This window comes from Apodemus sylvaticus, chromosome 10 (genome assembly GCF_947179515.1).
Source record: "Apodemus sylvaticus chromosome 10, mApoSyl1.1, whole genome shotgun sequence".
Lineage (NCBI taxonomy): Eukaryota > Metazoa > Chordata > Mammalia > Rodentia > Muridae > Apodemus > Apodemus sylvaticus.
Window position 1 is genome coordinate 95,218,732 of NC_067481.1, and position 128,683 is coordinate 95,347,414.

General features: G+C 52.9%; 10 protein-coding genes across 20 annotated transcripts; 5 read left to right on the forward strand and 5 right to left on the reverse strand.

Moving 5' to 3' along the window:
• Nucleotides 1-1,802: 1,802 nt before the first annotated feature.
• On the forward strand, nucleotides 1,803-3,970 carry Metrn (meteorin, glial cell differentiation regulator). The gene is made up of 4 exons (XM_052197041.1): nucleotides 1,803-2,042; nucleotides 2,252-2,652; nucleotides 3,462-3,521; nucleotides 3,604-3,970. The coding sequence occupies exons 1-4, from the start codon at nucleotides 1,945-1,947 to the stop codon at nucleotides 3,918-3,920; spliced, it is 876 nt and encodes a 291-aa protein (XP_052053001.1). The 5' UTR covers nucleotides 1,803-1,944; the 3' UTR covers nucleotides 3,921-3,970.
• A 2,082-nt stretch (nucleotides 3,971-6,052) lies between these two features.
• On the forward strand, nucleotides 6,053-8,305 carry Antkmt (adenine nucleotide translocase lysine methyltransferase). Of its 2 annotated transcripts, none has more exons than XM_052194801.1 (5): nucleotides 6,053-6,788; nucleotides 7,158-7,262; nucleotides 7,348-7,488; nucleotides 7,867-7,917; nucleotides 8,033-8,305. In XM_052194801.1, exons 1-5 carry the CDS (start codon nucleotides 6,627-6,629, stop codon nucleotides 8,261-8,263), a joined length of 690 nt encoding a protein of 229 aa, XP_052050761.1. In that variant the 5' UTR covers nucleotides 6,053-6,626; the 3' UTR covers nucleotides 8,264-8,305. The 2 variants fall into 2 exon arrangements, with proteins under 2 accessions (XP_052050761.1, XP_052050762.1); XM_052194802.1 differs by having other exon boundaries at nucleotides 6,756-6,848.
• Nucleotides 8,306-8,318: 13 nt separating this feature from the next.
• On the reverse strand, nucleotides 8,319-12,420 carry Ccdc78 (coiled-coil domain containing 78). Its single transcript, XM_052194792.1, has 13 exons — nucleotides 11,939-12,420; nucleotides 11,606-11,722; nucleotides 11,437-11,523; nucleotides 11,105-11,221; nucleotides 10,749-10,837; nucleotides 10,559-10,637; nucleotides 10,349-10,474; nucleotides 9,917-10,095; nucleotides 9,710-9,791; nucleotides 9,471-9,550; nucleotides 8,953-9,019; nucleotides 8,780-8,880; nucleotides 8,319-8,694 (listed from the first exon to the last, which is right to left on the reverse strand). The coding sequence occupies exons 1-13, from the start codon at nucleotides 11,996-11,998 to the stop codon at nucleotides 8,586-8,588; spliced, it is 1,293 nt and encodes a 430-aa protein (XP_052050752.1). The 5' UTR covers nucleotides 11,999-12,420; the 3' UTR covers nucleotides 8,319-8,585.
• A 374-nt stretch (nucleotides 12,421-12,794) lies between these two features.
• On the forward strand, nucleotides 12,795-15,468 carry Haghl (hydroxyacylglutathione hydrolase like). 7 transcript variants are annotated; one of them, XM_052194796.1, is made up of 8 exons: nucleotides 12,795-12,866; nucleotides 13,177-13,334; nucleotides 13,603-13,667; nucleotides 13,751-13,868; nucleotides 13,955-14,248; nucleotides 14,402-14,503; nucleotides 14,703-14,782; nucleotides 15,079-15,468. In XM_052194796.1, the coding sequence occupies exons 2-8, from the start codon at nucleotides 13,230-13,232 to the stop codon at nucleotides 15,245-15,247; spliced, it is 933 nt and encodes a 310-aa protein (XP_052050756.1). In that variant the 5' UTR covers nucleotides 12,795-12,866; nucleotides 13,177-13,229; the 3' UTR covers nucleotides 15,248-15,468. The 7 variants fall into 7 exon arrangements, with proteins under 7 accessions (XP_052050756.1, XP_052050753.1, XP_052050757.1 ...); XM_052194793.1 differs by having other exon boundaries at nucleotides 12,819-12,906; XM_052194797.1 differs by having other exon boundaries at nucleotides 12,819-12,866; nucleotides 13,191-13,334.
• Nucleotides 15,469-15,482: 14 nt separating this feature from the next.
• On the reverse strand, nucleotides 15,483-25,526 carry Ciao3 (cytosolic iron-sulfur assembly component 3). The gene is made up of 11 exons (XM_052194791.1): nucleotides 25,436-25,526; nucleotides 23,582-23,677; nucleotides 21,842-21,985; nucleotides 21,449-21,581; nucleotides 19,675-19,809; nucleotides 19,198-19,316; nucleotides 18,220-18,349; nucleotides 17,510-17,582; nucleotides 17,084-17,221; nucleotides 16,486-16,643; nucleotides 15,483-16,316 (listed from the first exon to the last, which is right to left on the reverse strand). The coding sequence occupies exons 1-11, from the start codon at nucleotides 25,499-25,501 to the stop codon at nucleotides 16,078-16,080; spliced, it is 1,431 nt and encodes a 476-aa protein (XP_052050751.1). The 5' UTR covers nucleotides 25,502-25,526; the 3' UTR covers nucleotides 15,483-16,077.
• A 17,310-nt stretch (nucleotides 25,527-42,836) lies between these two features.
• Msln (mesothelin) lies at nucleotides 42,837-48,286 on the forward strand. The gene is made up of 16 exons (XM_052196712.1): nucleotides 42,837-43,049; nucleotides 43,387-43,424; nucleotides 43,664-43,713; nucleotides 44,022-44,142; nucleotides 44,705-44,790; nucleotides 45,086-45,215; nucleotides 45,308-45,501; nucleotides 45,733-45,823; nucleotides 45,897-45,996; nucleotides 46,248-46,426; nucleotides 46,516-46,671; nucleotides 46,757-46,899; nucleotides 46,978-47,105; nucleotides 47,386-47,480; nucleotides 47,807-47,993; nucleotides 48,064-48,286. Exons 1-16 carry the CDS (start codon nucleotides 42,962-42,964, stop codon nucleotides 48,150-48,152), a joined length of 1,875 nt encoding a protein of 624 aa, XP_052052672.1. The 5' UTR covers nucleotides 42,837-42,961; the 3' UTR covers nucleotides 48,153-48,286.
• Nucleotides 48,287-48,785: 499 nt separating this feature from the next.
• Nucleotides 48,786-60,022, reverse strand: LOC127694932 (mesothelin-like protein). The gene is made up of 15 exons (XM_052196714.1): nucleotides 59,980-60,022; nucleotides 59,050-59,173; nucleotides 57,728-57,848; nucleotides 54,270-54,355; nucleotides 53,963-54,089; nucleotides 53,695-53,885; nucleotides 53,256-53,346; nucleotides 52,924-53,065; nucleotides 52,216-52,403; nucleotides 51,989-52,144; nucleotides 51,762-51,889; nucleotides 50,668-50,798; nucleotides 50,459-50,553; nucleotides 49,845-50,094; nucleotides 48,786-48,996 (listed from the first exon to the last, which is right to left on the reverse strand). Exons 1-15 carry the CDS (start codon nucleotides 60,020-60,022, stop codon nucleotides 48,809-48,811), a joined length of 2,061 nt encoding a protein of 686 aa, XP_052052674.1. The 3' UTR covers nucleotides 48,786-48,808.
• A 5,443-nt stretch (nucleotides 60,023-65,465) lies between these two features.
• On the reverse strand, nucleotides 65,466-69,744 carry Rpusd1 (RNA pseudouridine synthase domain containing 1). 3 transcript variants are annotated; one of them, XM_052196853.1, is made up of 6 exons: nucleotides 69,613-69,744; nucleotides 69,019-69,207; nucleotides 68,765-68,888; nucleotides 68,483-68,585; nucleotides 68,259-68,360; nucleotides 65,466-66,552 (listed from the first exon to the last, which is right to left on the reverse strand). In XM_052196853.1, the coding sequence occupies exons 2-6, from the start codon at nucleotides 69,198-69,200 to the stop codon at nucleotides 66,143-66,145; spliced, it is 921 nt and encodes a 306-aa protein (XP_052052813.1). In that variant the 5' UTR covers nucleotides 69,201-69,207; nucleotides 69,613-69,744; the 3' UTR covers nucleotides 65,466-66,142. The 3 variants fall into 3 exon arrangements, with proteins under 3 accessions (XP_052052813.1, XP_052052814.1, XP_052052815.1); XM_052196854.1 differs by having other exon boundaries at nucleotides 69,019-69,229; XM_052196855.1 differs by lacking the exon at nucleotides 69,019-69,207 and having other exon boundaries at nucleotides 69,613-69,743.
• A 227-nt stretch (nucleotides 69,745-69,971) lies between these two features.
• On the forward strand, nucleotides 69,972-78,340 carry Chtf18 (chromosome transmission fidelity factor 18). Of its 2 annotated transcripts, none has more exons than XM_052195894.1 (22): nucleotides 69,972-70,151; nucleotides 70,294-70,473; nucleotides 70,569-70,716; nucleotides 70,874-71,042; nucleotides 71,621-71,713; nucleotides 71,799-71,851; nucleotides 71,959-72,097; nucleotides 72,731-72,940; nucleotides 73,413-73,510; nucleotides 73,729-73,852; nucleotides 73,944-74,092; nucleotides 74,194-74,287; nucleotides 74,579-74,677; nucleotides 74,746-74,876; nucleotides 75,271-75,418; nucleotides 76,169-76,393; nucleotides 76,484-76,633; nucleotides 76,726-76,856; nucleotides 77,362-77,506; nucleotides 77,590-77,721; nucleotides 78,001-78,058; nucleotides 78,143-78,340. In XM_052195894.1, the coding sequence occupies exons 1-22, from the start codon at nucleotides 70,061-70,063 to the stop codon at nucleotides 78,277-78,279; spliced, it is 2,904 nt and encodes a 967-aa protein (XP_052051854.1). In that variant the 5' UTR covers nucleotides 69,972-70,060; the 3' UTR covers nucleotides 78,280-78,340. The 2 variants fall into 2 exon arrangements, with proteins under 2 accessions (XP_052051854.1, XP_052051853.1); XM_052195893.1 differs by having other exon boundaries at nucleotides 69,973-70,151; nucleotides 70,291-70,473.
• A 50-nt stretch (nucleotides 78,341-78,390) lies between these two features.
• Gng13 (G protein subunit gamma 13) lies at nucleotides 78,391-80,290 on the reverse strand. The gene is made up of 3 exons (XM_052195895.1): nucleotides 80,201-80,290; nucleotides 78,631-78,762; nucleotides 78,391-78,500 (listed from the first exon to the last, which is right to left on the reverse strand). Exons 2-3 carry the CDS (start codon nucleotides 78,726-78,728, stop codon nucleotides 78,395-78,397), a joined length of 204 nt encoding a protein of 67 aa, XP_052051855.1. The 5' UTR covers nucleotides 78,729-78,762; nucleotides 80,201-80,290; the 3' UTR covers nucleotides 78,391-78,394.
• Nucleotides 80,291-128,683: the final 48,393 nt, after the last annotated feature.

Here is a 128,683-nt window from a genome sequence, read left to right on the forward strand (position 1 = left end):
ACAACCACAGCCATTCCCCCACCCCCGACCCCACATTGATAACACTTATTTAAAGGGGGTTGGAGCATTAAAAATGCTCGAGGCCAGCCGGGCGTGGTGGCGCACGCCTGTAATCCCAGCACTCTGGGAGGCAGAGGCAGGCAGATTTCTGAGTTCGAGGCCAGCCTGGTCTACAGAGTGGGTTCCAGGACAGCCAGGGCTATACAGAGAAACCCTGTCTCGGAAAAAAAACAAAAAACAAAATAAAAAAAAAATGCTTGAGGTTACCATTTTTATTTTTGTCATGCCTTTTCTTTTCGTTTTTAAAGATTTATTTATTTATTATATGTAAGTACACTGTAGCTGTCTTCATACACTTCAGAAAAGGGCATCAGATCCCATTACAGATGGTTGTGAGCCACCATGTGGTTGCTGGGAATTGAACTCAGGATCTCTGGAAGAGCAGTCAGTGCTCTTAACCGCTGAGCCATCTCTCCAGCCCATATTTAATGTTTCTTATAAGTACAATCATACTACACTGTGTTTACCGACCCATGGAGAAAGCTCTGGTCACTTTCACCTTTTGACTATTATACCTCATTTTGACTCTCTGGTCTGGGGCAAGGAACCAGTCGATCCTTCTCACTGGTCAGAGAGGGTCTGGAGTCAAGGAGAAGGCTGCCAGCAGGACCAACTGTTCCCTCCCACTGAGACCACTGGGTCTCACCCGCCCCTGAGTCCAGGTCCAGGCCAACCGGAAGGGCTTCACCGGAACCCGGAGGATCCAGACAGAGCCCTGGGGCTGGAAGAGAGATCCTCGGGAGATTGCCAAAGCTCTTCTTCTATTTTCGGTCTCCTCCACCCTCCCCTTGGTCAGATCGGAAGGACAAGCTGCTCCAATCTTTGGGGGGCCTCCATAGTGACTCTAGTGCGTTATTTTAAGAGATTCTCATGTAGCCCACAGCGACTCACTATGGAGCCAAGGGTGACCTTGGACATCTGGGCTTCTTCCTCTACTTCCTGCCTGCTGGGATTACAGGCAAGACCCACTACACTCTCAGTTTAACATTCTTTTGAAGATCAAAGCCAGGGATGTATGCCTATGTGGTCGGTGCTCTATAACCTACCCACATCCTCAGGCTGCCTGGGATATCTTTCGGATTCCCTTTCAGTTCATCTAGACTGTAGGGACGGCCTGCACTATGGCACTGGCGAAGACTTCCAGGCTTTATTTCCGGTCAGGTGGGTCCCGGCAGGTCCTCCAGAACGCCTCAAGTTTTCATAGTATTCATTGAACATTGAAAGAGTGTGAAGGTAGGTGAGAAAGTATGGTGGCAGGAGGCCTGCACTGCCCACGCTGCTTCTTCCAGACCTAGCCAGTATTCTTTTCCCCAAACCCAAGGTTTGGCTTAGCTCCATACCCAAGCCCTCTGTACCCTCTCTTATGAGATGCAGGAACACAAGGATTTTAATCTCTTTCCCCCAGAGTACTAGTAGCAGGGTACCAGTGTTCAGATGTTGGCTGCAGACTCCACTCCCTCTCTTAGAAAGGGACAGTCCCACTGCCCACTGAGGTCCACGCAAGATCAAGAGAGGTGGACAGCCCTCCAGATTCCAGTCGACAGCGAACCCCACCAGTCCACCAAAAGTTCCAGGGTACTGGGGAATCTCCAAATGGGGAAAGAGGAGTTCTTTCTACAACAACCCGGCCTTGGACCTAGCTCCCGCCTTGAGCCCGCCCCACCCACATGAGGGTGCTGCGATTGGAGGAAAGTTCTGCAGCTTGTGGCGATTGGTCCGAGAGCAAAGGCCCCGCCCCCTAGCCCGCTCTCAGAAGTGGGCAGCGCCTAGGGGTCGCCGGTTGTGGGGACGCGCCGGGCCGGGCAGCCGCGCCGCGGGGCTGCTCGTGCTGCGGCCCCGACCCTCCCGGGGCAGCAGCCCGAGGCCCCGGCGCGTCCCCTAACCATGCTGGTAGCCACGCTTCTCTGCGCGCTGTGCTGCGGCCTCCTGGCCGCGTCCGTTCGTGCTGGCTACTCCGAGGACCGCTGCAGCTGGAGGGGCAGGTACCCAGGAGGGACTGCGGGGAGGCTTGTTTTCTCTTTTAATTTAAATCTTGGGTTTGGAGGGCTCCCTCCCACTTGGAACTGAGGAAGCGCAGACCTCAATGTCGTGTTCCACAGAGTGGACGCAGATGTTGGTGGCCGCGGGAAAGGGGATGAGTGGGCTAGGGACACGCGGGCCACCCACCTGATAACCACTGTCCTGTCCCCAGCGGTTTGACCCAGGAGCCTGGCAGTGTGGGGCAGCTGACCCTGGACTGTACTGCGGGCGCTATCGAGTGGCTGTACCCAGCCGGGGCGCTGCGCCTGACCCTGGGCGGTCCCGATCCCGGCACGCGGCCTAGCATCGTCTGTCTGCGCCCAGGGCGGCCCTTCGCTGGTGCCCAGGTCTTCGCTGAACGGATGGCCGGCAACCTAGAGTTGCTACTGGCGGAGGGCCCGGACCTGGCTGGGGTCCGCTGCGTGCGCTGGGGTCCCCGCGAGCGCCGAGCCCTTTTCCTGCAGGCCACACCACACCGCGACATCAGTCGCAGAGTTGCTGCCTTCCGTTTTGAACTGCACGAGGACCAACGTGCAGAAATGTCTCTCCAGGCCGGAGGTCTTGGTGTGGATGGTGAGTGACTAGATTAGCTGTGGAGGAGCTGGGTGTCCGAAATTGGCCTACAACTGGCCTTGCCACCCCACTGCACGGAGAGTCCTTAGCTTAATGGAGGCCAGTCTGGTGGAGAGCATAGTGGCTTCCAGGTCATGGAGAGGTGCTCCCTCCTTTTTCTCTTCCTCCTCCCCCTCCTCCTCCTCCTCCTCTTAAAGGTTCAGTTTTGGAAAAGAGCAGGAGGGGGCGAATGCCCGAGAGGCCAGCCTTGAGTCTCTGGTTTCTGAAGGGTTGGGGGAAGGGTTAGGCTGGGGCAGAATCAAAGCCTATGGCCAAGGCTGTCCAGGGCTCCCTGGCCTGGTGGTGACCTCCTTCCCCTCCCCCCAGCCCAGCCAACAAAAGTCCAGTGTGCCTCTTCGTTACCATGGAGACTGCCTGCCCTGCCTCCCTGCAGGGCACCAGGCCCAGTGCTTTGCTCTTCTGGGACGAGTAGCCTGACCCTGCAAGGAATGGCTCTCTTGACTGTTCCGCCCTAGCTGGAGACCCCAGAGCCGGAGTCCACTAGAATAGTCCTAGCTGGGCCTGGGAGGCAGCTCTGGGAGGCCACGTTTCTCAGGGTCGGTCAAGAGTTTGTGAGATGGCTGTCAGCAAGAATGTGTACGAGGCACCGAGGCGCCCATCAGTAGGCATGCACCTGCAGGGTGTCTTCAGGCTGGTGACGCTGGAAGAAGGGTTTAGTCGCTAGCTCCTGGACCTTTTCCTCCTGGGAGGAGCTGTGGGCTCGCGCTGAGAGATCACAGGCCTGGCTGATGACCTGCCTTGCATGCTAGGTGCCTGCAGGCCCTGCAGTGAGGCTGAGCTCCTTCTGGCTGCGTGCACCAGTGACTTCGGTGAGTGTTCCCGCTGTGGGAGAGCTTAGGGTCTGCCCCGCATGCCCACATGCGCACCACTGGCCACCACGTCTCTTCCTAGTGATCCAGGGGACCATCCGTGGGGTCGCCCATGACACGGAGCTGCAAGAATCCATCATCGCTGTGGCGGACGCCCGCGTCATTCGCCAGACGCTGCCGCTGTTCCAGGAACGGAGCTCGGAGGACCAGGGCCAGGCCTCCATTCGTACCTTGTTGCGCTGTGGTGTGCGTCCTGGCCCGGGCTCCTTCCTCTTCATGGGCTGGAGCCGATTTGGTGAAGCTTGGCTGGGCTGCGCTCCCCGCTTCCAAGAATTCAGCCGTGTCTATTCAGCTGCTCTCTCGGCCCACCTCAACCCGTGTGAGGTGGCACTGGACTGAGAGACCTGGGAGCAAGCCCTGGATGGACCTTCTTCTGGGAGTGGGGTGTTGGGGGAGGGGTGACAGGAGGGTGGGTGGGAAGGGTGTGGCACAGATAGCATCCTGGTACCCACAGTGAGGTGGTAGAATACTAAATAACCTGGATCATACCAGCCACTGTAGACGTGATCTTCTGTGGCAGACAGGCACACCCAGCTCTGCTCCTGCCTCACCTTACCTACTCTCTGGTCTGCTGCCCTTCTAAGCTTGCTGACCGGTTGAGCTCCTGTTCTCCTCCAACTCCAGGGTGCTGCTGGGGTTCAGACCAACTGTGCCGCAGTTTGGAAGACTTGGCCCAATTGGCTCTTTTTTTAAGGTGGCCTGGTGGGGGGGGGGGGCAAGCAGACAGACATCACTTCCAGCTCTGAACGAGGCCTTTTAGGGAGGGGTGCTGCAGCCTGGCGCTGTGCCAGTCCCTTCCGTGGTCGTTGTGAGCCCACAGCCATCCTTGGCCCGGTCCCGCCCTCGGGGAAGAATGGGTCCCTCTGTCCAGAGGCCCCTGAGACGTGCTGAGCATCCGGACGCGGCAAACCGCCTGCAGGGTGTGGGGTCTCCCCTGCAGGATCCTGCTTGTTCGTTTCCGGCGGGAGAAATGGACAATGGGGTCTCTAAGGACTGTTTCCCGCCACTGGCCCCATTGTTGCCATCCCTGCCTTCCTCCTGGGCCTCTCTCTATTGCGCAAACGGCTAGTGAGACCCTGTGCAGACAAAGCCTGTGGCTTGAAAGCCCTCCAGTGAGGTGTTCACTGGGTGTCTTAGGACATCAGTCAGATTCCTGCTGCTGCTACCTCGTGGCTCCTGGGAAACAGCTTCAGCACCCGTGCTGAGCAGAGTGCGAGTGGAGCTCTTGAAATGCCTGACCTCCCTCCCTGTAAGGTTTTCCATCTGTCATCAGTCCCAACAGACTATTCATTCAGACTTGGAGAGCGATCAGGAATGCAGAGACCAGACATACAGTTCCCAGCCTCAGACTATGCCAATGACGGTACCTGGTGGTGCTGCGCCCTACACAGGCCCTGGAATGGCTGCTTTGGAATGTTTATAGTCAGATAACTCAGATCACACCTGTGTAATCTAACAGTGGGCAGAGAGCTTGCTCCTTTTACATAGACTGCTTCTGGAGAGGGAGGGGTAATGAGGGAAGAGGTCACTCCTGCAGGGTCGGCAATGACATTTTCTCCCTCCATATCTGTCTCTGAACTGGCCCCTTGCTACTTCCTCTTTTCTCCCCAAGCTCCATGGAGTGTGAAGGGTTAGACCCTCACCTTTCCATCTGGTAGGGGAAGTTGGTCCAGCAGCCTCAAGTCTGCTCTAGGGAAGAGGTGATGAAGGTCCCACACAGTAGAGGCAGAGACAGCAAGGGGAATGGTGTGTGAACAGGTGGACCCAAATCACAGGAGCTAGCCTGGGAAGCTTTGTGGGGGGACCAGAGACACCCCCAAGCAGAGCCCTGGCAGCTGAGGAGCACAGGGTGGGTGCCAATGTCAGGTAAGGTTGCTGGGGCTTTTTGGGTGCTCTAGGTCTGAGAATACTGCCAGGAGCAGCAGACAAGAATAGTTGTGTCCAAGCCACTGTGTCTAGAATTCAGTGTGTGGGAGGGCTCTGGCATAATTCTCCCAGGGGCCAGATTCTGAGCTGGTTGGAGCAGAGCCTCTCTCTGCAGAGTACACGTACACCTGCTGCCTTGAACAGCAGTCCTGCAGATGTTATCGAGGGTAAAACTCTGCACCTGGGTGATAGGGTCTTGGGCATGTTCAATTTGGAAGCCATCACTGTCTAGGCTAGGGCTAGCCCAGGAGGATCAGGCCATCAGTGAGCATAGGCAAGGAAGATCTGCCATTCCTACACATTTAGCTTGACTCAAGGCTCTATCTGTTTCCATGCAGGGCCTTACTAGGAGTCACGCAACCCTTTATTTTTGAAGGAAGGAGATCTTCCGGGCTCCTGGGCTGTCTTCCACCCTAGGTTAGGCCTGCTGCCAGCACCCGGCCGCTCACATCCTGCCCCCTCCCTCCATACTCACTAGAGAGCCAACATCTGTCTCTATCTGCCCGCCCCTCTTCTTCAACCCCAGAATACTCTATGTTTCTCCCCTAATTATTGTCGCTGTAGGGTGGGGGGCCTGGAAGGACGCCCTCTGTGGTTTGCTTCTGGGTTTTTTTGGTAGGCTTTTAGGAAAGGAAGTCTTGGTCAACAGAATTTGCATGAGTTGACTTTCAGTTAAAGGCCCTGGCTATAACCCGAGGCTGCGGGCCAGAAGCAGTGCAGCCTCAGGAGGATCTAGAACTGAGATTCCGTGTGGTTGTCTGTAGAGTCCGCTGTATGTCTCGGACCGTAGACCCACTGGAGGCAAACCCTGTCATTTTCACCCACCGCCTGGGTCATCGCGACCCCAAACCATCACCCGGAACCCAAGGAGCCCCCCCCACTCCCGCCCAGGATGGCCGGGCGGAGAAGAATTAGTGTAGGACTGGCCGCGGAGGCCTCTTCCACTTCCGGCGTCTGATCGCTGCGGATATCTAGACGTCTGCAGTCCCGGCTGCGGCCGGTGTAGGCTCTGAGCGGACCGCTCACGGCTCAGGCAGGGGGCAGCGGGGAGAGCAACCGCTTCTAGCTACCGACCGGGAGCCTTGGGAAGTACGACCTTGAACTGAATGTCTCTCAACCATGGATCACGACGACCCAGCCGAAGCGTTGACTGAGCTGCGCGAGAAGCGGCTGGGCTTGCTGGAGATACTGCAAGCGGCGGCAGGCTCGGGATTGGCCGTCTATACGGTGTGGGCGCTGCTGCTGCAGCCGGGCTTCCGCCGGGTGCCTCTAAGGCTGCAGGTGCGGCTTTGAGCCTTGGAAGGAGAGGGACCAATACTGGTGCAAGACAAGGACCAATGGGTGGGTTCAAGGCTTCTGTAGGTAGCGTAAAGATGGGCGGGATCAATTATGGCGCGGGACCTTTACCCGGGTGAGTTGGGACCAATAAGTTGTAGAGCCTGGGTCTATCGTCGCGACTAAGGTTAAATGAATGAAGCTGGGATTGAATTACTGAGGAGGTATCGGCCAACGACTGGAGAGTGGGCGGGGCTGCACTGGATGTGACAGGTATCAAGTTAAAGATGGAAATCTAGTAGGCACGCATCGGCCCCCAACCTGGTACTTCTGCCTGTGCGATTCTAGCCTCAGCCCACCAAATTCCTTTTTCAGGTGCCCTATGTTGGCGCGAGTGCCCGGCAGGTTGAGAACGTGCTTTCACTGTTGCGAGGCCGCCCTGGAAAAATGGTGGATCTAGGCTCTGGTGATGGCAGGATCGTAAGGCCTGTGTCTGTATATTCGTTGTCCCTCCCATGGTGGCCCCATTCCCTTCATCCAGATCCCACACTCTTGGCTTCCATAGGTGCTGGCGGCCCACCAATGTGGTCTCCGTCCAGCTGTGGGGTATGAGCTGAACCCGTGGCTTGTGGGACTTGCACGGCTGCATGCCTGGAGGGCCGGTTGTTCCGGGAGTGTCTGCTACCATAGAAAAGATCTCTGGAAGGTACCCTACCAAACTTGATCCCCCCCCTCCTCACTTCCTTCTCTTTCTCTGTCTCTCTCTCTCTCTCCAAACTTGATTTTCTTTTCCCTCCCTTTTATTCTTTTCTTTGAGATGTGGTCTCTAGTCCAGACTTATCTCAGACTAGCCTAGGATGACAGGCATGCACCATCAGACCTGGTTTATGCAGAACTGGAGATCAAACCCAGGGATTTGTGTATGCCAGGCTAGCACTCTGTCGACTGAGTCACACCTCCAGCTCCTGATATCTTTATCTCCCAAGTTTCATGCTCTGAGAGGCTATCCTGCAGATATCTGGGTGGGCTGGAGGCCCTACCTTAGGGACCGAATGCCCTCCAGCTTTCATCTTGTTTCCTACAGGTGAGCCTCAGGGACTGTCACAACGTGTCTGTGTTCCTGGCTCCCAGTGTGGTAGGTCTTGGCCTTTGGATGTCCTCGGGCCTGGGGTGTGTTCTGGGCCCAGCTGGATGGGGCAGCTCCTTCTTACCTGCTCCTGTGCCCTCCTCCCTCCTGTTCCCACCCACAGCTCCCACTTCTGGAGGACAAGCTGCAAGAGGAGCTTCCTGCCGGGGCCCGGGTGGTGTCTGGACGATTCCCCCTCCCCACCTGGCAGCCTGTAGCTGTTGTGGGCGAGGGCATCGACAGAGTTTGGGCCTATGATGTCCATGGTACTGGACCAGTTGTGTCTTCCTGTGGGGCGCCCATCAAGGCTATCCCAGAGTCCAGTTCTACCTTGGTCCCTAGGGCCCCTGTTTGACAAGCTGGCTGACTAGATAAAATAAAGACTCTGTGGGTTCAATCCAGACTTTTTTTGTTTTGTTCTGTTTTGGTTTTTTTGAGCCAGGGTTTTTCTGTGTAGCCCTGGCTGTCCTGAAACTCACTCTGTAGACCAGGCTGGCCTCGAACTCAGAAATCCACCTGCCTCTGCCTCCCAAGTGCTGGGATTAAAGGTGTGCACCACCATTGCCCGGCCAATCCTGACTTTTATTTGTTCCGGGAATCACTTCCTGGGATGGGCTTCCAGGGGCTTCCATGCTGGCTGTGAAGAGATTTGATTTGAGCTTTTTCTGGCAGACTAGCTAGTGACTCCGAGTCCTTGGGCGCCGAGGCCTAGTGGAAGGGACAGCTTCTCCTTGGGGATCTCCTGTATTCACCAACTTCCTCAGTTTCAGGATTTCCTGCTTGTACCTGATTGGGATGATCAGACAAATCACTTTTCTAGCCACAGATTCTTTCCACGTAGATTAGGACCCTGAGGTCACATCCAGCCTACCTGCCCAAGTGCTGGTCCACATAGTCCTGTAGCTCAGAGAGCTGCTGCTCGGCCATGGTGGCCCGGACCATCAGCCGCGCCCGTTCCTGTTCTAGCCCTGCCTGGTGGAGGCATGAGGCATGAGCCACGGCAGGACATTGGCAAGGGGATGCCCACCGTCCCCTCCCTACTACCTGAGTATCCCGAGAGAAGTCCTGCAGCTTCTGCTGGATTTGGGCCCAGGATGCAGTGTCCAGAGCCCTGGGAGGAGAGGGGAGGAGGGGCAGTCTCCAGGCCAGGAGTAATACCCGCTGTGTGGTTTTAGGACAGCATAGCACTGCCTGGAGCCCCGAAGCATCTGTACATGGACAATCCTCTGACTAGCTCAGTGATCCCTGGTCTATACAGTGTTTTCTTCCCCAATCCTTGGGAGGTGCTACCTCAAGAACCTGCCTGGTACACAGCAGGTATAGAGGCCACCAGGCTGCCAGCTGCCACCAAACCCAAGTTTCACCTGTCAGATACTTAACAAAACAGCCATCCGTTTTTCAACGATTACCAGTGTTCACCATACAAACTTGAGATAACCCAGAGTAGGGATAAGAGAACACTACCCAGGAGCAAGGGTTGCTAGAGGGAACAGAGGCTGTGCAGCTTCTGGTTCTTCTCGCCTGACTGGCAGACCTCCCCTACACCAACAGAAAGCACTCACAGTGGCTGTGACTTGTCCTCCTTGGAAGTGTCACCAGATCCCTTCTCTGGGTACAGCAGCAGTGTCCTATGTCGGCCATACTGTAAAAGAACATGGTAGGTTCCCTTGGTTGGCTGAAGAAGGCCGACTGCTCAAAGGCTCCGAGCTTGGGTTGAGGCCAGGAGTCAGTCCTTCCTGGAACTCTGGGCTTCAAGATAGTTTGGGGCAGCGGGGAGGGGGCACCTGGGCCCCAGTATTACCTCGGTCTCCCTTGGGTGGCTGAGTTCAGTGGCCCAGTGCATGGGTAATGGCTCCAGGTTGATGGATGTTGCAAAAGTAGCCCTGGGGATACCATGTGAGCGGTTGGGATCTGTTTGGGCCCAGCGCTGTCCTGCAGCATACGAAAGCACAGCACAGGTCGCGTGTTGCTATCCCTCCCTGCGTGCCTGGGCCAGGGTGGAGCCCACCTGCAGGAGGTTAGCAGCAACTCCTGCCTCTGGTTCACATCTGCCAGGCGCTTGCGGTAGGCCCGGGCAGCTTGGGCCAGCTGTTGCTCTCGGCTGCGGTGTGCGGCCCGAATGTCCTGCAGAGTGGCCTCCAGGAAAGCTTGAAGGGCTGCCTGACTTGTGCCACTACCGGCATTCTCCTGGAGGGGGGTGCGTAGGACAGAGCTAGGGCTGGGGCTGGGTTGGAACCAGGTTAGGCAGCTAAGCTGGCGGAGCTGGGCTTGAGCTGGGTAACATGGTCTGGCTTAACCTTACCTCCTATCCCAGCTGGCTGGGCCGGGACCCGGGAGCACAGATTCCTTGTAACTGCCTGCCCAGCACAGCCAGGCCAGACTCATGCTCCTCGGGTCTCAGAGTGTACTTCCGACCACTAACCATGACTAGAGTGCTCACCACCGTCTCTCTGGCATAGCGCTGCAGCCGGACAGCGTACTCCTCGTTCAGCTTCTTCAGCTGGAGCTGCAGCTGAGCATTTTCAGCTTCAGCCTGCCGGAGCTGACCCTTCCAGGAGGACAGCACCTGGGAGCACCGAGAGGGACTGCTCTGTTTGTAGGACTCCCTCCTGCCAGGGTCTCGAGGCCCGTGGGGTGGGTAAAGCCTCACCATGGCCTGGGCAGCCAGTTGCTGGCCAGCTGTCCTGGCTTCCTCTCGGGCTCCCTGCAACTGCTGGCTTAGGGCCGCCCTGTGAACACAGCCCAGGCTCAGCTAGGCCAGGGCAGGTTCTCCCTCATCCCCTAAAGAGGGATCTCTCTGACCGCTGGGCCCTGCTTGTTCTACGTGAGATGAAGCTCACACTTGTGTCTCCAGTGCCTGCTGCCTGGCTCTGTGGTGTTCCAGAACCCATTTCAGTTCCTCCTGCAGCTTCTGCTGGCCTCCCGGTGGCTGCAGGGTGAAAAAGACAAACCCCAAACTCGTGGGCAGATCCCTGTGCTAGGTGGTTGTGCACTCACGTGGTCCGTGCTGATCAGGCTTAGAGAGCCTGCCTTTCGTGGGCTGCGCCTTCGTGGACAGAAGGGAAGTGAGGGGAGGGGAAGGAGCAGCAGACACCCATTTCACTGTCCCCCGTGCAAGGCGCTCAGTCCAATCCATGCTCATGGTAACCGAGAGTCTGTGGTAGGTTAACATTCAGGCCTGGGTTTCTCTACTGACCTCTAGTGGTGTCCTCTGGTATTGCCCCAGATTGGCCGCTGGTTGGACTCTATGTCCCTGGCAGGCACCACTTCCCTGCAGTTCTAGCTCCAGCACCCGACTTTCCAGTCGAAGAACCTGTGGAGATCGAGGGTGACCCAGGGTCCCGCTAGCTGCCGGACCACCTGGAGCAAGTAGATATTCACCTGGGTGCATGCAGGAGAACATAGACAGGAGCCAGGTAGAGGTCCACGGACATGAAGTATATGTTCATTCCCCGCACCTGAACCCGGCTGTGTCCCCTGTTCCTGAATGAGCTCAGGCTGACACACACAGCTCGCTTGGCTACTCACTTCCTTCCGCAGCTCAAAGACTTCGGCCTCATGCTGTTCCCGCAGGTGATGGGTGGCGAGCTGCAGATCCACGAGCTCCTTCGAAATCTGTGGGTAGCCAGGGTGAGAGATGCTGCCAGTGGCGTCTCAGGCTCCCTGCTCTCACCACACCCTGCAGCCCTATATCCACCTGCAGCCGCTGCTCCTCACTCAGCTCCAGATGCGTCTGATGCTCCGTCTCCAGGCAGGTGGCCCAGGCTGGGCGCCCAGAAACTCTTGGCAGCCAGTCCTCAGCTCCTGGAACAGCCTGAGGAGGCGGCACCACCCCCCCACCCCCCACATGTAGGTGGCTCTCAGGCCTGGGCTGTGGGTCCTATTCTCACGGAAGCATTTCGGCCCTGCTGAACTAGATCAGCCCCTCCCCGGGGCAGGAACAGACACGGGAGCCCGGGACTTCATCCCTTCTGGACACTTAAGAAAAGGGAGGACTCCAAGAAAATACCAGTGTCTTGGGAGGACTCACGTTCACTGCAACTTGAAGTGGGGCCCATGGCCTGGGATCTGGGGCTGCCGCATACTCCATCGAGGAGAGAAGTTCTGGCCCCTGACCCGTCTGACGGGTGGCCTACTTCCTGGCTGGTGCTGGAAGTATGTTGTCAGTGTTGCCAAGGCCTCTGTTGATCTTAGAGACTACCTATCCTGCTTACAAGGTTAGGAAGAATGGTATCCACAAATGACACCCTTTCCTTCCTGGGCCTCAATCCCTCAGGGCAAAAGCAGGCTCTTGCCGGCCAGCTGGGTCAGGGAGTGCAGTGCAGGACAACGCCAAACCTGTACCTGCAGTTGCAGACACTATTTGTCTTTATATGGAATGCCGAGTCGTCCCTTAGGGATTTGTAACTATTTCCAGTGGTTCCCAACCTTCTAATGCTGAGACCCTCAGGCGGTGACTCCCAGCCATAAGATTGCTACTTCGAATTGCAATTTTGATATTGTTATGAATCGCACTGTAAGTGTCTGTGTTTTCCAACGGTCTTAGGCAACCCCCTCCTTTTTTTTTTTTTTGAAGTGTCGAGACCCACAGGTTGAGAAGCACTGTATTAGACTCTTGTCTACCTTCCTGTGTTAGTCGAACTAACACTAGCGGGTGAACGAGCTGGCCACACACCATCACCCTCTGTCTGAGAGAAATGGGCATAATCTGGGGGAGTAGACCTTGGGAGCTAGCTCAGCCTGAGCACCAGAAAGGTTGACTTTAGGAGGCGCCCTTGCGAAGCATGCGCACTGCAGCACTGTGTTCAACCGGTGCGTGTGGTCCCTTCTTGCGCATGCGCAGTTCCTGCCCTCGTCCATCGGGTCTCCGCCGCACTCCCTCAGGATTGCGACCCAGGAGTGGTGATGTCGTGGTGGGCAGCGGCCACACTCTCTCCAGGACTAGATCGGCGGCTCAAGTGCGAGTGAGGGAAACACCAGGGAACGAGATCCACCCAGGTCTGGGATCCTAGTGCAGTTGAGGGAGGCGGGGTCTGCGGAGGAAGGCGGAGCTAGAGAGAAGCCGCATTGCTGTGTAGCTTTTCTGGGAAGTTGAAGCTGGGACAATGGGCGGGGTCTGAGGAGAGCAGGACCAGCAGCCCCTGAGTCTTGGAGCTTGGAACTGAAGCAGTTCCTCTGGGAAGCTCCCGGGTAGCAGAGCAACTCTTCCTTTGTGACCCCTGTGTGTGTGTGTGTGTGTGTGTGGCTGACCCGCCTCGTGCAACTCAGAAGGGATTCACTAGGTTGAGAAAGTACGAACTGGCTGAGGTCTGCGACCGACCATGAAGGTCAAAGTCATCCCAGTACTTGAAGACAACTACATGTACCTGATCATTGAGGAGCACACGCGGGAGGGCGTAGCTGTAGATGTGGCTGTGGCCAAGAGGGTGAGGACAAAGGATGCCTTCGGGGGACTCCCGGAGCACACTCGGCTCCCTAATTTTTTAAGTCATTTGATGTATTATCTTTGGGTCCTCTTAAGTATGGCTACCTTTGATGTTCGTAGTTCCCCAGTCATTGTAATTATCTGCCCGACATCTCCCTTAACCTTTGCTGCCCTGGGTCCTGGGCCTGCCTATGGAATTAGGCATCTACACCTAGTGCGCCAGTATGGGGCGGGTGGCCCACCTGGTACTCTAACCTCATCCTTTCCAGCTGCTGGAGATTGCAGGCCGCGAGGGAGTGTCTCTGACCACCGTGCTGTGCACCCATCATCACTGGTAAGTAAAGAGGGTGTGTGTGGCGGCCTAGGCAGACTCTTCCACCAGCACGCCGACTTGACCAGTCTCCCACACCTCCACAGGGACCACACACGTGGAAATGCAGAGCTGGCACACCTGCGGCCAGGACTGGCTGTCATGGGAGCAGATGAGCGCATTTGCGCACTAACCCGAAGGCTGGAACACGGAGAAGAGCTTCAGGTGAGCATGTACCCAGAAGGGGTGGGGAGGGTCCTGGCCCGGGCCCGCCCACTGGCCCTCACAGGTCCAATGCCTCATCATCGCAGTTTGGGGCCATCCACGTGCGTTGCCTCTTGACGCCGGGCCACACCTCTGGCCACATGAGCTACTTCCTGTGGGAGGATGAATGCCCGGACCCTCCAGCCCTCTTCTCTGGTACCTTGCAGCCTGGACTCATCCACCCACCCGGTTCCTCTGTGCCCTCCCCACCCCCTTCTGACCCTCTTTGCTCCCTAGGGGATGCTCTGTCCGTGGCAGGCTGTGGCTGGCACCTGGAGGACTCTGCCCAGCAGATGTACCAGAGCTTGGCCAAGACCCTGGGTACCCTCCCACCGCAGACGGTGAGCCTCGGCTTCCTGCGGGCTCCTCATGCTTGGCACTGGACTTCCTGGGATTTAGCCTGTGCCTTTGTACCTGTCCTGCTTTAGTGAGGGTGGCGTGGACCTGGGCGGGCCCAGGACAGTGCGTGCTCACGGAGCCCCCTCCTCTTGCAGAAGGTGTTCTGTGGTCACGAGCATACGCTGAGCAACCTTGAGTTTGCACAGAAAGTGGAGCCCGGCAACAGCCACGTGCAAGCTAAGCTGGCCTGGGCCCAGGTGCGCCCATTTCCGGATTCATAGAAGGGGGTGGGGCGGGGGCGGGAGTAGCCTTCCTGAAGTTTGGGGTCAGTTAGGAAGGGAATCCCCGAGGAGTTAGGAGGAGGCTTCTGCTGGGTTTTGCCCTGCTGTGCCTTACCGTCCCTGTGGCTGTTGTCGGCTGTCGGAGGCCCAGCTGTAACCGGGCCGTTCTTTTCAGAAGAGGGATGATGATGATGTGCCTACTGTGCCCTCGACGCTGGGCGAGGAGCTCCTGTACAACCCTTTCCTAAGGGTGACGTGAGTATGGCTGTGTCCTAGGCTTCCTGATAGGCCTGAGCCGCATCAGTGGGTGGGGCAACCTCGAGGCTGTGTGCACTGTTGGTTAAGAGTTTCCCCAGGGAGCAGTCTCAGGGCTAGCCTGGCATCCTTAGGGGCTCTTTGGCACTCATTTGAGTAGTTAGGAGGGTATCTAGGGACTATTTATTGAGCTGAATGTCCCTGGCACCAGAGAAGGGCATTTGTTACGGGCCCTCCTCCTACCCCCATGGGCAGCTGGCCAGCCCCACAATTCCCCAGCATACTCTTCCTTGCAGAGAGGATCCAGTTCGTGCGTTCACAGGCCAGGTGGCGCCAGCCCAGGTCCTGGGGGTACTCTGTAGGGAGCGGGCGCGCTTCCAGCTTACTTCGGAGCCACCACAGCCCCAGGTTCGGGCACTCCTGGCCTTACAGTGGGGGCTTCTGAGCACGCGCCAGGAAAAGTGAACTGTGTGGGGAGCCTGCTTGTCCCCACACTCCCCTGGACCTCAGGCTGACTGGAGCCCCTGCCACCCTGCTCCGAAGAACCAGCAAGCGGAGCCTCCCTTGTCTCTCCTGCTCATGGAGCCGGACAAGTGGGATCTGTAGGCTCTGGTGGGTCCAAAGACATATCCTGGGGGCTGAGGAGTGTGAATAAAACTTTGAAAGGCCCAGTGCGGTAGCACAGACACACATCATATCCTCCAGAGGAGCAGACCTGTTTATTAGTGGTGAGACCTAGCTATGGAATTCTCACAGGCACACAGGCTTGGTGCCGACAGACTGCCCAGAGCCCAAGGCCCCAGCAAACAGCCAGGTTTTACAAGACTGGGTGCCCCACTAGGTTCAGGCGTGATACCTGCCCTATGTGTTATAGCTTTGGAAGTTAGTCACAGAAATGAAACCCTTCATAAACGACTGCATCCAGAGGGCAGGGCAGAGAAGCTGTTCATGCCCTGGGCCAGTGGGAGAGAGGCTGGAACCTCCTTGAACCTCCCTGGCTCCTCCTGATCCTGCCTGCACTTCACCCTGAATATCTCAGTGTGGACCCCTAGGCAACAGACCCCTAGGTTTGCAGGCTGTAGGCAACACAGCCAGCCAGAGACATGGGTTATACATCTCCAAGGACCCACATACAGCTAGTGCCCCACCGCAGCACACAATCCAACCCATCCTTGGAGCTCTCCCTAAATTGAGGCTCTCTGGTGTGTCCTGTGTGGCCTTTGTTGTGGATACCCACACAGTCTTCCTGGGAGTCTTGGTGCTGGCCCCCAGGGCTCTCACAGACTCAAGGCCACCTACCACCTGATGCTGAGGCCTGAGTTGGTCTTCTCCACGGCATGGTACTGCGTGTGCAGCAGGCGGCTGGCCCGCTCTGAGTCCTCGCCTTGCAGCCAATGCTGGTACAGCTCCTGGACCCCAGGTACATCTTCGGGTGCCTCACTCCTCACCATGCCATACAGTCTTTCCACTTGCTGGAGGAGCTCCCTGCTGTCCGTATCCGGAGCCTTGAGCTGGCCCCCTCCGTTCAAGCAGCCTGTGGTCGGGCATGGGCAAGGGCATGGTGGCAGGAAGTCAGGGTTAACCCTCTGACTCCCTGGGAGTGGAGACAAGGACATGCCCGCTTCCTGTCCAGCCCCTTCCACCTTCCACTGGGGGACTATCCCAGCAAGCAGAGCCTGCTGTACTGTGCTAGGAGGAACTACCTGAAGGGCAGGCCATTACTTCCACGTAGTGGTAGGGACAGCGGCCTCGTTTCAGCTTCTGCACGAGGTTCTGGATGTTGCGGAAGCCATAGGCCACAGCAAAGCGCAACACCACCTGGCCTTCCCTCTCCAGTGTCACTTCCTGGAAGTCCTTGTTCCTAAAAGTGCAGGGGTGGGCTTGTGAACATACACTGTCATGAGAGCCTGTCCCTGCCCAGGGGCAGAAGCCTTCTGGGGTTCAGTACGGTGTCACCTGGCTCTGTCTTTTCCTGCTTGCACCAAGGGGTGAAAGGGGTGATGGGGAAGGGGGTACAGCTTGCATCCACGGCCCCGCCAGATCCTCCCTTGATCTTAACGTAGGGTTATTTTCCCAAAGGGCAACCATGAAGCCCAGCATGGTGGGAACCGCAGGCTCAGGTGCTGTACCAGTGCCAGGCACCCTCCCGTCCCTGCATGTGCCAGCCTGGCTCAGGGTCTCCACTGAGACTGAGGCGGGTGCTGTGGCCTGTTTGTCCTCACTGCATGGTCATCAGAGGAGACACACCTGTGCCAAGCACCCCAGGGGTCCCCCATTCCTTGCAGTGCCTGCCCTGCTGACCTCAAGGGTTGGTAGGTGACTTCAGCCACGTGGATTCCAAAGAGTTCTTTGGCTGCGTGCCGGAACACGTGCTCCAGGTAGCCTCCTGAGCCTCCGCCCCGATGGCTGGTGGGCTCCTCAGCAGACATGCTACTGGTTCTGGGAGAGGGGCGGGTCAGTGCAGGAGGCTCAATACAGCTGAGGCCTTTTGCAGTCAGACATTAAGAACTGTTCTTATGGTGGCCCTGAGAAGCTCCGATGGCTTCCAGAGCAGGCTCTGCTTTGGCACTGTAAACTCAGCCACTCTCGGGCCCCAGCCAGGCTCTGGAGAGGTCTGGAGTCGGCCAGAAGGCACCCTGGGTAGAAAGGAGGGCACAAGACACTGCCCCACCTCACAGGCAGCGTCTGATCCCAGATAAAGTTTGTCAGTCCCCAGCACCAACTCACAGGCAATCCAGGGGCGCAGGCTCCAGCTCCGGGAGGGAGACTCCTTCTTCCTCCAGCAGCCTAGAGACTTCTCCTGCAGAGGAACCACAGCGCATGCTCTCACTGATCTGAAGAGGCTGAGTTGTCTGTGTCCCCAGAGGGACCCTTACTCCAGCCTGTGGTGGGATGGCAAGTCCAGCCAGCCCCTGGAGACCCATGGGAAGGGATTCCTGCCTGGAGCACTGTGAAAGGAGTCAGGGCCACTCTGACAGACCAGGGGTAGACTGTAAGTGGGAGGCAGGCTACTCCACTTAGGGTGACAGTATGACCCATAGGGACTAGGTGCCATCTTGCCTGCCCTCAGGACTCATTTTTGGGGCTGAAGAGATGGCACAGTGGTTAAGAGCACTGACTACCCTTCCAAAGGTCCTGAGTTCAAATCCCAGTACCCACTTGGTGGCTCATAACCATCTATAATGAAGTCTGACACCCTCTTCTGGTGTGTCTGAGGACAGCTACAATGTAATTAGCTATAATAATAAATAAATCTTTAAAAAAAATCACCAAAAAAAAAAATCATTTTTGAACCAGCAAGGATAGAGTAATGGGGCTCCATCGGCCACAGGGTCCAGGAGGCACTCACAGAAGGCCCTGCTGTCTCCCTGCCTCCAGTGCTTGGCTCCAAGGGAGCCTCGTAGATTAGAGTAGAGACTTATGCCTGGTAACTGCACCTGTTGTAAGGACACAGTCCACGTCCCGGGTCTGGTACTCCTGGTTGAAGAAGTCGGGTCTGGATGCTTCTAGCTTTTTGTCATAGCAGGGCATCACTGTTACATGGTAGATCTTGTCAGGAGTCAGAAGCTACAGATAGAGTATAGAAAGCCTCAGTGTCAGCCGGGCGGTAGTGGCGCACGCTTTTAATCCCAGCACTCTGGGAGGCAGAGGCAAGCGGATTTCTAAGTTTTGAGGCCAGCCTGGTCTACAGAGTGAGTTCCAGGACAGCCAGGGCTACACAGAGAAAAAAACAAAACAAAAAGAAAAAAGCCTCAGTCTCATCTAAGCTAAGCTCAGAAGTGTGAGATGTGAGGTGGGGGTGACTTGAGCAGTCACTCATGCCCCCTGGCCACCACAGAACCAGGGCCACATGTCGTCTCTCCCACCTCTGCCGCTGACAGGCAGCTGCAGCACAGGTTTTGAAAGAAGGTCAGGAGACAGCACACACTTGAGGGAAGCGTGGCTGTGCACACGCAGAGGGAACGCACGGGTTGATGCCAGTGCTTGCGGCGCAGTACTATGGAAGCCAGCTCCCTTCCTCACCCTGTCAGTGTAGGCTAGGACCAGTGATCACTGGAAGTGACCTCAAGTGAGGCCTGATTTGTTCACCCAACAGCCGTGGGGTGTGCTTCATGCGCTTGGTCTCCTGCTCCTTAAACAGCGCCCTCTGAGTGTGAGAAGTGCTTTTCTATAAGACCTGGGCCCCTGGTGCTCCACAAGACAGCCCAGGTAGTCACCGGCTAGCTGAACACGACTGAGATTAAGGCTGATGTCATTGCACCAGCAGCTACCATTAGGTTTCAGTCACCCAGATACCTCCAGAAGGTACCATGGTCACAGGCAGGGGATCAGTGGCCAGCCAGCAGGCCACCTCTCACTCCTGTGTCACAGCTGGCCACTCCTCATAGGTTGCCTGGGGATGCCCATCCTGTTACCTGTTGCTGTGCGAAGAAGTCTTTGACCAGGGAGCCCATGACCTGCTGTGGGGACCGGGCTGTACTGATGTAGGGGAGGATGACGCTGCCGTGTGTCTTCTCGGCATAGCAGATCCAGCCTGAGCCAAAAGGAACAAACAGGTTTGAGGTGTGCAGAGGGCAGGCCTGGGGGTGGTTCGCAAACAGCTGTTCTCCCCTTGGCAGTGACATGACATTCTGGGGGTGGAGCGACTCATACAAAAAAATGACTGTGGCATTAAAACACCCATCCTGTCATCACTGTCATGGCAAGGCTGGTATCCAGACGCTACCAACGGGACCCAGCGGTTCCAGGCGATGTCCCGGCACCTCCTGGGTGCCGCTATTCCTCCCTTCTCTGACGACAACCCCTCCCGGTCATTCCCACTTTCCTTTCCAGCTGTCAGTATAACATGGCATCCTAACTTCAGTTAAACAACCACGCAGCCATGGACACACCCGGGCAGGCGGAAGCCAACACCGGCAAGGCCTCTCTGGAGCTGGCTTGTTCTCGGAATCGCTGCACAAACTCTTTTTGGCTCTCCAAAAGGCTGAAGTTCCTCGCGAAGGCAGTGTCGAAGACAAAGTGGACCCCTGGAGAGCGACGGAAGGCAAGCAGGTGCTTTAGCACCCAAGGCAGCAGAAACTAGCACCTGGACTCCTCTGTCCTGAGTGGGGCAGCACTGCAGGCCACAGGCCAAGAGCAGGGCTCTGCTCCAGGGCACCATAGCACACGGGGTCTTAGGAAGCACTGTTTTACCAGGCTCAGCACCTGCTGTGCAGATGACCGGAGAGCTGTCCAGTGGCCCCAGCATCACCCCAGAGAATTCCCAAAACCATGCTTTTCTTAGTACCTCTCTGAATGTGTTCAAGCCTTATGTACCATAGGGCTTAGCCCTGGATGTTTTGGCCTCCTCCAGATCGACCTGTGGTAGAGAGAGACCTCTGCCTCCCCGACTGACTCCTGATGATGACATCCCCAAGGGCTAGGGCCACCTGTATGGCCACACTGCTATAACCCTGCATGGACTGTGTAGACATGACTCGGTGGGCTTTCCAACCACAGTGAGATGTTGGAGACTATGTCAGCCTGGCATAGGCCATGAGCTAAAGCTCCCACAGGACCCCAGTGGAAGACTGCTCCTGGGTCCTCAGCTCTCTAGGGCTGGGAACTGTCCTGGGGTGACGCAGGACTGAACGCTCACCAGGACCACTACCCTCATGCTGGTTCTCCTTGGACTCTGAGGACCAACAATGACTCCTTGTGCCATGGCAAGGGTCACACAATGGGGTGCCTGCCTTTCAACTCATATCCCCTGCAAGACACTATTTCCATGGTAGACAATAAGGTGGCAGGTCATCTAACAGGCAGGAGTGTTCTGTGGAGGTGGCACCATGAAGCCCAGTCCCTCCACTTCCCCAGGAGAGGCTGCTGGTTACTCTGGTTTAGCAGGGAGCTTTCGAAACACCCATGTCTTCCTCCACCCCAACTCCTGGCACAGAGGTCAGGCAAAGGTCACCCAAGCCAGGACCCAACAGACGTGAAAGCAGTTACCAGAGCTAGTAAGATGGCACAGCAGGGAAAGGGCCTTGCTGTCAAACTGGTTAACCTGCATTGATGCCTGAACCCCACGTGGTGGAAGGAGAGAACTAAGTCCTGAGAATGGTCCCATGATCTACGCGCGCGCGCGCGCACACACACACACACACACACTCAAAATAATTACATGTAAAAATAAATACATGATAAAAAAGTTAAAATACAAATAGTAACCTGAGCTGGGCACAGTATCACACTGTCTGTAATCCAAGTTCTAGGGAGGCTGAAGCAGGAGGCTTGTGTGTTTGTGGCCAGCCCTGACTACAAAGTGAACTCAACACAAGCCAGGGTTACAAAGTGAGGCCCTGACTTAAACAAACCAACCTGCAAAGGTGGCGTCTGCAAACAATTCCAGCACTTGCTCCATGAGGCAGTTCTAAACCAATCTGATCTAGACCTAGTTTCTACAAACCAAATCACTAACACCACCCAGGGGACAGGTGACTCGTCAACTACAGTGCGAAGTCGGAGCTCAGCCGGCTTCTCTCCTCACCATCCCAGTGAACTTCGAGCTGAAGTCACTCTAGGGAGGGTGCCCCACTGTTCAGCTCAGGGTGAGTGACACGTGCCTGGGGGCGGGAGGAGTCCCTGAACCCGCCGCCCACCCTCGTTCACTCAAGGTTCTGCGCCTACCTATTTTTTTGAAGAATGAAGTTAATTTCCTGGCAGTGTCTGTGCAGTCTAGCTGAAACCTGGCAGCCAGTGAGGCTCTGGACTGCGGTGATACGGAAACGACCACCAGCCGCTGCTGACCGGGGGCCGCCACCTGTAAAGCAAGAGAGAGGAGCCCCTGGCTCTGCGGGCTTTGTACAGATTCACAGAGGCCATCGGCGCCACCACAGTCGGCTACGGTGACATTCAGAACCCAACCCAGAGCTCCAGGCCCAATACTCAGCGTCAGAGACCACCAGCGGGAGAGCTGTGAAACCTAAACACGAAGAGTCGCTGGAAGCCAGACGGGTGGCCAGCCGAGCTTCCCTGACGAAATAAGCTGGAAGGCAGCTGGGGCTGATCCCCACTGCTTACCTTATTAGCATCTAGAACCTTCCGCAGCTCCTCGTGACTCTGCTGGGTGATGAGTACCGTCTCTGCTGAGGTGACACAGCCGCTACACGCCAGGCAGTCATTCAGGGACACCTTGGCCTTCTCCAGCTTCTGTGCTCTTCCATCCTGTGGGTGAGCGAAATCTGGAGCGGAGTCTTGTGGAGGATGGGCAGGGCATTCGGTCCAGGCAGCCCTTCGACTTTCTCTCGCACCACTCAGAACCAGCCTGGGAGCAGCCCGGGGTCCTAGGACACCCTCTGTCTTTTTCATGACAGTAGGTGGGATTCAGGGCTCTGCAAATGCCAAGCAAAGACTCCACCACAGAGTTCTCTCTTCAGCCCCGACACCCAGTTTTTAAACACGAATACACTGACGCTTTAGATACCCTAGGTGTTCAGACTGGCATCAAGTTCTAGCTTTTGGGACTGGAGTGATGGCTCAGCAGGTAAGAACACCAACTGCTCTTCCAAAGGTCCTGAGTTCAAATCCCAGCAACCACATGGTAGCTCATAGTCATCTGTAATGAGATCTGAGTCCCTCTTCTGGTGCATCTGAAGACAACTACAGTGTACTCACATATAATAAAAATTAATTTTTTTTTTTAAGTTCTAGCTTTTGACCCTGGAGTGCAGGACCCATGAGCAAGGCTGGCTTCCCCAGGTCAGTGCAGAAGCAGCAGACCTGCTGGGGACAGACTGGGATTCAAAGAGGGATAACCAAGAATGGATGAAGGAAGAGAGGGTGGGGGATGGGAGAGAAGGCTGCACAGGCAGTAACAACTATCAGAATTGGTAGAACAGACCCGGGACCCCAGTGTCCAAATCAGGGCCTCCAGGACACCCCCAGTGCTTCTTGTCATGCAAGTGTGGTGCCAGCCTGAGCCATCAACACTGCTACAGATGCAGAAATGGCCTGAGCCAGGGCCAGGTGAGCTGCAGGGCTGCACACTGACCAGAGAAGTGAGGCTAGAAGCTTGGAAGTCCCTTCAGCTATCCTGAGCCTGTGCTTAGCACCAATGCCCCACCCAGAGGTTAACCACGCCGAGAAACCAAAGGCCCACAGACCCAGCTGCCCCGGCACCATGTGGACAAGGGGACTTGTCTTTAAAGCACAGCTTGGTGGTGATGGGCACCTTCCTCTGTACCTCCTGGTACACTGAGGTCTGGTAGATGCCACACAGAGTGTCATGAGGTCACTGTAGTAGACAAACAGCTGGGTGCGCTGTCACAGCTTGATCCTGCTCATGGGGATCTGCACACCCATTCCCTGAACCTCCCCAAGGTCCCTCTCCTCCTCAGAGTCCTGTGGCTGGGTGTGGCTGCTCAGGGCAGTGGTGCATGGGACTTTGAAGGGATTCCTTGGAGTGCAAAGGTTGACAGACATCAGGATCTAACCTTCAGATTAGAGGAAGGAGGGGCTTGAGGGGACCAACCCCCAAAATCTTATGCTACTAAATGTAGGGGGCAGGGAGTGGGGGAGAATCCACCATCTCTGCAAAAGGCGCAGAACAGGACAGATTGGCTCCCTGCTCACCACCTCAGCTCCCCGTGGTCAGTGAATGTGAGCAGTGAGAGAGAGAGCCGGTGTGATGCAGGGAGTTTCAGGGTGGCCACATCTATGGCTGGGAGAGGCAGGGGATGTGTGTTTCATATCCGCACCCCAGCCTCCCTCCTCCCGCCGCCAGCCCCCAGCAGGGATGTGGTGAAACCTCTGTGTCCTTACTGGATTCACTTGGAAGTAACTGCCATCGTCTTCAATGTGGATCTTGGCTATGCCGCTTCCAGACTTCTTGTCCACCTTCACAGGCTTGATGCAATTCTGCCAGGAAAAGACCCCAAACCAGGCTCTAGTAGGAGAAAGCAACTTGGATGGAGGATGGAGGACAGAGGATGGAGGACGGTGGATGGAAGATGGAGGACGGAGGGGGGAGGACGGAGAATGGAGGATGGAGGACATCGGATGGTGGGTGGAAGATGGAGGACAGAGGACAGTGGTCGAAGGATGGTGGACGGAGGAAGGAGGATGGAGGAGGGTGGATGGAGGACGGAGGGAGGGCATTGGATAGAGGATGGTGGATGGAAGATGGAGGATGGAGGACGTCGAATGGAGGACAGAGTAAGGAGGATGGAGGACACTGGACATCAGATGGTGGAAGATGGAGGACACAGGATGGAGGACAGAGAACAGTGGATGGAGGAGGGAGGATGGAGGAGGGAGGAGGGAGAACAGTGGTCAGGGGATGGTGGACAGAGGAAGGAGGATGGAGAATGGAGGACAGAGGGAGGACAGAGGAGGGAGGACGTTGGATGGAGGACGGTGGATGGAAGCTGGAGGATGTCGAATGGAGGACAGAGGAAGGAGGATGGAGGACATTGGACATCAGATGGTGGGTGGAAGATGTAGGATGGAAGGTGGAGGACACAGGACGGAGGACGAAGAACAGAGGATGGTGGACGGAGGAGGGAAGATGGAGGACGGAGGGAGGACAGAGGAGGGAGGATGGAAGGCCTCAGGGACGGCTGGCTACTGGCCACAGAGTGAGGCTCACCACTGAGGCCAGTTCTGCCACCTTCCTGCCACTGAAGCCATGCTGAGCTCTGGTTGCCACCTTCCCTGTACAAGGTGGAGTATGTCATCGAGGTCACTCTCTCTCCAGGGCCAACTCACCATCAAGACTGTGAGAACTCTATATGCAAGCTAATGCAGACGCCCTGACCAGCCTGCCCTTCCGGAGTGCAGATGGCAGCACACCACCAGAGGCCAGCGTGTCAAGAGGCCTGGCCAGCCAGGAAGGCTTTCCTTGGAAGCATCTAGAGGTCACCTCCAACCCACTACCACAGATGAGACTTCATGTCGCTCCCCTTCTCCTGGGCATCTCCTGTCAGTGCTTCCAGAACCTGGGTGGCTTTCCAGAAAATGGCCAGTCTTGGGTAAGATGCCTCGGTTCATCCTGCCTGTGTGGCAGCTCAGTCCCTTTTTTATGGGTCATGGGACTTGGCTACAGGACCGCTAGCTCTGGAGACAAAGGAATACCCAGCAAAGGCAGCGGCTCCCGTTTTCAGGGGTGGCTGCCTGGCATCCCTCTATCTTCCTCAAGGCAAGGTCAGGAACATTAGCTATGAGTGTGGCTCAAGTGGACATCTCGCCTGTCCCTTCAACATGGCCCCGTCCACAGAGATGAACAAACTGGCTCTGAGAGGGAAGGGATGTCTCACAGGTGTGTGGAGGCTGTCCAGCCCAACCATGTCTCTGCATTACCAGCTGGGTGACACTACTAGGAACTGTAGTTGAAGATCACATAACAAGTCCCCTCCTTTTAAAACACCAAGCCTGCCTGTCACCCCTAAACACTCCCATGATCCCGGAGATCCTCCGGTCCCAGTAACCGGGTTGTCCGGCCCTCCCTGGCCTCAGTTGTCTGTGTTAGTAAAAAGGGAACTAGACTGACAGAGGCCCTGGTCCCGGGCCCTGGGTCGGGTCTCTTGCTCAGGAAAAGACGCAGGTGAGAGAGGTCTCCCGAGGCGCAGGCCAGGCCCGGACCCTTCTCCTGCGCGACATCGCCCTTGGCCGGCCCACCTGAGACGGCCCGATGAAGTCATCCAAGTCGGTCAGCTGTAATGCCCCACTGAAGGGCGACGCCATGACAGCCTCACTGCCGCCGAGCGTCGCACGGGAGTGTCGCAAAATGAGGCCAAAATGACGTGCAGTTCCGCCACTCTGCCGGAAAACGCAAACCCCAGCGCATGCTCATTTCTCTCTGTCAGCAGAAAGAGTGAGCGCCCTCTGCTGGCGGCCTTGAGCGCTCGGACCAGGGCACTCAAAGGAGCAAGTTCCTCAGCGTTCAGTTTCCCGTGCGTCCCTTGGATGGAACTCGAGAGTCAGATTCTGCCGCTTCACGTAGGGGTGGGAATCTGGGTTTCACCTTGACCTGGCAGTACTCAAGGAAGGTTCCAGATACAGTGGGCAGCAGAACACAAAATTAACTTTGATTCACTGGAATGCCTTGGAATGGGCTTACCAAAAATAAGATGGACAAGTGCTGTTGATATATTAAGACAGGAGTGTGGGAGAACACTTACAGCAGTAGGTTCTTGGACTGGACCAGGGCCAAAGGACAGTTTGTGTTTGCCGGGAGGATGCTGATGCAGGAAGGAGGGTCATACATAGATCCGGGGATATTCAGCCTCCCCTCCCCCAAACCCTCTATTAGAACAAACACAGTGGAGGGCTGGCAGAATGCGAGGTGTATCCAAGGCCCACTAGAGATACAGAGCAGAACGGCCTGGAACAGTAGAAGGGACGAAGTTCTGGCGTTCACAGTAATGTAGGTGATCCCTGAAGACTTACAGTCAGTGGATAGGCATGTAATAGATGGTGCATTTTTCTTTTAAACGGAACTGGGTTTCTCTGTGTAGCCCTGACTGTCCTGGAACTCGCTTGGTGGACTAGGATAGCTTCAAACTCACAGAGATTCACTTGCCTCTGCCTCTGGAATGCTGGGATTAAAGGTGTGCCTGGAAATGGTTACAATCAGGCTGGGATGAGAGTTGATTTAGTGCTTGCTGTGCAGACGTGAGGAATGAATTGAGTTTGACTTGTAGCATTAATGTAAAAGCTAGACACAGCGGCATGTGCTGCCCATAATCCCACTGAGAAGTTAGAGACAGGGAGAGCCCGGGGGCCTATGGTCAACCACTAACCAGCAGAGACTGCTAACCTGAGCTCACTCCAAGACCCTGGATAATGGAAATAGAAAACTGACTCCTGCAAATTACTCTCTGGCCTCCACAGGTACAACATGGCACAAACAACACGCATATACATGTATGTGCACACACAAATGCATGTAATCTTACAAAAGAAAAAACCTGATGTGCAAAAATCCCACACTTGGTTTTTGTTGTTGTAGCTGTAGTTTCGTTTGTTTCGTTTTCCTTCCCTAAACAAAGACTGTCACTGAATAGCCCAACCTGGATGCAAATCCTTTTGTTTGTTTGTTTGTTTGTTTAAGATTTATGTATTTATTTTATGTATATGAGTACACTGTAGCTGTCTTCAGACACACCAGAAGAGGGCATAAGTTCCCATAACAGATGGTTGTGAGCCACCATGTAGTTGCTGGGAATTGAACTCAGGACCTTTGGAAGAGCAGTCGGTGCTCTTAACCACTGAGCCATCTCTTTGGCTGGGTTTCTTTCATTTTCAAGACAGGGTCTTTGTGTATAGCCTTGGCTATCTTAAAATTCATTCTGTAGACCAGGCTAGCCTCAAACTCATAGAGAACAGCCCTTCTCTGCTTCCTGCATGCTGAGATTAAAGGCGTGCACCACCACCACCACTACCACAATTCAGTCTTGACTTCAAATTCTTCATTTGAACACTGGGATTACAGGAGAATGCCATCACACACAGTGGGCTGTACATTTTAAACAGAGCAATTGTATAGTATGTGAGTTTGTATCTTGATAAAGCTGTTAAAGACAGGGTAGAGCTATAGCCAGGTATAGCAATTTGTGCCTATAATCCTGCCACAGGAGATTGAGACAGGAGCATTGCTTCAACTTTAAAAAAATGGCTTACAGGACAGGAGAAATGGCTTAGCTGTTAGGAAGTAAATGCTACTTTTGCAGCGGACCTGGGTTGGGTTCCCATCATCCACACAGCAGCTCACAACTGTCTGTAATTCCAGTTCTTGGGGAGCCAATGGCCTTTCTGACCTCTGTGGACACTAGGTATGCACATACACATATCTACATAAAAGCATAGTACTCATATACATGAAATAACAATAAATGAATCTTAGAAAATGTATTGTTGCTGTGTGTGTGTGTGTGTGTGTGTGTGTGTAGACAGGTGTGCACCACTGTGAGGAGTGTGAGCACATGGAGGTCTGGAACATTGGTTTTCTTCACCCTGCTTTATGGAGATGCCAGGAATTGAACTGTTTTTTTGTTTGTTTGTTTGTTTGTTTTTGTTTTTATTCCAAGATAGGGTTTCTCTGTGCATCCCTGGCTGTCCTGGAACTCACTCTGTAGACCAGGCTGGCCTCAAACTCAGAAATCCACCTGCCTCTGCCTCTGCCTCCCAAGTGCTGGGATTAAAGGCATGTGCCACCACTGCCCGGCAGGAATTGAACTCTGGTTGTCAAGGTGGCAACCCGCTGAGCCATTTTGCCAGCCCATTTGCTTCAAGTTTGGTGCTAGCTTATGCTATGTAGTGAGCCCAGGCTAGCTAGGACTACACTGCAAGACTATGTAGTGAGCCAAGGCTAGCTAGGACTACACTGTAAGACTATGTAGTGAGCCCAGGCTAGTTAGGGCTACACTGTAAGACTATGTAGTAAACCCAGGCTAGCTAGGACTATACTGCAAGACTATGTAGTGAGCCCAGGCTAGCTAGGACTACACTGCAAGACTATGTAGTGAGCCCAGGCTAGCTAGGGCTACACTGTAAGACTATGTAGTGAGCCCAGGCTAGCTAGGACTACACTGTAAGACTATGTAGTGAGCCCAGGCTAGCTAGGGCTACACTGTAAGACTCTTTCAATCAATGAAAAGGGTGGGAGCTGAAGGCTCTATGGCCCCAGCTTCTGGAATGGCCTTGGATCTAGGTCATCCAGTCTCAAGTCACGTCTGTCACCTAAAGAGACCAACAGAAAGTTAGAAAGAGATCTCACCAGTATGATTCATAAAATAGGACCTCAGTTTCTGTCAGTTTCTGATTCTCTCTCTCTCTCTCTCTCTCTCTCTCTCTCTCTCACACACACACACACACAGGTGGCTGGGCACCCCTCAGACATCTTTCATTAACTCATTTCCCTGGGGGCTCTGGCTCGGTGCAGATGTCACTGCCTCTGGGTCCCCAAGCTCCTATTTTGCAAATTGTTTCATCATCATCATTAGCTTAGTATTTACTGTGTGCTTCCCCTGTGCATGGCTCTAAGCTAGACTCTGGGAACTGTAGGGTTTACAGACGTCAGGGAGGGGAAGGGAGGACACAGGGGCCAGCCAGGGACATTGGGAGAAACTAGCAGGGCCTCAGCTACTGTGACACTGTGCCCCCAAGTGCCATTCCTTTTCCTGGGCTTCTCTGGCTGTCTTGGATACTCATAGGCCTTTGCCCACAGGTACCAACATGCCACCCACGTGGGGGAAGCAGCTACTACTTTCTTTTTGTTTTTCTTTTCTTTCTTTCTTTCTTTCTTTCTTTCTTTCTTTCTTTCTTTCTTTCTTTCTTTCTTTCTTTCTTTCTTTCTTTCTTTCTTTCTTTCTTTTTTTTTTTTTTTTGGTTTTTCCAGACAGGGTTTCTTTGTAGACCAGGCTGGCCTCGAACTCAGAAATCCACCTGCCTCTGCCTCCCAAGTGCTGGGATTACAGGTGTGCGCCACCACGCCCAGCTAAGCAGCTACTTTCTACTGACCATGTGGTTCATTGAGGCTTGCCCATAGCCCTGCCTCCTCCCTCGACGAATGCCACTTTCACCCAATAAGGACATGCCATGTACTAAGACCCCGAGGCTGCTGTGACAGACGCCACAACCGAGGGTTCAGAACAATGGAAATTTATCTTCACAGCTTTGGAGATGAAAGGCCTGGCACCCATGGTGGTGTGGTGCCTTGCACCCTCCTCGGACTGCAGGGGAGAGGCTTCCTGCCTCTTCTCACTTCTTAGGGTTCCGGGTGGTCTGGGCCTATGAACATCTATTTCCAGCCTTTGCCTTTTCACATGACCCACCTTACCTCTATGTGTCTCTGAACCTCTCTTGACAAACTCCTGTCACTAGACTTAGTCAAGGATCACCTTGAGGCCTCTGAAGTCATTATACCTTGTGGGAACAGATGCTGGGCTGATTAGTTTTCTTCAACTTGGCACAAACCAGTCACCTGGGAAGTGGAATTCTTGGTTGAAGAATTGCCTTCATCAGAATGACCCGTGGGCATATATGTGGAGTATTTCTTTATTTCATTATTAATTAATTTATTTATTTTTGTTTTTTCAAGACAGGGTTTCTCTGTGTAACTGAGCCTTGGTTGTCGTAGAACTTGCTCTGTAAACCAGATTGGCCTTGAACTCACTGAGATCCGCCTGCCTCTGCCTCCTAAGTGTTGGGATTAAAGGCGTGCACCACCACTTCCTGCCAGTATTTCTTTATTGATGACTGATGTAGAAGGGCCCAACCTACATGAGCAGTTCCACTCTGGGGTCGCGTAAGAAAGCAGGCTGAACTAACCTTGGAGAGAGCCAGAACTTTCTTCCATGATGACTGCTTCTGCTTCTGCTTCTGCCTCTAGGCTTCTGCCTTGGGTGATGGGTTCTAACCTGCAACAAACTCTTTGCTTCTGATCATGATGTTTTATTACAGCTACAGAAAAGCAACCTAGAACCAATGGAAAGCAGAAGGAAGCCTGTTAGAGCTGAGAGCTGGCCAGCGCCCGGCCAGTGTGATTGGCTCCTAGTAGGGGTATAAAAGGCCACTGGAGTGGGGGCAGGGCAGGGCAGGAGACTCACAGATAATCTCAGCACTCGGGTGGCTGAGGAAGGAGGCCATTAGGGCAGCTCGAGCTGCTTAGAAAGACTTGGTCTCCCAAAAAACCCACTTTTTTGGTTAGATATTAGCTCAGTTGACAGTGTTTGCCTACCAGGTTGGGTTCTGTGCCTGGTACTGCATAAACCAGACATGTCATCCTAGCACTTGGGAGGTGGAGGCAGGAGGATCAGAATTTCAAGGTCATGCTCAGCTGTGTAGCAAGATTGGGGCCAAACTGGGCTGCAATATGGGAGACCCTGCCTCAAGATAGATAGATAGATAGATAGATAGATAGATAGATAGATAGATCAATTGATGGATAGGTAGATAGATAGATGGATAGATAGATCAATTGATGAATAGGTAGATAGATCAATTGATGGATAGGTAGATAGATAGATAGATAGATAGATAGATAGATAGATAGATTATTGTCGGGTGAGGGTTTCCAGGAGGGGAGAAACAGTGGGTGGAGGAAAGTGTGTCTGATTTCAACCCTGTGTTCTCCAAAGTTGCCTCCTATGCTATGTCTGAAGATGTTATGCTACAAAATTCAGAAAGGAGAAGTGGGGTTCATCCCTTCAACCTGTACTAGCCTACGGTCTTCAGGCCCCAAGGATACATGACTGACAGTTGTGAGGCCCCATACAAAGGTGGAGGGAGCCTGTGTCCAAGGAGGCTCCTCAACCAGTCTCGCTCTCACCTGTTGTCAGGAGCTGCCAGGCAAATTGGTGGGTGGGGCTGAGGACAAGCATCTCACCAGTATCAAATGCAGGACTGGGGGTTTCCTGTGCCTGGGTCAGTACAGTTGATGTGGCCCAAGTCAGCCTCATGCCCTCCCTCCAGGAGGTGAAACTACTCTCACCCGATCTCCCTCCATAGTCTCTGTGAGGTGGCACTATTTTGATTTATTTGTGTATGTGTGTGGCTGATGTGGTTTGGGTCTTGAATGTTCCTTTCAAGTCCATGTGTTACAGATTGGCTTCGTGAAGCCTTCAGAGGTGCCTTCAGGGCCTGCTGTCTGGTCAGCTGGGGTAGGGTATGTGGGGAGTCGGTTGCTAGGCACGCTCTGGCGCAGGTACCTCTTTCTGCTTCCCAGGTACCATGAAGGGCCCAGCCACCATGTGATCACACACACGGTAGGCATGAAGGTCACAGGGCCAAGGGATGGTGGACTGAATCTCCAGGACTTACTGCCTGCCTGTCTGCCATCCTTCCTTCCTTTTTCTTGGAAACAAGGTTTTGTGCAGCTCAGGCTAGCCTCAAACTCAGTGTAGCTAAGGCTAGCCTTGAACTTGTGCCTTTACCGAAGCTGAGTGCAGAGTACAGACACATAGCGTCACACCCATATACACAGTTCTAGGGCTTGAGCACAGGCAGGTTCCATGCATCTAACAGCTAAGCCACATTCCAAGCCCCTTTATTTTTCTCTATATCTTTGTGTGTGTGTGTGTGTGTGTGTGTGTGCATGTGCATCATAATGATTACTTGAGGATTTTGTTACAGTGGCCAACAGAGATCTCTTTGTCACTCAGTAAGTTGTGGGTGACTCAGCCTAGGTCCTTGACAGTAATGGGGTCACCACTCTTGTTTGGGTGGTTGTAAGGCCAATGTGCTTCATTGTGTTCCTTCTTTATGACTTGAAGTGTGGGTGCTTCCCCATGGGAAAGGCCCCACTGGGGTGCTGGGCTCATTGCAAGGGGTGGGCCCCACCATTACAAATGTGTCCTACATTGCGGGCTCGGGTGGCATCAATATCAATATAGAGATATCACTATAGAGTTAAAGTGGCCTTTTGTAGGAAGATTTTTGCAGTGGTATTGGTGACACTGAAGCTGGACCCCCCATTGCCTGGTTTTAGCTTGCTGAAACCCTACCTACACCATTAAAGCCCGTGTCAAGCCGGATTAGGTGATGGAGGCCGGACAGATGGGCTTTATTTGTTGAAAGGAACTACTGTTGTGCAGTGAGCACATCATTAGTGGCATAATCAACAGATGGCTGTGTCCTTCTGGGACCACTACATCTTGTCAACAGGTGGGATCCCAGCAACAGCCCCAGGGGAGCCTGCACGAGCTGCAATTAGGAGCTAATGAGAGGCCTGAGTGGCTGCTCGGGCTGAGGAGTGGTCTGAATGGGACTCAGCTGGGATGCTGTGGTTTGTGTGCTCTGACCTCCAGCCTCCTGCCAGCTGAGGTGTCTGCTTAGGGACAGTGGTGACTGGGGCAGTGTATTATTCATGCTCCAAGTTTTTTGTTGTTGTTATTTTTACTATTTCACAAATTATCTCTACCTCTATCTATCTATCTATCTATCTATCTATCTATCTATCTATCTATCTATCTTTTGGGGTTTGTTTTTGTTTTTGTTTGTTTTTTGGATTTGGTTTTTTCGAGACAGGGTTTCTCTGTGTAGCCCTGGCTGTCCTGGAACTCACTCTGCAGACCAGGCTGGCCTCAAACTCAGAAATCCACCTGCCTCTGCCTCCCAAGTGCTGGGATTACAGGCGTGCGCCACCACGCCCGGTATATCATTTAATTTTAAAAATTACTTATATTCAATTGTAGTGACTCAGGGTGCTAGGGACCCTTCCAGGACATTCCTCAGGCACCCTTCCCTCCCCTTCTCCCCAAACACTTCCTGCTTCTTCCCAAACACAAACTGCTTTCCTTACAGCACACAACTTGTGTTTCTTGAAATGAAATCTAATCCCCCTCTCTGCCTTCCTCCTTCCGGGCCCCCAGGACCCAGGTTCATCTTAAACTCCACGGCTCAAGTACTCTGCCTGTCTGGGCCTCCCAAGTAGCTGGCATCTCAAGAAGGATACGGCATCAACTTACATCTAACAACTTAAAATTTCTCAGGCTGTTATTTTTGGTTATGTGTCTGTGTGGGGTTATGTGCACACGACTTGCGTGCAGGTGCTTGCTGAGGGCAGAGACACTGGATCTTCTGTAGCAGTTAGAGCTGCAGGTGGTTACTGAGGCCTCTGAAGCTGGGACTAAGAGGCAAACTCTGGGGCTCTAGAATTTTCTCTTTTTTTTTGAGACAGGGGGTCTCTGTGTAGCCCTGGCTGTCTTGAACTCTCTCTGTAGACCAGGCTGGTATGAAACTCAGAGATCCACCTCCCTCTGCCTTCCTAGTGCTGGGATTAAAGGTGTGCTCTGCCACTACCGCCTGTCTTTGTTGAGTTTGTGTGTAGTGCGCTCAGAGTACACACTCACTCTGCCTCAATCAGCCACACCCCTGCCCCGCGCCCTTCTGTACTTGCTGGTAAAGGTCAGTCATGTCTTTGAGACAAGGTCTCCTTTTGTAGCTCAGACTGGCCTCAGTTTCCCAGTCCTGCCTCTGCTTCCTGAGCCCAGAGATTACAGAGATGGACTACAGCATGCTGCCGGCTTGTACCTTTAAGCCCTGTCTTTATATTTAAACTTGGTTTCTTATTGACAGTCATAGTTTATTTCTCTGCTATCAGTGAAATGAGCTAATTCAAACCAGATTAGATTATATAAAGGCAGGTTTATTGGGAAACTGCTCTTGGGTGGACAAGTTCATTGGCTGCAAGGATTGAGACCAGGGGAGTCACCATAGGGAAGGGGAGTGGGGAGGGGAGGGAGAGAGGGAGGGGGGGGAGAAGGGGGAGAGAGAGAGGAGAGGGAGGGAAGGAGACAGAGAGAGGGGAGAGAGAGGGAGGGAGGGAGAGGGGAGAGAGAGAGGAGGGAGGGAGAGAGGGAAGAGAGAGGGGAGGGAGGGAGAGAGGGAAGGAGAGAGAGAGGGGAGTGGGGAGGGGAGGGAGATGGGGAGAGAGGGGGGAGAAGGGGGAGAGAGGAGAGAGAGGGAAGGAGACAGAGAGTGGGGAGGGAGAGGGAGGGAGAGAGAGGGGAGAGAGAGAGGAGGGAGGGAGAGAGGGAAGAGAGAGGGGAGGGAGGGAGAGAGGGAAGGAGAGAGAGGGGAGAGGGAGAGAGGGAGGGAGGGAGAGAAAGAGGGAAAGGGAGAGGGGAGAGAGAGGGAGGAGGGAGGGGGAGGGAGGGAGAGAGATCTGGATTATAGGGAAGAAGAGCCTCTGGGGGAAGGGCAGGCAGGGCAGCGCTGGAAAGCTCAGGGTTGGGAGGAGCAGGGCCAGGTAGGGACTGAGGGAGGGATGGGGGATGCTGGGAGAACCTGGAGGCCAGGTCTGCTTTGATATGTAAAATATGCACCTCAGTCCCTTGACCCCGGGTCCACATCAAACCGACAGTGCTTAGTGCTTAGTTAAGCCTCACCACTCCCACCCCTGGTATTCCTGCCAGAAAATGTGTGGGTTTAAAAAAAAAATCCCCCCCCCCCCCGACATTATCCTGTAGCCCAGGCTGGCCTCCAGCTTGTGATGCTTCTCCTGCTTCTCCTTCAGCTTGCAGATTGGTGTGTAGGTTTTGGCTTTTAGGTTTTCGTGATGAGGACCCAACCCAGGTGCTCAAAGGTGCTAAACTCACCCTTTACCACCGAACAGCATCCTAAGCTCCGATGTGCACGATGTGCACGAGCATTTGCTCGGAGCTGTGGTTCCCCCCACACACACACACACTGTGTTCGCCTGGTGTAAGCAGGGTACAGAAAAGGGGGTTTGAGTCCCTACAATTGGGGATCTGAACAGTTGTAAACTGCCACGTGGATGCTGAACTCTGAGCCCAGGTCTTCTGCAAGAGTGGCAAGTGCTTCTCACTACCCGGCCATCTTCAGTTCCCCCACCCTGTCCCCTGCTTCTACATTTTTAAAAAGTTTTAAAAAAAAAGTCAAAGAAAATTTGAGGACAGCCTGGTCTACAAAGCAAACCAAGGACAGCCAGGACTATTGAAACCCTATTTCAAACAACAACAAAAACCCAAAGATGATACCTTTGGTGATGCATGAAAACTGTCCCTGAATGTTACATTTGTGTCACTGAAGTTTCCTGACTCTGCTCCTACAACCACAGGATGGAGCTGAAGGAACTGGGTTCCTGACACCTGCTGCAGATCACAGCAGCATGCGGAGGTCACAGATTCCCGCTGTGGCATCTATGCCATCCTATTACCGGGGCTCATCATGTGTGGAGGGGAAGCTGGCTTTTTGGTGGATTGGAGCTGGTGGTGTCGGTCAGAAGTGAATGCTTGTCCAATGTTCAGCAGGCTTCAGGGTCTGTGCACAGTGACACAAAACAAACAAAAATCAGATGGTGAAGCTCTGCGTTTAGGGTGTAATGCCAAGACAGCTGCTGTCATCATAGGAAATGTTCCCACTCCGCCAGAAGCTAGTCAGAAAAATTAGAAAGTTTAAAAATAGAACATATTATCATAGCAGAATATCTTCAGAAAAAGATTTCTTAAAAAAAGGAGAAAATGAGTCTACAACCCGATGACATTTGTTTCTAAATCAAGCGAGAAAAGTTAGGCTGCAACCCTGAGGAAGCAAAGTTGGAAGTGGTTTTGTTTACGAATATTTATGTAAGAACAGCTGTTCTGAGAGAGAAGGATGTTGGGACCAATTTCAATAGTTGCAGGGAGCTGGCAAGCTGACTTGGAGAAGAAGGTTCTTGAAAGCATGAGCACCTGAGTCTGATCCCCAGAATCCATGTAACCCCAGCACTGGGCAGACAGAGACAACAGGCAGCTGAACCACTGAGCACCAGGTCAGTGGGCAAACCTGTCTCAAGGTGGGGGAGGGGCCGCAAGCCGGAGGGAGCCCGGAAGGAGTGTGGCATCAAGTCTGATGACCTGAATTCAGTCCCTGGGATCTCACAAGTTCTCCTCCTATATGTGTGCTGCAAAAATGCGTACCAGGTAGCCTGATTTCCACAGCAAGTTCCAGACTAACCAGAGCTTCTAAGTGATATCTTGTCTCAAAACAAGACAAAACCAAAACCAAAGACAGGCATGGTAGTGAAAGACTTTAAGCTCAGGCAGAGGCAGGTGACACACACACACAACTCCAGAGGCTTAAGTATGAGGGTCACAAGTTCAAGGCTAGTTTGGGTTACAATTAGACACTGTTTCCAGAAACAAAAAAAGAAACAAAGACAAAGTAAGAGATTTCTAGTGATTTTTCTTGGCTCATAGGAATCCACAGAAGTCGTGAGACTGTGCAGCCTGTTTACTGGAGACATCATCGCCTGTCTGCTGAGTTGGGAGGTGACCCGAAGTCTGAAGAGTGACACCTCAGGCAAGAGCATTCTCAGGGTTGTGAGAACCGATTCAGTGGAACCTGAGGGGGTCTGGGCGGCTGTGTTTCAGGCAATGTTGGGGGAAAAACGTGTGGGGAGAAAAAAGGCCAGTCTGGGAACTAGGAAGTGCTTGCCCGGTGCTCTTTAGTTTCTTCCTGTGATATTTTGCAACACGTTCCCTCTGAGGGGTGTTCCAGTGCCTCTAAATTGTTGAAGTCAACTGTGCATTGCTGTGCCTTCACCAGTTCTGAGACCTTTAGTCAGAAGTAGATACTCAAGGATAGCCTGACTTGCCCTCCCAGGGAGTCGGTCATGCTTCACAAAGGGCCAGGTGTGCCAGGCGTGCCAGGTGTGCCAGGCGTGCCAGGTGTGCCTTGGTTCTGCCACCAGGAGCAGGGGACTCTCCAAACGGGAAGGAGCTGTGTTATCCAACACTGAATGGCCTTGGGTATCAACGACTTCAACAACAATGTTTCTTTTCCTTCTTAACTTACTATGTCATTTAGGCTGGTGTTAAACTCAAGGCCATTCTCCTGCCTCCTGCTTCCTGGTGCTAGGATTATAAGTGTGAGCCACCACATTCAGCTCACAATGTCCCTTAATGAGTTTAACATAAAATTACAAGGGAAAGCTATACTTCCATGACAAGTAGGTACTGTGTTGTGAGAATTCCTTCTCTAGGGTGATGCAAAGAATTTTCATTCCTTCCTGAGAAGCTCTCTCTCTCTCTCTCTCTCTCTCTCTCTCTCTCTCTCTCTCTCTCTCTCCCTTTCTTCCTCCCTCCTCTCTCTTTTTCTCTTTCACCTCCACCCCCAGACAGAGTTTCTCTGTGTAGCTTTGCCTGTCCTGGAGTTCACTCTATTGACCAGGCTGGTCTCGAACTCCTACCTCTGCCTCCCGGGTGCTGGGACAGCTTTATTCAGCTTTCTTGAAGGATATACAGATGATAGGTTAGGGCAGGAGTGTAGGTGGCCCTGGAGCAGCAGCGTTGGAGGGGCTACACCCAGCATAGTTGGCAGCTCCTCATGGCCGCAGAGATGTTACCCCCACCTCCTCGTTAACCGTCCACAGCCTGTATTAACCCCGAGGCTACATGCAGTTAGGGTAGAATTGCATGTGAAGTGGAGGAGCAGCTGCATACGCAGGTGAGAGTCCAATGACACTTCTCACACTCTTCTTCTACGAGGGAATGTCATAAGCCTGATCATGATAGCTGTTTGCAAGCAGGCACAGCTAATCTGATGAAGAGGGCAGATATTTTACTATATAGAGGGGTTCTACAACGTCACGGAAGTATGTACCATGGAAGTCTGTACCATGGGAGTGTGAGCCTTGTCAACAGGGACTGCGGAAGCAGACACCGCAGATGCTGTCATTTTTTCAGCAGCTAACATTGTTGGGATTATAGCAAGCTTTATGTCCATCCTGTGTGGTCACGGTCACTAGTGTTGACTCCCATCCCCACGCACGCACGCACGCTTGTGGCCAGCATTTCATTTAGGCTCAAACCCGTTCCTTAAAGCAAAAGGGCATGTCACATTTCAAAGCCTGCTCACCAACAGGAATGGCTGTTCTCACCGGAAGAGATGCAGCCAAGTGATGACGTCTGTAGCCCTATCGCAGATCGGCAAGAACCATGGGACATGTGGAATACATTTCTATGAAAAGAAGCAAAACTTCTTTATTTTTTATTATTATTACATTCATGTATTTACTGTGCATATGTGTGTCAGTGTGTGTGTAACCTTCTGGAATCAGGTCTTTTTCTCCATCATGTGATCTTGAGGATTGAACTCTGGTTACCAGGTTTGGTGACAAATGCCCTTATCTGAGAAGTCCTCTCTTTTTCTAGGCAACAATAATTTTGACATCAAGAAACATTTGTAATCCCAGCACTTAAGAGGTGGAGGTAGAGCAGGGCAGGTAGGTGCACGCCTTTAATCCCAGCACTTGGGAGGCAGAGGAAGATGGATTTCTAAGTTCAAGGTCTACAGAGTGAGTTCTAGGACAGCCAAGGCTACATAGAGAAACCTTGTCTCAAAAAACCAAGAGAGAGAGAGAGAGAGAGAGAGAGAGAGAGAGAGAGAGAGAATATCAGAAGTTCAAGGTCATCTCTGGCATCCATCAAACTTGAGACCAGTATGGAGTCTGGGTTACATGAGGTCCTGTCTCAAAAAATAAAAACACCCAAGCCAGGTGTGATTAAGTCCACTTTTACTCCTTGCACCTGGGAGGCAGAGGTAGGCAGATCTCTGTGAGTTTGAGGCCAGCCTGGTGTACAGAGTGAGTTTCAGGCCCGTCAGAGCCATGTCAGACTGTTTTTAGCAAGGTGGCTCAGCAGGTAAAGGTTTGATGCCTGGCAGCCTGCGTTTGATCCTCAGGCCCTGCGTGGTTGAAGGAGAGCACTGACTGCTAAATGTGGCTGCAATTTTAGAAAATCAAAATGAAATAAAACAACCAATAGTTATCATATTGTGAAGTTTATCAATAAAACATGTGGACATTATTTCCCACCTTATTATACATGTTTGTCCTGTCTGGCAGTTTTTTAGTTGTTATATCTCTGTTGATTTTGTAAACTGATCCTTCTACCTGGCAGCCTGGTTGAATTCTGGGAAGATTAGGGTTGGGTCCAACTGCATAGAATAAAAACCCACTCATGGGAAAAGGTCAGAGAGGGGAGCTGTGTAAACTCAGTTCTGCAAACAGAAGGTTTTTGTAGGTAGGGGTGTGTGTGTGTGTGTGTGCATGCCTCCTCTTGAGAGCACATTGTACCACCGGGCCATAGTCTAGTCCTTCATGTAGATACTAAAAGCAGGGACAGACTCTACACTGGGAATTGGCAATTACTAATTATTGGAAGGGTCGGAGGTCTCTTAGTTTTTTTTTTTTAAATAAAGATTTATTTATTTATTTATTATATGTAAGTACACTGTAGCTGTCTATGTTCATAAACTCCAGAAGAGGTTGTTAGATCTCATTTGGTATGGTTGTTAGCCACCATGTGGTTGCTGGGAATTGAACTCAGGACCTTTGGAAGAGCGGTCAGTGCTCTTAACCTCTGAGCCACCTCTCCAGCCCGGTCTTTTAGTTTTAAGGTCACTCTGCTAAGTGGGGACTGAAGGCTGAGAAGGACACTGTGGCATTTGTGGTGACTTTGCCTCTGGATGCCCACCAGGCTTAGGTGGCTTGAGTCATCTCAGCATCGTGATCCGGTGGCTCTGACCCAGCCTTGGGCCTGTGTTTTGAAGCCCTCTCACCTGCCCAGTACTTGCCCACTATGGTATCTACAGCACAGCTTGAGTCTGGAAGCGTCTAAAAGAAGCTGTGGCCTGGCTGTGTCCAGCATCCTGCTCCCAGAGCTGAGTGGGATGCCTTGCTGGGAGGCCATACTCTGTCTTGTCCTGTGGTGCTGGCCTGTGCTTTCTCAGTGTTGTCCCCCTGGAAAATAGGACAGTAAAGAAGGAAGGCCACCAGGGTGAAGGCTGAGAGCAGTCCTCTCCCCGTGTGGTTCAGGCCTGGTGTAAGGTTGGTCTAGAGCTCCCTGTACAGGGTCCCCGCCCACACATTCCCAGGGCATGAAAAGCTTCACTCCCAGATGCCTGGGCCAGGACTCATTTGTTCTTGGGACATCCAGAGAGGTTGAACCATCTGTCCACACCTACTTCCTAGATGAGGAAACCGAGTCAGAGAAGACCAGCTTATTAGTGTTTCCATGGAAACAGCCAAACCCTGGAGATGGGGGGGGTGTGCTGTGGTGGGTGTTAGGACTCCGCACTCCGGTAAACAGACAAAAGTCAGCCATCTCCCACCTGGTTGGCTGCTTTCCCCTCTCCACGTACACAGACCGTCAGTATTTGCCAGGAATGTGGGCTGCTCCACACCCTGCTGCCCCAGCATACCTCACCGTGCTCCGCCTGGCTCCACTACAGCCCTAGGAGACCTGCACCAGGGGCCTTTCTCCATACTTTCTCTTCCTCCAGGACCTGAGTCTTGAGCCCACAGTGGTGCTGAACGGACTGCACATTTGTGGCAACAGCCAAAGCTGTCCCCATCCAGGTTTTTCCCTAGGGTGCCAGGGGTGAGGCATGCAAGGAGCTTCAGAGTGAGGGTCAGATGGCTCATAGGTCACATGGGGGTCGTGGGGATGACAGCCAGTGTGAACAGGTCTCCTGTGAGTGACTCCTGGTCCACTTCCCATTCGGACAGCCTGGTGCTGGTTCCCTGGGATTGGAAACTCCAGTTCAGCTGGGGCTTCTCATAACAGGGTGCCAAGGGACTTTCCTGGAAACCTTATTTCCTAGAAACACCCCCAATGTCCAGATTGTTAAGGGGCCCACAATGGTCTTATGGGGGTCAGAGTGACAGGAGAGCCTATGCTAACTTAGAGGTCAGTAGTTACTCATATCCAAAGTGCATTGTGGGTAGGGTGGATATTCATCTCCAGCAGTGCCTCTTGGCATCTCTGGCCCAGCTGGCCAAGGGTCAGGACAAGCAGCCCAGGTTCTGAGAACTGTCGGAAGAAAAGCCAGACACCCTCTGCCCACCAAGGGCGTTCCTCCCTGCTGCACCAAGGGGAGTGGCAAGGACTCCCCTCCCCTCTGCCCCTCACTTCCTGTGCAACCCTAGCTGGCCTCAAGATATCTCTGTGCTTAAGGCAGAACCAGGTGGCCCCTGTGTTGATGGCCCATCCCTGGCTTTTGATCCCACTCACCCTTACCCACCCAAGCCTGACCTTTGCAAGGAATGTGGTCTGACTTCATTTCCTATCACTCAGGGCTAGCCCTAGACAGCTGGGGGAGGCTGTGCATGCGGCTGTACATGCAGCTGTACAGACAGCACCAGGCAAAGAAGCAGAGAGAGGCTGTAATTTTTTTTTTAAACTGTGACCCCCTCACCTGCCAAGATGGAGGGAGAATGCCCACTTCACCTCACACTCCACGCTGAGGAGCTTGTGGTCTGCTCAGAGCCTCCTGGGGAAAAAGGGACAATGTCACCTGGCCATAAGGGGAAGCCAGAGCCAGCTCTCTCCATGGCTTGGTCCCATCTTAGAGTCCTAGACAGGACCAGCAAGGCCTGGCATACAGGTGGTGCTCGGCAGGTGTGCGGGCGATACGTGAGCGGTGGATGCTGAGGCTGATCATAGCCGATAAGGGGTGGGCACTGAATGCTGATTGATGCCGATCATAGCCAATAAGGGGTGGGGTGCGTCTAAACGACTCTCCTGTGTTCCTCCAGCCCTGGGACCCTGCACCACAATGCTGATGGAACCATTGTGGGTTTTTCTGTTTCACACTGAGAGGAGTGGGCACCAGAATCTTGAATTGTATGTAACTGTAGGACAGTGGTTCCCATCTGCGTCTCTTAGGATGTGGGTGTGAAAGATGCAGATTCCAGGGCCTGCAGCTGCCTGTAGAGGCTAGGCTCTTAAGGAGCTCCCACTAGGGATGAGAGGCAGGTCTTGATGCACATAAGGCTGGCTGCAGGCTGCAGGCTGCATCGTCTCCTGGGCTGAGAGGAGACACGGAGACACAGTTCTTGTCTGGGGGTCACCTACCCTACACATCATCTTCTGGTCCAGCTTGATTTACCTGCTCTGGGGTTTTTTGGTGCGGGAGCCTCCTAGCCTGTGAGGTCTGGGGCTGCCCAGACAAACCCTACTGCTGAGCTGTCCAGGTAACTCCTACTTCGGGGTGTGAGGAGCCCATATTCTGAGCAATGGGGGGGCCAAGAGAGGCCCGAGGCAAAGCCAGCTAGAACACTGTCCCACACATGCTCAGGAGGACAATTCTCAAAAGAACAGCTCCCCACCCCCGCTGTCCATAGAGCCCCTGAAGCCCACCCCAGAGGGGACACTGGATTGTCTGGTATCCATTTTATTTCGCTGCTATCCTGATCATATCAGAACTTGAAAAGCTCTCATAGAAGTCATGTCACCCAAAGGAACTGACATGGAAGGGACATCTCCTCCCTCTACAGCGTGGTTAGCCTGATGGGGCCACGCGTTTGTGCAAGTCACAGAGATCTTCAGCCCCATGCCTCAGGGCCAAGGGCGCCCCAGCCTGAACCACTCAGTGCCCCTGGTACAAATGGGGAACCAGTGACAACCTGAGCAGGAGACAGCCCTGCCTCTTTGTCCCGTGCTTTCAATTCTGCCCTGCCTTGTGGGGATGGAGGGTGAGTTCAGTTGTCCACTGGGCCTCATAGCAGAGGTGCCTGGCTGACTCAGACCCAGTGCCCCTCCCTACCGGAGGGCTGGTTCTCCTAGGGGCGGGCCTGGCAAACGGTCTGTGTGGAGAGTCTGCCTGGTAGGCACCCACAGAAGTTGGACAGGGGCATTCCAGGGCCCCAAAGCTCCCTCGTTGTCTCCAAACAGAGGCCATTGTTATCCACAGACCATGGCCTTGCCAACAGCCCAACCCCTGCTGGGGTCCTGTGGAAGTCCCATCTGCAGCCGAGGCTTCCTACTCCTTCTCCTTGGTCTTGGTGAGTATGGGGCGGGCTGATCTCCAGGGAGAGGCAAGGGAACCCAGGGCCTTCATGAGCTGGGACCTTGGATGAGGCTCTGCCTGTCCTTTGCTGTCTCCTTGGGTCATTGCTGGGTGGCCTGCATTCCAGGAGGGTTATGGGCTGAGAACACTGGAAAGTGGGGACACTCCTAGTTAGTGAGGACGATCCCTGGGCTACGGGAGTGTAAGCTAGAAGACACAATGGGGCGAGAGCCTCAGCTCTCTCTCCACCCAGTGGGATTTGCAGAGGGCTGGGGCCAGAGAGCAGCCAGTTTTGCCCTGGCCTTTCTTAGCTTTGTATCCTCTGGCTCTAGGGTGGATGCCACTTCTGCAGACCCAGACTACAAGTCAGGTGAGGTCCTCTAGGGGGAAACAGAGGATTTTCTATTCTAGTCTTGGGGCTGCGGGGCGGGGCGCTGTTTTCTGTAATTTACACATGAATACAATACTGTCCCTTAGTGTCAGTTTTCAAAAAGGGCTGTGGGCAAAGTGTGGCTGAGCCCAGGGAGTCGCAGAACCCTGAGGCCAAGCTCTTAGGTAAAGAAGCACCTATCTGCTTGGGAAATGTCAGTCAGGCCTTGTCCCCCGTAGGAGGCCACCCTCCTCCATGCTGTGAATGCTGGCACTGCTGACTTTGCCAGGTGGGTTCAGCAGCTCTGGGGCATTCAGGAGCCCTGGTGAGCTAAGTGAACAGGGGCCAGGCACCCAGGCTCCCAAAATCTCTATGTCTTGTCTGATCTCTTTACCCACTCCCTCCCGACCTCACTGGCTCAGGGTTAGAGGAAGGACTGGGTCCCAGGGCACAAGTACCTTGTCCTCCAGGTTGTCACTTGTCCCAAAGAGAGCCATGAGAGCCCCCACCCCCAGGGTTCTCAAGGGAGGGTGCTCTGGGCAGGGAAGCACTTCCAGAGGGACAGTGTTGGGTTCAGACACCCAGCCCTGTCCCCAGTCTCCCCACAGGCCTCTTTCTTGGCCTCACGTGTGATGAGGCGTCTGGCCTGAGCATGGAACACGCCAAGGGGCTGGCTATGGCTGTGAGGCAGAAGAACCTCACGCTCCGGACACATCAGGTCAGTCCCCACTGTGGTCCCCACCTACGGTATGATAGGGATACACTGTGGCTAGGAGGTTGGTGACTTGTTTCTAGAATACCACCGCTTATCTTCATGCTAACTCGGGTCTGGTCCTGGCTGGTGGCTCCCCTCAGAGCTCCTCTTGCTGCCTAAGCTGACCACTGGGTGTGTGTATCTACTGCGGGCTCAGCTCTCTGGGGAACTGACAGCCTCTCTTCTGGGCCTGCTATCCCTTCTTAAGTCTGAGCTGATCTTGCTGTCCCTCTCCTGGAGACCTTGCATTGTCTTTCAAGGTTCGGTCCTCAAAATATGGTCAAAATATGGTGGCATGACTCAGGAGGGGGAGAGGGAGGCCAGTGTGACTAACTTGTATGGATTCAAGATCAAGACAGACCTGTCCCTGGCTCCTGAGGCAGTGGGATATTCATGTCACAGTCTGTGAACAGAGCCAGGGTCTGGCCTATGGCATGTAGGGTGGAATGGAACTGGGGTGCCCCAGGCCATTCTCAAGAGTTATGGCCCAGAACGTTCTGAGCTGTATGTCCTGGTCTCCCCGCAGCTGCGCTGTCTGGCCCGTCGCCTTCCTAGGCACCTCACCAAGGATGAACTGGATGCTCTCCCACTGGACCTGCTGCTCTTCCTCAAGTAGGCCCCAAGCTGGGGACTTGGTGTCATCTTCCCTTTGTCTAGCCCTGGATGACAATGTACAGTGACTGTGTGACACTTAGTGGAATGGAGTGTGTGTGTGTGTACACGCGCGCGTGCACACGTCTGCTGTATATTTGTCTATGTGTGTGTGTGTCTGTGTCTCTGTGTGAGTTTGTGAGTTTGTCTATGTGTGTGTCTGTATGTGTTTGTGTCTATGTCTGTGTGTCTGTGTGTGTGTTTGTGTCTGTATCTGTATACTTACACAGTAACCAGCATGCCCTCCTCTCCATAGCCCAGCCATGTTTCCAGGGCAACAGGCTTGTGCCCACTTCTTCTCCCTCATCTCTAAAGCCAATGTAGATGTCCTCCCACGGAGATCTCTGGAGCGCCAGAGGCTGCTGGTGGAGGCTCTGAAATGCCAGGTCTGGAATGGTACCATCTACTAGAGGTAGAGACAAAGCACAGAGGGGACCTGGTGGTTCTCCTGGGGTGCTAACGCTGGCTGTGTGTGCAGGGCGTGTATGGATTTCACGTGAGCGAGGCGGATACACAGGCTCTTGGAGGCCTGGCCTGTGACCTGCCTGGGGAATTTGTGGCCAAATCTTCGGAAGTCCTCCTCCCCTGGCTGGCCAGATGCCGAGGACCCCTGGACCAGGGCCAGGAAAAGGCAGTCAGGGAGGTTCTAAGGAGTGGAAGATCCCCCTATGGGTGAGTAGGAATTGCTTAGCCTATAGGCAGCTAGCTACATGTGCAGCTATCCATAGCCAGACTGGGTTTCCTAGGCCGGGTCTCTCCTGCTGTATTCTGTCAGGTTTTGTTCCCTGGGGGTTTGCACTCCTGACCTCTCAGCAGAGGCATGATCTGTCCCAGTTCCTGTCTCCTGATGTCTACCTGGGGCCACGTTCTTGATCTCTGAGCTGTGTCCTTGTTTCTGGACAGCCCCCCGTCAAAGTGGTCAGTCTCCACCCTGGATGCTCTGCAGGGCTTGCGGGCAGTGTTGGATGAGTCCATCGTCCACAGCATCCCCAAGGTAAGGTCCTGCTACCCAGCCTGGCCTTGTGGCTGCTGGACCTGAGACTCAACCTACCATGCTCCACCCTTAGGATGTCATAGCTGAGTGGCTGCAACGCATCTCCAGAGACCCCTCCTGGCTGGGGTCTAAGCTGACTGTCATACACCCAAGGTTCCGGCGGGACACAGAACGTGAGCCCAGGGCCATGTCTATTGGGTAGCAGACCGAGATAGGACAGTAGGGACAAGGGTTCTAGCACTGTAGAGTTTCATTTGTTCCTACCAGTGGTCCTTCCTGCCTCCTCAGCTTGGTCAGTCATAACTTCACAGGGTGACTAGGATTGCCCCATTTTTTCAATGGGTAAACTGAGGCCATTGTGTCGTGGCAGGTGTGGGAGGAGAGAGAGTTGAGAGGAACCTCTGACTCTTGCCTACCCTTGCAGAGAAAGCCTGCCCTCCAGGGAAGGAGCCCTCCAAGATAGATGAAAACCTCATCTTCTACCAGAATTGGGAGCTGGAGGCTTGTGTGAATGGTACCATGCTGGCCGGCCAGATGGACCTTGTGAATGAGATTCCCTTCACCTACGAGCAACTCAGTATCTTCAAGCACAAACTGGACAAGGTAATTCTTAATGGCCTCCCATGTGCCTGCTGTATCCAGGACCACGGCTCCAGGAGTTACTCTGGCCCTCACAGTTCCCTCTTCCATAGACCTACCCACAAGGCTATCCGGAGACCCTGATCCAGCGGCTGGGTCACTTCTTCAGATATATTAGTGCCGACAACATCCACCAGTGGAATGTGACCTCACCAGACACGGTGAAAACTCTGCTCAAAGTCAGCAAAGGACAAAAGATGAATGCCCAGGTAGCATCTACCCCATGGGGCATGCGCCCTGATGGGGGACGCAGTTTTCCTTGCCCCAAGGTGCCTTAGTGGCTTCTTCCCACAGGTGGTTGCCTTGGTCACCCGCTATCTTCGGGGAGGAGGCCATCTGGACAGGGACATAGTGAAAGCCCTGAGTGACATCCCATTAAGTTACTTATGTGACTTCAGCCACCGGGATCTGCACTCTGTTCCCTCCAGTGTTATGTGGTGAGTTCGGGTGTCTGCAGGGCTGAGTGGATAGTCAGAGCTTCCTAATCCCCGCCATGTCCTGCAATGTCCCCCCAGGCTGGTTGGGCCCCAAGACCTGGACAAGTGCAGCCAGAGACATCTGGGTATTCTCTATCAGAAGGCCTGCTCCGCCTTCCAGAATATGAGCGGGCTGGAATACTTTGAGAAAATCAGGACATTCCTGGGTGAGTCAAGGCATACACAAGGGGTGGCCACCACAGGAACACTGCAGACCCCACAGTCATGTGCCAAGTCCTAGCCTCTCCCTGCCTCCCATCCCCGGACGGCTGTGAGGTCTGACGCTGATACCTGGCTCTCCGACCCCTTCTGAACCCCGTGGTCCAGATGGTTGCTGAGCATAGATGGGCTGGGAAGAAGACAATCTCTCAGAAACACGAGTGTGCTAGTCAAGAGTGGGACTGTGTTGTGCTGTGAGTTTTCAGACTGAGGCTTCAACACCTGCAGGTGGGGCCTCTGAGGAGGACCTGCGGGCCCTCAGCCAGCACAATGTGAGCATGGACATGGCTACTTTCAAGAGACTGCAGGTGGATTCCCTGGTGGTGAGCAGAGGTGGGAGCTCATTAGGGAGGGGCTCGAGACAGGCACTGTAGAGTTGCCTATAGAGGCCTGAGAAGGGCTTAGGAATCGGTGGGATCCTTATGTGGGACAAAGGGCCTTTTGTCAGGTAGAGCCTTGTGAGAGCTTCATGAGGAGATGTTTGGCCTTGTGAGAGGGAGTTTGGACAGGCTCTGCTGGAAGACATATGGCCTCCTGAAGGGCCCCTTGTATATAGGGGTTGAGGTATTGTGGGCTGTGGTTTATTCCCAGTGGCCCCTCCAATCCCTGGGGGCCTAGAGACCCTGATGGCTACCCCATTCTCTGACAGGGGCTGAGTGTAGCTGAGGTACAGAACCTTCTGGGGCCACACATTGTGGACCTGAAGACCGAGGAAGATAAAAGCCCTGTCCGGGACTGGCTCTTCCGGCAGCAGCAGAAAGACCTGGACAGGCTGGGTTTGGGACTTCAGGGTGGCATCCCCAATGGCTACCTGGTCCTGGACTTCAATGTCCGAGGTGAGCTGGGCTGCCCACGGGCAGAGCTGGGGATGGAGTTGGGAATCTGAGTCGCCTCCTCTCTTTGCAGAGGCCTTCTCCAGCGGAGCCCCACTCCTTGGGCCGGGATTTGTATTTGCATGGATTCCAGCCCTGCTCCCAGCTTTAAGACTGAGCTGAGACCACCACCCCTAAGCCTTCTGGCCCCAGCTCTACTGGGGCCATCTTGACTAGGAGGGGGTACCAGGGGTCATCGCCAAAGTTTGAGAACTCTTGAACTCAATAAACAGTGGCATGTGCCCCCTTGAGATGTCCTGAAGTATTCCCAAGACAAGTCAAGAGAATGAGTTTGGAGTTTCTCGTGATCACATAAATACAGCTCCCATATTCATCCCTCCCACTATTAGAAAGAAGAATGAAATATGGCCCCCAGTCAGGCAGTAGCTATTCAAGGCCTTCCCAGCGTGCTTGCTGACATCTCCAAGGGTGGAGATTCCAGCTGAGGGGTGTGAGAGGCCACCACAGTCTAGGTCCTGCCAAGAGGATTCTGTTCCCAACAAGGCTCTAGCAGAGACACGCTATGCAATAGCCTTGTGCTTTATTCAGATCCACCAGTGAGGCGAAGTAACATCGAGTCCCACTTCTCTTGGAATAGACCAGAAGATCTGGACTCTGTTTCTTCCTACCAACTTGTCCTTTTGGATGGGTGGGTCCTGTTGCCTTACGGGCTCAGATCTTGGGATCTGAGTCACGTACCAGAGCCAGCCTCAGAGGACATAGCAGGTCCCCTGGGACCAGGGACGTGCACTTGAGCCTAGGCGGGTGTCCTGTCCCATCTAGCAGCTCCATTTCTCCTGAGTCTGACGTTCAGGGGTCTGGCTGCCCTGGGTCAGTGCCATCAGCCCTTGTGTCCTGTGAGCAGTGGCCATTTGTCCTGAAGGTAACAGACACAGTAGCAGCCACAAAAGGCTGGAAGGCAGGGCCACTGCAAGTGGCAGGTGCCCCAGATGAACTGGAGGACTTCCTGTAGGTGCAAAAAGAGAGGGACCCATCAGTCCTCACTGGAAGATGCCCTCAGAATCCCTTCTGTGCATCCTCCCCCTTGTGGTGGTGACAGCTAGGAGGGTGGGTGGTGGAGCCCATCCAAGACTGCTCTTCTGGTCTCAGCCTGCTCACTCTTTGTGGTTTGGGGGGCGGGGGGCCTGTGCGTTTGTTTTGTTTTTGTTCAATTTGAGGACCTGGGCCCTTGCACTTGCCTAGGCAAATTTTTTCCACTGAGCTACATTCACTGGTGTGTGTGTGTGTGTGTGTGTGTGTGTGTGTACACATATAATACATATATTTATATATATATATACAATAATATACACATATATACATATATATAATTAATTTTTTTGCATATTTATGCATATTTGCGTGTATGCCTGTATGATAGAAGAGGGCATCAGATCCCATTACAGACGGTTGTGAGCCACCATGTAGTTGCTGCGAATTGAACTCATGACCTCTGGAAGAACAGCCAGTATTTTTAACTACTGAGCCATCTTTCCAGCTCCTATATATAAATTTTTGAGGCAGGCTATCTCCAAGTTTCCCAGATTAGCTGTAAACTTGCTCTGCTGCTCAGGCAGGTCTCGAACAACTCGCAGTCCGCCTGTCTCAGCCTCCCGAATGGCTGGGGTTATAACCTCGGGCCATCAGACTTGGTCTTGATTTGATAGCTTTTGGACAAGACAACCATGTCACTATGGATGGTTCATTAGGCAATGGCCTGTGCCACCTGTGACACATGATAGTTCCCAGGAGGCAAATGAAAGGTAGGGACAGCCAGGGGTCTGCAGAGGATGGGAACAGGGGTGTGGACCATACCTGAGGTGTGGGAAACACTGTCCTTCCCTGGCAGATCCAAGGAGTGGATCAGGTTGGGTGGTAGGGAGGCAGTGTTGGGGGGCCCGTTGGTCACGTCGGCCAGTGTGGGGCTGGCGTACAGTCCCATCTCTGACAGGTCTGACATGTTGTGACTGTGCATCCACAGGACGACACTTGGGTGGTTGCGGGCTTTCCGCAGATCTCCCAGGTTCTGGCCCAGCAGATTTCTCACACTGTCCACACCCATGCCCTGCAAATGAAGCCAGAGGTTTGGGGAGGAGGTGTGAAGATCCGTGGGGCTGCCTCCCCTCATAAAGGACCCAACATGCAGTCAGTGCTGCTCCCAGGACCGAGCAGGATGGGTACTGTGGGTCAGAGGTCAAATGCCACCTCCACTCCTCTGGCTTTGGAACATATGCATCTAAGACCTGGGGTCCCCAGCTTGGCCGACCCTGCCTCTTTGTCTTGAGTGCTAGGATTACTGGTATACACCACAGTGTACTCAAGACAAAAAGGCAGGATTGTGAGGTCCAGTTCAGCCTGGGTTACAGAGTAGACCACATCTCAACAAAACAAAACAAAACAAAACAAAACAGGGTAGCCACTGGGCCCACCTTCAAGGTCAGGGGGTTGAGGTTGGTGAATGTATCAATGTCCATGGAGATGTTGGCCTGGGCCAGGTATTGAAGTTCCTCCAAAGGGGCGCCACCTGGGGAGGTAGGCAAGAGCCAAGGAGGCAGAGGGTTTGGGGTGACACACAGGATAAAGGTAGGGGTAACTAAGGAGAGGCAGAGGGGGAGAGGAGGCACAGGGCAGGGCTCACCGAGGTAGGGGCGTATTAGGTAGTAATATTCTCCCACGTTGCTGGTGTTCCTAAAGACCTCATGAGCCTTGGCGAAGAGCACATCCTTCCGACTCTGCGGGCAGGGAGAGATGTCTGGAGCTCCGGCCAGCCTAGGAGTAGGATGAGGCAGCGGAGAGGCTTGAGAGCCCCCGACGGGACCCCCGAGTGTATCCTGCGTCCTTTAAGGAGCTGATTTCTTCTTGCCCTCTGTGTCACTCCCCCAAATTTAAATCCACCTGGTACCTCAGAGAGTGGCTTTATTTGAAAATAATACATTTCTTCGCAGATGAAATCAGAGTAGAAGATGAAGTCTCCTAGGATAGCCCTAATTCCCCTCTCTGGTGTCTGTGTGACAGATAGGGGTTTAGATGCAGACACATAGGAAAGAGCGAGGCAGACTTCCTGTGAGGTTCAGAGAGGCCTGGCCCTGCGAACGTCCTGATTTTGTACTTCTGACCTCTAGAAGTCCTAGAGAATATAGTTCTCATTTTAAGTCACTCAGCTTGTGATGCTTCCTTTCTTCATTTTATGCTTTTTAAACTTAAAATATTATTTGTGTGTGTATGTACCATGATACATGTGTGAGGTAAGTACTTGCCTTTACAGTGTGTGGGACCCAGGGATCGAACTCAGGCTGTGAGACTTGGTGGCAAGCACCTTTATGAGTGCATGTGGTGTGTGTGTGTACATGCATGCGTGTGCATGTATAGAGTTCACTTCAGGTATGTTCCTCAGTAGCAATTTATTATTTGGGACACTGGCCTGGGGTTCATTGTTTCAGCCAGACTGGCCGCCTGGCAAGCCCCTGGGACCCTCCTGTCCCTGTTTCCCCAGTGCTGGCATTATAGGTGTGGTGATTCTCTTCAGCTTTTGTTGGATGTTGGAGATCTGAATCCGGGTCCTTATGCGAGTGCTGCAAGCACTTTACAGGCTGTCTCCCTTGCTATCTGTGACATTCTCTTATGGTGATCCAATAAACCTCTGGTGGCATGACTCGGACTATTCCACCCCTCCCCCCATCCTCAGCTTTCCCAGGGACTCATGTTAGGGAGGTGGTTGACCCGGAGGCTCACCGGAACTCTGAGGGCTGGATGATCTGGATCTGCCTGAGGCTCATCCAGCAGAGACGGGAACCTCCGATGGCCACCAGAAGAGCGCCAGTGACCTTGCCATTATGGTCCAAGAACCTCTGTAGAACTGCCTGGGGGCGGGGCCATGGGCGGGGCCAGGCTCAGTGGGGCGGGGCCAGTCAGACCAGCCAGCTCCTGCCCGCACCGCCAGCCCGCCCTATCACCCTCACCTCGGTCTGGTTGTCCAGAGCCGCATCTGAGGCCAGCAGGACCATTACTGTGTCTCCGGATGTGATGTTCCACTGGCCGATCTCAGCGAGGGAGTAGAGGTAGACCAGCGAGGTGATGAGGTGCAGCTGGTCCTCGGGGACGCCGTGTGGGTAGATCTGAGGCAGGTGGGCAGTTTGAGTTGTAGCTGGGCCCTCCAGCCTCCACCCCACACAGACCATCCACACACCTGAGCCAGCTTGGCTTTGACAACGCGCTGACACTCAGCAGGCAGCGGGTGTTGGAGCAAGGGGTCCAGGTTGGCCCTGAGCACACGCGTGCCTAGGCAGGATTCCAACTGGGTGCAGTCGTAGTGCACCAGGAAGAGGTCATCGTGCAGGGTGGCTGCTGTAATGTTGCCACGGACACAGGTTCTCCCTGCAAGGTATGCTGATGAGCCGTCTGGCAGACGAAGGCCTGGGATGGCAGTTTGCTGGCTCTGGGACTCATCCTTAACCCTGGGCCCCCGCTTCGGTCTTCTTCCAGTAGGCAGACCTGAATCTTGCTATGTATTCCAAGCTGGCCTCAAACTTTTTTTTTTTTTTTTTTTTTTTTGGTTTTTCGAGACAGGGTTTCTCTGTGTAGTCCTGGCTGTCCTGGAACTCACTCAGTAGACTAGGCTGGCCTCGAACTCAGAAATCCTCCTGCCTCTGCCTCCCAAGTGCTGGGATTAAAGGCATATACCACTACTGCATGGCTGGTGGCCTCAAACTTAAGATCCTCCTGTCTCAGCCCCTTAAGTGCCAGCAGGCCCAGCCTCCTCTACTTCTGATCGTAACCAGACCTTGACTCCTCTCCTCATTTTTGGTCTCTAGCTAAGAGCTTGACACAGACTAGGAATTAGGAATCCAGACTAGGGGTAGGCATCAAGTCCCTAGTGTACAGTGGTCACACTGACCTGTGCGCCGCTTGAGCCTCGAGGACACCCAAGTGGCCTTGGACTCCAGGAAGTTGACAACGAAGCGCCTGGCATCCTGCCTGCTCAGCTGGCCTGCCCGGCACGCAGCAACCACACTGCGGAAGAAATCCAAGCCCACAGCCTGGCGGAGGCAAGGGTGTCCATTCCCAGTCACAGGAAGGGTCAACCTGGTCCCTCCCACAGACCCTATGTGCTGTGTGATAAGGCGCACCCCGGGTCACCACTCGAGGTTCAGAGTAGCTGTGTGGCACTCGTGGTCCTGGATGGACTGGTGGTACCCACAGCCAGTCCAGTGCCAGGCACCTTCTTACCTCCTGAACCTTCTCCCACAGGTGGGGGTCGATGTAAGTGGCCAGAGGTCCCAGGGCCTGTAGCCCCTCCAGGTTCCAGGAGCCAGGAGGCCTGGTGCATGGGAAAGGGTACTGTGTTGGAGTCTAATACACCACCCCATCTCCTAAGCAGGCTGAAAGAATATTCGCAGGGTCTTAGTTCCCGGCCAGTGCCCACACAGTTTAGGGGGTTGTTTTGCTACGAACCCTGGGTGGTGGGAAGCACCCTTAGCTCTGTACCTCAGTGCTTCAGTCTGCAATGTCAGAGTGGGGTTAGAGTTCAAAGAACACTAAGACTTCAGACAGGCGTCACTGCTGTCCTGGGTTCAAGCCTCAAGCCCCTCCCATCTTATCTGAAGGAAGGAGGGCCTCTAGCCTTCCTGGATTCCCCCCAAGCCTCATTCCTGGAACACCCACCCACCCTATCTGCGTCTTCCCACTGGCCAGCAGGGTGTTGAGGGCAGCAATCTGCATGGCGGTAAGCCTTGGGCAGCGAAGCAGGTTCTTCAGCACACTAGGGTCTGCAGTCACGATTTGCGGTGCCCCCATGTCACACACCAGGGCCCCGAGAAGCCACAGGTCTGATGCACTGAGCTGTAGGCGGGGTCCCCCCTGCAGAGACAGCAGGTCAGTGCTGAACAGGTAACTGGGCTGCACTGCTCAATCTTACCCCCACCGGAGGTACCTACCAGACAGGCCAAGGCTGTGTGCTGTAGGGCAACTCTCTGGTTGGGCAAGTTGGCCAGCAGTTCTGTGTCCCCTTGAGCAGCGTGGTGAATGAAGGCCCGGCAGTTAGTGTCCCCCACCTGGGTTAGACTGAGGACAAGTGGAGGGAAATCAGGGAGGCAGGACTGGGTCTCCCACCAGCCTTCCCAGTGTCTCCAGGGTGGCCCGAGACCAGGGGTGACGGCCCAACACAACTGGCAGGCACATGATGAGGAGATCGTCACTGCAGTCCTGGATTCAAACCTCCCTTCTGATGGCAGGGACACTCACTCGTAGAAAAGTAGAAGGTTGGGAGGGTAGAACTCGAAGTCGTCCTGGAGGCCCAGCCGTGCAGCGAGGTTGGCCAAGCAGCTGAGCTAAGCAGGGGTAGAGAGCAGGCAGCAGGTTACTGTCTGTCCAGTGTGGACCGGCCCTGGTGGGATATTGCTCAGCCCCTAACCCCCTCAGCAGAAGGCATACTCTAAGAAGGAACTGGAGATATGCGTGAGAGAAAACCTGTAGTAGCCCAGAATTGAGAAGGCAGCTGGAAAAAAACAAGGCCCGAGACAGATCGTGCTGAGAGAAGCAACTGAGGTGGAAGGCCAGAGACGACGCCTTTTATCCCAGCACTCTAGATGCAGAGGCAGGGGCATCTCTGTGAGTTGGAAGCCAGCCTGCTCTACAGAGTGAGTTTAAGGGCAACCAAGATGATATAGAGGCCCTGTCTCAAAAAAAAAAAATCTAGAGATGTTCAGATTTGAACTGCAGTTGTTCAACGGTGTGTAAGTTCTGACATTCTCCCGAGGCGAGCAGCCCCACAGATGGTTACGGTGGATTAGCTTTGCCTAGAAAGTCTCTGTCTCTCTCTCCCTCCTTCCCTCACTGCTTCCCTTTTCCCCTCCCTTCTTTTCTTTCCTTTATAGGGGTTTCGCGATTCTCCTGAGTCCTGAGAGGACAGGAATGCAACACGCCTAGTGAGGTGAGCCGTTGCCATGTTCCCCGAGTGGGTAACAGCAGAGTCTGCCTTTCAGGGGACGGGTTCATTCCCTCTAAGCCTGCGCAAGGACGGCCATTTCTTTACCATCCCTTTGTCGAGGGGTGTGAGGCAAAGGCTTGCTAGTTTCCACTATCAGAACTTCGTCTCTCTGCCCTTGCCAGCAGCCAGGCTGGGCGCGCTTTGCCATTCCTGGGGGGCAGCATCGATGTCCTTCCGGCTTCCTTCATTTTTGCCTCTGGTTTTTCGTCTATCACGCTCTTCTTTTAGATTTCTCTCTCATTTCCCCCTGGTTTTCTGACAGAAAACTGTACTGTTCAGATATTTTTCTTTTAATACTTTACCCCCCTGTGGTGGTGGTGGGGTTGTATACGCGCTGTGGCATGCGTGCGTGTGTGCATGTGTGTGGAGGCTGGAGGATAGCTTGTAGGAGATGATTCTTTCCATCATTTGGGTTCTGGGATCAAAATCAGCTTGTCAGGCTGGTAACAAAACCCTTTACAAGCCAGGCCATCTTACAGGACCTGTCTTCCTCTTTTCTAACACACGCATTCAAAGTTGTAGGCCACCACCACTCCTGCTGAACTCGATTGGTTTTGATAAATTTTCTTTCTTCTAGACAAGGCCCTGCTCTGTAGCTCAGGTTCAAACTCACAGTCCTCTCAGACTGTCAGCCTCTAGACTGCTGGGATTCCAGCAGAGACCAGCAGGGCAGGCTGTACTTTTTATTTTCATTTAGCTCAAAACCTTTTGGCAACTGTCCTGATGCCAGACATGGTAGTACACACCTGGAATCCAAGCCCTTGGAAGGTTTTGACTTCAGGAGTTTAAAGTTTGGGGCCGAGGGCTGGAGAGATGGGCAAGCAGTGAAGGTATCCCTTAACCACTCCTGCAGAGAACTTGAGTTTGGTTCACAGCCTTTACCTGACGACTGACAACTGTGTGGAACTCCAGTTCCAGGGGATACAAAACCCTCTTCTAGCTCTCTCCACTGCTGCATACATACACAGTACACAGACATATATGCAGAAAAACATAGATTACTTAAAAAAAAATCTTTAAAAGAAAAAGAGTTAAGGCCATCCTTGGCTATGTGGTGAGTTCAAGACCAGACTGGGATACATGAGACCTCTCACCCCAGAAATAAAATCTTGTGAGTTTTGTTCATGGGCTGGAGAGATGGCTCAGCAGTTAAGAGTACCAGCTGCACTTCCAGAGAACCTGTGTTGAATTTCCAGCACCAACATGGTAGCTCACAACCATCCATAACCTCAGTTCTGAGGCATCTCACACCCTCTTCTGATCTCTGCAGGCACCAGGCATGCATGTGATGTACACACATGACAGCAAACAGCCATACATATAAAAATAAATCTATTTTAAAGAGTGTGTTGTTCAGCCAGGTGGTGATGCTGCACGCCTTTAATTCCAGCACTTGGGAGGCAAAAGCATGTAAATCTCTGTGAGTTCAAGGCCAGCCTGGTCTACAGAGTGAGTGCCAGGACAGCCAGGACTATACAGAAAAACCTTGTCTCAAAAAACCAAAAGAGTGTGTTGCTCAATTTCCAAGTATCTGAGAGTTCTCCATCAACTTTCTGCAACTGATTTCTTGTGAAGGTCATCGTGCTCCGAGAGCAGGTACTAGATGCTTTCTTTTTAAGGCCTGGGAAGGCGGATCTTAGAGCAGTGATGCCTTTGTCTTGGTAAGAAGCATGTGTTTTTTCTGTTGTGTGGTAAAGTTGTCTGCACATACCAGCTCCAGCGATTAAACTTCTGAAAAATCTTCCCTGTGTTCTTAATTCCTCTGCTATACCTGATCTGTCCTGCCAGGCAGTAGACAGCGCTGACTATCACAATGGGTCTACCCGTTTCTTCTTCTTCCAGTCTATATGTTTGCACAATATGTATCTGGACAATTTGAGGTTAGGTGCACACTCGTTAAAGTTTGCTTAAAATGGGGGGCGGGCGGGTTAAAGAGATGGCTCAGCAGTTAAGAGCACTGACTGAGGTCTTGAGTTCAATTCCCAGCAACCACATGGTGGCTCACAACCATCTGTAATGGGATCCAATGCCCTCTTCTGGTGTGTCTGAAGACAGCGACAGTGTACTTACATACATGAAATAAATACATCTTAAAAAAAACAAAAACGAAAGGATCTCTCTACAGAGCTGAGACAGTCCCCTGCTCAGTCCCTAAAGGCCTAAAGGCCTGTGCCACACCGTCCAGCTTGTTCCTTCTGTAAAGTTGGGCAGATGACAGTTAAATAGGACCAAGTGGGCTCAGCCGGCCTCAGTCCAGGCTCTGGCAGCCCCAGCTGGGAGAGAGGCCGGTGGGATGAAAGACCCTCCCTCCTGAGTCCTGGGGCTGGACCACCTCAAAGAGGCATCAATCCCAGGTGAGCCCAGGGAGGGGCCTGACTTGGACAAGACTTGGGTCATTTCAAGTCGAGGCCGAAGCACCCTGTAGCCAGACGCGCTGGAACCAGCCTATGAAGGTGCTCACATCAATCATCCCATAGAAGAAGAGTCCTCTCAGAAGGGACAGGTTGTTTGCAACAGTGGGGTCACCAAAGAGTCACATTCTAGGTAGTTTTGAGGTTGGCAGGATGACCTGGAGATAAGCCTTCAGCTTCAGGAAAGCAGTGCACCAACCCCTCAAGTCCTTGCAAACCTGGCCCTGCACCCATGTACTCTCTCGCATCCTGCTCCTTAGCCTGCAATTCGCGGGCTGTTTTTCGGCCCCTGAGGCACTTACCTGCCAGGCTTTGAGTGGGACCCTCTGCAAAGCCAGGCTTCTGATTAAACTGGAGAGCTGTTCCCGGGGCAGCTGGCTGGCTGGCAAGCACCAGAAGTTTTGCAGGAGGGAAGTGTTGTCCCTGCGCAGAAGGACGAGGCCGTGTGGGTCCAAAGGGAAGACCCATGAAGAAAGGCAAGGGAGGCTTTGGCTACTGCAGGGGAGTAGGATCACTCAGCTGTCCCCACCACTGGGGAGTAAGAGACAGAGAGTATCTATTACAGACAAAATTTCCTTCCCCTTTTCCCCTCCTCCCTCCCTCGCTCTCTCCTTCCTCCCTTCCTCTTCTCCTTCCCTCCTTCCACCATCCATCCTAGAGAACCTTGTTAGGGCCAGGTTCTCAGCTGGATGGTGCTTTAACATGGGTCCCGGCCATCGCTCCGGGGCTGAGGCTCAGTTGGCTTTGACTCAGGCATGGACCAGTCCTGGTGGCTGCTGAAGGGTACAGGGTCACATGCTGAGTGACCACAGGTGAGGTCATCTTCTGGACTTTTCTCGGGGTGTTATATAACATCCACCTACTGGGGGGAAGGGTGTCTCTGATACTAACCCAGGCTTGGCTAGACCCACCTGGGACCCTGGCCCTGCCTGACCAATCACCCACGTTTGCCGACTGGCACATGTGACGAACACTTTCCCCCAAGAAATGGGGGAAAAATCAAGCTCCCGCAGGGGAGCCGCAGACAGAGGAAAATGACTAAGTTAAGATGACTTAGGGAATAGCGAGGGCCTGAAGGCCCTGGTCCTGGTACAAGACGTGAGGGATGATGGCCAAGAGCTCCAAAGGGGAAGACTGGGGGACACCGGCTGAGGTAGAAAGTCCCTGATGGTTGAGGCTTCTCATGATCATGCCCACACTATTGACAATGGCCAGGGACTTACTGCCACATAATTGACACTGCACCCCTGAAGTCAGACTAGGCCTTCTAGGTCAGTGATGTCTGAGCCTGATGGACAGACCCTGGACATATAGTCCCTCCTCCTGGGACCACCAGCAGAGGACTCAGGACCACTTCTCCTCTTCACACCCTGTTTTAGAAAACGATTTGGCGGGGCTGGAGAGATGGCTCAGTGGTTAGGTGTACTGACTGCTCTTCTGAGGGTCCTGAGTTCAGATCCCAGCAACCACATGGTGGCTCACAACCATCCGTAATGAGATCTGACTCGCTTCCCTCTTCTGGAGTGTCTGAAAACAGCTACTGTGTACTTAATGTAATAGATAAATAAATCTTTTAAAAAAAAAAAAAAGAGAAAACGATTTGGCCAGTTTGGGTTTTGCTCACCTGACCCATGCGTCGGTGCCTTCACTAGCATTCAGGCCTCCCTTGGGCAAGGCCTTAGCCTGAGGACCCGAGCAGTGGGCAGTGAGGGACAGGAGGAGGGCAAGACCAGGACTCGCCAGGGCACCTGCAACAGAGTGTTGGTGAGCGCGCGAGAAGGAGTTCCCTGTGACTGCCTCAGGCAAAGCCCCTTCTAGAATGGAGAACCTGGAGGACACTGGCAGAGCTGTATCCGTTTCTATTTACATAGCCTGGGCCCGAATGTAGCATGTCTGCTGGAACACACAGTATCTGCAAGTGTGTGTATGTTTTCTGTACACACGTACATGTGTGTAAGTGCCTCCTTGATTGCTGCTTTGTGTGCTTATCGTGTGAACACTGAGACCCCAAAACTCAGAGACAGAGGGTTGACCCCATATTCTTTCAAGCCTCTCATTTCTGTAATGGGACATAAAAGGGTCTCCCGGACCAGGAGGAAGGGGTTTGCTTCCAGCGACAGAGAGCAGACTCTTAGCAAAATCTCTTATGTGGCAGCCTATGGAAGACGGCCATGCTCTGATGTCCTTTGTGGACCATTCTCCCCTCTGCCTCCTTGGGGCCTGGCCTGGTTTATGCCGGGACTACCAAAGAGGGCTTGGTCTATGTCTTGCTGCCTAGGCTGATGGTGGCTCGTTCTGTCACAGTCCTGTCTTGTCTACACTAGGACCCCTAGGACTGTGTTGGTGGGGCTGTGGTTCCAATGCTCTTTCGGATCACACTCGTTGGCCTGTGTCCCAGGAACCTCCGTCTCCTCCCTTCCTTCCCTTGCAGGTCCCCAGATTTGGTTCACGTGGATGGGATGGCCAGGGCATCAATACCCACCTCTGCAGCCATAAGACCTATAGCCACCCGAGGGCCCCAGGCATCCCCTTCTGTGTAGAAGTGTTTTCTCACCCACTCTGGAGCCCATAGCTGACGGTCGGAGAGTTCTGATCATCCTGGCTGAAGTGTCTCAGGGTAGGGAAGCCCGAAGGCTGTGGGGTGTAGGTCCAGGCCTAGCTGGATATGAGACAGGGAGCGACTCAGGCTAGTTTCACAGGAGATGGAAAGGGAGAGGGAAATAGAGAGTCAGTATTAACATCTCGAAGGGTACCTGACCCTGCCTGGGGAGGAAAACAGGCCCACAAACAAAACGTCACAACAGCAGGGAGTGGCAGGGGAGGAGAGCTAGTGAACCTGGCCTTTCTTATCACAGGTCGGGCCCCGGGGACTCACGAGTGCCTTGTATCCAATTAGCAAATCTCACAAACAGTGACTCTCCCAAGCAGTGGGAGAGAGATGCCCCCACTTGTGGCCCAAACCTCAGAGATCTCCGAGATCCCGGTTCTAGAAGACAAGAGAGGGCTCGACTCGAGCTGTTGGACTGCCTTACACCACTGACTGCACCTACCACAGGGTGTACGGTCTGATGACTTTTGGGTCCCTATGACCTTCGGACTCTGAAGCCCAAGAGGGACACAGAAGGTTACTACCCTGTTTAGGGAGCAAACCAAGCTCAGATGTTTAGCAGTCTGCAACACTGTGGTCAGGTTGGTGTTAGGTCTTACCTGAGCAGGAATATGGAGTCTGGTAGTGAAGGTGCTGTCCCGGGCAGGGAAGAGGCTACTTCTGACCAGATGGCCACATGATATAGTCGATCAAGTATTTCAGATGCCAGTGCTCCAGGGTCAGATTCTGTCCATCTTTGCAGCTGAGTCCCAGGTGTGGGTAAAACTATCCCGGTTCATGCTCATCTGTAAACCTGGCTCAGTAGGCAGCCGGGGACGACTCTGCCTAGTCAATCCACTGTGGCCGTGACACCTGCCAGGCAGGCCTGTGGGAAGGAGACTAGATCTTGCCAGATGATGCTTGTATCAACCCCTCGGGCCTAGGCATAGCTCGCACCTGCTCTTCAGCCCCAGGAGAAACTCGGGCTGAGCTCAGGGTTGGCAGGCACCCAGCACACACCCTCCCCTGGAGGCCCAGCTTCCTTCAGAGTGTGACAAGGGGCGACCTGAATTCACGCATGTCTCTTCCCTGTGCACAGAGGTGTGTCTGCACAGACTGTGTACCCCCAGAGCTTACACATGCAAGCTGTTCCCACGCTGGACACTAGGCACACAGAGACAAGTATGGTGGCTGGGCATTGCCATCCCATGGGTGCTAAAATGCAGTGTCATGGTGGCACGTGGGCTGTGAAGCAGGGAGCAGGCAGAGCGGCATACTTTGGACATCTATTCCAGCCGATGGATCTACTCAAGGCCTGGAAGCTGCTGCCAAAACCTCAGGGCACAATCATCAGCACCAGGGACAAGAAGTCGGCTCCACCGGGCGAGCTTCTGAGAGGGTGAGGTAAGAGGAAGATATGCAAGGGGAATTTCCAGCCTACCTGCTGGACTGTGTCATGAGACGCAGCCTCTGGGTTGAAGCAGATGGGTCCTGGGTGTCTCAGGCTGGTTCCTGGTTCATAGCACTGACTGGTCCCGTGCCTGGTTGAAGCTCTTACTTTAGAAGGGGCCGTGGAGAGAAGGAAGGCTCCAGTATCTTGAATCCTTGAAGTGAGGGTCTGAAGTCACATGATCACTACCTGCACCCAAGGGTAACCCTCAAGCCTGCTTTGTTGCCCCGTGTAAGGCTGGCAGCTGTGGTAACAGCAGCTCATAGCCCCCCAGGAGTCCCAGAGTCCTGCTGGTAGGGGCCCCATCAGGATTGAGTTCAGACCACTTGGCTGGTTCAGTCTTGCTCAGGGTGGGTCTCTCAGGGCTCCATCTGGACCAGTGTAACTGGCATAGTGGTTCCCAGCTGCTGCATTTGGTACTAGTGAGGGGCACCCACTTTAGGGGCCTCCATTCTGGGAGGGCAAGGTCCTGGGGACACTTTTGGGAAAGGGTCACAAATATAGTGGACAGGCTGATCCTGAACCCCAGTATTAACCTGGGGTCAAGGGCAGACTGCCAGTGGGGCCTGACTCCATTGCTGACCTGGGGACAGGTTTTGGCAAAAGTAATTGTTTGTGTGTTTGTATTTATTTGTGGTCCTGGTATCGAACCTAGGACCTTGAGCATGCTAATCAAGTACTCCAACAAATTACACCCACTGCTTTGGCTTAAAAGGCTGCTCTGAACGCGGAGCTGCCTCCTGGGAGGAGGTTTCATGTGGTGGGAGGGTCTCCATCTACCCACCACATGACACTCAGGTAGGTTAGCCCAGGTTGGCAGGAGGGCAGTGTCCACATTCTGGCTTGGGCAGAGGTCATATACTGAGATGCCCATTGTAGGCTTGACCTCTAGGGCTGCCCCTAGGCCTAGGATCAACAAATGATCATAGCAATAGAGTCATAGCTGATAGGCCTACACCCCAGCCCTCTCTTCTGTTGTGGCTAACTGAACCCTGACACGGCCTCATGCTAGTTCAAATCCTGACTTTGCAGATGAGTATATGGGGGCCCAGAGAGGCTGAGTGAGTGGCTCTAGGGCACACAGTAAGTGCCATTGTCAGAGATCCCTGGGCAAGGTCTTCAGCATACTGCCCACGCTTAGCTTGACCCTGGCTGGAGTGCTGGCCTGGCTGGCCTTGTCTTCCAGGGAGCCATGGATAATTGATTGCTGTATATCCTTCCAACCTTGCCTACCTCATAGCCATGGATGAGGGTGAATGTGCAAAGGTGGATCCCCCACTGGGACTCTGGATCCTCAGCTGGCGACGTCCCACCTGGCACAGGAACAGGTGCTAATCAAGTAGGTGAGGGGCCTGGGAGACCACAAGAGCTGGCTGGGATTTTCTAGGCAGACATAGTCTTTGGAGTGTTTTCTGGAGCAGGGCATTGCTCAGGCCTCTGCTTCACCTTCCCTCCAACCTGGCTTGTCTGTCTGTCTGTCTGTCTGCCTCCCATCTATCTCATTCCTTGCCCCATGGCCTCAACTTTCCACTCTGTACCCGGCCATTGGGATAGCTCTGAGACCTCCCACCGCTTACACTGCCCATTGGGGTCTCTCCCGATGGCAAGCTACGGCTGGCACACTGGTGCTGCCTGGGCCGCTTAGCACCCACCGCTGGAGGCTGGCAGAGCCGGTGACATGAGGTTGCATTCTTTGGCTCCCAGAGCTGGTCTGTGATTATGGAAGTTCAGAGGAGCACTGGCCTTGTCTGGGGACCCACCTGAAGCTCCCGTGCCCTGGTTATGGTGCCAGTCACTGCTTTGCTTCCTGTCCCACCAGGGCCATGCCTACCATGGGGGATTTGCTTCTCTTTGTGATATTTGTGTGCGTGTTTATGTGTGTGTATGTATGTGAGTGCATGTGTTCATGTGTATGTGTGCACGTGTTTATATGTGTGTGCATGTGAGTATGTGTTTATGCGTATGTGAATGCACGTGCATGTTTATGTGTATATATATGTGAGTGCATGTGTATGTGTTTATGTATGAATGCATGTGAGTGTATGTGTGTTTATGCATGTGTATGTATATGAGTGCATGTGTTTGTATATATGTTTACACGTGTTTGTGTGTGTTCATGTGAGTACACATGTTTATGTGCCTGTATTTGTATGTGAATGCATGTGCATGATTATGTGTATATATGTGAGTGCATGTGTATGTGCTTATGTATGTGAGTGCACATGTTTATGTGTATGCACATGAGTACCCATTTGTGTGTACATGTGAGTATACGTATTTAAGTGTGTATTATGTGAGTGCATATGCATGTTTATGTATTATGTGAGTGCATGTGCATATTCATCTGTGAGTGCACATGTGTGCATGCATGTGTGTAGATCAGAAGACAGTCCTGTCAAGTTTAGTCTTGCCTGGTCATCCATATTGTTTGAGATAAGTCTTCTAGGTCAGAGCTGCGTACACCAGGCTACCTGGCCCATAAGCCCTGAGCTGGCACATAAGTTTCTGAGGAGTCTCCTGTCTCTATCTCCTATGTCATGGTAGAAACTCGGGATTGGAGCTAGCGTGTCTGGCTTTATGTGGATTCTGGGGATCAAAACTCAGGTCTTCACACTTACACAGCAAGTATGTCGTCACCCACTGAGTCATCTTTCCAGTCCTTCCAAAAACTGCTTTTTAAAACAGAATCTCTGCCAGCAGGCTGGCTTCCAACTTGTTATGTAGCTGAGGGTGACTTTGAATTTGGGACCTTCTTGCTTCCCACCCTTGAGTGCTGGGATTACAGGTGTGCACCACCACACAAAGGATTGTTTGTTGGTTTGTTTGCTTGGATATCCTGCTGGGGTTGGAACCCAGGGTCTCAGGAATGCTAAGCGGAGCTGAATGCCCAGCCTCTTCCAAATGGGATGATTTGCCCTTAGTGGATGAAGAAGCTGCTGGCTTGGCTTCTCAGAGGCAGTGGCCCTTTTCTGAATGAAAAACAGCCTCCTTATGCAGGAGCTGCCCACTCTGGCACGTGTTGGTGCTGAGCTTCCCGAAGAAAGTCTTTTGGGAGTCTTGATAGATCCCTGCCTGAAGTCTGGCAGGGACGAACCCCTGAGAACCACAAAGTTGTGAGGTTGGCCCAGCCCCACTCCCTACAGGTCTATGGAGTCTTAGGATCCAGGGGCAGATATTCTGGTAACAGGACCCAGCAGTGCCCCTGTGTGGTGATAACAGGTGTGACAGCTGTTGAAGGGAGGCGGGAGCTTTGGATTTGGCTGCCAGGGAAGTGAGGGCCCAGTGCCTGGGTCTGTGGATATCCCTCCAGATCACCGGTAGGACCAGGCCTGTGCTAAGTGAGGGACATCCTGAGGCACAGCAAACAGGAAAAAGACCCATGGAAAGAAAATAAAAACAAATAAGTAAATAAATAAATAAAGCATGTGAGTGACCAATGGGGGCTAACATGGCCTCCCAAATTACTTCAAGCTCTCCTTTTGCAGATTGGGAAACTGAGGCACAGGAAGCAGAAGCAGGGCCTCATGGCCCTGACTTCTATGAAATCTTTACTAAGATATAGAGGGCAGTGGCTTCTGGTCTGGTGCATCATGGGAGTTGTAGTCCAAACCCAAGTGTGGTGGCAATTGAGAAGACATATTGCAGTGGGAAGGGACTGAGCAGTAGCCACATGGCCACAGAGGGAATGTTGGCTTTGTGATGTCCCTCCCATGAGCTCTGGGACTCTGGGCACCTAGGCTATAGGACAACATGAACAGTGGCTCTCCTAGAGACTCTGGTTGAAAGCTGCTAAGATGCTCCTAACCAGGAGGGACCTTCTGGTTCCTACTAAGAACCCCCAATCCCAATCCAAGTTGCTCATTGTCTATGGGGCGAGAAAGGGCAGCAGCCATGGCCTTAAGGTCTATAGTGGGTCCTGCTAAGCATTCATGGGCTAGAGGTCTGCCAGGTTCAGCAAGGAAGGGTCAAGGGTACCCCACATCAGATAGTCTCATGGTCACTCTCAAGATTGATCACACAACATTTATTCTTAATCCTAGACCCTAGCTGCAGCCAGGGTGCTGTGGCTGTGCTGTGACAGACAGTTAAGGTCCAGAAGGACCCAAAGGCTGGTGCTGATACTCTATGGCTATGTGGCAGCCAGGCAGGTGGTGACATGGTCAACACTCCAGCTAGGAGCTTGTAGAGCAGAAGCAGCATCCATGGCAGGTTTAGAGGGCTGGGCATGCATGGAGGTCGCCTCTGTAGATGCCCTAACACACCCCCATGCATTGGGGCCAAGCATTAGATGCAGGCAGAGGAGGTGAGGCCCTGGCAGAGTTCAGGACAGGCAAAGGCACCTGACAGTGGTGGGCAGCAAGAGACAGGTTGGGAGCTGCAGGTGACCCAAGTCCAGGTAGGCTCATGCTAGGATGGCCCTTCTCAGGCACTGTGGGGCCCTGAAGGGTCCTTGGTCCTGGCTTTGCCCTTCCTGGCTAGGGGCTTGGGCCAGCCTGGGGTGAAGCTAAAGAGGCAGAAAGCTGTTCCAGAAGGAAAAGCCTGAGCTTTCTCTGGAGGAATGCTGAGAGAACACTTACCTAGTGGACATCTCTCCTACTGCCTGAGTGCCCTGGCCTCTAGCAATCATGGCTGCCTAGGTGCTGAACCTAGCAGCTCTCAATTCCCAAAGCCCAGAGGCCCTTAGCTATCCGGCTCTAGCGTCCACTCTGATAGCCACTGCAGGCACGATGCTCTCTGTGCCTCAGTCTCAGGAGGAGGCCGACCTGGCCTGGGCTGTGGGGTGGAGGGGCTGCAGGGCCTTGGCCCTGCACCCATAGGGTCGGGGTCAGGGTCAGTCCGCAGGGCCTGGATGAGCTGTTCAAGGGGTTGGACACAGGTACTGGGACTCCAGCAGGCATCAAGGGCAGGCAGGAAGGGGTCAGGTGTACAAGCCTCCACACGCTCAGCCTCTGTGGGGATGCGCAGGTAGAAGGCGTGCAGCATCATGCGGAAGGGTTGGTCCTCCTGGTCCTCAGCCTGTCCGTAGGTCAGGTCACCCACGATAGGGTGGCCAAGGGCACTGCAGTGTACACGAAGCTGGTGTGTCCGGCCTGTGGAGTCAGGGATGGGAGGTCAGGCTGGGAGGAAAACCACTTTGTCACATCCCTTGCTCTTATAGTGTCCAGCAAGTTTTCGGGGATGGCTTTAGAGTCTCCAGGCAGCTCCTTGGCTTTCTGTTGTGTGTCACAGGAATGAACCCAGGGCCTTGTGTATATTAGCAAGCATTTTACAGATAACATACCCCCAATGCTCTTCTTTCTCTCTTTAAAATTGTTTTAAAGCCCATTTTAATTTTGTGTGTGTGTGTGTGTTGTGTTCCTGGATGTGTGTGTGTGTGTGTGTGTTGTGTTCCTGGATGTGCTTGCTTGATGCTATATTGGTGAAGTCAAAAGACAACTTTTTTTGCGGGGGAGACAGGGTTTTTTTCTTTTTACTGTGTATGCAGCCTTAGCTGTCCTAGAACTCACTCTGTAGACCAGGCTGGCCTCAAACTAGCCCTGGCTGTCTTGGAACTCACTCTATAGACCAGATGGGCCTCGAACTCACAGAAATCTGCCTGCCTCTGTCTCTAAAGTGCTGGGATTAAAGGCAAGCACCACCATTTCACTGTTCAGAAGACACCTTCTTCTTCTTCTTCCTTTTTTTAAAAGATTTATTTACTTTACTTATATGAATATGCTGTAGCTGTCTTCAGACACACCAGAAGACGGCATTGGATCCCATTACAAATGGTTGTGAGCCACCATGTGGTTGCTGTGAATTGAACTCAGGACCTCTGAAAGAGCCGTCAAGTGCTCTTAACCGCTGAGCCATCTCTCCAGCCCCCTAGAAGACACCTTCTAAGAATCTCTTCTCTCCTTCCACCATGCTGGTCTGTTGTCAGGCTTGGAAGAAGGCGCCTTCACCTCTGAGCCACTTCACTGGCCCCTCTCCCCCCTTTTGTTTTCTGGAGACAGAGTCTCATATAGCTAAAGATGGGCATGAACTTCTGATCTTCCTGCCTCTATCTCTAGAGTGCTAGAAATATGTGTCTGTGCTAGCACACCTGTTTCCCTAGTCTCCTTTTTAAAAGAATGGATCGCTTGCTAGGCTGTGGTGGCACGTGCCTTTAATCCTTCTGGAGAGGCAGAGGCAGGCGGAGTGCAAGGCCAGCCTGGTCTACAGAGTAAGTACTAAGGCAGCCAAGGCTTCAGAGAGAGAAAAGAAAAAGAAAGAGAGAGGGGGGAAGAAGAAGAAGAAGAAAGAAGAAGAAAGAAGAAGAAGAGAGAAGAAGAAAGAAGAAGAAAGAAGAAGAAAGAAGAAGAAAGAAGAAGAAGAAGAAAGAAGAAGAAAGAAGAAGAAAGAAGAAGAAAGAAGAAAGAAGAAAGAAGAAAGAAGAAGAAGAAGAAGAAGAAGAAAAGGACAAATCTCTCCTGAGTAGCTGCTTTGTAGATCTGTGCCACTAAGAAGGGAGGGCAGGGTGGGGCGGGGCAGGGCAGGGTGGGGCAGGCCCTTGGTATGGGATTCATTATATTCCTTACTACAGATCAGATAGTGAACTCAGGACAAGAGACTGGTCTGGGGTGGGCCGTGAAGGCACAGCCAGGGAGACACTTGATCTAGCCAGAGAGATCAGTTTGACTGCCAGGATCCATCCAAGCAGCAGCAGTGATTTTGCTATCAGCTCTGCCCGCACACCTGGTATAGACCCAGGCAGACCACAATGTCTATACCTCAGGGTCCTTTCTTATATGATGAACTCCTGGCCTGGACATACCCGTAAGTGGCTTCAGCAGCACTTTGGACACAGGGTCACCAGCATACAGCCCATGTTCCAGGACCAGCAGCTCTGTGAGACTTGGCTTTGGGTTCTCACAACCTAGGTGAAAAGGTAAGTGTGAGGGTCCACTGGGCCAGTCCTAGAGCCTGAGCCAACCGTAGTTTACACCCGTCTGGCTGTTCCCATTCATTCCCACGGCCCCCACAACAATCCACTATTACCATCAGTGCCCTCGATGCACATGGTATGGGTCCGCCCCGTTGTGCTGTTCCTGCCAATGGCATAGTTGATCGTCACTTGGTTTTCCTGGACATGGCCTCGGACCTGTCGAGCAAGGACATCACATATGACTCACTGGGCCATGCTGCCATCTCTGAGAAGGATGTGGCTGAGCTCTACTCGGGCACATAACCTGGCACGGAACTTGGGTTAGAGGAGCCTGCTGGAGTAGGCTGTGAGCCTTGGGTCTCCACACGGCATCCCAGGAAACGGCCAGCACTTACCAGTGCCAGGTAGGCTTTTGTAACTCGCCGTTCCTTGAAGCATTTGTAAGCGCTGCCCGCAGCTGCTTTATTCAGGGCCACGCACAGGGCTCCACTGGTGGAGAAGTCCAACTGGTGGCAGAACCTGGGGAGGGGCAGAAGGACAGCCATGGTTGGATCCTGTGGTGTTCTGGTTAGCACCTCTGTGGCAGAGTCCAGTGTCCCAGCATCCTCTGGAAGGATGCTGCAGGGGGCTCGCTGTGTTGGCTGTGTACCTGAACCCATAGCAGGTGTCAGGGTCAGCCAGCTCTGGGAAGTGGTGTCGGAGCTGCTTCTGTAGGGTCAGGGTCTCCCGCCAGGTCTTGCTATCAATGCGCAGGTCCCAGTGCTTGTTCACCACCAGGAAGTCGCTGCTCTGGTACACGATGGACAGATTTTCCATGCTGCCAGGCTCCATGGTGGGGCTGCACGCAGGTGGGAGTGAGCCTGGGGTAGGAGGGTGCCTGCCCTGGACCTCAAGTGCTGTGCACACCTACTGGGGCCAGCACCTGCTGGAACCCTTTATGCCTTCCACGAGGGGCCAGGCCGGGGCGCGTCAGCTCCGGAACAGGAGTCTGGCCAAAGTCAGGAGATTCTGACTTGCCATGGACTCAGGGTAAGGGAGCTCTCCCTGACCCGATGTGGAATAAACAGCCTGGTTGTCCAGTTCACGCCTACACACTTCTCGCTAGGTTTAAGGACCTTCTCTGAGTAGGCAAGAGAGACAGGGGTTGCTGTGCCCTGATTGGCCCGGACCACCCAGGACTGCAGGCGCTCCTTAACTTGCCTCCCACCAGCCTGTGACCACAGGCAGACCCTTTAGGACTTACCTGCAACAGGGTCAAGGGACCAGGATGCCACTTCTCACCCGTGCATCCAACCTTGCTTCCGTATACTAGGAATCAGGTCTTGGCCTGGCTGGCACGCAGCTCCGCCTTTTCGGCCTGCCCATTCCCTTGCTAATGGATGGTCATATTGGCCAATGGCATTCCGCACCTGGAGCTCCGCCCACTGAAGAATAGGGAGGCCGTTCCCGAATGGTCTGCGCACGCACCTTCTTAGTACCACCTATTTCCCCGCCTTCCGCAAGAACGAATTACTGTACAGGCCAATAGAAAGCGTTCTTGGTCCTCCACTTTAACCATTGAACGATTATTCCTCTCCTTCCGCCCTCTGTGTGTGGCTGTTGATTGGCGGTCCTGGGAGGGGTGGCGCGCGGTGGCAGCGGCGCGGGAAGTTCTGAGGGCCACTTAGCTGTGGGAACTGTGGTCTGGCTCCATGGAAGACTACGAGGAAGATCTGTATGGTGTGGAGGATGACTTCCAAAACCAGTTCGCGGCCGAGCTCGAAGTGTTGGCTGAGCTGGAAGGTGGGCGCGGGTCCTGGGTCACGACTGACCCAGGTCGAGGCTGCATCCTGCTGCAGCATGGAGAGCTGTGTGGATGGGATAGGTAGCGGCTGGGAGTTCGCTTCTTGATGTGTGTTGCTGCTGTCAACCTCTATCTCAGCAGGAACAGGGAACCTGGCTCCTTCTGGGACCCTTCAGACTCCGGCGAGCCGCCCCCCACTAACCTTCGAAGAGGCTATCGCTGGTGGGGACACTGTCCCGCGTCCCTGCCCTGCAGGGTCGCCAGGAAATGACAGACGCAATACCAGAAAGAATGTTCGTAGGGACCAGCCCTCGCCCTCCAGTACGTCCGATTGGGGACTGGGCACTTAAGGTCGGGGAATTCTGAGGATCAGTTTCCTATTCTTCCTCCTCCTCTTCCTGCCTCTGTCTCTGCAGGCCCGATGGTCAAACGGCCCAGGTTGGACGTGGTGAAGAGGCTGAACTTCGAGCCAGATATGGAGGAGCTCTTGTACCCCGATTCCCCTCCAGGGGACATCACCCCCCCACCGAGTCCAGAGGTCTTCCCTGAGATGTGGGATGCTGGGTGTGTTGTTGAATTCTGTAATTCTTGTAATTCTGCCTTGGAAAGCTGCCTGTCCCTGCATGAGGCTCTGGAAGTGGCTGTCTGTGGGAAGGCAAGAGGAGTGAGTGTGGGTCCAGGCACCCCACTGAGAGTGACCGGAGATGTTTGTCCTTCCTAGGCCCCCAGATGCTAGTGCTGACAAAGACCTCATGCAGACATTGCCAAGTCCCCGCAATCCTGTTCTGAGACGGCCTCCTGTCTTAGAGGATTATATCAATGTGACGTCCACATGTGGAGAGCGGGCCTTTTTGGTGCTTCGGGCTGACCTCACAGGCACTGGGGTGCAGGTGTGTGACCCTAGCATGGGATTTGTCATGGCGTTGGTTCTTTTATATTGCCAATGGGCTTGCAGTAGGTTCTGAAGTCAGTTTCACCTGTATGAATTCCTAGAAACAGGCACACCCAGGTAGTCCGGTGTTGGAAACAGCACTGCTACTTTTGGGGGTATGTGGCCTTAGAGTGCCACCTTGTACCCCATATATTAGCTTTCTTTTTTTTTTTCTTGGATTTGGTTTTTTCGAGACAGGGTTTCTCTGTATAGCCCTGGCTGTCCTGGAGCTCACTCTGTAGACCAGGCTGGCCTTGAACTCAGAAATCCACCTGCCTCTGCCTCCCAGAGTGCTGGGATTACAGGCGTGCGCCACCACCGCCCTGCTTATATTATAGCTTTCTGTTTCTCTTTTCCTCTTCCCTCACCCTAAAGCTGACCTCCCTTGGACCTGGTCCGTCTGAGAGGCAGCATCCATCTCCTCTCTGATTAGGCAAGGTGTCATCTCTCTCTGTCAGCCTTTTTTGGGGCGAAGGGCACTGCAGGTGCCTCCATGACCTGGGAGGGTTACAGAGCTGACAGATCTGTCTTACTCAGAACCCTCTTCCGGATGTCCGATGGCGAGGCCGTGGCCAGCTGGATCTGCTGGGTGTCCCCTTCACTTCCCTGAAGGAACAAGTTGACAGCAAGGTGAGTTTAGTGGGGTGGGGAGTGTGTGTGCTGAGTGGGGTGCTGGTGGGACTTGTCCTGACCCCAGCCTGTCCTGTTTGTATAGAGGCGACAGCAGCTGCTCGAGGAGGCCCAGCAGCTTTCGGACGCTCTACATAGGTGACGCGCACACTTACCGCCCCGGGAACCCCTGTTGGTTTGGGCCTATATGGTGGGCATGGCCACTGCGACCCCTCTGTAGTGAGTCAGGACTTGCTTCTCTTCAGCCTCAGGTCTGACGGGGAGGCGGCCACGCTTGAGGGGCCCTCTGCTGAGGAGCCAGTCCCTGGTCAGGACCCTGCTCATCACTGCCTCTGGGTGGATGAGTTTACACCCCAGCACTACACGGAGCTGCTCAGCGACGACGTGAGTTCCTGTTCTCACTCAAGTGGGACTGGCTTACCTTATCAGCAGGAGGGAAGGGCCAGGGTCCAGCTGATGTTTGTGTGGGTGGGCCACTGGGTACTAAGGATGATGTGGGGGCTCTGAGTGACAAATGGGGAAACTGAGTCAACACAAAACTAGTTTACTGCTAGTTGACTGTGACCTGCCGTGGGCTTTGTTAGAGGTCTGGATGTCCTAGCCCAGGGGTTCTCAGCCTTCCTAATGCTGTGACCCTTTATTCAGTTTCTCTGTTGTCGTGACCCCCCCAACCGTAAAATTATTTTCATTACTGCTTCATAACTATAATTCTGCTACTGTTATGAATCGTAATGTAAATATCTGTGTTTTCCAGTGGTCTTAGGTGACCCCTCTGAAAGGGTCATTGGCCCTCAAGGGGGTTGTGACCCACAGGTTAAAAACACCGTCCTAGCCTGTCTTCTTGCTCTCCCTCAGCAATTGGTGCCGGGTTGTCCTGGGGTGAGCATAGGGTCTCAGAGGCTGGAGGCCTCAGTGAAGTTGTTGGTGAGCGGAGCCTGGGCCTTTGGAGCCTCAGCGCCGCTGTCTATGTTGAGCATAGGCCTTGGCACGGCCCCGCCCTTTACTCTGCTCTTCCAGTTTACCAACCGCTGCCTCCTCAAGTGGCTGAAGCTATGGGATCTTGTGGTGTTTGGCCATGAGAGGCCTGCCAGGAAGCCCAGACCCGGTGGAGAGCCCACCCGGGTCGCGAAGGAGGCCACAGCCCCTGGCAAATGGAAAAGCCATGAGCAGGTACTGGAGGAGATGCTAGAGGCCGAGCTGGACCCGAGCCGGAGGCCTCGGCAGAAGGTAATCCCCACAGGGGCCTGTGTGAACATAGAGATTGGGGCTTTGCCCTCTGGGTAGCCAGTGCTATTGCAGCAGTCTCTGTGGTGGTGGTGGTGGTGGTGGTGGGGGGGGGGGGGGCATCTGTGAGGCATCTTTAACTCTTCTAGAGTCTGTGTGTTCAGTGACATCAGGGTTGGCAGCAAGTGCTAGTGTTGTGAATCCGAAGTGAAATCCATTCTCCCCAGGGTTTAGATAGAGTCGGCCCGGGATGCTGGGCAGTGGGGGAGGGGCTGGTGTTCCTGTCAAGTCCCCACATAACTTGCTTCCTGGGCAGGGTTTTCTCTTACTCTGAGTATCCCGGGTGCTCTCATTCGATGGCTGGAGTATGGGGAACGGTGATCAGCCTCATTTCTAGTCCCTGGCTACTGGCCAGGAGCTAGCTCTCTGGAGGCTGAGGGCTCGATCGGCAGTTTGTCCTCCACTTTGACTGTAGGTGGCGCTGCTGTGTGGCCCTCCAGGACTAGGCAAGACCACACTGGCACACGTGGTCGCAAGGCACGCAGGGTATTTTGTGGTAGAGATGAATGCAAGGTGAGTGGAGGAGACCCTCGTCTGGGGGCTTCTGTGATGTTGAGCCTGTGCTACTGGTCCCAAACCCTGGCTGGTGGGTGGGGCTAGGGTCCTGGATGTGTAGGCTGGGTAGGGACAGGTCTTACTGAAGTTGGTGGTAGCTACATCCTGTGGGCTCCTCATAGCATCCTACTGGGATGCTGGCTGCTACCTAGTAACTCGTGGCTTCGCTCTTCCAGTGACGACCGTAGCCCGGAGGCCTTCCGTACACGGATTGAAGCAGCTACGCAAATGGAGTCGGTGCTGGGTGCGGGTGGGAGGCCCAACTGCCTGGTTATTGATGAGATCGACGGGGCCCCCACGGTGGGTCTCTGCAGCCTAGGTGGGTGGGTGGGCAGGCAAGCTGGGTGCACTGGGGCTTTGGTTCGCTGACCTCTTCTATGCCTCCCCAAAGGCGGCCATCAACGTTCTCCTGAGTATCCTGAATCGCAAGGGTCCGCAGGAGGCGGAGCAAGGAGGCACAGCTGTGGCGGCAGGGGGGCGGCGACGCAGGGCTGAGGGGGGTCTCCTGATGAGGCCTATCATCTGCATCTGCAATGATCAGTGAGTGTGGTCGGGGGGGGCGGGGCCTTCCAAAGCAGACCGGCCTGCTGGCCTAGCCCTGGCATGTCCTTCGTGTGGCCACTGTAGATCCTGTCCTGCAGGTTCACACCTTCTCTGAGGCAGCTAAAGCAGCAGGCTCTTCTGCTCCACGTCCCACCAACTCTGCCCTCCAGGCTGGTGCAGCGGCTCCAGGAGGTCAGCAGGGCGGGGGGAGGGGGGCAGCTTCCGTTAGGAGGGGGCAGCTTCCGGTGGGAGATGCAGCTGCTATTCTGACCCCCCTCCCCACCACCATGTCCCTTCCCTCTAAGCACCCTGGTTCTGTCTTGTATTGAGTTGTCAGGCTGTAGTATAGTCCTGTCACAGGAACTGCGCTCTACTCTCTGACTGCCCCCAGCACAGGACTGGTCACCCGCATCCAGGGAACCAGGTCGTGGCCACAGGGTTGGCTGCATGGGGCAGACACTCTAGTGCTTATCCTGCCTCTAGATCTCCCTGCAGCACGGCATGCGGTCTGACCCGGGTGCACTGGCTGCCCTCTGTGAGAAGACTGACAATGACATCCGTGCCTGCATCAACACCCTGCAGGTGGGCGCACGGCTTGGGTGAGGCAGGGTTGGGGGGAATGGCTGCCGCTTACTCCACCCCTTTTCCAGTTTCTGTATGGGAGGGGCCGGCGGGAGCTGAGCGTGAAGGATGTGCAGACCACCCACGTCGGCCTGAAGGACCAGCGCAAGGGGCTGTTCTCCGTGTGGCAAGAGGTTTTCCAGTTGCCCAGGGCTCAAAGGTAGGTAGTCCAGGGAGCGTGAGCAGGCCAGCCTTGGTTGGGATGTCTCTGTTGCCTAGAGCCTTTAGCCGCAGCCTGCTGCTGCCAGGGGCCTCACTGTGTCTTGACAAGGGACCTGATTTGGGTTGGGAGCCCAGTTTCTGCCCCAAGGGGAGTTGGCTAGAGTCTCCTAAATCTGTGGCCTAGAGGATGACCCTCCCTGACCTTACCTTAGTCAGTTCAGAGAGAGGCTTTTGCTACTAGTCGGTTCTACTTAGAGATTCTTGCACCTTCAGAGTGATATAAAACAGGCCAGCCAGGGCTTCCCTCCGAGCATAGGGAATGTGGCTAAGATGGCTGCCAGCACCTTTGCTCTCATTGGGCGTGGCCCAGCCTCAGCACCCTCTACTTGCAGGCGCCTCGTGGGCCAGGACCTGATGCTCCCAACACATGCTCTCCTGCTCAGTGAGGCTGACAAGGCCTCTCTGACTCTGGCCTCCCAGCGCTTCTACCACATCCTGCGTGTGACCACCTCTGCAGGCGAGCATGAGAAGGTTGTCCAGGTACCTGTGCACACCTCAGCTCTTGTGATGCTGGCACTAAATGAACAGACACTGAACAGAAGATATCCTGGATGGGCTCTAAAGTAAAGGGTGTGGGTGGACAGGTATCGGGCATCTGGGGATAGAAGGATTAAGGACGGGTCACAAGGAAGGACCCTCAGGCCCAGCAAGGGAACTGAAGGAATAATGTTAGAGGTGACAGGAGGCAAGGATCTTAGGCATCTAAGGTAAGTTTTGGGCTGGTAACTGGGAACCTCTGTGAGGTAGACGCTGGGGCCTGGGCTTACAGGGACTAGATGCTAGCTGGATGCTAGCTAGATGCCCATGGTGTGGAGAGCAGGGAGAGGGTATGCACTTGAGCAAGCGGTGCTCCCCTACTCCCCAGAGGGTCTGGCTTAAGCTGCTTCCGGCTCTAAGCAGCTTTGGATTAGTTGGGAATCCACTGACAATCTGGAAATGTGCAGTTGAGAGGGGCTATGGGGTATGGCCAGTGGGAACTGGATTCACACAGGCAAATTGGGGCAGCTATACCCTGAATCTTGAGGATATAGCTTTATGCCACTTCTGGAAGGGTTGGGGACTGAACTTGCCATCCCATTTGTCCCGTCCCTGGTGTTGGCAGCTAATCCCTACCCCTTGGACTTCGCAGAGTGGGAGTGCTGGTGAAAGGGTCTCGAGGTTGATGTTCACGCTGTGGGGGAGATGAGGGGCTCGGAGGGTCAGAGGTCCATGCCTGCTCACCTCTCGTAGGGCCTGTTTGACAACTTCCTGCGCCTCCGTCTTCGGGACTCCAGCCTAGGCACGGTGTGCTGTGCCCTTGACTGGCTGGCCTTTGATGACCTGCTGGAGCAGGCCGCCCACCACGGCCAGAGCTTCCAGCTGCTGCGCTACCTGCCCTTCCTGCCCGCAGCCTTCCACGTGCTCTTTGCCTCCAGCCACGTGCCACGCATCACCTTTCCCAGCAGCCAGCAGGAGGTATGACCACTGCTCAGGGTACTCAGGGTCTGGCCCCAGGGGTCACCCGGCCCCACTCACCCAGTCCTGGTGACTCCCTTTCTGTCCTAGGCCCAGACCCGGATGAGCCAGACAAGGAACCACATACAGACACTGGTGTCAGGTATGGCACCGGCCACCCGTAGCCGGGCCACACCACAGGCCCTCATTCTAGATACTCTCTGCCTGCTCCTGGATGTCCTCGCCCCCAAGCTGCGCCCCGTGAGTGTCAGACATGAAGGAAAGGATGGGTTTGTGGCCAAGGTGGCTCCGGGCCTTGCTCAGTTGCCCAACCTGAGCCTCCTTGACCCTAGGTGAGCACACAGCTGTACAGCGCCCGTGAGAAGCAGCAGTTGTCCAGCCTGGTGGGCACCATGCTTGCCTACAGTCTCACCTACCACCAGGAGCGCACGCCCGATGGGCAGTACCTCTACAGGCTGGAGCCGTGAGTGCCCCTGTGCCTGGGGCAGAGGGATACCTGGGGACATGTGATGTGTGTGCCAAAGCCAGTGTGGTCTTGGTGAGGTGTCCAAGGGGTTGTGGGTTGCAGTTTAGGTCTGGCACAAATGTGGCTGGTACTAGGCCTCAACCTAGATCAGGCACAATTTTGATTCCGAGTTTCAGTGTAGGGGTCATAGAACCTCCATCCATCCCAGGGAGGAGAGCCTATGCATCTGCAGCTCCTTGGGGCTCTAAGGGCTTGAGGCACAGCAGCAGCCCAGTGAGGGTCCCGGTGTCACTGCCTGTTCTGGTTCCCTCCGTGTCACCCTGTGCATTTCCCTTGTCTTCCACTTAGAGTTGGGGGGTCCCCAGCTGCAATGGGAGTAGGATGTAGCATTGTCAGGACCTTGTCCTACACCCAAGGTCTTGAACCTTGGTATATGGGTTGGTGCCACAGGCAGACCCTGCCTCTGCCGACTGGTACCCTGGTACCTCACCTACCTGGGCAGGAATGTGGAGGAGGTCTGCCGCTTCCCTGAACTACCTGCCCGCAAGCCCCTCACCTACCAGGCTAAGCAGCTTATTGCCCGGGAGATCGAAATGGAGAAGATGCGGAGGGCAGAGGCTTTGGCCTGGGCTGGAGGCCGCCCCCAGGTAAGCTTACCCCAGTGTTGAGACAGCATACAGTACCAGTGGTTTGGCCTTGGCCAGACACCTCTCCTCATACTTCCCTTCAGGCGGACCAGGGTCCCTCAGGGCCTGCAAGTCTGCAGACGGACAGTGGGGAAAAGGGGACAAGGCAGCCTGCCCCACGTAACCATGAGCAGCGGCTCGAACACATCATGAAGAGAACGGCTGTGCAGGAGCAGGTGTGTGTGTGTGTGTGTGGGGGGGGCTGGAGAAAACAACAACAACAAACAAAAACAAAAAACAAAAAACAAAAAAACCAAACCCATGAACGGAGGGCAGGGCTTGCCCCAAGGCCCAAGGAGCCACCTTTGGTGTGGCTCCCAGAAAGAGGGCAGTGGTTAGGAGAGGTGCTCCTAGTCACAGGCCTTGCTCAGTGGCCTTGGAGTCTCCTCTCACCCGGGAAAGGCCTAGGTGTGCCTGCCTGTCCACTGGCAATCTGATGGTCCCTTTTCTGCTAGCCCGAGAGGGACTTCTTTGGACGTGTGGTCATCAGGAAAGTGGCAGTCCCAAGCAGAGGTGTGTATGGGTCACAGAAGGGAAGGAGGAGGGGTGGAGGCATGGGCTGGGGTCTGCTGAGGTGCCACCTTTTGGTCCCTACAGAGGTTGAGGCCCCCCAGAAGGACACGGATGAGTGGCGCATGGGTGTGGCGGTGGGCAGGAGTGAGGTGTGGTTCCGGTTCAACGAGGGCGTCTCAAATGCGGTCCGGCGCAGCCTGTACATCAGGGACCTGCTATAGCCCCACTGGCCCGGGACAGCAGGCCGCACCGACTCCCACGGGGAATGTACTGAAGCAGAGACGCCTGGAGAAGTCTGTTTATAAAGTCACGCCTTACAGAGGGTGCGGGTCAGCCTCAGAGGATGGTACATTTGGCCTTCTCTACCCAAGGGTTGTTCTTCATCAGGTCCGGGTTCAGGAAGGGGTCCTTGGGGATCCCATCCTCGATCCACTTGAGAAGCCTACGAGTGGGGAGTTTCAGTGAATGCCCGTCATTCCCACAGACCTGCCCACTGGGGTGGCAGGTCCTGGTTCACACACAAGGGGGCAGTGGCCGGGCAGGTCAAAGGACACACACCACAGGGCACTCACTCGGGGATGGTCTTGGATGACATCTCCCTCTTGAAGGCCAGTTGGTACTTGAGGCTCTCCACCTCCTTCTTCATCTGGGGCACATCCCACTCTTCCATGGCGTCGGGGGCGTCGGAGGTAGCCAGCCTGAGGCTGGTGGGCGGGCGGGAGAAGGGAAAGAGCTGGGTCTGCAGCTCCCACCCCCACCTCCACCCCACCCCACCGTCAGCCCCAGGACACAGAGATCCTGGAACCTGCTGCCCATTGGACCACACCACCCACTGGCCCTTCCTGAGGTCTGCAGTGATGATGTTGGCAGAGGGCCTGGGCAGTGCCACAGGGACCCACTAACGAGATCCCTGGGCCTTCTCTGCCCAGTGGGGCTGATTAGCTGCCAAGCAAACTTTCCGTTCTCGGCTGGGCGAATGAGCCTGAGAAGGCCCAGCCCTGGATTTGGAGGGCAGACTCCTCCCTGCCTCGGGAGACCGAAAAACGGACACCTGGGCATCCCGAGCAACCCCACCCTCCCACCAGACCCACTTCCAACTCAGACCCTGCGTGGGATGAGGGCCCTGAGATGCTGCGTGCTGCCTGGCCCTCCTGAATGCCTGTTTTGCATGAGTAAAGAGGCCAAGAGGCCAAGTTAATCTCGGGGCTGGTTGGATTTGGCTGCAATTTGCATGTAAGGTGGGGTATGTCCAGAAGGTCTGGGGACACAGGCCTCTCAGCAAGCCCAGGGCTTGGGAGGCGGGTAGCCTTCCTGAGGCCAGTGTTTTCAGACCCAGTCACCAATCACCGACTTGACTAGGGAGATCTGTCAGTTGGGGCACAACAGCGGGCCTCCCTTTACCCCTCCCTATCTAGGTGCACTCCAAAAGACCAAGTCTCTGGTTCTCCCTCCAATCACAGCCTCCACGACCTTGAGAGGGGTCTGGCACTGAGTGCCAGACACTTCCGGGCAAAGCCTCTATCCCGGGATACTGCAGCTGAGCTCGCCCTGGGGAGAGACTAGGACCCAGCGATGGTACAGCCTTCAGAGTGGTCCATCCTTAAGAGGTCCTGGCAGGGCTCGCAAGGAACCAGTGAGAGGCTGGGTGGGCTAGTATTCCTGGTTGTGTGGGGCCGCCTGCAGAGTACCTTTCCCAGAGACCCCAAGTTACAGTGCCCCACCCTGCTAGGTTCTCCCGCGCCCCACACGCCGACAGGCACGTGGGCGGAGGATCAGCTGCGGGTCCTCCACATATGGGAGCACCTAGGCTAGGGGCATGGCCCACTACCGGCCCTACCTGCGCTGCTGCCGCCGCCGGAGCCCGGCCGCCGGTGCACCCCGAGACGCCCCCGGCCAGGCGCACGGCGGCGCACACGGGCACTGCGGGCGGCGCGCACGGCGCAGGACAGACGCGCCCCCGTCGCGCAGCGATGGCTCCTGCGCCGCTGGACTCGATCTGTCGGCCGCCCCGCCCCTGAGGCCCGGAGGCAGTTGCCCTGGTCCCAGGAGTTAGAATTAGCCTAGGGGCCCCCACCTGGTCAAGCCCTAGAGCCCTGGAGTTTGTTTCCCCCTCCGTGTGAGGGCTCTGTTCATTGGACTTACTTTTGAAGGAGACAGCAAAAGCAGAGATGTCAAAGGCCGAGGGATCTGTGGAGTGAGGCTGGGCTGTCCGAGTCCGGGGAGCCCAGGCAGCCGCCCCGCCCACACTTGCCACCTGGGGCCCTGGCACCGCCTTCACAGGGTTGGGCTGACCCCAAGAGCTCCCTGGGCTGCTCTTACAGCCTCGGCAGGTCTCCCCTGGGATGGGACATGCAGCAGTGGGGTCTAGTCCCGTCTCTCCTGGGTCAGCTAGAACTGCTGGCATCCCAGTTCGACAATCTTGTGATACTGGGACCAGAGCCCTAAAAAGCAAAATCTGCCACACCCAATGAGGCTTCTCTGGTCAGGGCCCTCCTATGCACCTGGGCCCTTTGGGGGGTGAGTAGGCCAGTTTCTTAGCTGGTGCTGCATGGCCTTTGCATAGGGGAAGAGTACTCCCTCAGCCACAGGATTTTGTCAGCCACCTCCCCATTCCTCAGGGACTCTGTAATGGGGCAGGGGGCTAGCCCTGCGGTCAACTAACCAGAGCAGCTCCTCCCTCCAGCTCGCTTCCCAGTGTCGCTGTCAGAGGTACACCTCACAAACTCCTGGGGGAGCTGTGCTCTGGGGACCTTCATATGACGCAGGCTGCATCCCAGACTGGGGGCCTCAGGCAGCAACAGTGGCCCCTGGGAGAGGGGCCCGACCAGGTTGGAGCGCCATAAAAGCAAGCCTGTCCTGGGGGGGGGGCAGGGCCAGGACCTTGCTAAGCCTTCTGGGTTTGTTGAATGGCTATTCTGCCCTTACCTAGACAACAGGACAGGTCAGAGTTAGAGGAACTGAAACAGTTCAGAGCCCACCCTGCCCAGGAGATGGCCTGGAACCCTGTAGGTATGATCAAAAGACAGACAAGGTCCCTGTCCCTTGGAGTCTCGGGACCATCCATCACACAGCAGGCTTCCCTGGGGTTGATCAGTGAAATGGGGTCACCATGCCTTCCTGGCCCCTGATGTGCATCAACATGTGGTTAGATCAGGAGGCGTCTCTGGAACTGGGGCACGCTAGGGAGCAGAGAGATTATTTATCATGGATTTGGGGGTTGGGGGAGCTTAAGGTTAATGGTGCCAGGCCTCAGGGCAGATGTCGCTCTTCCTGGTAGGGTGGAGGCCTGTCCTATCTCCCGGGACCTGTGCTCACACTCCCTCCCTGTGCCTTTTGTGCATTCGGGACTGGCTGCACACCCTAATACTTAGGCCATCATGGATGTCCCTGGCAGGAGAAAAGCTGGGAGAGCCCCCAGAGCACAGTGAAAATAGGGAGGAAGAGGGCCACTCTAGAGGCTGAAGGACTAGGTGACCTCCAGAAGGCCCCAGGGTGCCTACATTCACTGAGATGAGGTAATGCTTCTGACTGCGCCCCAATGGGACTATCTATCTTTTTTTTTTTTTTTTTTTTTTTTTTTTTTGGTTTTTTCGAGACAGGGTTTCTCTGTGTAGCCCTGGCTGTCCTGGAACTCACTCTGTAGACCAGGCTGGCCTCGAACTCAGAAATCCGCCTGCCTCTGCCTCCCAGAGTGCTGGGATTACAGGCATGCGCCACCACCGCCCGGCTCCAATGGGACTATCTAAACCCTCAGGTGGCCTCATGGAGTTCCTATTGCTGAGACAGTAGGTAGTGAGACCAGCCTGCTTCAGTGTCCGGCAGCCCAGCCCCAAGGCTCTGGCTTCAGGCTTTATGCAATGTATTAGACTCAGAGAAGTCAGTTAGGGGGATGATCGGGACAAGGGAGTGAGTCCTGGAGCAACAACAGGTCCCAGACGTCATCAGGTCTTTGATGCCTATTAAGAGGGCCTCCCACTCTCCACAATGGAGGCCGGGGGCATCTCAGGGTGCACCAGTGGCCGAGCTCTGGAGACAGCAGCAGCACAGGTACAGCCAGTTGTAGGCTATGCCCCAGCCTGAGTGTTCTCATCTGTGGAGGACCCACAATAGGGATTCACATCTGTTAGCCAGGTGTCCTTTAATCCAATCACTTGGGAGGCAGGGGAATCTCTGAATTTTAGGCCAGCCTGGTTTACATAATTCCAGGTCAGCTAAAGTCTCAGAACCATCAAACCATCATCAAACAAACAAACCAAAAATATAAATAAAAAAGAAAGAAAGAAAAAGAAAAAAACCCCAAAAGATACCATCTGTTCTGAACCTGTGAGTCCCTGTCTGGGCTGAAACAAGGACTCCATGACCCCTTAGTTCCTACCCTCCCACCCAAGTGGAAACTTCCCTAAATGTCCATCCCAGTCCTCTCAAGCAGGAAGCAGTGTGGAGGGGTCTTGATGCTAGAGCAAAGTGGTAACAGGATACAAGAGATTTGTAAGATGCTGGCTGTAGCAGCATATACTTTTACTACAAGTACTTTGAAGGCAGGAGGATCTCTTCGAGTTTGAGGGCATCCTGGTCTAGATATTGAGTTCCAGGCCAGCCAGGGCTCTATAGTGAGACTCTATCTCAAAGGAAAAACAAACCCCGCCCCCTGCCCCCAGGTTGATGGAAGGAGGACTTTCAGGAAAGAATACAGTATTCTGCTGATCAACAAGTGTGAGCTGTCATCCCTCGGGCTCCTTTATGAAATTAGGACATTAACTGGGCCGTTGGGTGAGCACACACAGGCTTCCTTCCACTGGCCTAGAAATGGCCTCCTCCGGCTAGAGAGCTCCTAATAGGAGAAGAGACCTTGTTCCAGCCCAGCCATGGCTGGAACCTACTCTGATAACTGTGGGGTAGCCTGGGCCAACAACTGTTTAATCCTTAAGTCTCCAGGAGTGGTGACAGCGGTAGTGGATAAACTGGACAAGGAAGCATTTCGGAAACTCCATGCAGAGAACAGCCCCTAACCCCAGATGGCTGATTCTCTCACAAACGAAAGAACAAAGGTGAAAGCTGTGCCCAAGCCAAGGACAAAGAATGCAAGATGGCCATTCCCTACCTACGTTGAGCCCGGGAAGGCTGAGTGTGTGATCTGTGACCCTGAAGGCTGACAGGATCTGTGGAATCCTTCTTCTGGGGGACAGAAGCTGGGCCTAGGCTGGGCCTTTCGGCCTTGGGGGAGGGGCTGTTGTAGAGGTTGGCAACAACACATTAATTTTATTCTTATCCTCACAGGCCACAGAAGCCAACTGGGGAAATGCTGTTTCTCTTAACCAGCTCTTAACAGACATTTTAAAAATAGTATCTTAGAAAGCCTGGAAGTGGTTTTCAAAAATAATCCAGACAACTACAAGAAGCAATGCCATCTTGGGGAGATGGCTCAGTGATTAAAATTCTAACTTTGTAAGTGTGAGGACGTGAGTGTGATCCCCTGCGCCCACACAAATGCCAGTGGGTGTAGTAGCTGCTCAGTAATCTCAGTACTTCTAAGGTAGAGAGAAAGCGTGGTTTGAGTAAGAATGGCCCTCGTAGACTCACACATTTGCTTAGTCTGCAGCTGTGGAAGTGCTTGGGAAGGATTAGGAGGTGTGGCCTTGTTGAAGTAGGCGTGGTCTTATTGGAGGTGTGTGAACTTTGAAGTTTCAAAAGCCCATTCCAGGCCCTCCCTTCTCTGTCTGCCTGCTGTTGTCTGTGGATCAAGATGTTAAAGCTCTCCAGTCCCTTGCCTGTCTGCTTCCTGCCATGATGATCATGGTCTAGCCCTCTAAAACTGTAAGCCAGCCTCTGGTTAAATGCTCTCTTTTATAAGAATCGTCTCAGTTCCAGTGTCTCTTCACAGCACTAGAACAGTGGCTGAGACACAGAGGATCCCTGGAACAAGCTGGTTAGCTGGACTAATTGTACTGGTGAACACTGGGTTCAGTTGAGAGACCCTGCCTCAGTGAGCTATTGAAGAGTGATTGAGGAAGACCCCTAAGATCTTCTAAGTCCCTCAGGTCTATACATAAATATCCACACATGTGGATGTACACACACCACACACCACACACACACACACACACACACACACACACGGATGTACACACACCACACACACCACACACACACACCACACACACACACACGTGGACGTACACACATCACACACACACACACACATGTGGATGTACACACCACACACACACACACACACACACGTGGATGTACACACACACCACACACACCACACACACACACCACACCACACACACACACACACACATCCTCCAAACACATACACATGTGAAGACACACCACCCATACAGACACACAAGAGGAAAGGGAGGATAATGTTATTCCAAGGAAGATACATCTAGGCAGCTCTTGTCCAATCCCATCTCTGGAGACAGCTGGGCACAGCGTAGGGACAGGCTCCACACCCGTCTTAGGAAGCATACCCCTTAATTGGGTTGGCTGAAGTCCTGGGTACCAGGTAATTATGGTGAGCTGAGATCCTGCTGCAGGGAAAGGCCTGCTGCAGGCATAGGTGTCTCTTTGCTAACAGTTCTGCATGGCGGTGCTTGTGAGCACTCTGGTACTTACTTGGGAGGCTGAGGGAGGATTGCCTGACGTTCAAGGCTAGCATAAGCTACACTGTGAGATCTCAGAGAGAGAGAGAGAGAGAGAGAGAGAGAGAGAGAGAGAGAGATGATCCTGCCTAGTGTGGGGGCAGAAGTAGGTATCGAGAGGCTGCAAGGGCAAACCCCACACCTAGTGGTGGCGCTATGGATCCATCTGACACTGTGGCTCCTGCCCAAGGACTGGGGTCACTATCCCCGGAAGAGCAGCAACCGCCACCCCATGTGCTTACTCTTGTGGATAGCAATAGGCTATGTCAGGGCACTGACCCCTGGGCCTCAGCACCAAGGGGAACGGAAGACAAGAGCAACAACTCAGACACACTTCCAAGACAGGCCGTGTGGCTCAGCTGAGGGCGGTGCAGTTCCAGGGGTTTCAGGGAGGATGTTGCTGTGTTTTGCACCTCCCCTGAAACCCAGGGTGGGGTCCATGGGCATGGTCTCTCTCTAAAGATAAGCACAGTGTCTAGCAGCTGTAGTGCAGTCTGGGCAGCATAGGGTATGAGGTCTTGTGTGGAGCCTCATGAGTGGGAATGGTCCACCTGGCATCCTGTGTTGAGGGCGGATCCTTCCTCCCACCTGAACTGTTTATGGTACCTGTGCACTTGCCTGCCTGATAGCTCTCAGTGGACGCCATGGGCCTCCCCTGCTGCAGACCCGAGAGGAGTAATACTGGACAGCAATCTGTCCAATTGACCAATCAGGATGGCGTCAGGCCAAAAGGTGGATGGGTGGACACAGTAAAGGGTTGCGGACTGGTTTATATCTTGTGTGTTGGTGACAAATGTGCCCTGGCCAGTCAGCCTTGAACTCAACACCCACCCACAGGGGCCTCAGACTTGAGAAAGCCCCAGACCTGCTGACCCTGGAGCAAGTGGGCTTCCTCATGACCACTTGATGGTGTCCTGTGTGGGTGGAGCAGGTCCCACTCAAGAATCCCTGGGCATCCTTGCTGTGACGTTCTGAGGACCACCGCCCCATTTCAACAATGGATAGGGGCTTGATTGTCCATCTCCGAGACAGGAACAAGGCAGACAGAGGCAAGGCAATGCCTGGAAGAACTCCTGCACATCGCTGGAGAGGACCAGGCGCTTGCACAAGCTGCCAGGGCTTATTGGCTCATGTTGTATTCATGGCCTCTCTGCGGCTCAGCCACTGGTCTCAGGGCAGCCCCCAAAAAGATTCAACACAGCAGAGTCGACCGTGGAAGACAGATTAGGACCGAGGAAAGCTGAAACACAACCGCTCTTAAGCTGGTCTCTACGAGCCGGGTGGTGGTGGCGCACACATGTAATCCCAGCACTCTGGGAGGCAGAGGCAGAGGCAGGCAGATTTCTGAGTTCAAGGCCAGCCTGGTCTACAGAGTGAGTTCCAGGATAGCCAGGGCTACACAGAGAAACCTTGTCTCGAAAAAAAACAAATCCAAAAAGAAAAAAAAAAAAGCTGGTCTCTTCAAAGTCTCTGCACAAACAAGAGTTGCTGAGACCACAGTTTGGACCAAGGTTCAGCAGAACTGAATCTCGTGATCAAATTCCTTGATACTTATCTTTTAAGGAAATCAGGAGGGGAGAAAATTGGCCAAATGCGATCCTGACCTCAGCCCCTTGCCTGCCACTAAAGACAGGGAGGAAGATGCTGTTCTGCACCCACAGGGATGGATGGCCGTGGGCGACATAAGGGCCCTGGACATAGCTCCCAGCTATCCACTTCCACAGACCTGCCGTGCTTTCCAAGTGTTTGAAAATCTTGAGGCTACACATGTGTTAGTAGTGCAAATGACTCAGACATAGCACTGTGTCCCCTAAAATCCGGTCAGTTTTGCTAACCAGCGTAGATGCCTCCCACTCCCAACTCCAACCTGAGGATACGCCATTGTTGGGTTTCACGATGGAGGGCCTTAGCAAGACACGCCCTTTCTGGTTTTTAGGTGCACACTAACTCCCAAGGAGGAACGAAATGGTGATCTCTCTGAAGGCTGTTTATCTTCTAACTGTGGGACATGGTTTGGCCAGCTCCCGCTCTGTGGTCCCACAGAGCTTTCCCGCTGGCCTCCTTATGACCTTTTGGAGAACAGGAACTGGGGAGCCAACCTCTGTTGATGCACGGGGCCCAAAGGCACATCCTCTGAGTGTTGGCTGGAGACCTCCTCACCCCAGGTCCAGCCGGCACGCATGGCTCTGGCCTCCTCTAGGGACTCTTAAGTTGGTCCCATGGGGTGTCACCAACCCTGCACACTGCCAATGTTCTGTTTGCTGATCCTCTCTGTAGCTTATTGATATGGGGTTCACTGAATGGAGAGTCTAGGTTCAATAGGGAAGCTTGCACGGTTTTTTGTTTTTTGTTTTGTTTTTTGTTTTGTTTTGTTTTTGTTTGTTTTTTTGTTTTTTGGATTTGTTTTTTTCTCCTAGTACTGGGAGGGAGAGGCAGCTGGATCCCTGGAGCTTCACAGCCAGTCAGTCTAACCTAATCGGGGACACTCAGGTCCTAGAGTCTCACTCCAAAACTAAAGCAGGTGGATCCTGAGGAACGACACCCAAGTTGATGCCTACTCTCCACACACATGTGTACACCCACACATAGTACCTGTGCAGGCATATTCCACACACACACATGCAAAATAAACAAATACATGGTATTAGTGTACATGACACTGCTGGACTAGGGGTTTCATGGTTCAGAATGGAATTTTTCTGTTGTTTAGAAGCTGTAGATGATGCTCAAATATAAAAATAGGACGTACTGACCCCCCATAGAACCTGAGCCATGGGAGATCAGTGTCAGGTGCCTTCGGTTCTATAAAGATGGTGATGAGAAGTTGGTAGTTCTGAATCTGTCCGTGAGAGTTCCCACAGTGGGGCTCAGAGTTTATACATCTGGGGCTTACAAAAAACCTCCCCTTTCTTCTTTCTTTCTTTCTTTCTTTCTTTCTTTCTTTCTTTCTTTCTTTCTTTCTTTCTTTCTTTCTTTCTTTCCTTCATTCCTTTCTTCCTTCTTTCAGATTTATTTATTATGTACATAGTAACTGCCTGCACATGTGCCTGCGTGGCAGAAGAGGGTGCCAGATCCCATTACAGATGGTTGTGAGCCACCATGCAGTTCCTGGGAATTGAACTCAGGACCTCTGGAAGAGCAGTCAGTGCTCTCAACCTCTGAGCCATCTCTCCAGACCAAGAAGCTTGTTTCTGAGGAGGTCAGTAAGTGCTATAGGCTGGGTCCATCCTCAGGTGGTTACTGAAATGGGGAGACCCTCTGTGCTCACGAGAATGAGTCCGGAAGAAATGAAGTGAGGCGGCGGCGGAGCTACGCTGGGTGTTCAGCCTCAGGTACTGGTGATATACCTGTGTGCTGGCTAGTTTTATGCCGACTCGACACAAGCTAGAATCATTGGAGAGGAGGGAGCCCCAAATGAGAAGGTGCCTCTATAAGACTGGGCTGTAGGCAAGCCTGGGGGTGGTTTTTTGTTTGGTTGGTTTGGTTTTTCGAGACAGGGTTTCTCTGTGTAGTCCTGGCTGTCCTGGAACTCACTCTGTAGACCAGGCTGGCCTCAAACTCAGAAATCCGCCTGCCTCTGCCTCCCAAGTGCTGGGATTACAGGCGTGTGCCACCACTGCAGGGCTTGGGGTGTTTTCTTAATTAATAATGATGTTGGTGGCCCTAGCCCATTGTGGTGGTGCCGTCCTCTGGGCTGGTGATCCTGGGGTGTCTAAGAAAGTAGGCTGAGCTAGCCGTGACAAGCAGTACAGTAAACATCGCCCGCCCTCCGTGGCCTCTGCAGCAGCTCCTGCCTCCAGGGTCCTGCCCTGACTTCCTTCCAAAGTGAACCATGATATGGAAATGTAAGAGAAATGAGCTCTTTCCTCCCCATGCTGCTTTTGGTTATAATGCTCAGTCACAGCAGTAGAAACCCCGACTAAGACAAGCTTCCCATCTCTATCACCAGCCTCCATGCCTCCAGACTGGAGTCTTTGTGGGTGTGTTGTCACTGACAAAATGCAGCGATTTAGAAGGAGAACATATTTGTTTGGGCGCATGATTTCAGAAGTGTCTGTCTAGTCGTTTGCGCCATTGCTGTGGGCTTGTGTTGAGGCGGAGGACCACGGTGGGGAGCACGTGGTGGAGTGAGCTGCTCACCTCCCGATGACCAGGAAGCAGAGAGAATGAATACGTGCTGTGGAATAGGATATACCTTTTTATTCCAGATATACCCTTTAAAGTCACACATTTAGTGACCCACTTCCTGTACTGAGGCCCTTTTCAAGAATGCCATCAAATTACAAATCCTTGAAAGCACGGAGGGTCAGAGCCCTCAAAATTCAATTACTTCCTCAAAAACTCTAGCTCTGGACATTGCACTGGGGACTGTATTTCCGAAATCTGAGTCTTTGGATTGGGGGAATTGTACTGCATATCCAAACTGGACCAGGGCAGGTCATCTGTTGCAGATCTAACAACACCTTGAGGTTGATCTAAGATAATCTTCAACTGCTTCTACCTGAGATCCCACTCCACTTAGATCAGAACAGGCACAGAAAAGAATAATCAGATATACCCTGACATTGGAGGCAGCCATACTTGAGGACAGCCCTCACACCAGCACGCGGGTAATTTCCAGCAAGGCAACCTTGAAACATCGTGTTTTAAAGTCCCGGGGAGGTATAGGGGCAAGAGTGTCTAAGAGAAAGGTCCAGGCACGTGCCCGCAACGAAAGACCATCTTTGATTTTCACGTTGCCATAGGTTTGAGAATAGGAGATGGGTAAAGCTAACCATAGGGTGGGGGAGGGGAGAAGGATGGACCACGCGGAAGACATGCACCGCATGGGCAAGATGCCCAGAGCTGGTGCAGGTGCAGGGTAGGTCCGGGAGAAGAAGCACAAGGAGCTAATGCATGATGTGAAGAGATATGAAGATAAGCTGGGGGGAGATATTTCTCCTTCTATGTCATGGGATCTTCAGCCTGAAGACCCTGCGTCAGAGGACTGCTGTAGGCATCTGCTGGTGGAGGCAAGGAGGCTGCTCAGCCTCCCATGACATAGAAGGCGAAACCACAGGGGAAGACCAGCCTTAGATGCTGGCATTGCTCAGTGGACACATTGCAGTGCAGCTGGTGTGGTCCCTGACCAAGGCTGGTGTTGGAATCTCTGATGACAGGCTCTGTACCCGGTGTGCTTACCATGGCCACTAGATGGCGCCTCAGACCCATTAGATTAATACTCCCAGTTTAGAATGCTCTGGAAGACCTAGAGTGTGGGCCCAGGCCTCACTCTCAGAGCCTGGTCTTAGGACTCCTTCACAATGCTAAAATTTGTGAATATTTGCCATGTGGGTAGTTTTGATGAGTATTCAATCTATTAGACATGGAAAGAAATGTTTTTAAAATATCTACTCTCTTAAAAATAGCAACTTGGACAGGAGTAACATTTTAACAAAAAACAGGCGATGATGTTTACTTAAAAGCTTTTCAGGAAAACTGGCCACAGTTAGTTTGTATAGAACTCTTTCTCTTTGCTTCTCTTCTGTAGTCACAAAGCTTCTGGAACATTCCATTAACACCCTTGGGGTCAGAGGCTGTTTGTCTTTGTGGCCTTCTGGAAAGTCTTTCTGAAAGGTCTCTGGGACAGCCAGGTGCCTATAGACACAACTGAGAACCGAAGTCCTGACTGTATAGTCACAGATCCTTCCTGCCTGCCTGGCCATAAGCTTGTGCCCCCCACTTTTTTTTTAGAACAGGTTTTATGTTTGTGTGTTTGTTTATATTTTAAATTATGTGTGTGTACACACCCGGATAAAGTTATATGCACCACATGCATGCAGGTGCCTAAGGAAGCCAGAAGGCAGCATCAGTTTGCCTGGAGCTAAAGTTGTGAGCCAGCTGAGGTGGGTATGGGGAACTGAACTTGGGTCCTCTGGAAGAGAGGTAAGAGCTTAACCGCTAAGCTAGCTCCCCAGCCTACCTTCACAAGCCCCTCGGTTGAGGACAGATGAGTTGGATATAACTAAATATTCCTTGGATAACACTAGCTTAGAGAATCTGGTAATCAGATTGGCTGCAAGTGAGCACACTTGGCCCTTCCTCCCCCTCCTCTCCCTCATCCTCTTCTTCCTTTTCTTTGTTTTTGTTTTTGTTTGTTTGTGTGTGTGTGTGTATGTGTGTGTGTTTCAAAACAGCATTTCTCTGTGTAATTCTGGTTGTTCCGGAACTCCCTGTATAGACCAGGCTGGCCTTGAACTCAGAGATGTCCTGCCTCTGCCTCCCGAGTGCTAGGATTAAAGGTGTGTTTGCTCACTCTTCTGCCTTGCAGAGCCCAGGTCCTTGGACCCCAGGGCACCATGCCAGGAACCTCCTAGAGTCATCTGTGGATAGGGCTCAGTTGGGAGCTCTGTCCTATGGCTCAAGCCCATAATAAGGGATCATCTGTACATGCAGTGGTGTGGACCGTCTATGCTGGCATGATTATAGGGAATCCTGCTATGCAGGAAAGAACTCATAGCTGGCATTAGCAAGACTTTGGATTATATCCCTAGCACCAAAACATTAATAGTCCCTCCACCCCTGTGCTGGGGACGAACTCAGGGGAACTTGCTTGTGCTATAAAAACATCTACAGAGAGAGAGAGAGAGATAGAGAGAGAGATAGAGAGAGAGAGAGAGAGACAGAGAGACAGAGAGAGACAGAGAGACAGAGACAGAGACACAGAGAGAGAACAGCAGCTCCAGCCTTAGTAGACTCATCTTCCCCCGCTCCTCCCCCACCTCCTCTCTCCCTCCTCTTATTCTTCCTTTCCTCATCCTCCGCCTCCTTTCCTTTTCTTCTTCCTTAACAGCATTTGATTTATGGAAAAATTGCGTTAGCTATGCAGGTTCAACACTGCTCCCCTGTCTCTTGCTGGAGTGATCGAATCCCGACCCTGAGCGTCCTTTTAAGCGACGTGAGTTCTTCATCATATCCCTCAGATGTTATCCCGTGTGGTCCCTCCACCTCAGGGTCCTGTCCTGGATACCAACTGTCAGTCATCAAGTTCCGGCAGGGCTTCTCATGAGGAGGTCCCAGCAGGCTTGTCAGGTTCTCTCAGGATTCAGGGACCCTTTACCCTCCCCCTAGTGAGACTGGGAAGGCTCTTGTTTCCAGAGGGGGGAGGGAGGAGAGCAGAGCAGCCCCAGAATGGGCTGGGGGGGGCGGTGTGGAGCCCCAGGAGAGGGGAGCAACAGCAGTGACTTAGAAAGTGACTCCAACCACACCACACAGACTGTGTCCCCTCTGGGCTGTGTGGAGCAGGAAGCCAGGTGGCCGTTCAAAACTGTGTGGCCTTGGCTTCCTCCTGTGACTGTCGCAGGGGAGCAGAGACTCAGCTGAGGTACAAATGTGCTCAGTTTTGAGGTCCGGGGAAGAAGGCCAGTGTCCAGTCCCCCTCTACACCTGCTCCTCACTCTTCCGTCCATGTGGTGGGCCATCTGTCAGCTCTGCTTGTCTGCTGTACTAGGCTGTGCATCGGGAAACAAGACCTCTGGAGCCCGGGGCTCTCTGGGGCGTCAAGTCCTCAGAGCACAGTACTCACGTGACCTGTGTCCCACGGGTTGGGCTGGCATCCCTCCTTCCTTTCTTTTCTCAATTAAAAAAAAATTAATTTCTTCCAGAGGTCCTGAGTTCAAATCCCAGCAACCACATGGTAGCTCACAACCCTCTGTAATGAGATCTGGTGCCCTCTTCTGGGTGTCCTGAAGACAGCTATAGTGTACTTACATATGATAAATAAATAAATCTTTAAAAAATTTTAATTAAAAAATTGTGTGTGTGTGTGTGTGTGTGTGTGTGTGGTGCACATTGGATTCCCTGAATCTGGAAGTTTTCATGCAGTTCTGAGCCACTCATATGGGTGTTGGGAATCAAACTCAGGTCCTCTGCAAAAGTTTTTAACCACTGAGCTGTATTTCCAGCCTTATTTATTTATTTATTTATTTATCTCAGACAAGATTTTTGCTGAGCTCATTGCTAAGTTTATTTGACATTGTGAAGAAGAGCACAAGAGAACCCATTGTCCCTACCCAGGGTCTTCCAGAGGGGACATTCTTTAGAATTGGACCCAGGGTGGTTTTGTGGCTGGGGCCACCCTTCAGTGTTTGTATATAGATGTCTGCAGGGTGGACACTTGCCACACGCCATTTAGATCACAGTCCGTTTCTGGAGGTTCAGCTTGCATCTTCGGAATTCCTTTATTAGAAAATCAGAGAAGTTGCTGGTCACGGTGATGCACATCTGTGAGTCCAATGCTTGAGGATGAGGCAGGAGGATACCAAGTCTGAGACTATCCTGGATGTTCATACCAAGACCCTGTCTCAAAACAGACAAACCAAAACCACCACTTAATACAAACACACACACACATGCATATACACATGGTAGATAGATAGGTAGATAGATAGGTAGATAGATAGATAGATAGATAGATAGATAGATAGATAGATAGATAGATAGATGAAGAAATAAATAAATGTGATAAAAACCAGACCAAGCTGGAGCCATCGAGACAGCTCAGGGCGTGAGCACTCGCTGCCAGACTAAGACCTGAATTTGATCCCTGGGGCACACAAGGCAGAGGGAGAGAACTGACTTTCAAAAATTGTGCTCTGAACTCCACACACACTATCACCCCCATCATACATGCACAGTAAATGTAATTAACAACAAAACAAAACAAAAACAAAAACCTCAAACCACCACCACCACCACCACCAGAAAACAGCTGTATACATCTGCAATCCCACCAGCACACTTGGGAGGTGGAGGCAAGAGGGTCAGAAGTTCAAGGTTATCCTCAGCTACGTAGCAAGTTAGAGGGTAGCCTGGACCACTTGAGATCCACTCTCTCTCAAAAACAAACAAACAAACAAACAAACAAACCCAAAACAAACAAAGACAACAACAAACCTCAAAAGTTAAAAACCAAAACACAGGGCTGGAGAGATGGCTCAGCGGGTAAGAGCACTGACTGCTCTTCCAAAGGTCATGAGTTCAAATCCCAGCATCCACATGGTGGCTCACAACCATCCATAAAGAGATCTGACTCTCTCTTCTGGCATCTGAAGACAGCTACAGTGTACTTACATATAATAAATAAATAAATATTAAAAAAAAAAAACCAACCAAAACGGCCTCCTCCCATTTGAAGGGGTGGAAAAGGGAATAGTACCTCTCACTATCACTCCTAGTGACCCTCTAGGAAAATTTTTGCTCTCTGTCCCCACAAATTTAGGTTCTGCTGGCCTAGAAGTTTTGGTTCCAGAGGGGGGAGTACTCCTACCAGGAGCCACAAGAAACATTCCATTGAACTGGAAGCTCAGACTTCCCCCTGGCAATTTTGGGCTTCTAATGCCCTTAAACCAACAGGCTAAGAAAGGAATAACAGTGTTAGGAGGGGTAATAGATCCAGATTACCATGGGGAAATTGGATTGCCTCTCCACAATGGAGGTAAGCAGGATTATGTCTAGAGTGCAGGAGATTCCCTAGGGCGTCTCTTAGTACTACCATGTCCTGTGATTAAAGTCAATGGGAAACTATAACAGCCTAATCCAAGCAGGATGACAAAGGACACAGACCCATAAGGAATGAAGGTATGGGTCAATCCTCCAGGAAAAGAACCAAGACCTGCTGAGGTGCTTGCCGAAGGTGAAGGAAATACAGAATGAATAGCAGAGGAAGGTAGTTATAAATACCAGCTAAGGCCATGTAACCAGTTGCAGAAACAAGGATTATAAGTAATATGAATGCTTTTATCTTATTTTGTTGAAGATACATTTGTCTTTCTTCCAATCCCTTTAACATCAATTGCTATTGAAACACTAAAAGAATGTTCCCGAGGGACATTTCCCCATTGTAAATTTTTTTTTAAAGATTTATTTATTTATTATATGTAAGTACACCGTAGCTGTCTTCAGACACACCAGAAGAAGGGTCAGATCTCATTACGGATGGTTGTGAGCCACCATGTGGTTGCTGGGATTTGAACTCAGGACCTTCAGGAGAGCAGTCAGTGTTCTTAACCGCTGAGCCATCTCACCAGCCCTCCCCATTGTAAATTTACAAATGCGTTTGCGATTGTATGAGGAATAGTTATATCATGTTAGGCGTATTCACAATCTTGTTATTGTTTCATGTGGACATGAGATATTATTTGTGTCAAGTTGACAAGGTGTGGATTGTAGTGGCTAGTCCTGGTTGTCAACTTGACTATATCTGGAATGAACTACAGTCTAGAATTGGAAGGCTCACCTATGATCCTAATTTGGAGGCTCAGAGATATAAGTTTCTGACCTGGATCTTGGCATGGAGACCTTGAAGCATAGTGGCTAAGACAAGGAGATCTCCGAGTTCAAGATCATTTGGGATTAAAGGCATGGATGCACACACCTTTAATCTGGGCCACACCCTCTGTTAGAGACCTACAGCCTTTAATCTGGGCTATACCCTCTTCTGGAGATACATAAGGACATTGGAAGAAGGAAGACTCTCTCTCACTCTTCCTTGCCTGCTTGCCTCGTGGGACTGAGAAACTGCTAGATCCTTGGACTTCCATCCACAGCTGCTGCTGATCATTGTTGGGGAGTTGGACTATAGACTCTAAGTCATTGACAAATTCCCTAACTATATAAAGACTATCCATACGTTCTGTGACTCTAGAGAACCCAAACTAATACAGCATCTATGGTTAGGATTTAATTCTGCTGCTCCTGAAGGATCACAGGAAACACTTTGAGATCTCCAAAGCCCTGAGGAAGGAACATCATTGATTGGATATATTCTGTATTTTTCCTTACTTTTTGTTAAGTTCTCTCTTTGGTATGTGGGCTTCCAGAGTCCCACAGAGCAGGCCTGGTTGAGTGAGGAGGAGGGGTTTGGAGTCCCCAGGAGATCTGGACAACAGGTGTCATGTAGAAAGCTACTCCCCACCACCTGGCACAGACGGTGTCCCCTTTGCTCTGAGTAGGGCGGGAGGCCAGGGGGCTGCTCCATATTGGCTGGCCTCAGATTCCCGTGACTGTCCCAAGGGAACGGAGACCCAGCTGGGGAGGGGGCCACACCCCCGTGTGTGTGTGTGTGTGTGTTCAGCTTTTTGTTCCAGCTTGTCCCCAGCACCGCAGTGTAGTGTATATGCCTGCCCCATCCCCAGATACTATGATCGTTGGACCCAACAGTGATTATTGGATTTCCTGGAAATGTGTGTTTTGCACATGGCCTGTTTTGCACCTTCATGTGCATGGATTTTGTGGTTTGGGAATTGTGCCTGATATCTATTCCCAGCGCCAATTCCCTGGGTTCTGCCACAGTGATTTCTAACTTTGCGGAACACCGAGTTCCCTTGTGGTCTGCCACCTTTACTGTCAGGAATGTCCAGCCCTCTGCACTCACAGCCCACAATGTCTTCATCATTTTCAAGATTATGATTTCCCAGTTCGATGTGCACCATGATTCAGGATAAAGCTAGAACTTTCCATCTCTGCCAGTGTCTTGTCAGCTGTCCCTGTGTCTTCTGCCTCCATTTTCCCGGAGATGCGATCCGAGAGAGCAAGGCTATGGTGTTAGCACTCTTAGTCTCAGCTCCCGGGGTCAGAGGTCAGTGCAGACTGTGTCTGTGCTCTTAGTGGGGGCTGGCTGCCTTTGGCTACTCAAAGCCTGTCCTGGCTTTGGATGGGGCCGTGGCCGCATCTTTGGGCTAGACACACACTACTGGCCACAGGTTCAGGCAGGGTACTAGGGATTGGAGTACAAGTCAAGCATCAGAGGTCAGGAGTCAGAGCAAGATGTGTGTGTTACGTGGCCTTGGGAGCTTCAGTAGACACCAGTGAGCTGGGACTTCATCTCAGGGAGGCAGATCCTCTACTTTGGCAAAGGATCTATTGGATTTTGGGGCTGGACTCTGTCAAGGGTTTAAATTTCTTCCTGGCCTCAGCCCGTGATGGTTCCCGACCCCACCCAGCGGCACCTCTGACTGGGCAGTCTGCTTGTCCTTATGAGGTCTGCCTCATCATCTGTGGGACCATCCGATGGTCCTGGGCTTTTCTGAAGAGCATTAGTCAGGCAAGGAGGCCTTACTTAGCCTCACGGACTGCTTTCTCAGGGCTCCATGCAGGGAAGGCTTGGAGGGCCCTGATTCCAGGGTTAAAGTTCAAAGTCACCTGGGAAGACAGAGCAGGGCACGGGTGGAGAGTGTGGCTTGTGGGGTCAGCTCTGGGCGGGTGTGCGGGTGCATAGTGATGAGTGGCAGGTCTGCACTGGATCAGGAGGCGGGAGCTGGTGGCCTGGAGTCCTTGTCCTTTCCCCATGTGGCCCTGTGGGGGAATGTGACAGAGGAAGGCTATGTCCTGCCTTGAAAAGTGCTTTTGGTTTCCTGCTCAGGGATGCGTCCTTAGTGGGCTGGTGGAGTCCACTGGCTTTTAACAGACATGGTTATCTCTGATCTCCTTGTCTCTTAGACACAGGTTAGTGCTTCTCTAGTGAGGCCCCCGTGTAGCCTGGCAGGATGTGGCCATGCATTTCCAGTTCATTTGGCAAGGATCTCAGCCCCCCTTTTCTGTGGCCTCCCAGCTTCCTGCAGACCCCCAGCCTGCCTGCACCCCTCCCCCGGCTCCAGCTGAGGTTTGCACTAGCATCCAAAGCAGGAAAGAAAGCGCTCTGCTCCTCGGGACATTGAACCAAATCAAACCAAATGTTGTGCTGGGCTGTCTGGATCCTGTCACCTGTGGACGAACAGTGTGCTGGTGCCCTCACCTTCTTCCCTCCCAGCAGTGTAGATACAGGTTACTCAGTGCCCTGCAGTGTAGACACAGGTCACTCAGTGCCCTGCAGTGTAGACACAGGTCACTCAGTGCCCTGCAGTGTAGACACAGGTCACTCAGTGCCCTGCAGTGTAGACACAGGTCACTCAGTGCCCTGCAGTGGCAGGAGGGAGAAGCTAAGTGTCTGCTGAGTGTGTGCCACAATCTTCCCGGTTTAAGTCTGTCTTGACAGAGCCGGACGTCACTTCCCAGCTATCAGGCTTGCCAGCTTCAGGTCATGCATTACTTCCCAGCTACCGGGCTTGTCTTTCTTGTGCCGCGGTGTCCTCAGTTGTGAACCGGGGCCGGTGGCTTCTATTTCACAGTGTGTGAAGATGAAATAAATCGATACAGCAAAAGGCAGGTCAATCGCAGATGACTGTAGGGACGATGATAGTGGAGACTATGATGGTGGTGATGGTGATGATGACATCAGTAGGGGTAGGTAATGTTGATGCTGATGGTGATGGCAGTGATGATGGTGATGTCATGGTGTTGGTGATGATGGTGGTAATGGTGATGTCATGGTGATGTCGTGGTCATGGAGATGATGGTGGTAATGATAATGACAATGTTGGTAGTTAATCTTAATTGCCAAATTGATCAGATGGAATCACCCAGGAAACACATCCTTGAGAGTGTCTAAGAGCATGTTTCCTGGGAGGGATAGCTCGTAGGAAAGACCTATACTGGGTGTGGGCATCACAATCTGGTGGGGTGTGTCCCTAACTAAATAAAAAGAGCTAAGCAAGAAGCCGGCTGAGCAACCACATTTGTCTCTGCTTTCTTCCTGATCTGCCGCCCAGAGCCGAGGGAGTAGCCGCACTCCCCTGCTGCAACCCTGCCCACCATGGAGACTGTGTCCATTCAAACCACGAGCCAAAAGAAACCTGTTTTTATAGAAGTAGTTTTATGTCAGTATTTGGTCACAAATTAAAAAAAGTAACTCTACAGTGTAAATGGTAAAGATGGTGTGCTGACTCCAGGAACCGTCTCGGGTGTTCCAGGCAGGGGTTGGTTACCAGTGGCTACCAGGACACACCTGACGATGCCTCATCTTACCTTTGAGTGTGGAAGGCAGGTGGACTGTAACATAACAACATAATACCTTTTAAACTCTTTTTTTTTTTTTTTTTGGTTTTTTTCAAGACAGGGTTTCTCTGTATAGCCCTGGCTGTCCTGGAACTCACTCTGTAGACCAGGCTGGCCTCGAACTCAGAAATCTGCCTGCCTCTGCCTCCCAAGTGCTGGGATTAAAGACGTGCACCACCACTGCCCGGCTAACATAATACCTTTTAAAGGAATTTTGTTTGTTTTTATTTGTGTGTGTGTGTGTGTGTGTGTGTGTATGCCACAGGTACGAAAGGCCAGAGGGTGTCAGATCCCCTAGAACAGGAATTACAGGGTGTGGGCTGCCTAACATGTGTGCTAGGAACCAAACTCAAACCCAGGCACTCTTAACAGCTGAACCGCCTCTCTTACACGGAACATGATAACATCTACACTCACTGCCTTAGAGTCATTGCCCTTAAAAAAGAAAACAGATGCTGGGTTCTAGATTAGCTGATAGTGTGTACTAGGTCCTGGCTTGCATCCTCATGGGAGGGACACACACACACACACACACACACACACACACATACACGAAAAGACACAGACACAGACACAGAGACAGAGATATCCTAAAGACCCAGAGATGAAAGCAGGTAAAAGCTTCTGCCACCAAGCCTGACTGAACCTGATCTCTGGAATCCACAACAGATGAAGAGAAGCAGTCCGGCAAGCCTTTACATGCCTTCTGTGGCACACGCACACCCACACTCCCACAAAATAAATAAATACATATATTTAAAAAAAATTCAGGCCATTAATCCCAGCACTCAAGAGGCAGAGGCAGGCAGATTTCTGAGTTCGAGGCCAGCCTGGTCTACAGAGTGAGTTCCAGGACAGCCAGGGCTACACAGAGAAACCCTGTCTCAAAACAAAACAAAAACAAAAACAAACAAAAAAATTCGGGCTAGAGAAATGGCTCAGTGGGTAAGAGCACTGACTGCTCTTCTGGAGGTACTGAGTTCAAATCCCAGCAACCACATGGTGGCTCGCAACCATCCATAATGAGAAACAAAGAACTTACGGGCCAGAGTGAGTGGGGCCTGGAGTGAGTGGGGCCCGGAGTGAGTGGGGCCTGGAGTGAGTGGGGCCCGGAGAGAGAGGGAGAAAGGGAAGGGGGAGGGGAAAAAAGAAAAATAAATAAAAAAGAAAAAACAAAAAAAATAAAGACAGGGACTGGAGACTTTGCTCAGTGGTTAGAGTGCTTGCTGCCCTTGCCGAAAACCTGGGCTCTGTTCCCAGCACCCACCCAGCAGCTCACGATTGTCTGAGATTCCAGCTCCAGGAGATTTAATGACCTTTTCTGACTTCTACAGGCACCAGGGACACGAATGATCCATATGAGTACCTGCAGACCAAACATTCATACATGTAACACCAACCAACCAACCAACCAACCAAACAAACAAACAAACAGCCAACAAATGTTGGCTTAAAAACCATTTAAAAAAATCTTTAAAATGATTACACAAAGGAGAACTGTCATATATCCTCAGCCCAGAGAGTAGGCCAGAAAAATGAGCCCCAGGCTGTGGGTGTCACCCCAGTGTCCTCCTGCAGAGAAGGGAGCTGTAGCGAGGAGGGCCGTTTCCGGCTCCATCTTGGCTCAGACCGAACCTGCAGCAGGTGGGAGGCCGCCAGGGGCTGTGGCAGGTCTTGTTACTGGAGAACTTGGAATTTTCTTTTCCATTCTTAGAATCATTAATAAAAGGATTTGAAAATGGACTCAAAGACCGTTTTATTAGAATTTGAGAGAAAAGCAACAGGACAGACAAGAAACAACTCCTGGAAGCTGCTCTGCCCAGAGTGTCAGGGAAAGCACCCTTGGTCTTGTGGTCAGTATCTGGAAGAAAAAGAAACAGGGGCTGGAGAGATGGCTCAGCGGTTAAGAGCACTGGATGCTCTTCTAGAGGTCCTGAGTTCAAATCCCAGCAACCACATGGAGGCTCACAGCCATCTGTAGTGGGATCTGATGCCCTCTTCTGGCAAGCAGATGTATATGCAGCAGAACGCTCATGCAGTAAATAAAATTTAAACAAAAATTGAAAAGGAAAAGAAGGAAAAGAAAAAGTTTACCTTTTTCTTTTCTAAGTTCTTGCCCAGTAGTGGACTGCCAGGCCAGGACTCAGTAAATGGCTGCACCGAGGGAGGGGCTTTGGGGAAGGATAAATACATTATCTCATTAAAGGGATAATTACTCCTCCTATCTTTTTAACAGGTCTTTATGTAAATCAGCTTTCCTGACGAGTCGCCCTTGGCCAGGTGACTGACAGGTTCAGCTGGATTAACTCTTCAGGTTAAGGGAGGAGGCGCTGGACCATAATGCTCCTGTTGTGGGAGCAGGCACTGCGGGACAGAGGTAGGTAGATTCCATTTGTTTTTTGACCAGGGGGAAGTAGCTTTTCCCTTAACGAGTCTAACAAGGCCGGGCTATCACTACCTTTTCTTTAGTAATTTAAATCTTAAGGAGAAAACTGTGTTGTTTCCCATTCCTAGAGAAATGGGAAGTGGAGTCGGAAGGGAAGATGCCGCGGAGGAAGGAGTCCACCCTCAGCAGCCTTTAAACGTTCTAATATTCGCCTAGCTGCCTAACACCATGCACTGAGGTGCCCTGTCAGTCCTCAGGCTCCACCCATCCAAGGCCTGGCCCGTCCCTGAGTTGTCTTCAGCTATGGCTTGGCATCCTCTGGAGGGCAGAGTCTCCTGGTTCTCAGCCAAGCTGGGTTGCTGGGTTTTGATTCCTGTCTGCAGGAACCAAAGTGTCCTTCTCACTAACTAGCTTTGTCTCTGTGCTACCAGCGGCCAGGAGGGTCCTTCACTGTCCGTGTCCTGGTCTCCCACCCCCACTCTCTGAGCCTCTTATCATGCCCCCCAGAAGGCACTTTCTCTTCAGTCTCGGTCTGTACCAGGCCATGAGCTCAGACAGTGCGGCATAAGGTCCTTGAGGGCAGCTGGGCCCCGGGCATCACCCCCAGCTCAGCAGGCCTCGAATTCTCCATTCCCTGAGCCGGTCAAGGGGCTAAAACCTGCCGCCCGCCCACCCTCCCGCCCGCCTCACAGCCCCTCCTTGGCAGGCAGGGCTACAGTGGGTTTTTCTGAGCAGCATGACATCATCCTGGCACTCTCCAGGGAATCCTAAATTTCAGGCCCCTCCCCCTATTCATTAGGTGTTTGCACCTGGAGAAGCCGATGGAGTAGATCGGGTCTCTGGAAAGAAGCCAGATCCAGTCCCAGTCCCCCACCCGCTCACTGCGTCTGCTTCCCCCAAGCGCTCCTTTGCTCTCTGCTCCCTATAGGAAGGTATCTGAGGATGCTCACAAGACTCTGCGTTTGTTCTTGTCCCGACCTGAAGTCCAGGAGGGCTTTTGGCAATGAGTGCATTTTCTGAAGGGCTGAGTGAGTGAGAAGCAAAACCAAAAATCAACAACAAAAACTGTCCAAAAAAACTTGTTGCTAAACCCAACAACATAAATTTAATCTCAGGGTCCATGCAGTGGAAGGAGAGAGAAAAAAAAGCTCCCAAAAGCTGTCCTCTGATCTCCACAAGCATGAAGTGGCACGTGCAAACACACACACACACACACACACACACACACACACACACGTACATGCAGGCACATGCACACGCATGTGAATGCACACATGCACACACAGTACACACACAGGCATACACACACATACACACACACATACACATACATACACACATACACTTGCACATGTAGGCACATGCACACGCATGTAAATGCACACATGCACACACAGTACACACACAGGCATACACACGCACACACACACATGCACATGCACACACATGCATATGTGCACCCACACGTGCACACGCACACATACACACATACACAGACACACACACATACCTACACACACACATGCATATATATACACACACACATACACACATGCACGCACATGCACACACACACACACATACACATACACACATGCATGCATGCATGCACACAAGCATACACAGTCTCAAACCGAAGCTCAGGGGCAACTGGATTCAAGTTTTGAAGACCTCCCCCACCCCCACCGCTAGCAGGCAGCTTTAGCCCTCAGTGGTGGCCATAGGAGAAGATGGAGAAGAGAAGGAAGGGCAAAGCCATGGCAGGGACGGTGATTTAGAAATAAAGAAGCACCCCTAAAAGTCCACAAGTACATGTGTGTCTTCAGCAAAGTGTAGAAACCAGTGAACCAGTTATAGAACCAGTTGCTCCATGAATGAATATTTCTCATCTGCTCCCCTTCTCTTCTCCCCGCTGCCTGGTGTACTTGACCCGACGCCACATCCAGAGAAACAGAGTTAAAGCCAGGTATGATGACACACAGACAATCTCAGCGCTCAAGGGTCCAAGACAGGAAGAGCCTTTGAGGTTTATGGCTAGCCTGAGCTACAGAATAATAATCTTGTCTCAGTATAGGAAGGGGAGGGCTCGGGCCACAGGGTGGGCTCACTTGGTGAAGTTCTTGCTGTGTACACACGAGGACCAGAATTAGATGTCTGGAATCCACATAAGAAAGTGGGCCGTGCTGTGTACACGCGTAACCCCAGTGCTGGGGAAACGGACACAGAAGATCTCTAGGGCTCACGGGCCAACCAGTCTTACCGAATTGGTATCTACAGACTAATAGGAGACACTGTCTCAAAGGAGGCAGATGGGGTTCACAAGGATGACATGTAGCTGTCACCCACGTAGGTACATATCTGTGCGTCTCCCAACATGAACCAACATACACTTAAACAATAACACCTAGATTACAGATCCGCCCTGAGTCTGCCAGCCTTGAGCATGTCCAGTCTGGTCCCTGGTGCTGTTAGATGAGTGTGGACTTAGAACCCAGCTCCCGACCACAGCCACGGGGAACAGGACACACAGTGGAGCCGAGCTGCATCTCAAGAGCTGGTGGCTGGGAGGAGGCAAGGAAGACAACTGTGAAGAGCCTGGGCACTACAGTGCAGAGGTGTGGTTAGTGTTCCTGTTTCTGTGTACACTGATTGAGTCCCCCTTCCCCCCATATTCCTCACAGGCCCGTGGACATCCGGGAGCTTGGGAACCCCTGTCTCCTCTTGGGAACCCCTGTCTCCTCAGCCTCAGCCTCCTCAGCCTCAGCCTGCCTGTCTCTCACCGAGGCTGGGGCCTCCATCCTAGTCTGTGTTCTCCGAGCGGTGTATCAGCACTTCCGATGCCGGTGTAGGGCGAAAAGCAGCCTAGAGCTCTGCATTTTGTCTTCCCGGGTGGCATTTACACACCTTGGTGGGGAAACGGACTGTGGAACCACACCAGAAGGCTCATAGCAAGTCTCCCCGGAGTCCATGTGCCCCTGGCGGTGGTGAGAGGCCACTGCCGCACGTGGTGGAGGAACCCAGCTAAAGAGGATCTGGCTCCTGCGTCTCAGTTCTGGTTTCCCATCTGGTGCTGGTCTTGGTACTGCAGCCCCGCAAAGCAACACTTCAGAAAATACTCTTCTGGGCTGAGTGGGTGGGAAAAACTTACTGCCAAGCCTGACAACCTGAATTTAATCCAAAGATCCACGCAGCAGGAGGGAATGGTCTCCCAAGAGTTATCCTCTGACCTGTACAAGCATGACGTGGCCTGTGCAAACACACACACACACACACACACACACACACACACACACACACACACCACACAAACAGAAGCTCAAGGGCAATTGGATTTGAGTTTAAAAGATACCCCCCTCCCCACACGCACAAGTAGACAGTGTTAATTCTCAGCTGCTGTGGCCCATAGGAGAAGGACAAGCCGTAACAGACAGGCGTCCGTGTGGCAGAGAGAGTGCTTTAGAGAAAAAAGAAGCCCAAGGCATCAGTAAAAGCAGATTCTGGCCAGCATCTGGAAGAGACAGGGAAAAAAAGAAAAAGTAAAGAAAAGAAAAGTTGTGAAGTTGTTTCTTTTTGATCTGGGACTCAGAACAGTAGGCAGACCCAGCCAGACCTCATATGTGCTTATACAGTCCGCACTGCGAGCAGGGGGCAGGTGGGGAGAGGCAGGAATTCTGGGTAGGAAAATACGGAATCTCATTAAAGAAAAAATTCTTCCTCCTATCTCTTTATCATGGCTTAGGGTGATCCCACCTTCCTAGGAGTAGCCCCTTGGTCAGCCCAGCTGGCACGTTAGGTCTCTATCAGGTCCGAAACTCCATTCTTTTGGCCAGGAGAAGTTTTTCTTAACAGGCCTTGCTGTTACATTAACAGTGTTTGACCGTATATTAGGATGGGCATGGATTTTCTTGGCCAGGAATAAGTGTTTTTTTTTTTTTTTTTTTTTTTTTGTTTGTTTTGAGACAGGGTTCCTCTGTATAGCCCTGGCTGTCCTGGAACTCTCTCTGTAGACCAGGCTGGCCTTGAACTCAGAAATCCACTTGTCTCTGCCTCCCAGAGTGCTGGGATTAAAGGCATGCACCACCACTGCCTGGCAAGGAATAAGCGTTTAGTGAACAGTTGTCCCTGACAGGGCTGCTGGGATAGGTCCTCAGTGAGGAAGAACATCCCAAGGTATCTGTGAATTGTCCTGGAACTCTGACAGGTGGGATCCAAAGGGCCTGACCTGTGGCCATTTCTCTGGAGGGGGGGGGGCAGGAGAAAATAGGAGAGGGGAGGTGAGGGAAAAGGAACCGGTTCTTGAGGGCCAGCCTCAGGTAGGCTGTCCTTGGGTGCCTTCGGTTTTGAAGCTATAGGTCTGCATGTCGCCTCTCCATGATGAATCCGGCCAGCTGAGCGCAGCAGGCAGACATGGCTCGCATCCGGCGCTTTGGCTCAGCACTTGATTGCAGATTTTGCCCCTGTTGTGGGGGAAAGACCTAGGATGTCACATATGCTGGTCAGGTGCTCTGCCACTGAGCTCCCCCCCCACCCCCAGCAGACACTCCAGGGCCTGCCGTTCCTGGATGGTAAAGATAAGTATCTAGAGAGCAAGGGGCTCCTCTGCCACCTAGAACAGGAGGTGCCCGTGTCTTCTTCATTTATCAAGGTGCTAAACAGCAGTGAATGAACCAACAGGGTCAGGAGTTGGGGACAGGCATGGGATATACATTTTAGTTGTGCATTTTTATTTATTTATTTATTTTGTCACTATGGAGTGACAGCTATGGAGGCTAGCTGGCACGTCTGTGGGGACTTTGTTCCTCTATAGCCCGGAGACCATACTGCCCATCAAAGCATCTCCCTGTGCAGCCCAGACACAGATCAGTAGGGGTGAGAGAGAACTCAGGGAGACTCTTGTGGTACAGTCCTGTTGGGTTGTATCCTTGGCCTCTTAGCCACTACGGTGTCCTGTGTGGGGTGATTCCCTTCAGATGGTGGCACGGGAGAGCCCCAGAACACGAGAAACCAAAGGCCGTGCTCAGCACAGTTTGGGAGGAGAGGATGTGAGGGACGTGTGGAATCAGATGAAAGAAAATGCAGCCAAGTGTAGGGGGCATAGGTTCCAGCAAGCTTCTGTCTTTGATCTCAGTGGGCCATTTCTCTGAAGAGGTGCAGGAGACTTCCTGTCTGCTCTACAGAGCAGCTACTGGCTGCTGCTGCTTTAGAGGGGGTGAAACTCTAGTATTCATTTGTGTGTGTGTGTGCAATCGTGTGTGTGTGTGTGTGTGTGTGTGTGTGTGTGTGTGTGTGTAATCGCGCGCGTGTGTGTGCATGTGTGTGCGCGCATACACACGTGCATGTTCAAGAAAGCCAGAGGACAATCTCAGGGATGTCTCCCTTTTCTTTGTTTTGAGACAGGGTCTCTCCCTGGCTTGGAACTTGCTGAGCACGCTGGGCTGGAGATCCAGTTCTCACCTCCCCAGCACAGGGTTACAGTTTCTCATCACCACAGTAGAGTTTTCGTTTGCTTGTTTTTTTTGTTTGTTTGTTGTTTTGTTTTAAAAGATGTATCTTTATTACTTTTAATTATGTATGCAGTGTGGGGGTGGGGTGGGGAAGTGCAGTGCCGTGCCCATGGTGCCCATGGGTGCAGTGCCCATAGTGGCCAGAAGAGGGTGCTAGATCTCTCTGGAGCTGAGTGATGGGTGATTATGAGCCACCTGATGTGGGTGCTGGGACTTGAACTCAGGTCCTCTGCAAGAACAATACATGCTCCTAATAACAGAGCCATGTTTCCAGCCCCTAGTTGGTTTTTGTTGTTGTTGTTGTTTGTTTGTTTTGTTTTTTCGAGACAGAGTTTCTCTGTGTAGCCCTGGCTGTCCTGGAACTTACTCTGTAGACCAGGTTAGCCTCAAATTCAGAAATCTGCTTTCCAAGTGCTGGATTAAAGGCATGTGCCATCACTGCCTGGTTGTTTTTTGCTTTTTCTTTTCTTTTCTTTTCTTTCTTTCTTTCTTTCTTTCTTTCTTTCTTCCTTCCTTCCTTCCTTTCTTTTTTTTTTTTTTAAAGATTTTATTTATTGTTATATCTAAGTACACTGTAGCTGTCTTCAGACACACCAGAAGAGGGCATCAGATCTCTTTATGGATGGTTGTGAGCCACCATGTGGTTGTCAGGATTTGAACTCAGGACCTTCAGAAGAACAGTCAGTGCTCTTAACCGCTGAGCCATCTCTTCAGTCCCTGTCTTGTCTTTCTTTTCCTTCTTACTTTTAGATTTATTTATTTATTATATATGAGTACACTGTTGCTGTCTTGAGACACACCAGAGAGAGTTATCAGATCACAAACCTCAAGAGGGTTGTGGCCACCATGTGGGTGCTGGGAACTGAACTCAGGACCTCTGGAAGAGCAGTCAGTGCTCTTAACCACTAAGCCATCTCTCCAACCCTGTCTTTTCTTTTTTAATTTGGATTCTGAGGATCCAACTCAGGTCCTCATGTTTGCATAGCACTCCCCTGGGCCGTCCCCTCAGTCCACAGATTCACTGGCTTACAGTGAGTGACGCTTGGGATTTGATACATTGACCACTACATAGCCCCTGCCTTTGACTGCTCCCGGAACACCACCATCAACCCTACAGAAACTCTCAGGTTCAGGATTTCATGTGGATCCATGTTCTGAGATCGGAAGTGTGGACCACCACACCAAGCTAAGGCTATCTGTACTTGGATGTAGGGCTAACCTTAGGACAGGGTGCCTCATCCTAACCTGATCCGATCACATCTGTAAGAGACATTAATCCCCCTCTGATCCTGGGGTGTTATGAATTTTGGGGAGCCATTCAAGTGCTGCACTGGTTGCAGCCTTAGTCACTGGGAGCAGGGGACTCAGGAGTCTAGTTAGTCTGGGCACAGAGTTAGCAGTCTACTGACTCCCTCCTACTGGGCCTCCGCAGCCTGGTGCCCCGGGACCCCAGGGGTCTGCCTGGTCATGGGGTTGCCAACTCAGCACCTCTGTGGCGGAGCAGGAAGCCCTCCCTCCCTGGAGGGAAACCGCAAGCTTTATTTTTATTCAATCCCAGCCGTTCTGTGGTTTTTGGAGATGGCCTTTAAGATTCGTTTTTTTGATTTTTATCTCAAAGAGGAAAAGCACGGATCCGGCTCCAGGAAAAACATGCATGAAGAAGAGAGGAACTGAGTTTGGATCCCACTCAGCAGGGAGTGGCCTTGGCTGGATGGCCTGCAGGGTACTGAGGTCTCCGAGGAGGAGCCTCAGACTGCTCCAGGGAGTAAGACCACCGGCCTCTGACTGAAGGCTCAGGCCCAGCGTTTCTGGCAGTGGACATGGACAGCTCTCGTTTTTCTACCACGTGGTGTGGCTACCGAGTCTAAGGCCTGTTTCCCAAGTCCCATCCAAGCCATCTTCCCTGTCTCCTCAGATCTAAGCCCCACGCAGGTGAGTGAGGAGTTAGTCCTGCTGGAGATCAGGTCTGGCCTGTAGGGTCAGGTATTTGTAGCCATCCTCCTTAAGCTTCACAGGCCGCCTGGAAGGGGAAGGGCGAGTCCTTCCAATGTTTGTGGGCTCCTTCCTGTGTCATTTACAGATGAGTGTCTGGGAAGAGGGAAACAATTCTCCACTGTGGCCTGGAGGATGACCTTGGGGTACCCACCCCCCAGTCTAGAAAATGCCTTTGGTGACCCCCAACTCAATTTCTTGTCGTCTCCTGACAGCAGGCGAATGTTGCACTTAAAGTAAAACACATTGACCATTGTTGACTTCCTAAAGACACACCTCAGAGAGTAAGGCTTTGCTGAGGGTGTGTGTGTGTGTGTGTGTGTATGTGTGTGTAAATTCTTAAAGGAAAAGTAACACGGCCAGCCTTTGTTTCGCTGTTCCTGGTATCTAGGCTAAGTCGTTATGCTGAATGCTAGGTGCTAAGGCTGGATTCTGGCTGCTGATGCTAGATGCCGATGCTAGGTCTGATGCTTATGGCGGGAGCTGATGTTAATGCTAGACGCTGGTGCTAGATGTCGCAGGCTGGGTACTGCTCCAGCTCAGGGGCTCTCGATTTTGGTGAGCGTCCCTTGCTCTCTGTCTGCTGAGCTCTAGAATGGGATGTTAAACAGCAGGAAAGGGCAGGGTTGTGTTATTGTCCTGTAGTTTGCTCTGTCAACAGTGGGAACATGCCCATACTAGAAACCTGGTTCCCCCAACACAATCTCAGCCCATAGTTCAGTTTCTTTATCTAGGTATCAGGGCACTAAAATTGCCAAACTCCCTGGAGCAGGGCTTTCTGTATAAAGACAGGGGAAATGGCTGCTGTGTGGTGGGCATTGAACGCTGGTGTGTGTCTGTGTGTGCACATGCATGTAGGTGGACATGTACACCTGGGTGCATGTATGCTGCATGGTGAAAATTCTGGTATTTATGGCAGCAGGTAATGCCCTGCGGCAGCTTGGCACTGGCTTCTGCACCTTGCCATTGAGAGATAGGGCGCTGGGGCCATTCACCTGCCCCCTGCTGAGGCCCTTGGGTGAGCATGAGGTACTTCCTGGCTGTTTAGACAATTCTGCTGGGCTTTCTGTCAAGCGATGGTGTTCGTACCAAGTGGGCATGCAGAAGCTATTCAAGGTGCTACAGGTCAACACTGTGGTCTGCGGAGTCCGCAGTTGGTGAGGTTTCAGCCGACCTTTAGCACAGCCCGATGTACTTTGTACACAGATGTGCGGTGGCGACCGTCTTCAGTTTCCGGTCTGGCTGTCTCTTCCGCATCCTCTGGGCTCTCTCTTCGACAGACCCTTTCTTTCCTTTCCTTTCTGGGGGCCTCCTGCGTGCCCTCATTAGCATTTGAAAGGACCTCATTTGCATTTAACAAGCAGAGGTGGCTTCAAGCCTGGGTGGATTTGGGAAGAGCTCCTAGATCTGCTCCACATTCCCGGGACTGAAGGAGACGGGCAGTCCGTGTCCGTGCCCGGCTTCCAGGAAGTAGGACTCAGACCTGGGCGGGCCTGGCTCACAGACCTCGGTTTGTGCATCACCCTCCTAGGACTTAGGCTCTGTTTGTCTCTGTTACTGTTTTTAGGGCTCCCCTCTTAGAATACTGTGAACCGGAAGCTTAAACAACAGTCTGGCTACACACACCTGCCATCCCAGCTGTTGAGAGGCTGGGGCAGGCTAGCCCGCTGTCCTGAGATGAACGCGTTTGTGTCTTTCTATGATGGCAGAATTTGTCGAATAACAAGTTCACTCAGCAGTTTCGATAACAGCAAATTGTCACATAACCTCACGTACCTGCATAGTCCAGGCCAGGATAACGCGGGTTCTTTAATTCTAATCTTAATTCGAATAGTGGGTTCCACCAGCACTACCGCTCACGGCACACAGCACACAGTAAACATGTCTATGTATCGGTGCGCATATATGTGCGAGTTAAAGAGGCTGCAGCAGAGTTCATAAGGTTGCAGCAGTGGGCAGAGAGAGGGTCTGTACTGATGAACCAGACCAGCATTGCAGGCGTCTGCTGCGGCACTGCTGGAAGCAGGGTTTGAGGGTAAAGCTGTGCTATTTAGTCAGCTGTGAGGTGAAAAGTCTGAACCAAGCGAAGAAACCCAAAAGGTGGATGACAGGCAGGCGGCAGTAGCAGGGACAGTCAGAGGCGCCTGGACTTCAGTCCTTGAGGAATATTCCAGGTTGGTGGGAGCCATACATCTCAGTATTGGCATTCACCACTTCTGAGTGTCCTGACGTGGACCTGTGCGCATGTATGATGCAGAGTGAAAATCTGGTCCTCATGGTAGCAGGCGATGCCCTGCTTTCCACCCTGACCCAGGCTTGGTGTGTCTGCAAAGGTCTTGGGTTTCTGGGATGTGACATTTTAATACACCACCTGCCCTTACAGTCTCAGTCCATCTCGATAAACCCAGAGGGGGGCTTCTTTTCTGTTCTCAAGGCCGCCAGTCTGTACTGGAGACTGTGCCTCACAGTTCTGGGGTCCACCTAGAGGCTGCAACCACCTTTCTTCCTCAACATGGAGTAAAGGGCTGGGGAGAAGGCTCGTGGGTAGAAGCACTTCCCACGGAGCCTGATGCCCTGAGTTCAATCCCAGGACCCACATGGTGGAAGGAGAGAAGCAACTCCTGCAGACCTTCCCACGCACGCAACTCCTGCAAGCCTTCCCACGCACGCGACTCCTGCAAGCCTTCCCACGCACGCACGCACTCCTGCAGACCTTCCCACGCACGCGACTCCTGCAGACCTTCCCACGCACGCAACTCCTGCAAGCCTTCCGACGCACGTGATAGCACCTGCACTCAGAGCACTCACATACAAGTAAAGAAACACCATATCCTTTTTTTTTCAACAATTGCTCTTTTTTTTTTAAAGATTTATTTATTTATTATATGTAAGTACACTGTAGCTGTCTTCAGACATTCCAGAAGAGGGCGTCAGATCTTGTTACCGGTGGTTGTGAGCCACCATGTGGTTGCTGGGATTTGAACTCAGGACCTTTGGTAGAGTAGTCAGTACTCTTAACCGCTGAGCCATCTCTCCAGCCCATATTCTTTATTTTTTAAAGGAGTAAAAAAAAAAAATCTGCTTGTAAAATGGAGTCAAAGGTACAGCCTCAAAACAAAACAAACCAAAACAAAAGCAAACAAAACATTGCTTCATACAATATGGAGTCACTTGGAACAGGGCATAGCCTGATCGCAATTCCTGGGCTACAGAGTGAATTAAAGTTCAGCTTGGGAAAGTTAATGGGATTCTATCTCAAAATACAAAGTAAAAGGAGGGGCCAGGGAGGCCTCTTGGTGGTAGAGTGCTTTTCTAACGCGCTCTGGGTTCAATTACTGCCACAACAAAACCAAACCAAACAACCCAAACCGGATGAATGCTCTCTTAGTTCTAGAGGCCTTAGTTTCCAGGCCAGGCTCAGCAGGGTCAAACTCCCTCTGAGCCCTGCAGACAGGGCCCTGCCAGGACTCTGGGGACATGTTTCTAGAACGGAGTCTCTGGTTAACCAATGTCAATTCATCTTTTTAGCTTTCAGCTTAAAAAAAAATTAAATCGCATTTGTTTATTTCCTGTGTGGGTTCATGTGTGCGTGCCATAGCGCATGTGTGTCACAGAATGACTCACAGAAGTTGTGGGTCCCAGGATTTGAACTCAGGTCATCAATCTTGGCAGCAAGTACTTTTTTTTTTTTTTTTAAGATTTATGTATTTATTATATGTAAGTAAACTGTAGCTGTCTTTAGACACTCCAGAAGAGGGCGTCAGATCTTGTTATGGATGGTTGTGAGCCACCATGTGGTTGCTGGGATTTGAACTCAGAGCCTTTGGAAGAGCAGTCAATGCTCTTAACCTCTGAGCCATCTCTCCAGCTCAGGAGCAAATACTTTTACCCTCTGAGTTATCTCGTCTTTACTTATTTATTTTTCAGATGGGCTCTCTGTATTATGTAGCCCTGACTGTCCTGAAACGGCCTACATAGACCAGGCTGGCCTCAGACTCACAGAGATCCCCTATCTCTGCCCCCAGAGTGCTGGGATTAAAGGCATGTGCCACCATACCTGGCTTTTCCAGCCCAGTTTTTAACTTTTTAATGTTAAACCAATCTCAGACTTAGACATTACAGAAATAGCATGATGATTTCCCATGCTGGGTTATGAACCAGATGTAGATTACACCAGCAGAGTGTCTCATCCTACTCCAGAAGATATGACCACGGCCTGGCACCTTCCAAGGTCCTGACACCTTTGGAGATATCCCTTTCAGAATGGGTGTCCTCCCAGAATCACGTGACCTGTGCATTGTCTGCGTTGTCCTGTTCCTCAGATTTCACGTGATGACCTTTAACCCCTTCTTCTTCCTCTCTGAGCTGGGACGGTCTAGGGATGAGCTCTCTGGTGTGTAATCATAAAACTATATGAGTAAATTATATTAAATTCAACCTCACATTCTTAGTTGTACCTCACCGCTCAGAGGCACCCGGCACTGGACAGCGTGGACACGAGAAATAAATACAGGAGGAGCCTAGTTTCAGGGAGGTCCGATGTGACCTTTGACCTGCAGCCAGCCTGTCCGCACCCACTGTTCACTTGGAGATCATGAACTCACTGTTCATTTCCTTACATATATGTACATGTGTGGGCACACATATGTGTACGTGCATGTGCACATGTATACATGTATGTGAGGAAGCCCAGAGTTACATTGTGTGTCTTCTGTCTTCTGTCTAATTCAGACACCCTGATTTCGTTTATTGAGGAGGCATCTGTCAATCCCAGCTAGGCTAGCTAGTCGGCTTGCCCTGGGGAACCCCAGTCTCTGCCTCCAACTGTCAGATTTGATGTGGTTTCTGAGGTTGCAAACTCCAGTCCTTATCCCCACCACACCACCCGGCTCAATTCAGGTTTTCAGGTTTTCCCTGATGCCTCTGTATATCTTTCTGGGCTGACTTGCCCTGGTTTTGCTGAACATCCGTGGGCATCTGTCTTGTTCTGATCGTAGGACAAAATAGGCCAAGGAGAGCTGCTCCTAAATGCTTAGAACCAGGAGTCTTTCGAACTGAGACATCTTTTTTATTTGGCCTGTTTGTGTAGACTCTGTCCGCTGAGTCTGAGACTCCCGATAGTCTGAAACACCCCAGAGCATTGCTCAGTCTACATTTTTCAGGTTGGAGACACTCAAATGGTCCTGGCTTTTCTTCAGTCAATGAGGTGACGGGCCTAGGACTTCCCCAGCCCTCTCTGTGGTGTGTGTGTTGTTAAAAACAGGCCGGGAAGCAAGGTGTGGTGTCACACACCTGTAATCTCAGAACTAGGCACATGGGGATCTTGGTTCTGAGAGCTATTCGGATAGAAGTGGGAGGCAGGAGTTCAAGGCCTGCCCGGGATACATCCTACCTCACAACACCAGCGTGGGAAACAGAACCAGGACTAGGATAGGAAGTGACTTTATCGGCAGAGCACCAATCTCACATGTGAGGTCCTCGGCCTCATTCCCAGCACCATGCCTCCAAGTTCCATATATACGGAGACTTACTCTTATTTACATGTATGTGTATGCTCATGTATATACTATGTGTAGTGCCATTGGAGGCCAGAAGAGGGCATCAGATTCCCCAGAGCTGGAGTTACAGGCTGTTGGCATCTGATGTGCTGGGAACTGAACTTAGGACCTCAGCAAAAGCAGCAGGTGCTCTTAACAGCTGGGCCATTTCTCCAGCAGCCCCCCCACCCATGTGTGTGTGTGTGTGTGTGTGTGTGTGTTTTAAATCAGAAGTGGCTATTATACCTGGCCTTTTCTATATCTAGGGAGGCAATGCTATGATTTTTCTGCTTGTGTATATCAATATAGTGAATGTTATTAATACGTTTTGTTAGTAAACTGACTAGGATTTTGGAATAAAGCCCACGTCCTCGTGGGATGTGTGCGCACATGCGCTAGGTGTTGTACTCTCTCTCCGCCATCGGCTGCCGCAGCGCCGTGTCATATGGGTTGTTCGGTTGGTTGGTTGGTTTGAGAAAGGGTCTCAGGTACCCAGGGTCCTTCACATTCACCCCCCCCCCCCCGCCCCTGGCTTGCATTATAGGTGTGATTTCCCACACCTGGGCTCCTAAGTTCCGTAAGCTAAGAAATTGTTTTCTTTTATAAGAACAAAGCTCAATACTATGAAATTGTCTACAATTAATGGTTTAAGTGAAATTTACAGATTCTGATGGTATTATTGTTCTATTTTAGAATGTTCTTAGCTGGGTGGTGGTGGTGCACACCTATAATCCCAGCACTCTGGGAGGCAGAGGCAAGAAGATTTCTGAGTTCAAGGCCAGCCTGGTCTACAGAGTGAGTTCCAGGACAGCCAGGGCTATACAGAGAAACCCTGTCTCGGGAAAAAAAAATTTGAAAAACCAAAAACCAAAAAAAAAAAAAAAAAAAAAAAAAAAGTTCATCAGTTTCAGTTGTATTTCTGCATCCATCTACGTTTGTTTAGTGGCTTTTTTGTGTTTAAATTAATTACCATTTTTACAGGTGTATAATATCTGTGTAAGTACAAAATAAATGTTTTATGTCAACAGGATACGGCTCTGTTGACAGAATGCTCGCCTAAAGTCCTAGTTACTTTTCTGTTGCTGTGAGAAAACACCCTGACCAAAATTAACAGAGAGAAGGAAAGGGTTTATTCATCTTACACTTCCAGGTCACCGTCCAGGAAGTCAAGACAAGAGCCCAAGGCAGGTCCGCTCGCTATTCCACAAAGAAGTGTGGCAGGAACCTAAGGAGGCTGCTGGCTGGCACTCCGGCTCAGGCTCAGATTTTCACTCAGTTCAGGACTAGGGAGTTGCCTAGGAAGTGGTGCTGCCCACAGTGGGCCAGGCCTGCTAAATCAATTAACAGTCAAGGCAACCGCTCTCCCTGTCTCCAGGCCAATCTAGGTATCTAGATCTATGATCTAGGTAAATTCTCAATTGAGATTCATTGTCAGGCAGCTAAGTTGGGACCAACTTAGCCTGTGTGAAGCACTGAGCTCAGTCCCCAGTGCACAGCATGCAGGCGCTGCACTCCATAATTCCAGCTCTCAATAGGTGGAGGCAGGAGGATTAGGAGTTAAAGATCTTCCTTGGCTGCAGAGACACTTCTAGGTCAGTCTGAGATACACAAGACCGTATCTCAGGAAACGAATACAAGCCTATCAATAGAATAAGGGGTTTTGTTACGAGGTATTTAATAGTTTTAAAGGAATTTCCATGTGGATTGCTTATGTACCTGTTGTTGTTTGGTGCTGCTGGGGTTGGGTCATGCTGTGTGTTGTGAGCTGAGGTCTGTGACATTTATAGCAATCTTTCTGGTGTGCTGAAGCTGGAGGTCTTGTTGTTGGTGGCTTCTTGGCTACTCTGAGGTTTTCTGCTCTGATCGATCGTAGCTGTGTCCTTGGCTCGAGTTCTGGTCCCACAAGCCTCCCTCAGTGTCTGTGGCTGTTGGCTGTGGACTGCAGGCTGAGGCCTCTTGAGTGCCTCTTAAAGATCTTAGGTGATCACTAGGCACAGTGGTGCGAGCCTTCAATCCCAGCCCTCAGGAGGCAGAGGCAGGCGGAGCTCTGTGAGTCTAAGGCCAGCCTGATCTACAGAGCGAGTCCAGGACAGCCAGGGCTCTGGTACACAGACTCAAAAACCATTCCAAAGCATCTTAGGAAACCTTCTGGGGAGAGCACCATTGGTGTTTGTCTTAGTTGCTTCTTTCTTGCTCTGACAAAACATCATGACCAAGGCAACTTATAAGATGAAGCATTTAATTGGGATGTGGTTTCAGAGGGTTAGAGTTTATATTGGTGGGGCAAAGCCACGGTGGCAGGAACAGCTGAGGGCTCAGATCTTGGTCCACAAGTAAGAGCTAGAGAGAGCCAGAGGGAAGGAGGGAGGGAGGGAGGGAGGGGGAAGGGAGAGAGACAGAATCAGAGACAGAGACAGACAGAGACAGACAGACAGAGACACAGAGACAGACAGACACAGAGACAGAGACAGAAACACACAGAGACACACAGAGACATAGACACACACACACACACACACACACACACACAGAGAGAGAGAGAGAGAGAGAGAGAGAGAGAGAGAGAGAGAGAAAGAACTAACTAAAAAGGGTACAAGACCTTTGAAATCCCAAATCCTGCCTCCATCAAGACTCCATACACTTCTCCTGGGAGCCTTGGGTCTTTCCAGCTCCTTACTGTCTGTCTGTCCATCCATCCATCCATCCATTCATCCATCCATCTATCCATCCATCTATCCATCCATCTGGACGATTAACGATTAACTGTTGTGTGCAAGTGTTGAACTGGCCACAGGTGGTAGAAGGGGGTGGCCTCTCCTGCTTAGCCTGGTCCCAGTGGAGCAGAAGGACAGGACATTGGCCTCCCAGGCTTGATGTCTGGGCTCTTTACCCCATGCCTCTGCTTGTCCATGTCAGTCACTTAAACGAGGGGTGGGCAGCCTGGCACTCTGAAGCCAAGTGTCACAGGATGCATGCTCACCGCCCAGTCATAGAACATCCAACACCTGAAAGAAACGGTCCCTGTGGTGCCTCTCTCCTTCCCAGGCAGCTGCTGGTCTGCTTTCTGCCTGGAGATTTTCGGTGTATCACATGAGCAGAGTCTCATGGTCTGTGGCCCCTGCATCTGATTCCCGTTACCGACTGTGATACATGTCCACTGAGTTGTGGTGGCTTAATTCTTCTTCTAGGCTGAATAATATTCCAGTACAGGAGCTGGACTGGTGGTACACCATGCCTGTAATCCTAGCATGAAGGCTGAGACAGGTAGCCCAGCCTCAGCTACATACACAGCCCACTGTAGGGTAGATCACATTTTGGGATTTTGGGTATTCAAGTACACCTAGGTGATATGCACGTTTGGGCTGCCAAGGACAGGTATGTGCAGCCACTAGGTCCACTCTGCATCTTCAGGGTGCGTACTGGGAGTGGGGCTGCTGAGCTTGGGGTGGCTTGGGTTTCTTATTGTCAGTGTCTATAGCTATGAGAAGCCTTGAAGCTGTGGACAGATAGGATCCACTGAGCTGACTCGGCGTAGCTTCAGCTTTTGTCCTCCCTGTGGCCACTGTCTCCTCATCTGAGGTCCTGAGTAATGTCCCATCATGTCCACCCCGTGGTGGAAGCTGTTCCCTGGGACTTCAGGAGCTAAATTCCCTCCAGCGCTTGTCCATGGAAGTGTCCCCTGTGGGAGACGCAGGCCCAGCTCTTACAGGCTTGTGAGAGATTGGTGGAGTGGAGACCGAGTTTGGTGACACTGATCACATCAGTGTCAGGGGCTGGCACAGCCACAAGCCGTCCTTTGTGTGTGACACCAGGGTCTTGGCTTCAGCTTGGCACTTCCTGTCACCTTCCCAGGAGCGGACCCTGCTCTGTGCTGTCCCAGCAGTGGGCGCATGTGCAGATGGGATGGATCCTCGCACAGTACTCTTGCTAACAGAACTTGTGGGGTTCAGAGTACCCAGACGGGAAGGTGAGTCCTCGCCAAGGCTGAGGGGAAGTCCAGAGGTGGCTGGCGATGGAGCTGAGCTGTGCTGCCCATTTGGACAGGACAGTGGGTGCATCTCCTGGGACGGTCATCATAAAGGCCACCTCTGCCGGGGCTCCAAACAGCAGATTTTTATGTTTCCTAGCTTTGAAGACTAGAGGTCTGGGATGCTGAAGTTTGGGGTTATACACTCACCTGTATGTGAGGCAGGATCTCTCTACCTCCCACAGCTGTGAGGAAGGGTCAGGTGTCCTTGGCTTGCGGTTGTATCACGCCATCCTCCGCCCCTGTCCCCATGTGGCCGTGCTCCCCTCTTATAAGCGTGCTGACCGGATGTAGTGCTGTTCACCTTCCCCCTCAAGACACTCTCCTTTCACACCTAGCGCCATCAAAGTGCAGAAGCCCCTTTCCAGCCCACACTTGAGTCCTGGTCACCGTGTTCACGGAGGTTTTTTGACGTCCTCTGTTCTCCCTGCCAGCTGGCCTTTAGCCTCTCTTGTTCTTTAACCTGCTCAGAGGTGGGACATGGGCATTAGTGCGTTCCTCAGGTTGGTCCGCAGCCTCTCTCCCGGAGAAGCTTGCAGGCACATTAGCACCATGCTCTGCATGACTCTTTGCTACCTGCCACCAGGGTAGCATCTCCTCAGCTTGGTAGTGGGTCCCCATTGCGGCATCAGGGGAAGGGCTGGGGCTGCTACCCTACACTGACAGCACTGGGCACCGGCTGCAGGTCTCTGCGCCCTCTCTCCACCTGTATGAGATGGCTGGGTCTCAGGCTGGGTCCTTGTGGCGAGCATGCTGCCACCCATGTCTAGGAGGATAATGTAGCCCATGCCACCAGCAGACCTGTCCCTGGTTCTGGCCAGCATCCAGAAAAGTACAGATCAAAGTTCCAGCCACCGGCGGGGTCGGTTGTGTCCTGCCAGAGTCTGGGTACAGGCTGTTTGTTGCCCAGCTGTGGTGACAGGGCCTGGTGACATCCTGCCAGGCTCAGAACCATTTCTGTCACTGTGAGTTCAACTTTAACCTGGATAGTGCCCCTACTGCCGAGAGGGCAGCCTTGTGTCTCTGAATCCTGATGGCTGCACCAGCTTCTTCCGTTCAGGCTGCTCCCACGCACCTGGAGATGAGTTTCCCTTAGACCTTGCTTCCATGAGTCATTCTGGGGAGCCGCTGGAGCCCTCAGGCCTCAGGAAGGGAGATTCTGTTGGTGCAGGGCTCCCAGCATCATCTCCCTCCCTCCCTCCCTCCCATCTCCCCTCACACCATTAGGAGGCATCAAGGCTGAGAAGTGAAGGTAGAACCCTTCTGTGGTCCCTAGGGTCAGGAGCTGCCACTGGAGGCCCTCCAGGCTTGACTTTCTATGAAGCCTTTCTTCCTGTCCCAGCATCCCAGCACTCAGAGAAGACAGAACTACAAATCCCACCCACCGGCTGGGAGCCCAGGACCTGCAGGCTCTGGCTCAGCAGTAACTACCAAGTGCTGGGGTTTGACTTAGGGTTTATGGGAGCAAGTGGGCTGTCTGCCGTGGCTTGTGTATAACAGATAGGGCTGGAGTACTGGAGCCTGGACAGGGCCTGGGGCCCTGCGGCTGGACAGTGCCCTTCTGAGGCCTGGCGCATCCTTGTGGGTTGGTGCAGCAGAGCTGGGGGACTAGCTGGATCCCACCAGGGTGGCAAGAAGCCCTTGAGAAGCGTTGCGTGATCCTCGGGAAAGGCACCTCTGTCCTTACCAGGCCTTGGTCATGTAGCTGTAGGATGCTAATGTTTCTACTAAGAAGAAATTCTTTCTCTTGCCAATGCACTTAGCATCTGGCAGCTTTTTGCAGGGATCCTGAGCAAGCCTAGAAAGGCAGGCAGCTACGTATCATGCTTTGTGTAGATGCTGGATATGGCCGTGGCTACCTTTGTGGGCCATAGTTAGCTACAAGGTAGACAACTCAGCCCTGAGACTCTTTCCTGGGGCCAGATGTCTTGCCAGTCAGTAGGAAACAAACACAGCTGCAAGCTTACATGTGTCTAGCGTGTTTGACTGGTGCCAGTGCCTGTCTTAGGGTTGCCACTGAGAGGAAACAAAATGACCAAAACAACTTAGAAAAGAAAGGGTTTATTCAGCCTAAGACACTTCCACCTAGAAGTTCATCATAAAGGACAGGACAGAAGTCTGGACAGGAACTAAGCAGGGCAGGAAGCTGCAGGCAGGAGCTGAAGCAGAGGCCGTGGAGGGGCGCTGCTCACTGGCTTGCTCCTCACGCTCGGCGTGCTTGCTTATAGAACCAGTATCACCAGCCCAGGGGTGGCCCCACCCATTATTGACTGGGCCCTTCCCATCAACACTAATGAAGGAAATAAATGCCTTATAGCCCGGTCTTGTGGAGGCATTTTCTCAGTTGAGGCTTTCTCTGATGACCATGTCAAGGAGACATAAAACCAGCCAGTCCAGTGCCTGTGCTCTAAGGAGGGGCGTGTATGTCATCAGAGCACAGAGCTCCTGATGTCCCATCCTGTTCCTTGTCTCCTTTGTTTATCCCTCCCTGGTTGCTGTCACATCTCCCTCCTGGGCAGGGCCTGCATCATCTGCCCATCATTTCTGTCTCCTCCTGCATCTGGAAGGCAGATGGCAGGTGTTCCAGTTTACCCTCCTTCCGGGGCAGGTGAGGCCTGGGAGAAGCCGGCCAGACTTGGGGTTGAGAGCCCCATCCTGGCTGTCTGCTCTCGTGCAGGCTGGTCGGGTACCCCCGAAGCCACTCCGGGCTATAACTAGATTCCCACTCTGCCTGGACATATTCATCTCCTGGGGCTCTGACAAAGGACCACACGTGGGGGCGTCAAATGCTGGCTTATTCTCCTACAGACTGGAGGCCAAAGGTCCAAACCAAAGTGCAGGCCACCCTATCTCCAGGGACTCACAGGATCTGGCATAGTCCCCCAGCTCCGGGGACTCTGCTGTTTTAAGCTCTGGTTTCATCCCATCTTCAAATAGCTGTCTTCCCTGATACTCTGATTTCTCCTACCCTTTGCTCCCCCCTTCTCCTTTCCCTCCCTCCATCCCTCTCTCCTTCTCTCCCTCCCTCCTCATTCCTCTTTCACAGCTGGAGATGGAATCAAGGACTCCACATCTGGCAGTGAATATTTACCACTAAAGCACGGGGCAGCCCCTTTTGTAATTTTTAATTTTGAGACAGTCTTGCAACATCGCTGTCCATCCTCCTGCCTCTGCCTCTGGGCAGCTGGGATTCTAAGCATGTACCCCGGATGCTCAGGCTACAGGCTTGGTGATTCGTGCCAGTAACCCCAGCACTCAAGAGGCAGAGGCAGGGGGATTGCAACAAGTGTGAAGCCATTCAGGCTGCATAATGAAAGCCGGTCTCAGCTCTCACAAACAAACAAACTTGTGACAAATTATGACCAACCTAATCCTGGAGGCTGATCTTTAATTAAATCTGCAAAGACCCCTGTTTTCAAAGGTCACAATCTGAGGTCCTTGGTTGGGATGAATTTGGGGACACTATTCAACTCTCTACAGTGGCATTCTCTGTAGTAAAGGGACATGAGATAGATAGATAGATAGAGAGAGAGAGAGAGAGAGAGAGAGAGAGATCTGCCTAGTCGTTCATAGCTGATGACAAGTGAAGAAGCCTTATGAGGGGCCTGGTGGTTAAGTGACACCTGGGCCCTTCCTCACCCTGACCTCTTGACCTGAGCTGTCCACCTCTGCATCAGGGTACAAAAGGGAACTGTACACAGACAGGGACGGAGCCAGCCTGCAGCTGTGCAGCCACGGTGTGGGGTGGGGCAGCGATAGGGATACAGCTGGTTCGATCACTGTTTTGCGTTTCCCCATCCACAGCCATGAGTGGGAGCTGTGTGGGGAGCTGTAGCCACTCGACAGACTCCCCCACGCCCCCCCCCCCACTGGGGAAGGAATTGGGCTTCCCCTCCCCCAGCTAGACAGCTGGTTCCTTAAAGATGAATCCCCATCATTGAGATGCAAATGCTGCTCACCCACAGAAGGCCCAGCTGCAGGGCTGGCACCAGTGGCCCTGGCAGCCCAGGTGCTGGTGGCAGAGCCAGGAGGCATTCGCGACCTCCGCTAAGGACAGCCACCTCGCTGAGCCTCTGGCCCTGCTGAGTTAGTGGCAGATTTCCTGGCTTTCTTATGGGCTAGGTAGACACCCTTCCCGCCCTGATCAAAGACAAGAGCTGGCGCCAAGGATTCAGCCTAGACTTCAGCGAAGGTCAGCGCCACAGGGACCCCCGAGGGCCGCACCATTAGGGCAATGACCTGGGGATCAGTCGGCAGAGGGGGCTCCAGTTCAGGGCAGATGTGTGGATGATGTCTGGTGGGTGCTGATTCACAGCTACCTCCTCCCTGCCCCCAGTTTCCCAAGGAACCCAGAGAAGGGCATCTCCAATGGGCAGAGCGGGAAGGTCGGGGAGGAAGGAGCAGCCAGCAGGGCAACAGTGGCCAGCGACATCAGGAAAGTCATGTGACCTTCAGACCATCATGGAGACCACAGGGAGGTTTTCCTCACAGTTCTTATATGCCCTCATTGGAAAACACCACCCACCTCGATGTTCTTTATTTTATGATAAATGCAGATTTAACACTGAATATCTAAAACTGGAACTTTTTTCTCTGCCTCCTCCCAAGTGCTGGGATTAAAGGCAGGAGCCATCATGACCAGCTGGTCGGTATTTTTTTACAGCGAATTCAAACACATGGAAAACAGTTGGCCAAACAGCATGTGTACTGTTTCTACAAAGTGAACCTCCACGTAGCCGCAGGTAAGCGGCGACACGTGAGCAGAGAGACCCAGAGTCCTGTCTCCAGGACAGGGTGCCTCCCCTGGACTCTGCATCATCTCCCTGGGCTTTAGTATCTCTCAATCTCCTGAAGTGGAGTACCTCCCACCTCCCTGGTGCCCACAGGTACCACAGATACTCTTGGGCCTGGCCGTGCTACCTTGCCTGGTGCCATCGGTGCCCCTCCACAGCACTGGGCACTCTTCCCGGGCATGCAGGGCTGGGTATCTGCTACCAATGCTCATAAATGCCGAGCCGCTGCCTGCAGGAAACCTTACCTGCTATCTGCTTTGGGGGACAGAGAGGGGCAGGGTGGTATGGGAAGGACAAAACACTGGCCAGGTTTGAGAGGTCTGGGGGGTCTCCAGTGTTGAATCACTGCTGTGTGTCTTCTGCAGCTGATAGTATACACTGGAGACCTGTCTTTCTTGGTCTTTCTTTCTTTTTTAAGTTTTATTTATTATTATATGTGATTACACTGTAGCTGTCTTCAGACACAGCAGAAGAGGGTGCCAGATTCCAGTACAGATGGTTGTGAGTCACCATGTGGTTGCTAGGATTGAACTCAGGACCTCTGGAAGAGCAGTCAGTGCTCTTAACCACTTCCAGCCCCTTTCTTGGTCTTTCTTGTGACCTGTTGGGAGGGACCTTGTGTGGGCGTGGCTGGCTCTGGCTTCATAGTCTCAGTTCTGCTGTTCATTGCTATGGAGATGCTGCTCTGGGCAGTGTTGCTGTGTGGCCCTAACCCACGTACTCAGCAAAGAAGGGACACGGTGGCAATTTTGAAGCTTCTGTTTATTATTTTAAGAGTTTTTAGTGTTAGCTCTTTGGTTTGGGAGCTTCAATCATTTCTGTCACCGTCACCGGCATCATCACCATCATCACTGTCATCGCTGAGGCCAGAACCTGAGGCCTCTTGCGTTTCAGATAAGCACTCTGCCTGAGCCACAGATCAGCTCTAGAGCTCACCTTTTTTACTAAAACTATTTTACATGTATGAGTGCTTTGAAAACATACATGCTAAGTGCTCCACATGCTCCACGGAGCCTGAAGAGGCCCAAAGAGGCCTGGAGAGGGCACTGGAGAGGGCACTGGAGAGGGTACTGGAGAGGGCACTGGAGAGGGTACTGGAGAGGGTACTGGAGAGGGCACTGGAGAGGGCACTGGAGAGGGTACTGGAGAGGGCACTGGAGATGGTACTGGAGAGGGCACTGGAGAGGGCACTGGAGAGGGTACTGGAGAGGGCACTGGAGAGGGCACTGGAGAGGGTACTGGAGAGGGCACTGGAGAGGGCACTGGAGAGGGTACTGGAGAGGGTACTGGAGAGGGCACTGGAGAGGGTACTGGAGAGGGTACTGGAGAGGGCACTGGAGAGGGCACTGGAGAGGGTACTGGAGAGGGCACTGGAGAGGGCACTGGAGAGGGTACTGGAGAGGGCACTGGAGAGGGCACTGGAGAGGGCACTGGAGAGGATACTGGAGAGGGCACTGGAGAGGGTACTGGAGAGGGCACTGGAGATGGTACTGGAGAGGGCACTGGAGAGGGCACTGGAGATGGTACTGGAGAGGGCACTGGAGAGGGCACTGGAGAGGGTACTGGAGAGGGCACTGGAGAGGGTACTGGAGAGGGCACTGGAGAGGGTACTGGAGAGGGCACTGGAGAGGGCACTGGAGAGGGCACTGGAGAGGGTACTGGAGAGGGTACTGGATGGCACTGGGTTACAGATGGTTCTGAGCTTCCGCGTGGGCACTGGAAACTGAATTGGGGTTCCCTGGAAGAGCAGCAAGTGCTCTTAGCCACTGAGCCATCTCCAGCCCCTGGAGGCCATGTTTTATTTTGGTTGGGGAAAAGTTTTTATTGTGGCTAAGAGAGAGAGGTATCTGCAAGAGTCAGAGCAGAGAGAGCAAGCAGCAGACTGACAGTGTCAGGGCTGGGGCAGACTTCATCTTTTAAAGTTTCATTTTAGAATTTAGTGAGTGTGCATGCATGTGTGTGTGTGTGTGTGTGTGTGTGTGTGTGTGTGTATGTGCATGTGCATGTGCATCATCACCCACACATGCCCCCATTGCTGCCCAGACAGCTGCCCAGAGCGTGTGTGTGTGTGTGTGTGTGTGCGTGCGCGCGTGCGTGCGTGCGTATGTGTATGCATGCGTGTGTGTGTGTGTGTGTGTGTATGTGAATGTGCATCATCACCCACACATGCCCCCATTGCTGCCCAGACAGCTGCCCAGAGTGTGTGTGTGTTTGTGTGTACGCATGCATGCATGCATGTGTGTGTGTGTGTGTGTGTGTGTGTGTGTTGGTGCCATGGCATACATGTGGGGGTCAGAGGGAGTTGGTCCTTTCTCTCCACCGTGTGAGCCCTGGGGTTGGTGGCACCTTCAGCTGCTCAGCATCTCCCCACCCTTGGCTTGAGGTCGAGCAGCGCGTGTCCTCTGCCATGCCTGCTCCAAACAGGTTTGGGGCAGAGAGATGACTCTGTGGTTAAAACCTGCTCTTTCAGGTTCCCAGCGCCTTGATGACCCTAAGCTCCAGCTTCAGGGGACCCAGCACCCTCTTCTGGCCTCTACAGGTCCCCTAATCACGACAAACACTTTTCTCACACACAAATAGAAAATTCCAGAAAGTCACATTTCTTATTTGATGAGATGGGTTGTGTTCAGGGCTATATGGCCAGACAATATTTCTTATAAAAAGAAAGAAAACAGTGTGTTCCTTCCCCCCTTGCACGCTTTTTAAGCTCTTGTCAAAAACATTCCAACATACATGCCAGCATCTCCTGGGCATTTTGCTTTTTCCTTGAGATAGGTTGTCACTCTGTAGTCTAGGCTGGTCCCAAATTCACAGTGTGTGTGTGTGTGTGTGTGTGTGTGTGTGTGTGTGTGTGTACATGGGAACCAGAGGCTGACATTGTTGACTGCCTTGATTCCTTTTTTTTTCCCCCGAGACAGGGTTTCTCTGTGTAGCCCTGGCTGTCCTGGAACTCACTTTGTAGACCAGGCTGGCTTTGAACTCAGAAATCCGCCTGCCTTGACTACAGTGATTCCTAACCACCCTATTTTTTTGAGGCAGGGTCTCTCACTAAGTCCGGAGCTCATCGATTTGTCTAGGACGGCTGCCTAGTGAGCTCAGGAACCTGCCTGTTTCCTTTTCCCCAGCTGGGGCTATCGACAAGCAACTGTGCAGCCTGCCTCTCCTGGGGGTTCTGGGGTATTGAACTCGGGTCCTCATGCTGTGTGGCAGGCCCGTCACAGACAGTCGTCTTCCAGCACCACGCTGATTTTGTCATTCGCAGTTCTACACAGGTCTGGAGCTAGGGTTCCCGTTCTGTAGAAAGACTAATAGAATTATGTCAGGATTGCAACTCAGTCTGTCGTACGTAGGGAGCACTGTCGTCCGGGAGTGACATTCTCAGGTGGCTCGTCACCTGCTTTGCTGCCTTCAGTCGTGGTTTCACCCATTTAACTGGCTTCCTCCAGGCCTCTTGCTATCCTGTGATACTGTAAGTGGGGGTGCTTCCTCGGATCCATTTACCCACCCAGGTGAGAGGGAAGCCCTTGGCAGTGGGAGCAGCTACAGAGCCACAGCTGGCTGGTGACCAGTGCACGATGAGGGTACATCACCTCTGCTGGATGGTGGCCCGGGAAGGATGCTGACTGTTAGAGGACCAACATGCCCAGCATGGCACCTCGGGGAGGCAGTGCCTGCTGACTTTGGGTTCTGAGTTTGTAAACAGGTGTAGGCAGAGTCCAGTGTGACTGTCTTCTGTCGTCCCAGAGCCCCTGTCTGGTAGCCCGGTAGAGTGACTCTAACACACTGCCAGCTCGCCAGCAGCTAGACTACACTAGATCCCAGCTTTGCTTTTGTGCATCCTACTGACTGAAGGCGGGGCTACTCACGTCACAGTGTCCACTCACCCTCTGGGTGGGAACCTGGGTAGAGAAGTGCGGAAGTGTACCCTAATGTTAGACGGTACTGCTCAGTGAACCTGAGTTCTCCCCTCCCCACCCCGCCTCAGTCCTGCACCCAAGCTTTCTACCTCTGTCCCAGTGCTCTCCAACATGGAAGTTTCTCCCTTGGGTTCTTCCACAGATGGAGCGTGTGGCCAGGGGCAGATGGGTAAGTCTCTTAGCATGCTTCAGTTAATGTGATAGGCTCATGCGTGACATGCCTGCTGCGCTAAGGGACAGGACGAGACCCCTCTCCACCTGGACGGTGGTCAGTACAGCATGGTGGCCCTGATGTAGCCAAGGCATGGGTGTGAGTGGGGCCCCTCAAAGCTGTCCTTAGCGCAGACTCCTTGGCTGGAGTGATCTAATGGGGAATAAGGATCATTTGCTAATGGAACTGGGGGCACCTCAGCCTCAATGAGGGGATCTTTGGAGGCACATGTACAACCAGGGTGGGGGGCGCTACATCTATCAGAAGTAGAAACCTGTGAGTACCATCTTGATCAAGATGTCAGGTCCCTTGTTGTCCTTAGTGAGCAGACACGTAGCGTGACCGACTTGCTACTTACTACCCTGGGGTGAGCCTTCTCCCTGAGTAGGGCTGAGCAGTCAGAGTTGCTAAGTCTCTTCAGTGGGTCCCTATGGCCACCGACTAGCATGATGACCAGGCCTGTGGGACAGTGAGAAGCCTTGCTCTGTGTTTACCAAAGGAGGGAACTGGCCACTGACACCCATTCCAGCTTGTCCACTGTCTCCTACTGGGCCCTGCTGGCCCGAGGCCCTGATCCACGCTGAGGGCCAGTGCCATCAGATGGGCACACCCTGTATCCCCCACTCAATGTAGCTCTAGTGGTGCCCTCACCCCACTTCCAGAGTGGCTTGAGACAGCAGCTACCGCATGGGGTAAGAATCAAGGAGCAGCGGGCATGGTGGAGCACACCTTTAACCCCAGCTCAGTTCAAGGTCAGCCCGGTCTACACAGGGAAACCCTGAAGCAAAAGAACTAACAAGGACGTCAGTGAGCCTCCGCATCCGTCACACTGCATGACTGTGAGCAATCCAGACACGTGAAGCAGCACAGGACTGTGTGGCATCTGGGTGGAGGTGACATCCTGGAACCAGCAGGGGACCAGCTCTTACCTGTCCTCTGTCTGCAGTCTCTCTTACAAGAGGCATCCTGGGAGATTTTTGGTTGCCCAGGGCCTAGCTCCTTCCCACAGTCCCCTGCACAGGCCTCAGCCCTGTTTTTAGCTCCGCTGGACCAGCAGCACCCCCCCTCCCCAGTACCCCAGGGAAGGAGGGGCACAGGGCTGGACCAACGCCCAGAAGGCTGTCTCTGGGGGCCTGGGGCTTCTCCTACTGAGCCCTGAGACTGCGGTCCTGGCAACCTGGCAAGGGCAGGGAGGGCTCACGGTGAGGTAGGTCTAGGTGCCACACTCCAGGTCACCAGAATACCCAAGCAGCTGTATCCCTGCCGAGGGCCCCACCCCCACGTCTGCCGCCTGGGGCATGGAGAGGCCGCCCCCAGGAAGGGCCGCTTAGGCTGCAGGCTGCCAGTCGCTCCTGTGGTGGTCATGGCAGACTTGCTGGCTCCAGTCTCACGGCTCTGAGCCTTGTCTGTCCCTGACACACACAGGGCGCCCTGTTTCCTTGGGAGCTGGAACACGGGCTCTCTGTTTGCACCTGGGTTGGCCGTCCCCCCCAGACAGGCTGAGGGGCTGCTCTGCACAGGCCACACTTGTGCCCCCCTCTCCACCAGCCTCCTCAGCTGAACCTTTTTTTGTTGTTCCCTTCTGGGATTCTCTGCAGTGTGGCCCAGGGGCGGGCAACATGGGCCCCAGACACCATGTTTAGCGAGAAGGGGGATGGGGAAGTATTCCTGGAGTCTCTGCTGTCCTTGTGGCTAGC

Excerpts from the sequence above, each read along its gene's own strand:
- Metrn (XM_052197041.1), top strand. The coding sequence starts at position 1,945 with ATGCTGGTAGCCACGCTTCTCTGCGCGCTGTGCTGCGGCCTCCTGGCC. Across the intron at positions 2,043-2,251 it reads CGCTGCAGCTGGAGGGGCAG|CGGTTTGACCCAGGAGCCTG; the intron begins GTACCCAGGAGG and ends TCCTGTCCCCAG. Across the intron at positions 2,653-3,461 it reads CGGAGGTCTTGGTGTGGATG|GTGCCTGCAGGCCCTGCAGT; the intron begins GTGAGTGACTAG and ends CTTGCATGCTAG.
- Antkmt (XM_052194801.1), top strand. The coding sequence starts at position 6,627 with ATGGATCACGACGACCCAGCCGAAGCGTTGACTGAGCTGCGCGAGAAG. Across the intron at positions 7,489-7,866 it reads ATAGAAAAGATCTCTGGAAG|GTGAGCCTCAGGGACTGTCA; the intron begins GTACCCTACCAA and ends TGTTTCCTACAG. Across the intron at positions 7,918-8,032 it reads TGTTCCTGGCTCCCAGTGTG|CTCCCACTTCTGGAGGACAA; the intron begins GTAGGTCTTGGC and ends TCCCACCCACAG.
- Ccdc78 (XM_052194792.1), bottom strand. The coding sequence starts at position 11,998 with ATGGAGTATGCGGCAGCCCCAGATCCCAGGCCATGGGCCCCACTTCAA. Across the intron at positions 11,524-11,605 it reads GTGAGGAGCAGCGGCTGCAG|ATTTCGAAGGAGCTCGTGGA; the intron begins GTGGATATAGGG and ends GGCTACCCACAG. Across the intron at positions 10,838-11,104 it reads ACCAGAGGACACCACTAGAG|CCACCGGGAGGCCAGCAGAA; the intron begins GTCAGTAGAGAA and ends TTCACCCTGCAG.
- Haghl (XM_052194796.1), top strand. The coding sequence starts at position 13,230 with ATGAAGGTCAAAGTCATCCCAGTACTTGAAGACAACTACATGTACCTG. Across the intron at positions 14,249-14,401 it reads GTACCCTCCCACCGCAGACG|AAGGTGTTCTGTGGTCACGA; the intron begins GTGAGCCTCGGC and ends CTCCTCTTGCAG. Across the intron at positions 14,783-15,078 it reads AACCCTTTCCTAAGGGTGAC|AGAGGATCCAGTTCGTGCGT; the intron begins GTGAGTATGGCT and ends TCTTCCTTGCAG.
- Ciao3 (XM_052194791.1), bottom strand. The coding sequence starts at position 25,501 with ATGGCGTCGCCCTTCAGTGGGGCATTACAGCTGACCGACTTGGATGAC. Across the intron at positions 23,678-25,435 it reads ACTTCATCGGGCCGTCTCAG|AATTGCATCAAGCCTGTGAA; the intron begins GTGGGCCGGCCA and ends TTTTCCTGGCAG. Across the intron at positions 16,317-16,485 it reads AGTAATGGCCTGCCCTTCAG|GCTGCTTGAACGGAGGGGGC; the intron begins GTAGTTCCTCCT and ends GCCCGACCACAG.
- Msln (XM_052196712.1), top strand. The coding sequence starts at position 42,962 with ATGGCCTTGCCAACAGCCCAACCCCTGCTGGGGTCCTGTGGAAGTCCC. Across the intron at positions 45,502-45,732 it reads AGTGGAAGATCCCCCTATGG|CCCCCCGTCAAAGTGGTCAG; the intron begins GTGAGTAGGAAT and ends GTTTCTGGACAG. Across the intron at positions 46,672-46,756 it reads GACAAAAGATGAATGCCCAG|GTGGTTGCCTTGGTCACCCG; the intron begins GTAGCATCTACC and ends TTCTTCCCACAG.
- LOC127694932 (XM_052196714.1), bottom strand. The coding sequence starts at position 60,022 with ATGATCAGAACTCTCCGACCGTCAGCTATGGGCTCCAGAGTGG. Across the intron at positions 53,347-53,694 it reads AGTGGGAAGACGCAGATAGG|GCCTCCTGGCTCCTGGAACC; the intron begins GTGGGTGGGTGT and ends CCCATGCACCAG. Across the intron at positions 48,997-49,844 it reads CAGTGTTTCCCACACCTCAG|GAAGTCCTCCAGTTCATCTG; the intron begins GTATGGTCCACA and ends TTGCACCTACAG.
- Rpusd1 (XM_052196853.1), bottom strand. The coding sequence starts at position 69,200 with ATGGAGCCTGGCAGCATGGAAAATCTGTCCATCGTGTACCAGAGCAGC. Across the intron at positions 68,889-69,018 it reads GACACCTGCTATGGGTTCAG|GTTCTGCCACCAGTTGGACT; the intron begins GTACACAGCCAA and ends GCCCCTCCCCAG. Across the intron at positions 66,553-68,258 it reads GCTGCTGAAGCCACTTACGG|GCCGGACACACCAGCTTCGT; the intron begins GTATGTCCAGGC and ends CTGACTCCACAG.
- Chtf18 (XM_052195893.1), top strand. The coding sequence starts at position 70,061 with ATGGAAGACTACGAGGAAGATCTGTATGGTGTGGAGGATGACTTCCAA. Across the intron at positions 71,043-71,620 it reads TCACAGGCACTGGGGTGCAG|AACCCTCTTCCGGATGTCCG; the intron begins GTGTGTGACCCT and ends TGTCTTACTCAG. Across the intron at positions 77,507-77,589 it reads GGGCTGGAGGCCGCCCCCAG|GCGGACCAGGGTCCCTCAGG; the intron begins GTAAGCTTACCC and ends ACTTCCCTTCAG.
- Gng13 (XM_052195895.1), bottom strand. The coding sequence starts at position 78,728 with ATGGAAGAGTGGGATGTGCCCCAGATGAAGAAGGAGGTGGAGAGCCTC. Across the intron at positions 78,501-78,630 it reads TCATCCAAGACCATCCCCGA|GCTTCTCAAGTGGATCGAGG; the intron begins GTGAGTGCCCTG and ends CCCCACTCGTAG.